This window comes from Odocoileus virginianus, chromosome 10 (genome assembly GCF_023699985.2).
Source record: "Odocoileus virginianus isolate 20LAN1187 ecotype Illinois chromosome 10, Ovbor_1.2, whole genome shotgun sequence".
NCBI classification, from domain to species: Eukaryota; Metazoa; Chordata; class Mammalia; order Artiodactyla; family Cervidae; genus Odocoileus; species Odocoileus virginianus.
The window spans coordinates 5,657,099-5,800,782 of NC_069683.1; the positions used below are offsets into that span (position 1 = coordinate 5,657,099).

Below are 143,684 nucleotides of genomic sequence, written 5' to 3' on the forward strand. Positions count from 1 at the left end.
TGTGATAATGTTAAAAAAAAAAAGAATAAACTGAAGCTCATAGAAGTTAAGTGACTTCCTCAAGATCATTCAGCTGGTGAGGGCAAAGCTAGGTGGGCCTTGAACTGGATCTGTCTGACCACAGAGGCCATGGTCACTACTCTTGCCATATAATTGTGTCACATATTCATGTCACAGTCACTCAAGAGAGTGACTGGGAGGCCTGGGAGGCTCTGGAGAGAGGTCTGAGTCTGGACAAAGGATAAGGGCAGGGCTGCAGCTTTGCCACGTGGTGCCACAGTGCAAATTAGAACAATCTGCTCTTTCTCTTGGCAGTGGAGCCTTACACCAGCATGGTATTGACTGTAGCCCCCAGTGCCTCCGTTAGTTCTTTGTTCAGTGTGCAACCTGAACAACTGTACACAGCCCTGGCAGGGTGTCTCATGCTATATGCTTTTGTCTGGGGGCAATGCTCTTCTTGACCCAATGCACTTTCCTACCCGGCCATTCTGATGTCCTCGCATCTATCTGAGGCTTTGAGTTCATGCCCTAATAAGGGCCCTCAGCTTCAGGGCACACAGTGAGGGCATGGAGGTGATGGGGTTGTCAGTCACTGGCAAATGCTTGGCAAGGTTCCTTTCTGTACTAGGCTCTGAACAAAGATGATCAGACCCAGTTCCTGCCCCCAGGGCCATCCCTGACAGGTGCAGGAGATGCAGGAAGAGATAAATGACGAAAGGAGAACTAGCACCTTCACACATTTGTAAAGGGTGACTTTTCCTCGAAGCAGAAAACCATATTAGTAAATACACAAACCCCAGATGACAATAATGCAAAGGGTGGCCCTTTGCATTATTAGAATGGTACAGAACCAGCCTATATAGCTGGATGGTTCTCCTATGTCCCCCTCCTCCAAGTCAAAATTTGACTTGAGGTCTGTCTGACTCCAAAGCTGTGCTTGACAACAACATGGGCCCGGCTTCCCTCTGCCATGCATACGTTTTCCTTCACTTGCTTCTGCTTGCCTAGACTGGTAGCTTCCTGACCAGTCTCCTGTACCTCCAATGCCCAGGGAGGGGCTGGCTGAGGCATCTGTAAGTCCCTGCCTGCCTGAGATGGTCTGCGTTCTCTGCATGGGAAAGGGTGCAGCCCTGGCCCTCAAGCTAGGGCAATGGTCCTTGAAGTACTCAAAAACATTCCTCTTCAATGTGACGTGACCACAGGGGTCGCTTGGAAAGGGCGGGAGAAATGGGTCATGGGAGAGTGAGCGAGCATAACGGGAGCCCCTCCCACCCACACAGCCTGTGCAAAACCTATTTTCACACCTTAGTTCACTGAACCTTCAAAAGAATGGGTGAGGGGACAGAGGCTCAGATAGCTCAAATAACTTGCTCAAAGTTACACAGCCATGCAGCAGCTCAACTGAGTCAGGAACACCAACCTGCCTCTCTGTCCTCCTCCACCACCCGCAGTCCCTCTCCGGCTCACATGGGTGGGCTCAGGGAGGCAGGGGGCTGAGCCCTGGGGCTGGGTCCCACCAAGCGCATTGAGGCATAGGAGCTGGTGATGATGACGGAGTTGCTGTCTGCTGGGAGGAGGTCACGGTCTGTAGATGCCACGGTCTGTTGCCTTTGCGAGCAGGATGCACTGGGGAGGCCCATCTGGGGCTAGGCAGGCCTTGGCCATGGGCTCTCATCCTAGGTTGGTTGGGGGTCTCTCAGCAGAGCCGGGGAGTCAGCAGCACTGCCCAGGCCCTCCTGCTTCCCTGCTCCTGCTGGGGTAGGAGTGGCAGTGAATAAACCATCGAAACCTCCTTTGCTGAGGCAGCTGGAAGGGCGGTAGGCAGGGCAGGGGGTTGGGGGGGGTGGACTGGAGAGGGCCAGAGACACCTCGGGCCCAGGGCAGCTTTCCCCACCAGCAGGCAAACCCGGAGTGGGTTCCAGTTAGTGAGAACAGAATAGCTAAACCCGGGGGCTCTCCAGCCACATTCCCGCGTTAAAATCAGCCACCTCCGTGTGACCTTGGGCAAGCCGCTTCACCTCCCTGTGTTTCAGCTGATATACAATATCTTGAGAGCTGCTATCATTGTTTACTTCATAAAATTATTATGACAGTTAACTCCTAACTATCACAACCTGAAAGTCAGGGCCTGGACTACTGTGTGTGTGTGCTAAGTTGCTTCAGACGTGTCTGACTCTTTGCAACCCTATGGACTACAGCCCGCTAGACTCCTCTGTCCGTGGGATTCTCCAGGCAAGAATACGGGAGTGGGTTGCCATGCCTTCCTCCAGGGGATCTTCCTGACTCAGGGACTGCACCTGTGTCTCCTTCCTTGTAGGCAGGTTCTTTACCACTGAGCTACCAGGGAAGCCCCCAGGTCTGCTACTTGACTTTTGAAAACAAAAGTTTGACCAGGTCTTTTCTGGGCATGGATTAACAAGGATCACAGTGTGTCTGGGGGCGAGATAAATGTAGGTTCCCAGCCTACTTCTTCCACTTAATGCTGTGTGACTTTGTGTAAGATACCCAACCTCTCTGTGTATCCATTTCCTTGTCTATAAAATGAGAATAATATTCCCATGCTCACAGGGACATGATAAATGGGACGGCTCTCAAACCAGTGTTGGTGCTCAGAAGACGATGGTTGCTTTCCTTCCTCTTGGTGATTCAGTCCAACCACCTTGATGACCCTTAAAATGAGCTAGGCCTAGGTGTAACTGAGCACACACATGGACCAGCCTCAGTCTCTGCTTTCCAGGAGCTCAAAGATCCCTGGGGAGGCCAACGCTGTGACCAAAATTTGGGGATGACTGAAGACTTTCTGTTGGAGGTGGAGGTGACTGGATGTCTATTCATAATTGTTGAAGTTGAGTGATCAGTACATAGAAGTTCATTATCCTATCCTATCTAATTGTGTAAATATTTTCAATTTTACACAGTTTAAGTTTGTAAAGCTTTTTCGCTAATCACCTAAAATCATCTCAAGTACCACCAGCTATACATAACAGTCTTCAAGAAAAACCTGACAAATCTCTCTCTTTCCCAGTTCACTGCTATTACCCTCAAATCCAGGGGTTATCAATCCATGGTCCATGAGACAAATTCTAGCTTGCTGCCTATTTTTATAAATAAAGTTTTATTGGAACACAACCAGCAAATTCATTTACATTATGCCTGTGGCTGCTTTTGCCCTATAGTCAGAGTTCAGTAGTTCCTATAGAGATGCTAAAGAATCTGGGGCGGCAAACCCAAAAATGCTTACATCTGCACTTCACGCAAAAGTCTGCCAACACTTGTTCTAATCTCTTACCCATCCATCCTCCATTATTCATGGACAGCTCTGCTCTCAGGATTGCAATCGTGCTTTCCAGCCCTAGGGTGGTGTTCCTGGGTAGTTTTTAGGACCATGAAGATGACGATCCACTACCTGGCCCCTCAGTCCTTCCCACCACTGTCTCCACTCCCTTTCTCCACCCCTTCCAGCCTTCACCACCACAGTCTCACCTTGGACCTTGCCACCACCCACTATGGCTCCACTTTCAAAGCACTGGTTAAACCTGAACTCTCAGCCAACTACTCTCAGCCAACCAACACCTTCCCATTTGTCCGTGTGATCAGTCCCCTAGTCGATAATTCCCTGATCTCATTGGGCTTTTCCACAAGTTGATCTCTCCACTTCCTCCCAGTCTGTAAACTTTCTCCTTTCTTTGCTTCCCTCCCGACCCACAGTCCTTCATATCAATAACACTCTTGCTAATCCTCCAATCCTGTTGCCTTTTCTCTGCACAAAATCTAAAAAGAATCCAACAGTGGATGAACCCACCTACCCTGTTTTTAATGCATTGACTCAAGCAGCCAAGTGCCACCAAAGAGAGAAACCACACAGCAGCAGGAATTGTTTTCACTAGTTTCATATCACACTCTATAAACAGTCAGCACTGACTCAAACGCCAAATGCATTGACCTAGTTAACTCATTTCCCCTCTATCCACAGCACCTTTTTCAAGCCTTCTTCAGTCTCTGGTGATGGGATTTTTTACAGGCTGAGATATGGTGCAAAGGGCATGGCAAGTAAAGGGAGCAGCAAGGGCACAGACGGGGAGAGGCCCTGCCCAGATGGAGTGGGGTGTGGCCAGAGGGCAGTGGGTGTGAGGCTGAAGAGGGAGGCCGGGCCCAGGAGACAATTGCATCCTATAGGTTTAGAAGAATGCTGTGGACGCTGGAGAGCCACAGAAGGCTCTGGAACAGGCACTGGTCAAGGGGGAGGTGGGTATTAGCCAGGGTAGGGGTAGGGAATCAGGGAAGAGGTGTGGGTAAGGGGTGCTTATTCAACACCTGCTCTGCATTCAGCTGACAGCTTGCAACTTGTTTCTGAAGAGAGATTAAGCTTGACCTCCCTGCCGGTCCAGTGTTTAAGGCTCCGCACTTCCAATGCAAGGGATGAAGTTTCGATCCCTGGTCGGGGGACTAAGATTCTACAAACCACCTGGTACGGGCCTACTCCCTCAAAAAAGAAAAAAAGAATTTATTTTTCCAATGCATGGAGGAGAGACTAAGCTTAAGCTTCCAGGCACTCCCAGTGCAGAATTGCTGCCCATCCTCAGGGAGCCCCCACGCCCCCAACTGTAGTACACAGCATCCATATCCCTCAGCCAGGGAGCACCAGCAGCAATGTCCCCTGGAGGGACATCCTGTCTCAGTCACTGGGCATCTGAGAACAGATCACCAAACCTAAGCATTTGATAAAGCAGGAATGATGACGTTTTCATGTGCCAGCTGTTGTATGGGGTAGACTACTGTGCGGGGCCTCATCTCTCCACTGCCCATGGCCATGAGAGGTAAATATACACACACCCACATTATACATCAGGAAACTGAGGCTCAGCAGGACAGGGGACCTATGTCAGATCCCCCAGTTCATGATGGCACCATACGTGGAGGCCATGTGTTAGGTTCCCTTCCAGTGCTTTCCCTACAAACAGCTGCCCCTGGGACTCACCAACCATGAAGATTCAATATCCCGAGGAAGGAATTTATATCCATCGCTTTGGATTGCTTCCATGGAGGGAGCTCGGCCTCCCCGGACAGCCCCTGTGGGCTGGCTCCGTCCAGGAGAACATCATTTATCACATGGAGCTGTGACATGACACGCTAATGAGTTCCAGTTCATCCAGAGAGAGAGAGCTGGCAAGGGTGGCCTTCTGGACTCCCACCCTCACCTCCAAGCCTGCCCTTCTCCTGGTGGGCACCCCTGCTGTCTCAGCTACACTTCATAGGACACGCTTGAGGACCTATCCAACGTTTTGTCTCCGCTGAGCAAGCTCCAGTCTGTCCATGGAGCCCAGAGGGGGCTGTTCTCTAAAGCAGGACACCCCCTCTGTGATCCTGGCCCCTATGTGTCTTGGTGATGCAGCCAGAGATGATACTGGCAGCCTTTGCAGCCTCACAGTGTTGGCTCATGGCCACCCTCCTCTCTTCACCCCTCCTGGGTGGTCTGCAGGTGCTCTGAGCCACAGGTGGCAAATATTTGCTGACTGAGGGAATGCATTGTCACTGAAGCCACTCAGCAGGTGTCTGCATGTGCAGGAGGTGAAACAGGGGGCAGTGGCTGGGGAAGCAATTGCCCCAAACCTCACACCTGTGGTGAGGCCCAGACAGTGTGTGACCCAGTCCCAACCCCAGTCAAGTTCAAAGACTAAGGGAGAAGACCAGGGCCAGGTGAAACCTTTAAACAACCAGGTACAGGTGAAGATGTCCTCAAAGGCCGGGATGACAGCTCCACAGCTGAGTCTGAGCAGGAAAGAGCTGGGCATGAGAAGACAGAGGGGAGGGCACTAGCTGCTCCTGGAAAAGCCCGGACATCCAGAGACCCACCAAGGACCCTGAGCATGAGGGGCTGGAGGGAGGGGCATATCAGGGTTCGCCTGGGGAAGGGCTGTGGCTGTGAGTTTTCTGGACAAAAGATCCCATAGAATCCCTGCTCCACCCCCCAAATCTGTGCAGTCTCAGCCAGGACATTCCCCTTCTCTGAGATCCCCCTCCTCCACAAGGTCATTGCCCCAGAAATGATGATGGCCGTGCAGCGGGTGTTCAGTAGAGAGGAACTCATCCCTGTCTCTAAATCAGGCCCAGCCTTCAGCTCCACAGCTGCACCTGGGTGAAGCTGGCCTGTTCACCACTAGTTTAAAAGTGTCCATAATATAAGTGGTAAATATAAGTTCAGTTCAGTTCAGTCGCTCAGTCATGTCCAACTCTTTGAGACCCCATGAACCGTAGCACGCCAGGCTTCCCTGTCCATCACCAACTCCCGGAGTTCACCCAAACCCATGTCCATCGAGTTGATGATGCCATTCAACCATCTCATCCTCTGTTGTCCCCTTCTCCTCCTGCGCTCAGTCTTTTCCAGCATCAGCGTCTTTTCAAAGGAGTCGGCTCTTTGCATCATGTGGCCAAAGTATTGGAGTTCAGCTTCAGCATCAGTCCTTCAATGAATATTCAGGACTGATTTCCTTTAGGATGGACTGGTGAATATAAGTAGCTACATCTTATTAAGCATCTACTAAGTATCAGCACTTGTTATGTGCTTTACAAGCCCTTGGAATGGATCCTCAAGGCAAGGTCATGAAGTAGGTGCTGCCACCACCATCCCTTTAGAGACAAGGATCTTGAGGCTAGGAGCTGGAGGGACTTCCCGAGGTACAAAGCCTGCCTGTGACAAGAGGCTTTAGGGCCTTGATGCCAGGCTGCAGGACCCTGTCCATCCTATGGCAGTTCCCCCCAACCCTGAAACTTGTCACCTGATCACTCATCTGACCCAGAACCACCTACCACCTTAGAACAGTTTACAAGAGGGGTCCTGGGTTTTCCCCCAGTCCTGTGGGCAGGAACTGCTCTCTGCTACCTCCTGGTCTCCCACTCTCGATGGGAAAGACTGGGCAGCCTCTTGTCCCTATGGAGAGAGAGATGAGGGTCTGGGTGTGGCAGGCCTTGGCTAGGGAGGTGTTCTCAGAGCAGCAGAGAGTTCAAGATTGAGGAACTTACACAGCTTGCCATTTCCAGGGACTGGCGAGAACCTGGTCTTCTGCTGGCAGTTAGCTTCTGCCCACGCCTGGGGAAGGAGAGGCAGGGAGACGGGCCAGCCAGGTCTTCAGCTGTGGGGCCGAGACCCCTGCATTGGAACTGCTCAGTGTCTGGGGTGAGCACAGAGGAAAGAGTGCCACATACGGGCCTGGGACCCTGGGATTTCTGAGGCAGCCTTGGCAAGCCCCATACCGTCTCAGGGCCTCGGTTTCCCTATGTTGACTGTTTGATGGGCAGAAGTGTCCAGGGAGACAATGCGTGCGAACATCCTTGGGCGGGGGGGCAGCTCTCTGTTTTTTGACTGTCATTGTTGTTGATATGCAACCTCAGGGCACCTGTGTGTCTGTCCCAGCAGGGTTCCAGGTGGGAGGCAGAGGTATGGTCTGCTCAGATAAGGGGTCCCCTGGCTCCTGAACCGGATGGCAGGGGCACCGCTGTGTGATAATAGAGGCCGTCATAACAGTCAGGGGAGCCAGGAAAATCATAGCACGGCTGCTGCTTCCTGCTGCCTGAGTCACAGATGGGAAAGAGCAGGGTGGGGCCACACGGCCTGGCGGGGACGGGGTGGGGGTGTTGCAAGGCCAGTTGCCCTTGAGCCCACCTATTCACTACGTGGATATCCAGGGGGAAGGCCCCAGCCCAAGGCTGGTCTCAGCTCACTGTGCCCACAGAGGTGGGGAGCAGGGTGCAGCGCTCAGTAGCCACAGTGCCAGGAGCCCAGAGCAGCCTCAGGGTGGTGGGGGGCAGACCCTTAGTCTAGGACAGTCCACCTGGGCAGGCCTGGGACAAGGGCAGTCACCACCCACCCCAAGACAAACTTGACCAGTGTGGGGTGGGGGAGCTGCTGCTCCCATCTAGCACCCCCTCAACCTAAGGGTTTCTACCTCATCTGGAGGTGGACACAGCCCCTGCCCCACCTCTCTCCTGACACCCAGGGCCTCCTGCCCACCAGCACCTCCTCCTCTGATTTCCCCAGAGCGTTTCCCTGTGCTTCAAGCCTGGGATCAAAGATGTCTCTTCCTGACAGTCTCCCTAGGCCTTCCCCACTCTGGGTTCCTGGGCTTCCTGGGCTTCCCAGCTCGACACGATGTGTTGGCAACGTCTGAGTCTGCGTCCTTTGCCTGGTGCTCCCAGGATCACTCTGAAGTCTGGGACTCCTGGATGTGACCCAATCAGAGGTGTGTGTCCCCAAGATGCTGAGTGACTTTAGGTAATCCACGGCTCCTTGAGCCTGTTTCTTAGCCTGTGAAGTCTGATGATCACCACCAGGCCCATCCTGCAAGCTGTCAAGGGCCTGTGGAGTTGTGTAGGTAAGAGTATCTCTAGATGTTCTAAGCATCTGGCTCAAGCAGCCGCGCATCATCACCGAGCATCCTCTGGGATGCAGGTGCTAGTTGTGCTTGGCACCCGTTGGGACAGGAGAGAGGAGGCTGCCCCCTGTCTGGTCTATGGTTTCATCTGAGCCACCCGCATCTCGAGGGCCCTGCTCCTCCCTGCCCTGCCCTGCCCTGCCCTGTCTGTCCCAGAAGCCGCCCCCCACCTCATTGTTCTCAGAGTCCTTCCTCCTGAGATTCTGCTCCCAGTCTGGAGCTCTGGAGAAAGCACGCATTCCAAGGATTCCACAGCCCCCACGTCTGCTCTTAGCCTCCTTCAAAGAGGCCGCTGGAACTGGGGTCCTCCTCACAGAGGTGCCAGGCAGTGTGCCCCTCCCAGGCCCCTCAGGCATTACTGCTTAACTGCTTCTGAAGTTCTTCCAGGGGTGCTGAGGAAGGGCTCGTGCCATGGAGTGTGCAACTAGGGAGGCCTGGCTAGGATGGTGGAGTTCAACCTAGACCCAAAGCCACGGAGGCCCTGGTGAAACCACTGTCCTCCTGGGACCTCAGTTTCCCTGAGAGTTACAGAGGTAAACCCTGTGTTACAGAGACACAGGGTACAGTGGTCCTATACTTGGGTTTTGGACTCAGATGCTCCTAGGCCCTGGTCCTGCCTTTGACCTGCACAGGGTGTGATATCTCTGTATGCCTCAGTTTTCTCCTCCATCAAATGGGGATAATACCAGCACCTAGCTCACCGGGGGCTGTGTGGTTTAGATGAGCTATGTAGACACCCCTCCCAGCTCAGGGCCCGGCCCCATGAGCACAAAGGGGAGCAGCCATCCCTATGGGGCCTTCCAAAAGCGCCCCTCACCCGCGTCACCCCCTGCCACTCTTTGCTCCCCATCACAGACTCTCCATGCGGTCCTGCCCTGTGCCTTTTGCCATGTTGACCATCCCATCTCTTCATCGAGCCCCAACTGTGGACCTAGCACAGTACACACCACACAGCCGCCCAGGGGTATGGAGGGAATGAGGGAACTTAAATAAGGGAGAGAATAAGAAGAATTCTTGGGAGCTTCTCAGGCTCTGGACTGAGCCTTTTTATGATCTCCTGGCACTTCTCTTCCTGGGCAATCTCATCCCCCACCCTCACCTGGACCCACAACAGCCCCCCTCACTTGTCCCTCTGCCCCCAAAGGATGCTCAGATGTCCAGGTGGGTTTTTTATGTCTCTTTTCCAAGACTCAGTGTTGGGGCAAGACCAGGACATGCTCATGGACCTGTCACCCCAGTGCCCATCTGGGCTCGGGCAGTGAAGATGCTCAGTCATGGAAATCCTCCAGTGATTGTGACCCTACCTAGGATTGAAGCCTCGCCTCGGGCCCTCTCCCCAGGCTCCACTCTCTGGCTGCATTGACCTTGAACACGCACTGCCTGCTCCTTCTGGTTCAGCCTCCACAAGCTGTTTCTACCACTGGGGCCACCCTCCCCTCACCCACGACCATCCCTTCCCCAGAACAAGTCCTTCCTGACTCTCAGACTGAATTAGCTGCCTTCTGTCCTTTCTTCCATCTTTCCCAGCAGGGTCATCTCTATCGGGGCCACTTGAGAGGTTAGATGATGGCGCCCCTCCAGGGTGTAAGTGCCACAGGGCAGAGAGCTGTGTGGTTTGGGTCACAGAGTGAGCCTCACACTCCTCGGCCCTCACTCAGGGCTGTTTGCAGAGCTCCTCTCTGCCTCCGAGGGGCTGAACGGGGCACGGCCCTTCTGGTGGGCGTCACACGGAGAGTTGAACAGAGAAAGGACTGAACCCAGGCCAGCCCAGGGCCATATGGCCACTTTCCTGCCCCTCACCTGCTCCTAGTACCCCCTGAGGCCTGAGACTTTCCACCCACACCATCCCACATCCTCCTTTCCCACCAAGACTCGACTCGACTCAGATGTTACCTCTCTCTGAAGCAGCTGCTGACCTTGGGGCAGGCTTGGTCACTCCAGCCTCAGGGCATCCCTGCGTCATTCATTAGCTGTCTACCAGTCAGTCTCCTCTCCGCACACCAGGCCTGGAGTTCATTGAAAGCAAGAAATGAGCCTGCCTCCACCTCTGAGTTCCCCACACCCAGATAGGGGGATCTCAGTTGCGTTTGGTGTTGACTGATGAGTAAAGGACAGGGAAAGGAGGACAGATGAATGAAGTGACTGAAGGAACACACCCATCTCCAAAAGGCCTCCAGCCAGTCCTCAGCCCCTCTGGCATCCCTGCTGAGGCCTCCTAGGCCAGGCAGCAGTGGGCCTCACCCTGCCCTTGCTGGCCTTGATTTGCGGGATCCCTGAGGTGGTGAAAGGGGCCTGGGCCACCTTCCCCTTCCTGCTTGGCCTACATGCACCTCTTGGAGGCTCTGAAGCTGAGAACTCCCTCAGAGGAGGCATCTCTCAACGGCATCAAGGAAGGGACACGGTCCGTTTGGTCAGCCCATTTGTCAGCTCAGTGGTCGACACCTGTCTGCTTTGCAGTAGATGGGCTGGCTCTGGCCCCCTCCCTGCCCTGTTTCCCTTGGAGCCAGTTCCCAGAGCTGTCTGCTCCCCATGAGCAAAATCCACTCATTTCCTTCTAAAAATACAAACCACTTCCTGCCTTCACAGAGAACTGCCCTGGTGAAATGGGCCGTGGTCTCAGAATAGTCTGGGCATCCCTCTCTACCACCCAGCTGGTCAAGGATATGTCCGCCGCCCCATCCCCCATCCCAGTTCATATATGTCCCCACAGACACACATGCTCAGCCCATCCACAGTCTTGACCCCAAGCCTCCCATCTGTCCAGCCCTGCACAGAGGCCTGGGACAGGTGCAAAGTGTTCTTTTATTCAGTAGACTCCCACCAAGCATCGTTTCCATGCCAGGGCCTGGGCTGGACACTGGGATGACAGGAGGCCGTGCCCTGGTCTTGCCTCAAGGCTTTGACCATCTGGATAAGGAGACCTAGGTATGGAGAAAAGCCAGATCCTGTAAGCCCACATCTGAGTTTGCATCCTGACTTGGCCACTCCCAGGGCTGTGTGGCCAGGGGAAACCCTGGAACCTCGTCCCTGAATGTGGGTGGCACAGGCTGTGCAGAGGAACAGAGGTGGTGAGCAGATGCCACGAAATGTTCTCAGAGGGGCTCTCTCCTGGGCAACCTTAGACTGTCCTTAGTTATAAGCCAGTTATAAGGCAACAGACACTCAGGGCGGAGGGAAAAATTCACTCTGAAAGTGCTGAAGAGATTCCCAAGTGGGTGAGATTGCCTGGAGCCTCCAGAGGTGGGAGCCTGGAGCCTGCCTCTCACTACCTCCAGAAGGGCCTCCAGCCCAGGCCTCCCATTGGACAGAAGGGGACGCTGAGGTCCAGAGAGGAGCGGGAACTTATCTCAGTGGAGTGTAGCTGGGAGCGACTAGGACAGGAGGCGGCCCTGAACCCACGTTCACTATAGGGGTCCCCACACCCTAAATGAAGGGGAAGAGGAAGATGTGAAAGAAGGGGTGTGGTCTGCAGAGGAATCGGTGGCGGGGGAGGGCACAGATGTAGATTCCAGGGTGCTAATAAAGAGTCTAACAGCACCGGGACACCCCTCATGCCCTGCAGACTCCACCTGTCCAAAACCTCAGCACCCACCCTTACCCCAGGTCTCCCCGCATTCTCTTTCTCAGCGGCAGTGCTCCTACCCTCCTAAGCCAAGCCAGAGCTTGGCCATTCCTGGAATATCCCGCCTCTCCCTTCTCCCCACAGTGAGCCTGTGACAAGGCCTGGCGGCCTGGCCTCTTGAAAACCTTTCCACTGTGAAGCTGTGAGCTCCTATAACTCTCACGCACTTCTGAAGGTGGTCAGACTGACACAAGTACTTTGGAAGATGGTGCTGCTGTCCAAGCTGAATATATGCATTACAGCTCCTGTGAACCAGCACTAGGAATGGCCCCGGTGATGTGATGGTAAATGTTGACCACCAGCTCTTTTTAAAAAACCCCAATTTGTAGCACTTGGCAATGCCTATGGTGCAGATAGTTTCCCAGGGTCTGTTTCGAACTATGTACACAGGCCATGTCACAGAATGCAGAGTTAGGAAGAGAGGCACGCAGTGGGCCCTAGTGCTGGCACTGCTAGATACATCCCACACAAAGGACTAGAATATTCATAGCAGCTCTGCTCCTAATAGCTCCAAACTAGACACTGCCACATGCCGACCACAGTAGAAACAGTAAGCAAGCGCTGGTCTGTTCACACAGTGAAACATCAGGCAGCCACGTGAGAGGACAAGCTGCTGAGGCTCCGTGCAGCCCCATGGGTGACCTTCACGTGTTCTGCGTTGAATGAGAGCAGCCGGACACAAATGGGGACACACTGCCCTAAGAAGCCCCAGCGCCGGCAAAATAAACCTGCAGTGACAGAGGGCAGGTTATCCCTGTCAGCCTGGACGAGGTCCTGCCTGGACAGAGCCCAGGGCGCTCGCCTCTCTCTGTTCCTGCTAAGTCGTTAGCCAGGCGTGTTCACTTTTGACAATTTACTGAGCCCTGTGTTTACAATCTGTGTGCTTTCCTGTATTGTGGTATACTTCAATAACGAGAGAAAAACCAACACCCAACCTTCTTGACTGCCTCCAACCACCCTACGCTAGCTCTACCAAGCTTCTTTTTCTTTTTTCTCAAAGCATATCAGTGGGCACAGCTTTTATCCATTTTCCCCCTTTTTCATATTGAGACATAATTAGCATACAATAGTACATTAGTTTCAAGTGTACAACTAGTGATTCAATATTTGTATATATTGCAAAATTATCAGCACAATAAGTCTAGTTAACATCTGTACCACATATTATTATAAAATTCTTTATCTTATGATGTGAACTTTTTATAAAATAAATTTATTTATTTTTGGCTGTGATGTGTCTTCATTGCTTCACTGTCTTTTCTCTAGTTGCAGTGAGCAGGAGCTACTCTCTAGCTGCCGTGTGCGGACTTCTCACTGCAGGGGCTTCTCTTGTTGCAGAGTACAGGCTCTTGGGTGCGCAGGCTTCAATAGTTGCAGCACGTAGGATAGACTCAGTAGTTGCCGCTCCCAGGCTCTAGAGCACAGGCTCCATAGTTATGCTTTATGTGGGATCTTCCCGGACCAGGGATCAAACCCACATCTCCTGTGTTGGCAGGTGAATTCTTTCCCATTCAGCCACCAGAGAAGCCCTGTGATGAGAACTTTTATGATCTATTCTCTCGGCAACTTTCAAATATACAGTGTAGAATTTTTAATGACAATACCCCCAAGCTACTTCACATTCATTCAAAAGCTAGTCACTGAGGCTAACCATGTGCCAGGCCCTCTGCCCCACCATTCTCTAAAGGATTGCCATTTTGCCATTCCCTCTGTTGTAGGACCTTCCCGTAGCTTCACTGCCTGATGAACTCATCTTCAAAATTCAGGCCAGGCTTCCTCTCTCCATCCTCCCAGGGAACTCACTGACCCCAGGCTGTGTTAGGGGCCTCCCCTCAGGCCTTCTACAGCCCCTGAGCTTCCCTTTGTCCTAGCACTGAGCAACTGGCTTGTCGTTGTCATTGCCTGTGTCCACACCTGTCTCCCCACCAGACTGTGACCTCAACCTGGACAAAGGCCAGGTCTGATTCATCTTGGGGTCCCCAGCCCCAGCTTGGGTCCTGGAGTGGAACCAGCATCAGGAAAGGTGTGTGGAGGGACTTCCCTGGCAGTCCAGTGGTTAAGACTCAGCACCTCCACTGCAGGGTGCATGAGTTCGATACCTGGTAGGGGAACTAAGATCCCACATGCCACTTGACACTGCCAAAAGAGTGTATGGAGTAAGCGGAGGAAAGGGGTGATAAACAAGCCAAAGGAGCAGAGTCCTGGAGTTTTCCAGGAGATTCTGATTTCACAATTTCTTTCCAGTTGCCCCCGTAAGAGCTCAGCTATTGGCAGACATGCAGACCATGTGTCTCTACTGATGTTTCAGAAAGCACAGTCTAGGCAGAAAGCATCTCTGTGCAGGCGCGGGGCCTGGGGTGGAGCATGGGGTATGCAGTGGGCTGTGAGGCTTGAGTTGGGGTTTGAGCTCTGACTCTGTCTCAGTGGGTCCTTGTTCCCTCTGCTCCCCAAATTTCAGTCACCAACCTGTGATGGGAAACTGGAAAGTGTTTGAGGGTCCTTGCAGGCAGCCATTTCGGCCCTTGGTCTTCTCCAAGTTGCCCTTGGGTTTCACACTCTAGTGCCTATGGCTCTGGCAGGTGAGACCAACAGCAGCAGGGGTGGAACCCCCAGTGCATTAATGGGACTTGTGTTTACCCAGGCTGGGCCCATAAAATGCCTCAAGCGGAACTGTGCTTGGCTTAGAGTGATCTGGCATTGTCCGTTCCAGCTCTTGAACCTTGGAATGGACCACCTGGATAGGCATCTCATTTCCTAGACACCTTGGGAAACTCCAGAGGGAAGCCTGGCAAGGCCTCGGAGCAGAGGAGTGAACAAAGTTGGGTTTGTAAGACTTGGGGCCCTGAGGGGTCGATTTGTCCAGCCCCCAGTCCCAGGCAAGGATCCCCTGCAGGCCGCATAATGGCCTAAGGGGAGAAGGACTTGAGCTTGTCCTGCATGCTACCTCTCAGCCGAACCCTGCACTAGTACCCAGGAGGCATGGCCCTCTGACACGCCACCTCTGCCCAGTCTGTGGCTTCTTTCCCTACGTTGTTTCTGCGCTCCTGAGGGCAGGGATTTGGGTCTCTTCACCCTTCTGTCCCCAGCCTGGCCCTTCTAAGTTCCTCCTTTGTGCTCTGCCTTGTGCTGAGCTCTTGGGACCAGAGAAGCATCAGATTCAGTCTTTCCTTTGGGTCATTTATGTCTAGCAGGAAAAATAGCTGGATACCCAATGCACCAGATGATAAGTCAGGAATCCATCCATCCATCCAACTAACCACCCACTGTCCATCCTTCCACCTACCCATCCATCCTTCCATCCATCTCTTGACAATAGTCTCATCAGGTTCTGGGAAGCAAAGCTGTAAGTGCAAGCTTTGGGGTCACATGATTTCAAGTTCAGAACTGTCCTGTATTGCATGACCCTTGGCGTCTCTCTCCATCTCTGGGCCTCAGTTAAAAAACCTGCCTCGCTGGATAGTTGTGAGATTCCCTGAGACAAGACAGGCAAACTGATGGGAACAGTGCCTGGCACCAAGGCAGACTCAGTTGGAAGGACTCTCTTCTCTGGAAGAGACTCTCAAAATGTGTTCTCACAGTCACATATTTTTTAAAACTTTTGTAAAAAGTAAGTTGGCCACAAAGATAGCATTTTTTCTCCCTGAACTTCCTCCATCTTCTTTTCCTATTGAATGGTGTTGAGTGTCTGAGGCACTTTGGAGATCTGGCTAAAGGGAGTTGAGCTGAGGACACATCTACAGCATTGGGGGATTAGTGATGTGTATGTATACCCTTTGTAGTCACCTATGGGTACAAATATTTTTAGCTGTCCTGGCGTAGAAACAGCTTCCAGCATGAAGACCCCTGTCTCCCACTGTGCCAACTTCTTTTAGCCTTGGAGCTGCACCCAGCCACGGGAAGTATCAGTGGGAGAAAAACAAGTCTTGAAATGAATGCACCTGGAAGTTAGTCTGTGGAATATTCTTTCAAGTATCAGTTGTGCCAAACCGCAGGCAAAGAATTTGAGCCTTATCAAAATAGAAACTCTCTCCCATCAATAATGGCACTGATAACAAAGCCTGTATAATTAGAAATTATAAATACAGCTTTTTGTCTTGCTGGGAATCATGTGGAATAGAACTGATCCAAAGTTCTGTGTTTGTAGGGCACTGTCTATAGTTGTACACAAATGGTAAGTAGCTCTCTGTCTAAAGGGGCATACTGTATGTATCCCAACCAACAGTAAACTAGTTTTAACTGATCAGACAAGAAGAAAGACTGAAATATTTTTCTACAGATGATATTACAAAAGTTATTATGAAGAGGCAAAGAAAGAGCATGTAATCCAAAATTACATGGAAAAAAAGTGTTATAAAGGTATTTCTGACAATTTTTTTAAAGATTATATTTATATTTTTCTGAATTTTTTGGTGTTTGTGGTATTCATCCACTTTTTAAAATTTTAATTAGCTGTGACTTCTTTTCTCATTCTGATTATCCACTTTTGTACTTGGTTTTGTAATTTTTTTGTGTGTGTTTTCCTCTCAAAGAGTGCTCCCAGAATTGTGTAGTTTTCGGGTCCCTCAGAACTGGATCAGGCCCCGCCTAGCACATAGTAAGTGCTCAGGAGTGCTGGAAATTTCTGAGTTGGTCCTTTTGCTCTAGCCAGGATGCCAGTCAAGGCCTTCCCCATCCTCCCACCATAGAACCCAAAGCCCCCCCCCCCCCAAGTTGCAATTATCTGCAGATACGTGGCAGCAGATAGTAGGGCGGAGGCAAGGTCAACGCAGGTTCAGCCAGCCAGTGTCTCTATCACACATCTGTCTGTCCCACCAGAAGGAAGGCTCCCGGGCAGAGATGTGTCTGACTTCTCTGGGTCCCCAGTGCCCAACGCGAGCCTGGTGTGGGTGAGGCCCTCAAACCCTCGAAGCGATCTGTCTCGGGCTCAGTGCCAGCCACAGCTGGCACTAGTTCCTTCACTTTTCATCCAATGGACCAAGAAGAGTATAGTTTGGTGGTGTTAAACTGAAACCTCAGGACCCTCAGAGGGGCCCGGGAGCAGCCAAGAGGATGGAGGGAAGGCTGAGAGGTTGGGTTTCTGAGGCCCTCCCCTCACCTCCCTCAACCCGGAGCACTTCCTCTTTGGTGGATGTATTCACTGGGGTTCTGCTTGTGAGTTCCTCTGGAAATATGTTGCAATGCGAGAAATAGGATGGAAAAGTGCTGGCATGTCCCTGCCTCCCATGCATCATAGGAATCCAGCTGAGCAGAAGGGATGGCAGACCTAGGTACTATCCACACTAAGCTCACAGGTATTTGCTGAACAAATGAACGAGTGAGTGAGTGAGTAGGGTCCCCTTGGGCAAAGTGAGGACCTATAGAAAGGCAGCACAGGGAGGGAGAGGTTTGGACCAGTGTCTGTAAGGACCTTCTGGGCGGAGTGGCCCCCCACAGAGGCAGTGCCCTGGGAGGAGTGAGCTCCCCATCAAGGGAGGGCTGGAAGAGTCACTCTGGGAAGGACCCCGGTCAGGACTGCTAGAGCCAAACTTCTGGCTCCTGAAGATCTGGTGTCTCTGAGATTCTTTCCACAGAGGTGCTAGGGACCAGAGCTGATCATATCAGGAAGAGAAAAGTACGGGCAGACTGGAGATCCAGCAGGCTGAAAGGTGACCCCTCTGAAGGTCTGGAGGAGGCGGGGGCCTGTGAAGGACTTGAGGCCTCCACACCAGACAGCCTCCTGGTCTAAATGGCCCAGGCCAGCCTGCCACCAGCTCACCATGTGGCTTCCTCTAAGTCTTGTCCCCTCACTGCCCTCACCCGCTCTGTCTGCTCTCAGGATTGTTCTAAGGCAAAAAAAATCCTATCCTCCCACATAGTTCACAACCTAAAAACATAATTACATTATTCCACTTATATAGAGTGGGGGGAGGGGGGACACAACTCAAGTTTGGATGCATTTCTTAGATGCAAGAATTTCTTACTATACTTGGAGGTGGAGGGCTATGAGGTGGCCCCTAGAGCAGGCCCATTCAAGTTCTCATCTTCCCCAGAGCCACCTCATTCTTCAAGTCCCTTTGGCTCTCCAAACCTGTTTCATATTCCTTAAAATGAGGGCATAAGACTGTTTTACAAAATCAAAACAAACCAAAAAAGGAAAAAGTTCTTAAGAAAGGGATGGCTCTTACCTGATCCCAGGACTTTGAGGGTGGATGTGATGCCGAGGAGACACCCACCCTGGGCCTGGCTCCCACGGATGCCCCCACTGGCCCCCAGGTCAGGCGCCAGCATGGAGAGTAGGCCAGTGTGGGGAGCAAGCCCTACCACACGCCGCTTCTGAAGCTGCTCACTCCTCTCACGTTGGCCCCAAGCCGGGAGGACATGGAAACTCTGAGGGCCTCAGACTTCATGTGTTTTATGAGCTCCAAGAACACAGCAGCCCCATAAAGTCACTTCAGATGGCTTACAAGCCCCAAGACCAAGCGGGATCACCTGACTGAGGGAGCCCTGAGCTCACTGGGGCGCGATGGGGCCTCAAAACCCAAGGACGGGCCTCCAGGACCGAGCCATTAGACCACCAAGGTGAATCCCCCACCTGCCTCACTGCTCCTGTGGCCTGACAGACTTGGGAATGCATATCAACCCAGCCAGACCCAACTGAGAAGGCACTGCTAGATTGCTCCCCTGTGTGCTGGGTGAGCTGAGGATGGACTGGTCCCCAAACCCAAGCTGAGCCTGTGTGGCTCCTGGAGAGCAGTATTAGGAAGAGAGCCAGAGAGACTGCTCTTCTGCTTCCATCCCGTGGGGCCCTGGTCAAAGGTGCAGTCTCCGCAGTCAGCCCCGGGTTTAATCCCGCTTTTGTGGCCTTAAGCGCAGCACCAGCAAGCCAGCTCCCCACTTTCTCAACTCTTCAGTGAGAGTAAGAGCGGCTGCTTCTACCTCACGTGGTTGTTGTAAGGGTCAAACAAGATAAATGTGCCCAACAGGTGCTATTATTTCATCCCAGCTTTGCCTTCCAGGCACGATGGTGTCAACCCCTGCCTCAGTGGATGGGGACATTTTGTTCTCATCACAGCTGCTTCTCTCAGGGATTTACCCTACTCCACTTGACTCGGTCTTCTTTTTTTTTTTTTTTTTGACTAGGTCTTCTTGTTCCAGGATTGCCAAGATCTTCCAACAAAAATCTTGGCTCAAGTGTCCACCATCCACACCCAGGAGCTCCCCTCAAACCCTCTAACCTGACTTTCAGAGGGCCCTCCTCCACCCAGGCCATGTAGACCTGTCATTGTCCTCTGGGTCCCCCAACCCGAAGGACCCAACGTGCTTCACTCACACAGGTTATCTTACTATTACTACTAATAATAATAACTAGCATTTATGGAGTGCTCAAGATTCCGTCCCAGGTGGCTCAGTGGTAAAGAATCCACCTGCAATGCAGGTGACGTGGGTTTGATCTCTGAGTTGGGAAGATCCCCCGGAGAAAGAAATGGTAGCCCACTCCAGTATTCTTGCCTTGGGAAATCCCATGGACAGAGGAGCCTGTGGGGCTACAGTCCATGGGGTCACAAAAGAGTTGGACACACCTGGGCAACTAAACAACAACAATGGAGTGCTCACTCACCGTATATCACATGTGACACATCATTGAGTTACATGAACAAACTCAGTTAATCCTCACAGCTAACTTAGGGGATAGGTGCCCACACTATCCCGTTTCAGATGAGGACACTGAGGCAGCGAGAGAAGTAACCTGCCCTGAAAGGTAGGTCATGCAACTGAAAGGTAGCAGAGCTGGGGTTCGAGCTTGTGAAGTCTGGCCCCAGAGCCCCGGAATGACCACTCTTGGCTCATACTATATGTTCACTCACAAGACCTGAATGGGGACTGGAGGGCATGGAGAGCACGTGGAGGAGGGGGTGATGTCTGATCTTGGCATCCCGGAGGGGCCCTGTCACCTGCAGTGTTATTCTCACCACAAGGACATCAAAGTGAGGGTGGTGTTTCTGGGATATGTTCTCTGGACCACCTACCTGAACCGGAGCTTTTCACAGGAGCTTGTGGAAATGCAGAGTCCTTGCCCCGACTCCTGATCGGAATCAGAGTTTTGGGGAGTTGAGCTTGAAGGCCCCCTAGAAGAGTGCTAGAGTAGAAATTTCTGCCCAGATGCCTACGCCCATTCAAATCCTGATTTAAGGGCCTCTGGGCAAGCCACTGAGTTTCTCTGAATCTATTTTTTTCATCTATAATTAAGGAATAATGATAAAATTGATTTCAGGAATGGTGTAAGATTCCTTGGAATAACAGATATGAAACTGGCATGTGGAACAGGCTAAATTCTGTAGTGTGCAAATGATTTTAAAACTTCATTTTTTCATCACTGTCACTCAAACCTGCCCTAAGGTCTCTCCCTCTCCAGCCCTAACAAGGACCTAGGCTGGACCCCAGCATTCCTGTTCCAGGTTAGGTATAAAGAGACAGTCTTATTTTCAGGTGGAAATGGGTGCTCACTCAGTTTGACCTCAGAAGGTCACTCACACATGATTTAAAGTTCCTTCTCCCCTACTCAGGATTTAGCCACTGGGAGGGGGACAGAAACTGAGGGGCTTCTATTTCCTCACTTCCCTCCACTGTGTCACTCACTGTTTTCAGAGTCAGGTCTGGATGCGGGGACTGAGTAAAGGGGCGCGTAGGGGGGTAGACACAAGTGACAGTAGCCAGGCTTGCCTAAAGGGTGCTGGAACCTGGCTTGGGGTTGTGGGGGGCATCCCTTTGCGGTAGCAATGTCCCAGACCAGCTTTCTCTCTTTGGGTGTATTGTGGATTTTCCAATGTCTCCCACTCCTTGCTAAGAAAAATTTGTTGACATGGGTGATGCCCCCTCTTCCAGTTGATGTCCACTTTCCCCCCAATCCCAGGCAGACACCTTTGGTTTGGGTCACCTGATCCTGACAGATAGCAGACCCTCGACTGGTCCTTGCTATATGATTCATGTCTCACTCCATTCCAGAGCGCCCAATTGGCCCACAGAAATCTTGTTTTCTTTGTCTGCAAAGCTTAGCAGGGCAGGGTTGACCCTGCAGCCGGCTCTCCTCTCTCCGGCCTCAAGGCTTCAGATGCTGTTTCAGGACAGAATCAGACACATAGCCCTCTTCCCCAAAACTCCAGGACCGAAACGAGGAGGAGACAGACCTTGCACACCAAGCCAGTCCTTCCAACTCCTCCTTGGACTAGAAGTGAGTGTCAGACAGAGAACTGGTCTGAGGTCATTCTTTTGTCCTGTCCTGCACAGATGCTTTTAAATGTGGGGTGCTGGATATCAGTGGTATGCAATTTAGGGCCTCAGCATCCAAGTCAAAGAAGGTGTCCATAAAGAATTCCAGACCCTTCTCTTCCTAAAACAAGAGGAGCTAGGGATTCAAGAAAGGAAACAGCAAAGCAGAAGCAGGGCTACACAAAGCATCAGGCAGAGCAGAGCCTCCGCAGGTTCCCGGAGATGCATGTAAAACCAGGGATTGGATGGATTCGGTTTTAATTAAAAAGCAATCGAGGCCCAGATATAAAGTATCACGATACTAATGGTCCAGGAAATCTGGAACCTTAAATCACAACAATCTCTCCCCAGAGGGCGGGCCTGGGACCCCAGGATTAGATAGGGGGCTCGGCGTGTGCCAAGGCAGGAAATGCTGAAGGTGAGTGCAGATTCCTCCCTGCTAAAGCATTCAGATAAACAGCGGGTGAGAGCTCAGAGGCCTCTGGGTCCAATTTGGCACTGTCATTTCACAGATGGGGAAACTGAGGCTCAGAGGCGGGGTGGGTCCTGCCCCAGGTCACACAGAGAGCAGAAGCAAAGCCAGAACCAGAACCTGAACCTGAGGCCATGTCCCTGTATCAGCATTGTGATCACACCCCAGGATGGATGCTTTCCCACAGTCCCTTCCCAGGGTCCTCCAGTGGGGTCTGAGAATCTGCCAGGGTCACGGAGCCCAATGATTTTTTTAGTTTCTGCATGGCTCTTGGGTGGTGGTGGTGAACAGGGTTAACCTAGAAGCCTCACAAACAGGGTGAGCCAGCTGTCTCCCCTAGGTCAGGAGCCACCTGCACTTACATCATCCAGAGTGGTCCTCACCACTGGCGGAATCGCCTTCCATCAGCGACTCACCGAGTGACTCTAGGAAACCTTGACAGCCTCTCCCTATCCAGCCTCGGTTTTACCATCTGTATGATGAGAAGGCTGGACTGGACCCTCTGTAGAGGCCCCTCAGTGCTGACAGCCTGTGAGTCTATGAGTCTATTAGCCTGCCACTCCATCCCCCAAAGAGGGGTATTGTGAAGACAGCGACCAGCAGGGTGGAGTAATGATGAATGAGGAGAGAGGAAGCATTTTGAGCTCCCAGGGAAAGACTGCAACACAGCCCCCAGCTGCAGGGATCCTTCTGTGCCCCCCTAAATTCTCTGGATTTCCCTCCTCAGGGCTGGCCTGAGCCCAAAGTCAGACACTTCATTCATTCATCCCACAAGGATTTATCACTTCCTGGAATGCTCTGTGCTTCTACAAATCTTGAGAATGTCTGAGAGCATCTAGCCTAAGTGGGTGGGTCTCCCTACTGCAGCTGAGTAAAAGGCAAGTGGCCAGCCATTGATTTCTTTGGCCATATCAATAGAGATTGTGTCCGAATCCAAGGAGGTGATTTTCTCAATCTACTCTACACTGACAAGATTCCTAGAGAGCAGTGATCAGCGTGGAACTGTGTGACCAGAGGAGGTGACTAGGGAGGTGAGAACTCTGGAACCTGGAGAAGAGCAGATGGGGGGCAAAGGTGCTAGTTCCAAACCTCTACAAGGATGCTGAGAATAGGTGGCCCTGTGTGTTTGGTGGAATATCAGACCCAAGAACTAGAAGACAGCAGAGATTTCTGGTTCAAGCTCTCTTCCCACAGCCTCTTTGACATAAACCCCTACCTGGCATCTGCTCCCATAGTAAGAAGACTTTGGCAAATAGAAAGCTCTGCTTATTGGTGGTGCCCCCACTGGGTACCTCTGCGCCGACCTCTGCCAGAACCCAGGTGGGGTGTTTACCGACCTTCTTTTATTTAATTCTCACAGCTCCCAGATGTTAGAATTATATCCCATTCTCTACAAACTCTGAGGTTCAGACAACCCAGCAACCCTCAGAGTCCTACAGCTAGTATGAGCAGTGCTAGGATTTGATCTCAGGTCTCTTTGGTTCCAGTCCACTTACACCAGGAAGTAGTCACCACTTTCCCAATTCAGCAACAAAGAACTTTGTGCTCCTGTCCAAACGCACAACACCTTTTCATGAGTCACTGCCTTGCCTAGAGCTTCTTCTGCCAGGAATGCCTTCCCTCCACACCGGTTTGAAGACTTCTTTTCTCAGGGTTATGTCTTTCTTCGTCTCTGTTTTACACACAGCATCATCATCTGCATCTAGTATGTTTTATGACATAAAGTAGGTACTCACTCCATGTTTATCTAATCAATATATAAATGCAGCAGCAATTCCATCCTCAACGAAACTCTCTCTTACTGTGAAAACTCTTTCCTGCCTTCTGTCTCCAGCTGAGTGACCTGGTTTTGGGGCTCCCTCAGTGTGCTTCCCCTGTCCCTGCCCTCCCACACACACACCAACAGGCCCCCAGCAACTCTCTAGACCCCAGCACTGGCAGAAGAGGGGGCTCAGAAAGCAATGTGAATTGCAGTGGAACACGAGACCCCCTAATAAAACTTGTAGATGGCTTTATCTAAGCTCCGATTTTTACAGAAAAAGAAACTGAGGCCCAGAGAAGGCAGTCCTGACCAGAGAAATGTGAAGAGGAGGCCTGTGGCAGCATAAGGCCGGAGCTGGCCCCAGGCTGTCCGCAAGTCAGTCTTTCCCACAGCTCAGCCAGCGAGGCCTGCTTCTGGGGCCCTGGTGGGGTGACTCGGGGGTCAGGGGGGTTACAAAGGCTCCTGCCTCCCCACGGATGCCTTTCGTTTTCCCAGCCAAGGGCCTGCTCCCGCTGGCTGGAGGAAAGGCCCCCGGTGGGCGCTGAGTGTGGGGCTGAGATTCAAAGGCTGCCTGCAGCAAGAGCTGGCCCTCAGCTTCTGCCATAAATTTATAACCCCGAAAAGGTCCAGTGTTTTTGCACGGAGGTGGGGAGGGTGAGTTTTTCCGTGGTTGGCCCCATGGCCCTACAGAGTCAACGGCTTGTTGGAAAGTCTGATGGAGATAAAGTATACTTTCCACACAGGGCTGAGGGGTGGGGGAGGCAGGGCCTGCCCACGGGGACCCCACGTGTAGGAATCTTAAGGCAAGTTTATCACCTGAGCCCCAATCTGACCAGGCCATTTCCTGTCTGGCAGGAACTCCCACATTTCTTAGGTGATGTTCATGCTCCCTTATCTGGATTCAAAAGACAAAGGGTCAAATTGGGGGAGAGGGGGAAGTTGACTCCATACCCTTATACTCTTTGGGGGGCTCTCTGGGGCTCAGAGCCATGCCTGAAGTTCCCAGCCCTGCAGAGGGCAGCCAGGACCCCAAAGTGTAGTACCCCTGGCAGAAGTGGTGGCAGGGACCCAGCACATTGAGCATTTGATAAAGATCTGTAGAAAGAGCCCCGCCTGCCCAGGAGAAGACAGCAAGGAGGCCCAGTTCCTGGGAAACCCCTCATGCTGCCTGGAGGCTGGGGCTGAGCCCCAGGGCCCACCTCTGCCACCCCTCACCACATAGCATCAGCACTGGCCTTTACTCTCTGCAGCCAGACTTACACCAGAAACTGCTGGAATCCCCAAGCAGTTTCCTCAGGTACGGGCCACCAAGAGCCACACTCTGCAGAAAGGAAACCAGAAGGGGAAGGAAGTAACTGGTCTCAGGTCAGTGGCTGAGCTGAGTCATGAACGAGGCACCTGGTTCTTCGCCCAGTGTGGCCTGTGCAGCTGAACGATCACCTGGGCCTGGGCTGGGGCCGTGACCGTGTCACAGTATTAGTGCTGTGGGCGACACTTGAGACTATAGAAACTTTCTTGGCACTGCCTCGGCCCCAGGTTCTGTCCTGGCCCTGGGGGCATGGGAAGGTGGGGGAGGTCAGATTTGCCCTGTGCCCCATTTTCTGAAGAGACAGGGCACCGCACTAGGGGTGCTAAGGGCAGGGATGGGGCAAGGATCAGGTGCTCTCTAGGGAAAGTAGGGGAGAAGGACAGCCTGACCCAGGAAACCACAAGGGCAAAGGCCCAGGGAGGTGGGAACAGGGGTGCAGACAGAGCTCGCCAGTCAGAGAACTACAGGAAGATGCAGAGCATCTCCAGTGTCTGGTGGGAGCAGGTGGGACAGAAGGAAGAGCGCAGGGTGGGGGCTGGACCGGGGGAGGGCTCTAGGAGCCTGTTAAGGAAATGGGCTTCACCCTCAGCCCAGAGGGGTTCAAGTACATCCTTCACACAGCAAGCTGCAGGCAGAGCCTAGACAGCGGCCCAGATGCCCAGCTCTCTTTTGCACCCACCCACTCACCACAAAGAGCCACATGTCCCCTTGCCTGGAATCGTGAGGGACAGAGGCTTGGCCATGGGTGAGGACCTCCTCAAGTGACCCCTTCAAGCCCCCCACCCACCCACACCACCCACCCACCCAGACCTTGGGAATCGGGCCTTAGCCAGACCTGCCAGTCCTTACCATCCCTAACCAGGAATTTGCTTCCTAAAGCCTTTGTTTAATGAGGATCATTTTCTCCCAACTTGCACATCAGGCTGAAAACAAAACAACAATCCTGGCCTCTCCCTCTGCAGCTCTGCTTTCCCACCAAGGAAGGAGCAAGCCCCCACACCCAACTCACTGCTGCCTTTCAGAACTCCCAGGGGTCAAGGTGTGGTGGGTCACACCTGCCCCACCACCGAGGGAGGGGCCCGAAGCATAGAGTCCATATAAATTAATTTAATTGGGCCCTATTATCACTTTGCTCCGAGCCTGCAAGTCTAATCTAGCGTTGAAGTAATTCATTGAGTGTGAATGTTCTGGAGCCAAGACTTCCCTCTGCTCTCCGAACAGAGCTCTCCATGGTTGGCCTGGGCCCCGGGCCGCTGCAGCCTGGCTCAGCAGAGGGGCTGTGTGGGGAGCAGGGCGGGCAGGAGAGGCCTTAAAATAGTTCTTTGCTTTGGCTGCGTCCCCTGACTTTCCCAGAATGAGGCCCCGGTCCACACCTCCAATACACACACTCTTGGCCACAAAGGCACACAGCAGGGGGACACTTCGGCCCTCACAGAACCCAAAGCTGGCTTAAGAGCTCCCCGGAGACCTCGGTAAACCCCAAACAGGAGGTTGGACAAGTCTTCCTTGCTCTTCTGTGCCTCAGTTTCCCATCCTGCCAAGTTTCCTGACTTCTAACTTAAGCAGCTGTGTGACCTTAGGTAAGTTATGAAATCCCTCTGAACTCAGCTTCTTCATCTGTGAGATCCAATGATGTCTATCCCATGGGGTCATTAGGGCGATGAAATGAACACATCTGTAAAACGATTAGAACCCTGCCTGGCATACAGTTAGTGCTCCACAGATGTTCTCCCATTATTGTTGTGAGACTCAGACGGGATGGGGGCAAAGAGCCCTTCATGCTACTGTAATTGGTGAGGCCAAGGTACACACTGTAGCTACAACTTCAGAAAAGTAGGAGGAAGCTGTATGGAGTGGTTCCCACGGAAGTTTTGTCCCAGGAGCAGGGCACCTGAGAGCTGAGAGAATGCGAGTTTTGCAGCGTGGTGTTGTTATGCTTAGATTTGCATACTTTATGGTGCAATTATTCATACCCTGATGCCAAGCTCATTAAGCAATCAGGCACCATGAACAGAACCTACCTGGGCTGGGCCCCAGTCTGAAGGAGAGACATGGCCTGGGGGCCCTGGTCTGCGGGAAGAAGCAGCACACCCATGTCTGAATTCAAGGGTGCACACCACACCCCCACAGGGGACCCAGGCCCTGCCAAGGACCCTCTCGTGAAGAGGCAAGGGGCATAGGCCCTAAAAGGGGTGGGGCAGATGAGGATGTCCTTGTCTGCCTGCTCCTTCCCTTGCCCACCTTGAAATACCAACCAACCTGGAGCACGGGACTCCCTCCACAGCCATCCCCCAACCCCAGCCCTTGTACTCCAGGCCCTCGGCCTGTGCTAACCCCTGAGCCAGAGAAAGGCAGAGTCTACATATTAGCGCTACTCCTAACATTAATACTGATTTACAGATAGGAAAAGTGAGGGCTGGGAGGTCCAGCCAAAATCTCTCCCCAATAAAAATAAAGTCAAACCAGAGGCTCCTTCCCACTGATATTTGCTCCCTAATTTGGGGATTATATGAGATGGGAGTTATGGTTTGGGGCAGTAAGTAGGAAAAGCCGAGAGAACTTTAGGAGATCTGGGGAAGGCCCTGCATGTCTTTGGACCTCAGTTTCCCCATCAGAGCAAAGGGAGTGACCAGCTCTCTCTTCCACTGGGCCCTAGTGTGGATTGGCTGAGACCACTAATTATAAGCCTCACATGGGGCAGGCACACATCAGGTCCACACAAGATAGAGCAGATGTGAACACAGTCCTAGAGCTGCCAGGTTAGGACAACAGTCAAACTGCTCTGACAAGTCTTATTTATTTATTTTATTTATTTTTGACTACACTGGGTCTTCAGTGCTTTTCGTGGGCTTACTCTAGTTGTAGAGAGCGAGGACTACTCTCCGTTGCAGTGCATGGGCTTCTCATTGTGTTGGCTTCTCTTCTTGTGGAGCACAGGCTCTAGGTGTGCAGGCTCAGTAGTTGTGGCACACAGGTTTAGTCGCTCTGCAGCTTGTGGCATCTTCCCAGAGCAGGGATCAAACCCATGTCCCCTGCATCAGCAGGCAGATTCTTATCCACCATACCACCAGGGAAATCCCAAGAATAGGCTTCCTGATAATAAATCCTTGACCCCTACATCTAGCCCTAGATGGAGAATCTCTACAATGGGTTGGAAGGTAGGAAATCAGGCCCCCAGCCTCCTTACCCAGGATGGAACTTCTCTGGTTCTGTGGCTAATGACCGTGTTGTCAGGGGAGAGCATCTACTCCCACTTATTCTCTTTCCTCTTCCCACGGCTCAGCAGAAGCAGAAGAAAGATTCAGAAAAGATTCATCCAGGGCTCTGTGGCTGAGGCAGCTTGAACCTGTCCCACTTCAACTCACCTCCAGGCATGGACTCAAGAGGAACTGGCCAGGCCTGCCCTTGGAGGGGCTTCTGCTGCACCCTCCTGGGAGGCTGCCAGAGCTCCAGGAAAGTGGTGGTGGCTCCCCGTCTGACTCTCCATTCTGAATTCCCTTCCTCTCACCGACGTTCCTTCTGTCCACCATTTATTAACTGGATACCACTGTGCAAGTCACTGCAGCTCCCCAAGCCTCAGTTTCTTCATCTTTCAAATGGGATAATAAATTGTACATCTTTTCAGAGTTGTGAGAACTACCTGCAGTGTTTAGAGAGCACAGGTAAAGCACTTGGCAAATACTTCCAGATGGCTGGGAAGTTGGGCGTTTTGTTTTGTTTGTTTTGCTTTGTTGTTTATCCTGTCTAACCCATGATCCTGGGAATGGCAGGGCCCAGCTCTGCCTCACCTGTCTTTCCACTAAAACACGTTACTTACATCACCTGCTGGCTCTCTGCCGGTACCCAGGCTGTGGCTCTGAAGGGCGTTGGGGGACCAGGGATGGAACCAAGGGCCAAGTGAGGACAGTCCTAAGGCTGTGAAACACCAGCAGGAGGTGTGAGATCATCCCCTCCCTCTTGGGTCCCCCAGAAGTGGCTTCTGCAACGTCCCTCTAAGCCCCGAGTGAGGTCGCCTGGCAGAGGGATCAGCCATTCACAGCCCCCACACTGGGCCATTTAATTATGTGGCACCTCCTCAGACCTGCTGGTACTCTGCTGCCCCCATGGCTCCCAAAGGGTATAGCTGGTGCCAAGGGCAGAAAGAAAGGTTGGGGGCAGATGGACGAGCTGAGGCTGAGAAGCCATGCCATCACACAGCAATCACAAAAGCAAATCTTGGAACCTCTGCAAGTCTCAGTTTCCCCATGCATCACGCAAGGGTGACGACATGTACCTCACACGTACTGTGCTGGGCCAGCCAGGACCTTCTCATGGAACGAAGCGCTGGGAATGCTACGTCAGCCGTCAGCCCTTCCCGGGGACTGGACGGCTCTGCTGACAAGGATCGCCCCCCCTTCTACAGGCGGCCTTTGTCAAGGATGGACCATTGCAGGAGGGAGGGCCCAGCTCCCCACCACAACTGGGCCAAGTCTGAGGCAGTCCCAGCTCCAGAGCTCCGCATGGGCCTGGCTGAGGCCACCTTCCCCCTCTGCCCAGCCCTGCTTCCTCCTTGCCATCCATAGCAGGTGGTTCTAAGAGCACACCTGATAAACACCTTGCGAGCCCGTCTCCATCTCAGAGAACACTTCTCACAGAAGCCAACCCGTGACAGATGCTGCCCGAGACAATGATAAATGCCTGTTCCACTGTGTCATTATTTACAGGGCGCTCTTGGCCTAATTAAGTCTCTCACTGGACTCTAAGCTCCAAAAGGACAAGGACCATGCTTATTGTTGTGTATTTCTAAGCCTCGTACGTAGAAGGTGCTTAATGAAGATGGGAAGAGAAGGAGGGCTTCCCAGGTGGCTCAGTGGTTAAAGAATCCACCCGCAGTGCAGGAGACACAGGAAGCTCAGGTTCGATCCCTGGGTTGAGAAGACCCCCTGAAGGAGGGCATGACAACCCACTCTAGGTATTCTTGCCTGGAGAATCTCCATGGACAGAGGAGCCTGGTGGACTACAGTCCATAGAGTCACAGAGTCAGGCACGAATGAAGCAACTGAGCACCCACGCGCCAGAGAGAAGGGAGGTAAGAAATGGAGAAGTAAAATGATATTGACAGATGGAAGAGGGGAGGGAGTTGGAGAGTATACATGGAAACTAACTAGATTCGAAAGGGCAGGTAAGACAGCTTCAGGAAAGCGATGTTTAAACTGAGAGCTGATGGAGGGTGGAAGGTGGCCAGCAGTGGATGCCAGGAAGGGAGGATGGAGGGAGCAGAAAGACACGTTCTTGCAGACAAAGACAACAGCCCAAGCAAAGACTGAGGCAGGAGTTGGGGGAGTTGAAAGAAAACTGGGCATAGATGGCCGAGGGGCACAAGATGAGCCTGGAAAGGTGAGCACAGCTGGACACAGACCCACAGAACATGGCTTTAGTCTACAGGCAATGGGAACCTGGAAGAGTTTCCAGCAGAGAGAGACAAGGTCAGGTGTGCATTTTGGAAAGGTATCCCCCTGCCACATGGAGGATGGGTGAGAGAGACCAGTCAGGTAAATGAGACCTAAGTGAGGAGGGTTCAAAGAGGGTGGTGCTGGTGGAGACAGAGAAAACTGGAAATAGCAGAAACATATTTGAAGGTGGTAGCCTCGGAAAATATATGACAAACAGTGTATTAAAAAGAAGAGACATTACTTTGTCAACAAAGGTCCGTCTAGTCAAAGCTATGGCTTTTCCAGTAGTCACGTATGGATGTGAGAGTAAAGAAGGCTGAGCACTGAAGAATTGGTGCTTTTGAACTGTGGTGTTGGAGAAGACTCTTGAGAGTCCCTTGGTCAGCAAGGTGACCAAACCAGTCAATCCTAAAGGAAATCAACCCTGAAAATTCATTGGAATTCATGCTAAAGCTAAAGCTCCAGTACTTTGGTCACCTGATGCGAAGAGCTGACTCTCTAGAAAAGACTCTGATGCTGGGAGAGATTGAAGGCAGGAGGAAAAGGGGATAACAGAGGATGAGATGGTTGGATGGCATCATTGACTCAATGGATGTGAGTTTGAGCAAGCTCCAGGAGATGGTGAAGGACAGGTAAGCCTGGTATGCTGTAGTCCACAGGGTTGCAAAGAGTCAGACATGACTGAGTGACTGAAGAACAATCCTCAGAGCTCACTGCTTGCTTGTTTGGGTGTCAGAGGTAAGTGGGAGGGAGAGAGGAGTCTGGAAAGATGCTGACAGTTAAGGCGTCATTTACTGACCTGGGAAAACTGGAAGAGAAAAATGTGGAGCTTATGATGTTCAAGTGTTCTGATTTGAGGAGCCTGGGGGCACCCAAGGAGTGAAGTTCAGGCATCTGTGAGATATAAGAATCCATTGTTCAGTTGCTAAGTTGTGTCTGATGCTTTGCAACTCCATAGACTGCAGCACACCAGGCGTTCCTGTCTTCCACCATCTCCCAGAGTTTGCTCACGTTCATGTCCATTGAGTTGGTGATGCTATCTAACCATCTCATTCTCTGCTGCCCTCTTTTCCTTTTGCTTTCAATCTTTCCCAGCATCAGGGTCTTTTCCAATGAGTTGGCTCTTCACATCAGGTAAGAGAATAAGAATCCATACCTGAGAATAAAGTCCAGGCTAGTGACAGAGATATGGGGACAGCTGGGAGATGGACTGTGGGTCTTTGAGGGCAGGGACCCAGTGGGGGTCTGCTCTGCCATCATAGTATAGCCTAGGCTTGGGACAGTGACCCTGCTGGGTAAATATTTGCTAGGTGGATGTATGGACTAATGGATATATGTGTTCCCCCTTGGAGAACTTTAAGATCTCTCAGGCTCTGATGCCCACCACCCAGTCCAGGCCTGCAAAGTGACCAGGACACAGGATGCTACTGTATTCACCACCCTCTGTGTGAGACTGAGGGAGAGAGAGAGAAGAAGGAGGAACAGGACATAGTCAGCGTCCTGTTTGTACAGACATGTTGCTGAGGTCCAGAGAGAGACAGAGCCAGGCCTGGCTCCTAGTCTAGAGCTTTTTCCCCACAAACAGCCTCTCCATCTTTACAAGCACCTTCAGGAATACTGGACAATAGTTATCTTCTTGAAGCAGATAAAGAAACGAGGCCCAGAGGAAGTCATCCAGTTGCCCAAAGTTATGCCTTCAGGCAGAACTGGAGGTTGAAGTAAATCAGTTTGGAGTTTAAGACTTGATTTCAGATTCCCAGCTGGGTCACTGGTCACTTAGTGCTAAGGGTCCACCTGACCCCTCCCTCTGCAGGTCCCAGGTTCCTCACTGAGAGGCTGGCCCCTAAGCTGTGAGGAAGGGTGCAGGCTTGGTGACCTGCAGAGTACTGCAGACCATCCAACCCTGGGAGTGGATTCTAAGACCTGCCCCCAGCAAAGCCTTGGCTGATGTCAGTAGGTCCGCTGGCCAAGCAGGCTTGCTCAGGGCAGAAAGATCAGAACTGAGATGGAGCAATTCTGAGATGATGTGAAGCAGCATGGGGTTAAAGCAACTTGGTAGGCCCTTCTCACACCCTGGCCTTGTGGGGCTCAGGGCTGAGGGGACAAGAGCGGGGCAGGGGGTGGGGGCAGCATCATGCTGGGCATGCACCTCACTCCCAGTTTCTGAGGGGCTGCTGAGGGTCCCATCACCCTAGTAGACAGATGCGAGACTTGAAGCCAGAGTGGAACAGGGCTCTGCCCAAAGTCTTCAGGTGCCTCTTGGTAGAACTGAGGCCCGAAATTTGCCAACGGAGGATTTTGACTTTTCTGTTTCTTTCATACATTTATTTGTTCATTCATTCATTTATTCACCCATCCAACGACCTTCCTTCTTGGCTGTGTCATGGGAGCTGCAGACTCAGAGAGGAATCAGACAAGCCCAGCCCTCAGGGAACTCCTGGTCTGATGGGCAAACAACCACATTACTAGTCAATGACAACATGGAACTGTTGTGACAACAATTCACAAGTCTGGAGAGCTGGGAGTGAAGCCCAGTTCAGCCTGGGGTACAAAGTGACTTCCTGGAGAAGGTGGAGACTGTGGGAGCAGAGGGGCCCCCAGGGGTGAGTTCGCAGCAGAGCGGGGATCACAGAGCTGGGAGAGCCACATGAGAGGACAAGACACAGGAGCCCAGGGGGGACACCCCACTGCGAACTCAGTACCCACCCAAACCCTGGTTCTTTTCCCCTCCTCAGACTGGCACTGCTTACCCCTCAATGGTGAGGGGGAAATGGAGAGGAAATGACATTCCAGCCAGTTGCCAGGGACAAATGTGGCTCTGCACTCAGGGCCCAAGGGGCATCCTTCCCTGGGCTGGGACTGAACACCCATAAGGGCAGGTCCCCTCATCCAGCCGCCTGTCCTCCTTCCCACAACAAACACTTCTTAGGCCCATACTACGTGGTCCATGGGGTCGCAGAGAGTTTCAGCAGAGAGTCATATCAGACTCTCTGCGACCCCATGGACTATAGCACACCAGGCCCCTGGAATCCTCCAGGCAAGAACACTGGAGTGGGTAGCCATTCCTTTCACCAAGGCATCTTCCCAACCCAGGGATCGAGCCTGGGTCTCCTGCACTGCAGGCAGATTCTTTACCTTCTGAGCCACCAGGGAATGGTTATTCTCACCAGTCACAATCATTTTAAGAAGGAGCAACCATGGTCTTTCCCTATACATGAATGGGACAGCTTTTTTTAAAAAATAGGTATTTATTTGGCTGTGCTAGGTTCCAGCTGTGGCATGCGGGATCCACGAGTTGTGACGTGCTATTGGACTCCCCAGTTGCAGCATACAGGATCCAATTTCACGACCAGGTATGGAACTTGGGGGCCCCGCATTGGGAGCGTACAGTCTCAGCCACTGGACCACCAGGGAAGTCCTGGGACAGCTTCTGAATCTATAAAAGATTTAGAAAGACACATTCAAGTCCTGGTTCCCCCACTGAGTGACTTGGAAATCTGGGGTCTCAGCTGGCCATCGGAGTAGTGACACCCACACCACTCAGAGTGACTGTGAGGACTGCCCAGAGAAGGCAGGCATACCAAGCACCAGCGGGAGCTCAGAAGAGGCTTGTCCCCTCATGCCCTGACCGTCAGGGAGAGCACCCTTCCCCAGGAAGGGAGAGGATGCTTCAGGGATGAGGCAGGGCCTGAAGAAGAGCCAGGGGGCCAGGGGCAGAGGCTCTGGGGCATGCTGAGACTCGCCTTATTGCCCCACTTGGGGAAGGGAGACGCTTTTCCCCACGAGTCCCCCAAGGCAAGCTGGCGGCACCATCCCAGGGGCTGATGTGACTTTTCACACCAGGAAACCAGCAGGGATTTGCCACCAGAAACCCTGTCATCTAGAACCAGATGGCTGGAGAGGTGCCCCACCCTGAGGCTGATGATCCATGGGAAGAGCTGTCTGCTAGAAGTGGCTGGGCCCCTTGGCTGAGTCCAGGAGAAGACATGACTAGGACCCCATGGGAGGCCCCAGGAGCAGGACTCCCCGAGAGAGGATGACCTCACCAAGCTGAGTGATGCCATTGGGTGGGCATGCGTCAGGCTGAGCTGGGCGTCACCACTAGGCAGACAACCCCCTCCTCACCAGGAACTCCACACAACACCCTGCCCCCCCCCCCCCCCACATCCCCAAGCAGCCTGGTTGCAGCTAGTGTGGGCAGGGGTAGACTCAAGGAAGTTCTCCAGCACTGCTCATAGTGGATTTAGGCCAGCAAAGCACTCTGGATGCTACCTCCTAGAGGGTTAGGGTTAAGTCCAGCCATAGGGGCAGCCCTAAGTGACCCCCAGAATGTTCCCCCCAAAGAAGCTGAGCACAAGTCTTAGAAGAACAGGAGGGAATGTGCTTAGAGTCATCATGAAGTCAGCCTGGGAGTCAGGAGACCGGGGTCCTGGGCCTGGCTTGTTGTGGGACTGGGCAGGAGCAGTCCCACTCTGTGCCTCAGTTTCTCCTTCAGACAACACAGGGCCCAGGTCTCGACACCAAGGGCCCTTCTATCTTTGACTTGTGCGTTGCTTCAAAACTGGGCACCAGACCCAGGGGCCCCAAGGTGGACTACAGGCTAGAATTTTCCTCACTGGCGCCTAGACCAGGCCAAGGTCACACAGCAAGCGGAGGATACAGCCATCGTTGTACTGTGACCCAGAAGTGCAAAACACTCTGTGGGCCCCTCCTTTCACCCATCCCCAGCCCTGGGATTCTCTGGGGCAAATACTTGCAGCTCGTTACCATGTCCTGCTCCTGCCGGCCAGTTCCTGTGGGCAGCCTTACCTCTGGCTTTTCCCGGCATCCGGCCCACTCACCACAGGGCTCCTTGGAAAGTCTTGGTGTTTGGGCCTGGTCTGATCTCAGACCATGAGCCACCCACCCGCCTAGCAGGGCCTGCCCCTCCCCAGATCACTGGGTCAGCCTCTTCCTTGGCCTCGGCCGCTGCTCGCTATCTCACAGCCGCCATGTGACCATCTGGCACTCAGGCCCCAGGGCCCTGCCTGACTCAGAACAACTGAAGGCCTCCCAGGCCCCAAGACTGGGAGGGAGCTCACTTTTGAGGGCCATCCACCCCAGGCACCCCTGACAGCCCCCCATGGGCCTTACTCAGACCTTTGGGTACTTGTGGCTCCTGCTACCCTTCAGCTGAAACCTTACCCTGCCCGCAGCCTGCCGATCTCCATTCCACTCACTCACTCACCTTCTGCACTTCTGTTTCCTCTTCTGCAAAACCAAGGTAATAACTGCAGCCTCTTACCTGCCCAGGCTTTGTTGGGATCAGAGAGGCTGTGAGTGTGCAAAAGCGCCTAGCACGGCGCCTGTCTCGTGGCAGCATGCACTGACCTGGTTAACGCTCTGCCCTGAGTGTTCCTGTCGGTCACCTGGTCACCCAGAGAGGCCGCCCTGAGCTCCAGCTGGCGCTCCCCACCCAGAGGCTCTCCAGGGCTCCCAGCAGAGGAGCCAGGCCCAGGGGCACCCAGTCACATGGTACAGTCACAGCCTCGGGAGCCCAGGAAGGGGTACCTAAACTCCCACACCTCAGAAGCCCCACCAAGTCCTGGAGGTTGAATAGGATTCTGACAGAGGACAGGGACGGATCAGCTTGACGGAACCAGGGCAGATGAGGTCTGTGAGAGAGTCATGGCCTTGTTCCAGGGCCTGAATTCCAGGCTCAGGAGCATCCCCCAGGGTTGGTGGGGCCAGGAAGTGCTTCAGCAGGGAGGATGAAGGTCAGATCTGTGTATGAGAAAAATCCTTGGATTGAGTGGGGGCACAGTGGGGTGGGGAGAGGCACAGGCAGGCATGGAAGAGACCACCCTGCAGGGGTCTGCGAGGAGATGGGGACGAAGGTCCAGGCCAGGCAGATGGATGAGGACTGAGTGGAAAAGAGGCAGTGGGGATGGCGAGGCAGAGGCAAACTGGAAGAGGGACTCAGCAGGAGGAAGGGACAGCAGTACTTCCCACATCAGGCACTCAGGAGCACCCATGAGATACTAACCCACTTAGTGACTCAAGCAAGCCCCTCCCTCTCTGGGCCTTAGTTACCTTAAACATCCTGCAATTCTGTAAAGCAAAGCAAGTGGCCCTCTTTGCTCTTGGAGGCGGGAGAGTAGCCCACCCTCCCCGGGGAGTAAAGCCCACCTGCCCCCGCCCCCACACACATGCACCCCAACCCAACCTTTCTCAGCACCTCATCAACAGAGATAGGGCCCAAGCAGGCCTGGGGGTCTCCCCGCCCAGGTGAGGGGCAGGTAGCACTGCCCACGGGGCTGGATGCACAGGGAGGCAGCGCCATCTACTGTCGAGCTGGGAAGAGCTCACCATTCCCAGGAGCCTGGCTCTGACCTTAACAAGCCCCCAGGGATTGAAGCCTACACAAGGGTTCCTACTGGGCCCTCTGCCCTGGTTCCCTCTCCTCTGGGCCTCTCCAGGTGGCTTACCAAATACATTCCCTTCTCTAGTGGATTCTGACCACATCATTATCTTGTTCAGAAATATTTTATGGCTCCCCTTTGCCCTGGGGTTCCATGCACACTCAGCCTAACAGTCAAGGTCCTACACCATTCCAGAGCCCCCCGCCTCGATTCCTAAATAGCAAAACACGCAACAGCCACCTAAACTCTTCAAATTTTCCCCACCCCCATGACTTTGCCTTTGTTGAAAATATCCTTCTCTGCCTTCTTGGCTTAGAAAACTCCTGCACAGCCAAGTGAAAGTCACTCAGTCGTGTCCAACTCTTTTCAACCCCATGGACTGTACTGGAATTCTCCAGGCCAGAATATTGAAGTGGGTAGCCTTTCCCTTCTCCAGGGGATCTTCTGAACCCAGGGATCAAACCCAGGTCTCCCGCTTTGCAGGTGGATTCTTTACCCGCTGAGCCACAAGGGAAGCCCAAGAATACTGGAGTGGGTAGCCTAGCCCTTCTCCAGGGGATCTTCCCAACCCAGGGATCAAACCAGGGTCTCTTGCATTGCAGGCAGATTCTTTATCAACTGAGCTATCAGTGAAGCCCACACAGCCGTCAAAGGCCAATGCAAATGCCACCTCTTTGGTGAAGGCTTCCTTAATACACCTTATATTTGAAGTTCAACACTGAGCCCCAAGCCTACCCCACTGCAGGGATTCAAGCCAATATTTTTCTGGGTACTCCTGCCAGTCCCTGGGCTGCCCTTTATTTCTGCATAAACCAGGAATGTTTCTATGTTCATCTCTTGCTCTTCTCGGGCTCTGAGCTCCTTGAGGAAAGAGTGTGGGTGTGAACCACTGCTTCCCCACATAAGGTCTGGTGTTCAGTTAAGTAGCATTTATTAAGCATCTACTCAGTGTCACTGGACTAGAATCTTTCCCATGCCTTATCCCATTTCAGTAACTCAATTCACTTGTGTTGAACAAAGAAGCCTTGATCATTTTGCTCCCACCAGTAGCCTGCTGCATGACCATGGGTGGCTCGCTTAACTTTCATTGCGGCAAAGAGAAGGGTGTGATAACAGCACTGTAATGGTCCCTCTGGCGGGGATCTCCCATGCTTTGCTCACATATGTCTCACCTGCTGTTCCCAAGATGCCCATGTCCCATGCCCTGATACTTGCTGCGGCCATTCCAAGCCAGGCCCTTGCCAGTTAGTTCTCTTGGAACTGCAGCTCCGGGCTTGTGTTCCAGGTGCCTCTGCCTCCCAAGGAACACCAGGCCCAATCCCATGAGACTCCAAGCCCTCCTGGGGGACTAGGCCCAGGTCTGGCCTCTAGAGGTCTGTAGGAGGGGGTACTTTTGCTTCCCCATGAGGATGGGGGGAAACCAGATTCACAGGCTGGAGGAGGAGCTCATGGCAGCCTGGGAAAGAGTACTGCTAATCCTGCAGTGCTCAGAGCTTTCTGGGAACTATGGAACTCCACTGGAAACTGGATGACTGAAGGGGCAACAGTGGGGACTCCAGGAGCTATCCTACCCACCCCTGTAGTCCAAGGTGGGCAAAGGGGCCCTGATTTGCCTTTTGAGAGGTCCAAAGCAGAGCCTCGTGCCTTCCAATCCCAGTCTTAAAATCATTCTGCTAACCCACTCTGTGACTTCTGAAAATTCCAGAAAAGAAGTTTTAGGAGACACTCTTAGAGACGTTTGGTTGGTTCATGGCTGACCAACTTTAGTGGGGGGAAGAACGCTCACTCACTGAGCACATCCTCATGCCTGGCATACAGAACCCTTCAAGGGAGGATTATTATCCCCATTTATGGATGAGGAAAGCAAGGCTAGAGAGAATGAATGACTTTCCCAGGTCACAAAGCAGGTCTGCTAGGATTCTAATGTGATCTTAACCACCAGGCTGGGCTCCCTTGAAGGCTGCTGCACACAACTTAATTCTACAACAGTGCAAGACAGCAAATAACCAAACACAAGTTCTGATGTTCTGAAATCCATAAAGGAGCAGGGAAGGTTTCCTGGAGGTGGTGAGGTGAGGCACACTGAATGAGGCCTTAGATCTAAGCTTGATGGATAGGAAAGGAGGGGCACGTCGTGGGAGGAACACATCATCTTCCTCCTTGCTTCCTACTTGGGAAAGGGTGGGCCACCCACCCATCATCCAGTCTAGCACTGAGTCCTATCCACAACCCTCAGAAGTTTTCCAGTCCATCCCTTTTCCTCCATTCCCACTGTAGCCACCTTGACCCAGCACCATGACCTCTATCTACAGTCTCCTCACTCATGTCCTGCCACCCATCTATTCCACCTCCCACATATGCCAGAGTGCTCTTTCCTAAAAGCAAATAACCTGGTCAAAACACACGTCCTGCTTACAAGGCTACAGTGCCTGCCCCACAGGGTTTACAAGGCCCTGTTTTGGATTGGTATTTCCCTGATGGTCAGATGGTAAAGAATCTAATTCTGCCTGCAATGTGAGAGATCTGGGCTCCATCCCCGGGTCGGGAAGATCCCCTGGAGAAGGGAATGGAATACTGCAGTATTACTGGAGAATTACTTCCATGGACAGTTCATGGGGTCGCAATGAGTTGGAAACAACTGAGAAGCTAACACTTTCACACTTTGCCACTTTCTCCAGAGCCATCCTGTGACACTTCAGCTTGAACTCAATACTTCATTAACACAAAATACCTGTTATTTCCCCAACTGCCACCCTCGGCCATTGCATATTCTGTTCCCTCTGTCCGGATGCGTTCATCTTTCAGAGTTTGGCTTATATATCCCCAGGAAGCCTTCCCTGACCCTTGGGTCGAGTGCAGAATCCTCCTGCAGATTTCCCTCATGGGTCTGTTCGCCTCCGAGGGCAGGGCCCCGCACTTGGGCAGCGCGGGGCTGGAGCTCCAGGCGCCGTGGCATGTACCCTGTCCGGGAGTGCGTGTGCGCCCTCAGACTTCCCAGGCGGAAACGCGCTGACTCGCGTCCAGGCTTCCCCTCTCACAGTTCGCGCGGAGAGGAGATGGTCCAGGTCCGGAAGGCGCGCTGGAAAGTCCGTTTCCGCCCGCTCTGATCCAGGGAATATTTATGGGCTGCTGGAGGGCTGGTCGGAGGGAGGAGGGGGCCTCGGCTGCCCAGCAGGCGGGGAGCGCCGTGCACTCAGGTCCCCTGCGGTCCCCGGCGGGGGGCCGGCGCGTGCGGAAAGGGGATCCCGAGCCCCCAACCTCAGGGCGCGTCCGCAGCCTATTAAGGAGGCGACCGCAGCCTGGAACTAAAGAGCCCCCAGCTGTTTCCTTCTACTCCGGGCGAGGCGGATGATTGCGGCAAGCAGCCTGGGGAGGGAGGCAGGTGTGGAAAGTGCTCGCGGCACTTCGGCCCTCGGAGCCTCGCGTGACTCTCCCGCTTCGCAGGCAGGAAACTGAGGCGGTCCCAAAACAAAGCCAAGAAGGGCAGTGCTAACTCCAGGGTCGCCGCTCTGCCCACTGCGCCGTTTGGCATCAGTGCAGGCCCAGGGCGGTTCATTCTTTGGTGAGCACAAGAATCAAGGGGACAGTTGTTAAAATGCGGATTCTAGGGTCTCCCATTGGTTAGGTGGGTCTAGGGTGGGAGCCAATAACTAGCTTTTTAAAATAAGCAAGCAGGCCATACACCAAGCATTGTGAAACATTGGCGAAGAGGTATTTTGGAATGGGAGGGCTCCCCTCAACTGATGGCCACGATAAAGCTAGAGTGAAGAGGGTGGGAGAAGCAGGGAACCTGGAATTAGAAGGGATGGAATTGAATCCCGAAACCAACATTTTCTGCTGGGTTACCAGGAGCTAGTGATAAACCTCTCTGTGCCTTCATTTTTCTCTGGCCCAAAATGGAAATAACCTTCGGCTCACTAGGTTCTATGATATCAAAGAGATGTGTGTAAAAATGCTTTGCACACTGACCCACCACCATCATTATTATTTGCTGTCACTGCCAATCCTCTCGGCAAGGAGAGAAGCCAGGCTGAAGTGGTGGTGGTGGTGATGAGGTCAGATGCCACCTCCTCTGTAAAGCCCACGATGATTCAGTCACTTGGGATGAAGCCCTCCTTCCCCTGGACTGCACACCTCTCAACTTCTTTACCCCTATTCGGTGCTCCTTCTCTGCCTAGGGCTGACATTTTTTTCACCAGAATGTGAGCTCCTTCTTTGGGGAGCCTCTGAGTTAAGAATAATGTCAGAGAGGCTGGGTAGTAGAGACAGAAGTTCAGTCCTATCACTCATTAGTTGTGGGATCTTGGTCTGTGGATCCACCTCTCTGAGCCTCTGTAGCTATAACTTATGAAAGATTAAGTGGAATGATGACTGTAAGTTTCTGTAATGTCTATCACTCAGTACTTGGGTAAAATAAGATATAAGCTTGGGAGACTGAGGAAGGCATCACAAGGGGTGGCTTTTGATCTGCGCTTTTAAAGCCAGGAGAAATTGTAACAGGTAAAGAACTGGTGGGGAGTGCCCCTACAGGCCCTCTTCATATTCTGGTTACACTCTATTTACTTCTGTAAATTGGAAGCAGAGAATTCCTGCTCTGAAATGTGTCGCTGTTCATTTAAAAATTGAAATGGGATAAAGATAGCAAGTTGAACACACACTGTGGTCTTTCCTGAAACCAACTAAAACAACAGTAAAGGGATTTAATCAAAATATTGGAAACCAGATGCAGCCAACGAAGAATGGTAACTGACTGAATCCTAAACAGGCAATAAAGAAAGTTGAAGAGCAGCCCAGTTCACACGTGAAACCCCCAAATGGTCCAGGAATTGGCTGTCCCAGGTATTTCTGGAAATTGGGTGGGTGGGGAGGCTTAAAAACAGGAAAATTGTTTGAAAATCTATTTAAGAAGCAATCAGACTCCAGACACTCTCCCCACCTGGTCGAAAACTGAAGGTCTGTTCTCAGGAGAGGTAACAGAGTATTTCTATTCTGGGGGCACACTGACAGGAATAAAGCCAACACTTTGTATGCAATATTGAGGCCTTCTTTCCCCACTCAGCTACCCAGACTCTGGCTGCCAGGAGAGTACCCTCCAGGCAGGAGATTGGAAGAGTTTTCTCTCGACCCACTCAACAGAAAAGACATGGAATGGCCCAATAGATCCATGTAGACAGCCCCAATCATTACCATCATGTATCAAGTCTTTTAGTGTCCCGTTCTTAATTATAAGAAGACAGTACAGGATGAGTAAATGTTTGAGGAAGAAGGCCTCTGATAAGAGTGAAGTTATATATTGGGACAAAAAAAGGAACTTAAAAGATAGTGACTACGCAAAAAGAAGACTTAGAAGAGAAAACTGTCATTAATGTCTTAGGAGATGAGATATTGCATCCATGAACAAGAATGGGATACTACAGGAAAAAAGAAAAGAAAAGAAGAACAACTCTTGGAAATTAAAACTACAAAAGCAGAAAATTAAAAAAACTTTTAAAAAAATGTACTGGAATATAAATTGAGAAAATAGAGCAAAAGGCCTAAGAGATGGAAAACAGAAAAGATATGATAGTTTGTGGGCTAGTCAAGGGAACTCAACATCTGAATAACAGGAATTCTAGAAAGAGGGATTAGAGAAAATGTCCTAGAACTGAAATACATCAATTTCAGATTGAAATGCCCAGTTAAGGATTCAGCACAATTGATAAAAGTAGATTGACACCAAGACATCAAAATTTCAGAACGCTGAGAACAAAGAGGTCACAAAAGATTCCAGTAAAAGAAAAAATAAGCAGGCTTCATACAAAGGCTTAAGAATCACAGTGGGGACTTCACTGGTGATCCAGTGGCTAAGACTCTGCACTCCCAATGCAAGGGGGCCAGGGTTGTGATCCCTGGTCATGGAAATAGATGCTACAACTAAGAGTTCTCATGCCACAATGAAAAGATCCCACATGCCACAAATAAGCTCTGGTGCAGCCAAATAAATAAGTAAAATATTTTTTTAAAGATAAGAATCATAGTGACATTGGATTTCTAAATAACAAGGTGAGAACTGGGAGATAGTGGCAAGAGAAAGGTACTTAACACTAAAATGTCCCTTCAAAATGCTGAGGGAAATTATCTCCACCTCAGATTATACCGGCCACATGATCATAAGGGTGCAGATTAAAAACAGTCATGTAAGATCTCTTTGCACATCTTCTCAGAAAGCTACTGGAGGATGTGCTTCAAAAGCAATGAGTGAGCAAACCAAGAAAAAGAGGACATGGCATTGAGGAGGAGAAGATAACACAAAGGAGGAGGCAGAGGAATGCCCAGGTCAATGGTTTTACGGCAGAAAGTAGCTAATCCTGACTGGAACAGGATGGAAGACTCTGGAAGAGATTCCTTTCAAGAAAGTGAAATTCGTAGACTATCCAGTGCATTTAAACATATTGAGAGGAGATTACATAACTGTGATTGTTATGCAGGAAAGGAAAGGAAAAGTAATCACTGCCTATTACATGGCTCACTTGTCAACAGCATTTATACTGCCTAATGCACACAGTGAATACTGTTCTAACCAAACCTGTGAGGTAATTATACAGGGAGGGTGACAGGGAACACAAAATGGACATGTGTGTGTGGAGAGAGCGAGGATAAAGGGGGTGGGTGGTGAGAGAAAGGTACTTAACACTAAAATAAATCAAGAAGTAGCAATATAAAGAAATAATTTAGAATTGAAAGCAGTTGCCTCTGCAGAGTGCCAAGTGGCCTGTGTGTATATGTTGAGTGGGAGACTGCTATTTTTCATTACCAGCCTTATAGATTTTCTAAACTACGTACATGTACAGCTAAAGCTTGTAAAAACCGAGTGAATGGCAAAAAGCTCCTAAGCAAAGGTCACTGGTGCCAGAAGGGCAGTTTGTTTTCAGCACAAGGCTTAGCCTGACGCTGACCGACTCTGAAATGCTAGCAGGAGAGGAACATCCCGGGGGACTCTGGGGAACTGAGTAAATGGAATGCAATTCATCTGTCAAGGGCAAATTCAAATACCACGCCTTCCAGAAGCCATTTTCTGTGGCTCCTGCAACCTCATGGGTACTTCCTTTCCCCTCATCCCTTATCCCACTGTCATTACTGTGTTGTCTGGCTTCAACTGTAGATATTCTGTTTGTCCCACCAAGCTGTCCACTTGCCCATAAGGACAGTGACTTCAGCCAAGTGACTCAGAGAAGCTGCTCGATACTTACTTGCTGAATGAATGAGTGGTCAGCATCTAGTGAGGCCTGGGCACATACTTATCGGACACAATAATACTTATTTGAACAGAAAGGATCATTTTCCCTGGAATCACTCTTGCCTGAGTTCTTGGGACAAATAAAATCCTTGATAAATGTGCATTGCCTCCATGGAGCACATACAGCTTCCTGGATTCCCAGCCTGCTGTATGATTTTATCAAATTTCTTAACCTTTCAGAAAGGTGCCAGGATTTCCTCACATATCAATGAAGAGAAAAAAAAGAGGTAAAGAATGATTTTCTGCATCTAGGAGGGTTGACCTGGAAATTGAGTAGCGGGGAGAGGAGGTGGTGATGACGGTACACAAAGGAGCCTCCGGGGATTCTTGGGTGTCCAGGCGGGGTGAGTGGGTGGAAGAGAAGAGTTACAGCTAATGAAAAGCAGCTAGAGAGCAGCCTCGATGGGAGCAATGATTCATCCCCAGCATCGCCTGCCCAAAAGCCACTCCTCACTGTCTCTTGGCCCTGGCTTCCAGCAGCCAGCGGTGTTTAGTCCCACATCCGGAGGGACATTTGTCCAGGTCCTCCCTATCTATCCCCCAGGACTGGGTGGCAGAATCCCAGGCCAGGACTGCCTCCTTCTGGTTGGTGCATCTCTGAAGATGCCAGTTCCAAGGACTCAGGTCAAACTGCAGAGTGCTCACCCTGCACAGAACATGAGGTCATCTAGCCAAATTTTAAGTCTTACAGATGAGTAAATTTTAAATAAAGAGAGGGGAGACCAGCCTAAAGTTGCCAACTTTTTATTTTGCTTGGTAAAAAAAAAAAATTTTTTTAAGAATTATCACAACATTCTGTTTCTTAATTGGGGTGGTGGTGATGGAGTGTGTTCACTTAGTGGAAATGCATCAAGCTGGACACGTGTGAGTGTGATTGTGTGTTAGAATTTGTAAAAAGTTTACTCGTAGAACTATCATGTACTATCACACCATCATTTAATCTTAAAAGACATTTAAATGGGAAAGGCATAATCTCAATAAAGGACAGTCAGTCGTCCTAAAAAAGGGCAGTGGTAAATTCACAATAGCATAGTTTGCATGTATGAAAGTTAAAAAAAAAAAAAAAACAAACAAAACTTCCAGGGATGAAACAAAGCTTTATTTTACACAATTACTCATACATCAGTTTTGTCAATTTAGGAGTCTATTTCCAGGCTGTACTTAAGTTTTATCACGGTTCTTGTTTCATTTGATTATCTTGAGGGAAATGGAATGTACTTCCACTGAATTTGGAAGGTTCCACTAGAGCTGAGAGAGGCTGAGCACCAGGAGAGCAACCACCAGCGCCTGCTCCCTCTACTGCTTGAGGGGGCAGGTGGCCAGGTGGTGTGGGACTCAGAGCCAACAGGCACCCTGATCACCCAGCACAGAGTAGTAAGACATTTGCCTAAAGGGATGCTGCAGACAGAGACCTTCTAGAGACCTGGGTCAGTCCGTGCCTCTGCAAGCTTTTGGACTCCACCCCTCTACTAAATTGAGACCCAGAGAGAGGAGGCGGTTTACCTGAAGTCACACAGCAAATGAGTGAAGAGTTGGGGCTAGAGCCTGGGTTTCTGTCCTGCCAGCCCCATATTCTCCACACCCCTCTCGGCTCTGGGGCTCTTGGTGGTCTCCTTTCCTAATTCTGAAAGGGGCTCACAAGTCTTGCCGTGTTGCCATAAACTTTTCAAGGCTCCAGCTCTGGTGGCCAGAGATAGGCTGGTGCTGGGCTGCAGAGGATCAAGTTTCCTGCTTGTACTGGGTCCCCCCCAGGAGCCAGCCGCTCTCCAGCTTGGCTGGAGGACAACTTGGTGAGGCTGGGTTCATGGAAGATGCCAGAGTTTCTACAATGGAGGGCTTCAGAGATCCAACACCTCCTTTGGGGCTGCTGTCACCAAACCCAAGCTGACACCCTGGCTCCAGGCAGAGAATGGTGGGGGCCACTACGGGGGCAGGGGGCGGAGTGCAGTGAGGGGGGGGTGTTCAAAAGGCCCTGCCAGGTAGGGGAGGGAAGCGGGTGGGAGGCTTGGCCTCTGCAAGACTTCTTTCCCTCCTTGAGGGCTTTGCTTAGGCCATGCCTTTTCCTGCTTCTCTTTCCTCTTAGACACGCCTGCTTCCACAAAGCTTCTTTGACTAGAGACCTGAGACCTGTTCTACATTGTGGGCCTTCATTACCTAATCTGTGAAACGGACAGTTGTGAGCATGGGAATATCTCTAAGGGTCCTGCCATTGAGCCTCTCGGGTCAGCTCTGTGGCGGGCGGGCTCCCAGATGAGGACATGGACTCCTGGCAGCCCAGGTGGCTGATTCCTACCCTGAGTGGAGAGGTAGGGACCCTTAATTTTTCTGCCATATGTCAGAGTGCCTCAAAGCAGGAAGAGAATCCAGTGAACCATATGTTCCAGGCCCCTGGAAGGTCTCAATAAATACTTTGTTGAATGGGCTAAAAGAATATTAAGGTTTAGCTTAAGGTTATTTTTAAGAAAGTTACCACTGCTTTAAAAAAAGAGAATCAAAGACCTAGTCCAGCTGTGCTCATATGACAAAGAGGAAACACGCCTGATGAAGGCCTTTCCTTACTGAAGGTCACACATGGAACAGTCAGGGCCAGGCAAGTGTCCTGAGCCCAGCTCTTAGAGTGCCGCTTTTCTGGTGGGTGAGAGCCCATCAAGGGTCAGGGCTGAGGGTCACTACTTCACCCTCAAATTTGTAATTTCCAGGGACACTCCCAGTTTTCAGTGGGTACCCTGAGCTTCTTGAAAATTCCCTGTCATTCCTTGGGCTAGCTTGCTCCACTCCACACCCCTCTTCTTTTGAATTTCTCCCAAGTTCCCGAACCTCTGCTGTGTGACCTTGAGCAAGTTGCTCAACTTCTCTGATCTTGCATCATTACATTGAGATACACAGTACTGACCTTGAAGGGTTGCTGTGAGGTTCACAAGCTCTAGAAGAGAGAGTACATGACAAAGTCAACATTTGTGGGATACCCTTCCTTACTCTTTGCCAGTCACATGGGAGACACAGAGTCATTTTTTGTACAAAGCAGTGTAGAGGTTAAGGAGACATTAGATTCACAGGCAGGACTGACCTGAGGTAGAATTCTGGCCCTATCTACCCCTGATTCACTATATGACCCTGGCAAGACACATAGCCTTTCTAGGACTCTTTTTCTCATCTGTAAAATGTAGATAATAATACATACCTTGCTGGATTGTTGAGAGGGTTAAGTGTGAAGCCTATAAATGCCCAGTGCTTGACATATGGTAGTTGCTCAGTGAAGGGCAGCCTTCATGCATTTCTTTCTCCATGAAGCGCCCACTGGGCCAGTGCTGCACTCCAACCCCCAGCCCTCAACCCCGGGTCCTCAGGTAAGCCCTGGCCCCTGGTGTTTTGTAAGTCCTCAGCTCAAGGCTGTAGAATCCTACTTGGGTCTAACCAGGGGCACCAAAATATAGGAAAATGAGGAGGCCCCAAGATGGGGAGCTTGGAATGGGGGTGCTATGCTCGGCTGGCAGCCAGCAGGGCTGGCCTTGAGCCCCCGGCAATCACCTTTCTAAATCATATCCTTCCCTCTGAGCAAGTGAGCAAGCAAGCAGGCCCTGGCGGAGGCCCTGGCCAAGCACAGCAGAATCTTTGTGAGCTCTTGGCTCTCCCTGCAGCTCCCCGCCGTCATCCTGTCATCACCTGCAAGGAGCCCTGGGGTGGGGCTCCAGGCAGGGGAGCAGTTCCCAGGCTCCCTGGCCCCCTTCACCTCCAGCAGTCTCTAACTGCCTGAGCCTGTCATTCAAGGCCCAAGGTTCTGGTCTCCGCCCCCTCTTCTGTCTCATCTCCCTCCAGGGTCCTTCCTCCCCTACCTGCCTACCACCTGGTCTTTGATTCTCTGGAGAGGTGTGAACGGGGCCAGGGTTATGGAGAGACAGGAAGAGGACTTCCCTCCAGGAGAGGTCAGCATCGACTTCCCACCAGAGAGCAACACTTCATTGCCACCCTGGCCAGTCCTGACCACGCACACCTCGGTTTAAGCCTCCACTGGCCAGAGGACTTCAGGCCCAAGACTCACTTTCTTCCCTTATACATAGAGAGGAAACCCCTGCCTAGAGCAGGCCCTACTGGAGCAGCTTTCAGTCTTCTCAGCGGCTCAAAGAGACTCCTTGGACTCTGTTCCTTGGCCCCCGGACCCACCCAGGCATGGCTGTGCCAGGTACCTTGTCACCCACCCAAGGACAGACTGGGCTCCAGGAACCTGACTCTGAAATCTTCGTCTCTCTGAGATTTAGACCTGTATCAGAACTTCCTGGACCCTGGTTGTCCCTCCTCATTCATCAGATAGAGCCATGGAGGGGCCCCTGTGACATTCTCACTGAACACTGCCTACCACCCAACACCCATCACTGCCATCACTGCTTGTCTCCTTCACCATTGGATTCCCAGGGCCTGGAACAAGGTAGGGGCTCAATGGAGAGAACTATCTACCTGACTTAGGACCCCCACTCCCTCTTCTGCCGGCACTCAAACGCAACTTCACTTCACTGAGAAGTGAGCGTTTCAAAATTAAAAAAAAAAAAAAAAAGACAAATGACAAATGGAGAAAACATACCCAAAACAGATGAAATGCTAATTCCCTTAATATTTTTTAAAATTTATTTATTTATTTTTGGCCGTGCTGGGTCTTTGTTGCTGCACCAGGCTTTCTCTAGTTGTGGCAAGCAGGGGCTACTCTCCAGTTGCAGTATGCAGGCTTCTCTTGTTGTGGAACACAGGTTCTAGGGCGCATGGGCTCAGTAGCTGTGATACATGGGCTCAGTTGCCCCAAGGCAAGTGGGATCTTCTCAGACCAGGGATCGAACCAGTGTCAATTGCATTGCAAGGCAGATTCTTAACCACTAGGCCACCAGGGAAGCCCTCCCTTAATGGTTTATAAAGCAATAAGAAAAATGCCTTTGTTTATATTTTTTATCCAACTGGAAAAAATAAAATCTACGAAAAAGAGAAAAATAGACATTTACACCTGTGAAAAGATCCTTAACCTCACTCAAAACAAAAGAAAAATCAACCAAAAATATCAATGAAATGTACTTTTTGAATTATGACCTTCAGACTGACTTAGATCAAATAGGATGCTATTTATGAGAGAGTTATTTGCATGTGTTTACAGTAATGGATAAGGATATTCATTGCAGTATTATTTGGTTGTTTTTAGGGTTTACATTTAGGTCTATGATCCATTTATGAGTTAATCTTTGTATATGATGCAAGATATGATCAGTTGTCATTGCTGTTTTTGGGGTTTTTTTTTTTTTTGCATAGAGGTATTCAAGCTTTCTGGGGGCTTCCCAGGTGGCTCGGGGTAAAAGAATCCACCTGTCAATGTAGGAGATGCAGGAGACATGGGTTGGATCCCTAGGTCAGGAAGATCCCCTGGAGGAGGAAATGGCATCCCACTCCAGTTTTCTTACCTGGAAAATCCCATGGACAAAAGAACTTGGTGGGCTACAGTCCATGGGGCCACAGAGTTGGACATGACTGAAATGATTTAGCATGCATACATAGTTTTCCAACCCTTGGTTTGGATTAATAAAAGATTAGAAATGATCTCAATGTCCATCAGTAGAAGAATGTCTAAGGATACATGACATATCTCTAGGATGGAACATGCCTGCAGAAAAGATGTACTTATTAGTTGTCTCCAACTGCCTTTTGAAGGGGGCTTCCCTGAGGGCTTCCCTGGTGGCTCAGAGGTAAAGAATCTGCCTGCAATGCAGGAGACCCGGGTTCTATCCCTGGATTGGGAAGATCCATTGGAGGAGGGCACAGAACCCCACTCCAATATTTTTGCCTGGAGAATCCCCATGGACTGAGGAGCCTAGCGGGCTACAGTCCATGGGGTCACAAAGAGTAGGACACATCCTGTGTAACCTAGAATTCCTAGGAAAATAAGGGAAAAGTTACACTTCACTTCCTCTGAAAGGAGGAATTTGCGAGACCAAGGGAGCAAGGGTGGGAGGACAACTCTTCAAAGCATACCCCATTTCTCTGTTTGAAAATGTATTCATACTGTAAACAGATGCTAACTTAAAAAACAAAATTAATCCCCTAGTCCCCCAAATAAAGATGTCCGCTGAAACAAATGGATTTTTGGTGAAATAAGTTTGGTCCATGTAGGGTTAAGCAAAGTTAAAGTGTCTTTGTGCAGGATTTGGAGGTGAGGTACCCTTTAAATACTACTGTGCCTTGTGGTTCCCGAGGAAGACACTGCACGTGCAGCTTCCTACGATTATTGCAGGACAGTGTTTCTACAGAGCATCTCTAGGGGCTAGTATTCTGTGACTAGATGCTGGGAATCCCCATCTCTAGGAGCAAGCACAAATGCCTTCACCCTCACTATATTCTCTCCCTCCCTTCTGCCTGCCCTCCCTCTCTCCTCTCTCTCTCTCTCTCTCTCTCTCTCTCTCTCACACACACACACACACACACACACACACAGCAAACAAAGGATACCAAAGAATTTCCTCAAGGGCATTCTTCAGGTCAGTTATCTCACAAGATGCTCTGTGGTCAAATATTCTGAGGAAATGCTGCTCTACCAGTGTGGATGACAGATCACTGCTTACCCTTCTCCCAGATTTCACAGCTTCTCTGCCTTTGCTCACACCATCCCTTCCATCTGGACTGTTCTTTGTTTTAACCCACTTCTTCCTGCCAAAGATCCAGCTCATCTGTCAAGGTTTGTGTCTCATGTTTTCTGCACCATGATGAAGGCTTCTTGGATCCTGGCAAAATCCTAGAGATGCCTGACAAGTGTCCCAGACCCTTGTTGAAAGAAAGAAAGAAATGACTGAGTGCAGTAGAGGAATGCCTGAGGGAGGGAGGAGGAAGGGATGCCTGAAGGATGGATGAGTGGACGGTTAGCGTGCTGGGGGTGACTGTGATTGGGTCAATGAGTGGGGATGCAGTAGCTTGTCATACCTGTGTCTGCAGATCTATTCATCACGGTTGTTGCAGCACAACTTCAGCTCCATAGATCTGACTGAGGGCCCCAAAGCAGCTTGTTGGCCTGCTCTTGGGCAGTCCCAGGCAGAGGGGCGAGGTCTCTCTCTCCAAAGCCTCTCCCCTGAGCCCACATCCCTATCCAAAGGCCCACTGAGAAAAATGCCGACCTTTGGATGTGGATCTGGGGATGTCTTGCCACATTTTGTGCTCTTGCCCTTGTCTGCATGGGCACTCCCTAGGAGGTGGGTATCCTCTGAGTTCTTTTGACCAGAGAACCCGCAGGGGTCTGTAGAAACTAAGCTATCCTCACTCCCCACCCAGACTCTTCAGCCTGATAAACACCCCAACACATATGGCTCAGAGGCCACATGAGAGTAGACCTGCACAGGGATCCAAAATGGAGAGGCCAGTTCACCTACTTAACTACTTATCTTTAAGCAAGTCTCCTTATAAGCAAGTTTCCTCAAAGCAATTTCCTCTAGAACCTTTGGCAAATTGCCTAATCTCTTTGAACACTCTTTTCCCTCACTCCACAATGGGTATGTCTACCTCACTGACTACTTATGTGTATTAAACAAAGTAGATGAAAGTATCTGGCACACAGTAGGTTTTCAGCAGCAGTTTCTCGCTCCCTTTTACCACAGTGTGGACTGTGAGGTGCTGGAGAGGCTGCTTCTTAAGTTTTCCACTGTGTAGTGTCAGCACACTGCATGAAGGATAAACGGGGACTGATGGGAGAAGGCAGCTGTGGCCCAGTCTGTGCCAAGTACAGGTATGCAAATTTCAAAAGCAGCCTCAGCCCCAGGAAAGCTTCCCTGAGCCTTTCCCTGCAAAGGTTGCTTTGATCATTTCGCAAGTGACCAGCTGCTTTACTCATCAGTCTCCACTCTCACCCCCGCCCACCTTCCACAGATGTAGATTCCCCTCAGGTGCTGGGGGTGACTCAGCTCTGTGTCCACCAGTCGACCCCTCAGTGCTTGGCACAGAGCAGGCTCAGCAGATGCAGTATTGGGAAAGGCTAGTCTCTGCAGTTGTCACTGAAGTTCCCTTAAAAGACAGTTTGACTTGTTGCCAAGATGGTATCAGGATCTCAGCCAGAGAGAGGAGGCACCAGGAATCCAGGCAAGAAAGGATGAGGTAGTGAGAGGCAAAGATGGTCAGAGCTGGATGAGGGACAGGTTAGTTTGTGATTTGCCCTTGGGTATTCATTCATCAAACACAATGAACAGATATTAAGTGGCTGGTGTTTGCCAGACTCTTTGCACTTAATATTTGTTCATTGTGTTTGATGTTTGCTGGGCTTCCTTGGTGGCTCAGATGGTAAAGAATCCATCTGCAATATGGGAGACTTGGGTTCAGTCCCTGGGTTGGGAAGATCCCCTGGAGAAGGGAATGGCTACCCACTCCAGTATTCTGGCTTGGAGAATTCCCATGGACAGAGGAGCCTGGCAGGCTATAGTCCATGGGGTCACAAACAGTTGGACACAACTGAGTGACTTTCACTTGCACATTCCAGCTTGTGATACTAGAGGGTGTTTGGTCAAGAGAGATGTGGATGTGGCTCTATGCATTCTTGGGCAAGTTGCTTACTGTCTTTGAGCATCAGCAATAAGGCCATAATACTTAATGTCTCACAAAGTTGTTCTGAGAATTGTATCAATTTATTTATGTGAATTGCTTGACACAATCCCTGCTAGGTTACTGTTTACAGATATAATTGTTAAAGATGATAATAATCCTGACTCAATCCTGTGTGGTTAGAGCCAAGACTTTAGGAAGCCTCGGAGTCCAGGCCAGCAATCCAGTTTCCTCATCTGAGAAAACTGGAGCCACAGAAGACTGAGGAGGAACAGGAACAGATCCCTGGCAAGGGGCTTTCGGGGCACTCTTTCCATTTGAGCTGTTGTTTTTCCCTGAGTTTAGAGCCTGCAGAGCAAGCGTGTATGCTGATTGTCCAAGCACTCCTCTGGGAAAAGTGGTATGTGAAGCTGGGGCGCAGTTTGCACATAACAGCGCAGTAAAGGCAACTTCCTGCATCCACAGCTGAGGATGTACTTAAGGCACAATCCACTGCTGGCCTGCAACGTGCTGCTCTGAGCACCTCCTCTCTCTGGCTGTCCCTTCTGCTGAGTTACAGCCTGGCCCAGGAGACTTGATTGCTTCACCCCCAGAACATTCTCCTATTGGAGTTGAGGCAATGATGATACAAGTGTATCTGTAAGATTTTCCACTGTTTCCTTTGTGCTGTCCTATCCATGATTTCATCTGACCTCCACAACACTTTTTTTTTTTTTTAACAGATGGAGAAACTGAGGAACAAGGAGTTAAGTAACCTATCTGAGCTCCTGGTACCAGTCACAGTATTCTCCCAAAGTCTAGTGCTTATTCAATTGCTTAAAATAAAGAGTGGACATTCACTAGTTGCCTCGTGGAAGGCAGTCTCCATTCAAAATGCTCTACCAACATTAAGTCCCAGTAATTGTCACAAGCACCCTCTGTGGTAGAAGCTTACTATATTCTTTCCCAGATGACAGAGGTCAAGTAATTGACCCAAGGTTACAAAGCTCTAGCAGGGGGCAGAGCTAGGGTTCAAAACCAGGTAGTTGGGCTCCAGAATGCTCTGTTTTTGACTGCACTGGGTCTTTGTTGCTGCGCATGGGCTTCCTCTAGTCGCAGCAACCGGGGCTAGTCTTGGTTGCAGTGCGTGGGCTTCTCTCGTGGAGCACAGGCCCTAGGCGTGAGGGCTCAGTAGGTCTGGCACACCCTTATTTGCTCTGCAGCAAGTGGAGTCTTCCCAAACCAGGGACTGAACCCACATCCCCTGCACCACCAGGGAAGACCTCAATCCACATTCTTAATCTCTATGTCAGGATTTCTTAGTCTTGTGCTATGCACATTTGGAGCCAGAAAATCCTTTGTTTGGGGGGGTCTGTTCTGTGCAATGTAGGATGTTTAACAGCATCCGTAGGCTCTGAATACTAGATACCAGTAGTATCTACTGGTAACACACTATGTGGTGTTATGACAACCAAAAACACCTCCACACATTGCCAGATGTCATTGGTGGGGAGGGGGGGCGGGGTGCTAAAATCACCCCTCATTGAGAAATACTGCTCTGTGTTACGCTATTCTAAAATCACAGTATATGTAGTTTTGTTTTTTTTTTTTAATTTTAATATAGCAACCTCTGATTTCAGACAAAATATGTTCTGTAGATCTCTCTCCAAAATGAATCAACATTCAAATTCAAACCGCCTTAACTGCTCACCTCCTATGCCCAGGCAATTTATAGACCATTTAAAAAATGAATTGATGCTTAGGGAACTTAAGCAACTTGCCCAGAATAACAAAGTTGGTATGTGGTAGAACAAGAATGCGAACATCTGTCTCAATCTCTGCACGACAAACGTTTCTGGTAGTATTCATTCTAAAGTGACATATTCTGCATTTTCTCCATGCTAAGATACATTCTCTCCCTCCAATTTAAAAGCTTTGAAATTGAGATGCAACATAAAACCAATGTTTGTTTACATAGAACTATTTTTTAAATTCTCTCCAAAGCTACTATTTAATTAAAAGTGTGTCTCACAACTAACAGCCTCTTAGAATTGAGAATTGAGGGCAGGAGCTGTGAATGTGGAAGATGTTGATGGAGTGGGTGGGAAGGAAAGAGACAGCAGTAGCGCTCCCTGCACTGGGATGTTGCCTGGTTCTCTGCCCCAGCTGTCCATCAAAACCCTGCACCCTTCCCTGCTGACTCCTATCCAGCCTTTGTGACCTAGCTCATACCACTCTCCTCCAGTGTCTTTCCAGGTCCTTTGGCATGAAGCTCATCCTTTCTAATTTCATCTAGAGGCGTTTTTCCTTTCACAGCATTTCAGGGACATGACAGAACACAGAGCTGACTTTCTCTTCAATCATGGATGATATTTGCAACTTTGCCTTAACAGATGAGAAGACTGAGACCCAGAGGAGGGAAGCAACTTGCCTAGCCTCTCTCTCAAGAGCACAGAAGAGAAGGGAGTGTCTAGGTTCTTCTCATCAGTGCTCAGGCTTGTTCTGGGATCGATAACCATGACGAGCTGGTTAGCCATCACATTAGCGGTCACTTGGCCTCAGAGAAAGTGGTATTCCATGCTGTGGTGAGGTCTGATCATGACTGTACAATAAACACCATGACATCTGAGCTCAGAGTGGTGAAGTGGCTTGCCCAGTGCCCCACAACTCCCAAGTAGCAGCCCTTGGACTGGGTCTCCTCACACCAGACCTCTGCCCTTTCCCCTGATCCTTATGGCTGGGCTGTCCAACCTTCTCTCACTCTGATGTTTCCAGGTCTTGGCCAGGCCTGCCTCCGCTCTCACCAGCAGGAAAGGGACAGCAGCTCTTCCAGGCCGGCCTCAGAGAGTGAGAACCCACCCCCCTGCTGTCACTGGGGTTGTGGTCTGCCCCCAGCCCACCCTTCCCACGCCCATCGATGATCTAACTGTTCTAGAGCTGGGTTCGAATCCCGCATCCAGCACAGCAACGAGCATGGGTCCCTGCCCAAGTCCCAGACTCCAAAGCAGAGGGCAGTAGGGCTGGAGGAAGTCCCCAGGCGAGTGACTGTGACAAGTCAGCTGGGGATGACTCTGCCAGTCCTATAGGTTGTCATGAAGACTGAACTGACAATGTCCGTGAAGACCCTTGGTGCACTCTCAAGTGCTACGGCAGGGTTGGGGCTGGCGGTGCAGTGTGTACAAGGATGCAGGCTCTGGCTCTGGATGGACACTGACCATGTGACTGCAGGAAAATAATGTCTTTGAAATTCAGTTCTCTCATGGGGATAAAATACCAGCCTCATCAAAATATGAGTCTAAACAAGATTATATACATAAAGCATCTTACACAGTGCCTGGCATATAGGAGGCACTAAATAAATATTAAATTCCTAAGTATAAGCATCATTAGATGAAGCACAGCAGAAATCAATACCTTAATTCTATTATTCTTAATCACACTGACAAATCTTATGCTATGGGTAGGGATTCTAGCCTCAGTGAGAACTGAGATCACTAATGACTAAAGCCCCAGCAGCCATCTTTGTGTTTAGTGATCTGTCTTTCAGGAGGACTGCGAAGCCAGAAAGTGAACTGCAGCCCAGAGGAAAATGCCACTATGTAATGGAGGTAAATTAACAATGCACATCTCCCTCCACGCTGTTTCAGGTCTGCTCCCCCTTCCTATAAAAAGGTTGGAGCTGAGACACAAGCAGGTTCTAAAGAGGGCAATGAAAATTATATGGGCTGTGGTTTGAGAAGGGAAGGAAGAGGAGAAAAAAACAAGGCAAAAATTACCTGACTTGGAAAGGAAAGGGTAAGACGGGTGATAAATAGAAGGGTATTATATGGCAGGGGAGGGTGGTGAGTCACATGCCAAGGCTGTTATTGTGGCAGGGTCTAGGGGGACCAAAGGGATCATGTCTCAAGACTTGGAACACTTTGGAATAAAGATTATACAAATCACAGACGCTATTAATTATGATTAACAGTGACCAGTGTGGGATTTGCTTTTTAGTTCAACCATGTTCTCTTTTTCTAAATATGCCCAGAAAGTGCAGGCCAGACTTTACCACACAACCCACCTTTGAAAGGCTCCATTCCTATGGCCAGTTCACACAGACAAGGGATTGAGGCTCAGCATCTCCTGGAGGAGTCCTCTGACCAGAGGGTAATGGCCAGCTCCTAAGCAGAAACTTCAAGAGTTTTCATGGATTGGTCCCTAATTGCATTTACATCTTTACCTCCAGTTTCTTTCCTCTCCCCTGAATCTTCCAGCCACTCTGCATTTTTCATTGATCCTAGAACACATCATTTGTGCATTCATTCAACAAATATGGAGCACCAGCTACACGCCAGACACTACTAAAGGCAGTGGGATACAACCACAGCGAACACTACAATGCCCCAGCCCTTGTAGAACTTACATACTAATGTAGGAAGTCAACTCATTTCTAGAAAAAGGTAGGCTAGTTTCAAAAGGGTCATCAGAGAAAGTTGCACTGTGGAGAAAATATTTAAGCAAAAATCTGAATAATGCAAAAAAAAAAAAAAAGAGCTAGGAATTAATTAGGCTAACAGCTTTCAAGGCTCAGCAAGTGTAAAGGTCGTTGAACAGGCTTCTCTGAATTCGCTTGAGTGATCATCGTAACTGGGCAGAGTGAACAAGAATCAGACTAGTAAATGTGGCCAGAGGTAGGCATAGACCAGGTTACATAGGGCCTTAGGGTCATGGTCCGAGTTTGGATTCTGGCCTAAGACCACTGGAAGGGTCTGAGAAGAGGAGGTTCATGATAACTCTGCCTGTTACATGGAAAATAGACTTGGAGAAAAAGATAAGTGAGAGGTGATAGGGGTGTGAACTGAAGTGACAATAGCAGAGGTCGTGAGAAGTAACTGGGAGAAACTGATTGGCTTGCACTTGAGCTGGGACTTGAAGAATCAGCAGCCTAACAACTGGCCACCAGGGTCAATGACTTACCTTTGTAGACAAAACACCTGGCATAATGTTTGTCATGATGTGTATTATATGGAACTGGAAACAGCAACAAATCTTTTGGAAAAAAAATTTTCATGTAACTAATCTTGAGTTTTCCATTTCAGAATGCTACACAATCCTTCCAAAGATGAGAAAAATAAATATGTTTTAGAAAATAAGAAAAGATTGAATTCCCCATACTCTCACCACCTAGAAACAAACATTAGTAATTTGATGTACTTCCTTCCACCCCAGTCTTTTCACATCCGCTGTTTTTTTTTTTTTTTTTTTAAAGGTGAGGATTTCCATTCTGAGAAGCAGCCTACTCTACCAGCATCAGTTGGTCAGGATTTGCTTCTCACTCCACAGCTGAATGGCCTTTTACAACTCACTTTCAAATCTACAAAACAAGGATAGTAACACCTACTGCCTCAGGTTACTGTGAGCCTAAATAAAATGATTCATACAAAGTGCCTAATACGACGCTTGGAACATAGTAAGTGCTCAATATATAGTAGTTGCTATTAATAAAAGGAAGTTCAAATCCCACAAGACACAATTATAAGGAAAGCTTTCAACATCTCATTTTTTAGGAAAAAGGCTTTGCAAACCCACAATCTAACCACATGTACCATTCCAAAGAAAAATAATCATACCAAGAATAGGAATTTGCCAAATAAGATGTAAGCAATACCAAATATTTTTAAAACCAAAATTTTACGGTAACACAAAATAGCAATGTGCCAAGAACTAACCCCAGGCTCTGGCCTGTATAATAAATCTCTCTCCTATAAAGCTGACATACTTATGGGATTACCGTTTACATTAATAAGTTTTAAGGGTGGACACTGCTCACCTGCCAAGAAATGGTTCTTTCAGGCTTTGGCTGTGTGGCAGGACAGACCACGGCACCATCAGGCACTTCTGCTCTCCCTGGCCTCTGCCACCACCGAGTGGTCTGATCCTAAGCAAGCTGTCCTGTTTAGTCATCTGTAAAATGAAGTGCTGTCTATACAGTTCTGCTGCTCTAAAGCTTCTATAACCATGCAGATTTTAATATGTATAATACTGGTTTAAGTAAGAACTATCACTTCTTAACCAGCAATCTTAAAAACCTTATACAGCATACTGAATATCAGAATGATCATCTGGGGCTTTTTTTTTTTTTTTGACCAGGAGGTGGAGGGGGGCAGAGATGAATCACATTATATGGATTTATTTCTATGCTAAAATTGTCACATTTTCTTTGAGAAGGAAGTGAGAGATTAACTTAAAAAATATTAGCAGTTATGTGGTCCCATGGTACATACCATTTTCACAGGTGGATCTTCTTAGCAAATGTTACTTTCTCAGTGGCTTCAAACTTATTCCAAATGGACCTCTTATTATGTTGGTGGTCAATTTGGCTTACTTTTACATACCATTATCACTCATTAGTTAGATAAGCTAATATATGAGAAAATAAACATTGCTGTTTTTATAGATTTCTGCAAAAGCTGTTGCCTATCCTTTGATTTCTATACTCAACGTTGACCATCTACTCTTAGGTATATTCCAGGAGACGTGCTGGACCCACATAGGTTCTTGCTGGGCTTACATCTAGTAGAAGATCCATCCAAGCAAACCTGAGAGGTTGTGTAAGGGACACTTGACTCAGATTTCAGGGGAGGGTAAGGCCCTAGGGAAAGTGCTTCTCAGCTGAAGTCTGAAGGTGAACAGCAAGGGTGTAAGGGTGATGACTGGAGACAAGAGCGTCTCACTCTCTTCTAGGTCTAGCTAGGGCATCACCTCCTCTAGCTGCTCAGGGCTCTCCCTTCACACCGTAGGTTTTCCTGAAGCTGGGTGACTCTGGTTTGTTCCAGGCCGTCCTGCTGTTGTTCTGGCACTAACTAGTAATAATGACCCCTTACACTATCAAAAGTGCCCTGGTTGGGATGATCAATGATAGGATTGCTCTATCCTAGTCCTGCTCCTGGCTTGCATGTCTGGTTCCCTCACATGACTTGAGCTCCCTGAGGATATGGGCTCCATCTTACCTCTGAATCCTTGGCATGGGCTTCATCTCATTCATCTTTGTATCCATGACCCTAGTCTCATGCCTGAGGCTCAATTCAGATTGAACATCACAGGCATTCAATACAATATTTGAAGTAAGAATGAAAAGCAAATATGAGACAAAGAATTAGACTCACAAATCTTTATATCATGTTAAAATCACGGTTACATCTTTTACTAGCTGTGTGGCCTTGTAATCCTTAGGTTTTCACCTGAAAAATGAGGGATAATATTACCTTTTTCATAGGTGGAAAGGCTTAAAGGAGATAATTCAGGTAAAGTGTTTGAGCACAGCAGTGAAATTCAGTGAGAACTCTTGTTTGCAGCAGCTGCAACCAGACAATGATGAGCATAGATCCTGTTGCTGCAACCCTGCTCTAAGAAAATTAAACTAAAACCTAATGAGCATCCAGTAGGCACTCAAGAATTGTGCACTAAACAAATCTTGGCCTTATGCTAGACCAAGCTGGCAGTAGACCAGATTCTTGGATTACAAAATGCATTAAATTACAATTTAGTGAGACTTCCCCAGTAGTGGTCCAGTCGTTAAGATTCCATGCTTCCACTGCAGGAGACACATGCTTCCACCCCAGGGTTTGATCCCTGGTCAGGGAACTAAAATCCCACATGCCACACAGCATGGCCAAAAAGATAAAAAAAGTTACAACTTGGAAGTCAAAAGATTGGACTCTTTTGAGTTTAAATAATAACAGAAGAAAAACCCACCTCATATCCACAAGAACCACAGAACATAGAACATAGTCTCACAGAAGCACTACCTGGCCACATTTTAAACATGTTAATTAACAGCATTTAAACTTCATCTTTGTTAGAACCATGCCCTCTTTTAAAAGTTATTTTTCTGTAAGCATGCCAACTTGGATATTTGGGCCCATCTCCTCTCTTTTTGAACTGTCAGCCTCTCAAGTTTTATGTGATTAATGTATATAGAGAAAATTAGAAAAGGCTTCAGATTGACTCAACAGTAGTTTTCTTGATCCCTCAATTATAATATCCTTTTTGCAGTATATCCTTGTTGAACATTTGGAATGAATTAAAACTTTAAACTTCCAGATGTTTAAACTACTACTGTAAATTCAAACTCATTAAAAAGGGCAGATTTACTACCTCTACTTAGTTTTGAAGTCTGTTGTTCACCCTGTCCAAATAATTTATGAAACCAAATACAGCGGTAAGTAGTGTATTCTATTTATATAGTATTCATGGTGAGAAATAAGGGGCATGTAAAAAGGTCTGGAAATTAACTGCCATTTTAGCCAACCTATAGATCACACTTATTGTTGTTTCTAAGCTAGTAATTGTTTCCTGAAACTGATCTAGAAGATTTTTATGCTAATCTGTACTAAAAATTACTTTGCTTTTTCTGGCCACAAAAAGCTGGCTACAGAAGAACATTTGATTACAGCAGAAGACAGCTGCACCCACTCTCGTGGAGTAAATGGACCTGGATCTACAGTCCTCTGTGGTAGTGCCTTGGCAGCCAAACAAAGGTGGCAGCATTTCTACACCTAGTTTGTAAAGTCTCAGAAGTTTTGGGCTTCACTTTTTTTTTTTTTTACAAGGAACCCATGTTGACTATAATGAGCACATTTTTAAAGATGCTGTGCTGAATGTTGGCAATGGATAAAGCAAGAACATGAAAGAGGCCCATTCCTAAAGCAAATATTTCTTTTACAAATCTTAAGAATGAAGTGGCTTTCACAATCAATTTTAAGACTGAAGGACTGGATTGAAGTACCTAGTTCTGGCATTTATTAGCTATATAATCTGGGGCAATTCATTTACCTCTGTGAGCTTGATTTCTCAACTGAAAAATGGGGATAATTCTTGCCTGAATTTTTTTTTAGAACCTGAATGATATATAATCAAGGTGCTTTGTAAGTTCTAAAATATATAAATATTAAAAAACATTCCAAGTACAATTTTTGTATGTTTAATGAATTACTTTAAACAGCACTTAAAAAGTAGCTATCTCTAATATGAAACAAAAACCAGATCCAATTAAGCTACTGCAGAGGGGCGGGAAGTGGGGTCTCTTTCAACTCAATCAATTATCACTTACTTCATGGGGTAATTGCTAAGAGTTAAATAAAAATTACAAAAAATTATCAATAAAGTATTTGTTCTCATTAATTTACAGGTAACAAATCCTATGTTAGGCTCTAACTTTTAATCCCCCAAAATAAGAGTGGATATGTCAAAAGCAAAAATTCCTCCAATTGTATATGCTAAATCTTGAATATATTTCCTAGTATCTTTTAAAAAATTGTTTCGGTATGATATAGAATCTTTTAAAAATCACACAAAACTTTTATGGATACCCTATGTGTTATTTTAACTTCAGTAATATGATCCACTTAACTCTGTGAAGTATGTTTGTGTGTGTGTGTGTACAGTTGTAAGCACAACTGTAGTCCCATGAGCCAGCTCGACACTATAAGTTCTGTAAGAAAGCACATCTGTTATTGCCAGCAGTTAACCCAGAAGTCTGGCACACAATAAGCATTCAACTAATATTTGTGGAATAAATAGTGACTATACCAATTAAACCAACTAAAATTAGATTGATTATATTCTTTGCAGCCAAAGATGGAGAAGATCTATACAGTCAGCAAAAGCAAGACTGGGAGCTGACTGTGGCTCAGATCATGAACTCCTTATTGCCAAATTCAGACTTAAACTGAAGAAAGTAGGGAAAACTACTAGATCATTCAGGTATGACCTAAATCAAATAGCTTATGATTATACAGTGGAAGTGACAAGTAAATTCAAGGGGTTATATCTGATAGAGTACCTGAAGAACTATGGATGGAGGTTCATGACATTGTAGCGGAGGCAGGGATCAAGACCATCCCCAAGAAAAAGAAATGTAAAAAGGCAAAATGGTTGTCTAAGGAGGCCTTACAAATAGCTGAGAAAAGAAGAGAAGCCAAAGGCAACGGAAAAAAGGAAAGATATACCCATTTGAATGCAGAGTTCTGAAAAACAGCAAGGAGAGATAAGAAAGCCTTCCTCAGCGATCAATGCAAAGAAATAGAGGAAAAGAACAGAATGGGAAAGACTAGAGAGCTCTTCAAGCAAATTAGATACCAAGGGAACATTTCATGCAAAGATGGGCACAATATAGGACAGAAATGGTATGGACCTAACAGAAGCAGAAGATACTAAGAAGAGGTGGCAAGAATACACAGAACTATACAAAAAAGATCTTCATGACCCAGATGATCGTGATGGTGTGATCACTCACCTAGAGCCAGACATCCTGGAATGTGAAGTCAAGAGGGCCTTAAGAAGCATCACTACGAAGCTAGGAAGGTGATGGAATTCCAGTTGAGCTATTTCAAATCCTAAAAGATGATGCTGTGAAAGTGCTGCATTCAATATGCTAGCAAATTTGGAAAACTCAGCAGTGGCCACAGGACTGGAAAAGGTGTTTTCATTCCAATCCCAAAGGAAGGTAATGCCAAAGAATGCTCAAACTCCTGCACAACTGCACTCATCTCACATGCTAGCAGAGTAATGCTCAAAATTCTCCAAGCCAGGCTTCAACAGTACATGAACGATGAGCTTCCAGATGTTCAAGCTGGTTTTAGAAAAGGCAGAGGAACCAGAGATCAAATTGCCAACATCCGCTGGATCATCAAAAAAGCAAGGAGTTCCAGAAAAACATCTACTTCTGCTTTATTGACTATGCCAAAGCCTTTGACTGTGTGGATCACAACAAACTGTGGAAATTTCTTAAAGAGATGGGAATACTAGGCCACCTGACCTGCCTCCTGAGAAATCTGTATGCAGGTCAAGAAGCAACAGTTAGAACTGGACATGGAACAACAGACTGGTTCCAAATCGGGAAAGGCTATATATTGTCACTGCTTATTTAACTTACATGCTGAGTACATCATGAGAAATGCTGGACTAGATGAAGCACAAGCTGAAATCAAGATTGCTGGGAGAAATATCAATAACCTCAGATATGCAGATGACACCACCCTTATGGCAGAAAGCAAAGAACTAAAGACCCTCTTAATGAAAGTGAAAGAGGAGAGTTAAAAAGTTGGCTTAAAGCTCAACATTCAGAGAACTAAGATCATGGCATCTGGTCCCATCACTTCATGGCAAATAAATGGGGAAACAGTGACAGATTTTATTTTGGGGTCTCCAAAATCAATGCAGATGGTGATTGCAGCCATGAAGTTAAACAATGCTTGCTCCTTGGAAGAAAAGTTATGACCAACCTAGATAGCATACTAAAAAGCAGAGACATTACTTTGCCAACAAAGGCCTGTCTAGTCAAGGCTATGGTTTTCCCAGTAGTCATCTATGGATGTGAGAGTTGGACTATAAAGAAAGCTGAGCACCAAAGAACTGATGCTTTTGAACTGTGGTGTTGGAGAAGACTCTTGAGAGTCCCTTGGACTGCAAAGAGATCCAACTAGTCAATCCTAAAGGAAATCAATCCTGAATATTCCTTGGAAGGACTGATGCTGAACTGGAAACTCCAATACATTGGCCACCTGATGAAAAGAACCAACTTATTTGAACAGACCCTGATGCTAGGGAAGATTGAAGGCGGGAGAAAGGGATGACAGAGGATGAGATGGTTGGATGGCATCAATGACTCAATGGACATGAGTTTGAGTAAGCTCTGGGAGTTGGTGGTGGACAGAGGCCTGGCGTGCTGCAGTCCATGGGGTCGCAAAGAGTCAGACACAACTGAGCAACTGAACTGAACTGATTCACTGGAAGGACTGATGCTGAAGCTGAAGCTCCAATATTTTGGTCACCTGATGTGAAGAGCTGACTCAGAAAAACCCTGATGCTGGGAAAGATTGAAGGCAGGAGGAGAAGGGGGACAACAGAGGACAAGATGGTTGGATGGCATCACTGACTCAATGGACATGAGTTTGAGCAAGCTCCAGGAGATGGTGAAGAACAGGGAAGCCTGGCGTGCTGTAGTCTATGGGGTTGCAAAGAGTCAGACACGACTGAGCGACTGAACTGAATACCAACCTCTATCTAATCTTGCAAAAATGATAATCTCTGTTTCATCTATGGAGAGACTACCAGACTCAATCTACCTACCGTCCAAGAACAGAGTTTATGAAGATGCTTAACAAATCAGGGTTTTCAAGCTTTTAATAAATTCCCCAGTTAACTTGGAGAACATACATAAATTATGAAAACAAGTGGTGGGCATCTTAAAAGCTTAACCAATGCTTGCTACATGAATTGTTTTGGATGAATTATTATAGCACACTGAAAACAGGGCCCTATATTACAGTTCTGCCCATAATGATGAGGAGTCTATTATCCTTATCCCTTCTGAGCCAGCCTTGTGACTTGTTTTGACAAAAATATGTGGTAGAAGTGACATTCTATGAGTTCTGGAGCCCACACTTTAAAGCTATTGCCTGTGCTTTCTTGTACTCTGAGACCAGAAGTGTTAGTAGCTCAGTCATGTCCCATTCTTTGAGATCCCATGAACTGTAGCCCACCAGGCTCCTCTGTCCATGGAATTCTCCAGGCAAGAATACTGGACTGGGTTGCCACACCATTTTCCAGAGGATCTTCCCAACCCAAGGACTGAACCTGGGTCTCTCGCATTGCATGCGGACTCTTTACTTCTGAGCCACCAGGTAAGTCCCTATAACCATGCCACAAGCCCAAGATAGAAGACCACATGGACAGGCCCAGTTGTCCCATCTAGGCCCCCAGTCAATCTGCCAAATGAATGCAGAGCCCAGATGAGACTAGCAAAAGAACTATTCAAAACTGGTGGTTTAGCTTTTTTTCTTTTCTTTTTAAGCCACTAAGTTTTGGGATACCATTAAGTAGTAATAGATGACTGATGATAAATTATCTCATCCACATAGCACAGCATGTGGTTTTACAGTTGAGGAAATATACCCAGATTATACAATCTGCCAAGGTCAAACCGCTACTTAAGTGTCCTAAGAACTAGATGCAGCTATTAAAAGGCCTGCTCTGTGTCTCCTCCTCTGTCATCCTGCCATCATGAACCTGAACAGTTCTGTCAAGGACAGAGGCACCTCTTAGAGCTCTGGATATAAGAAAAACCCTGTTATCATTTTTATAGCTTGCATGGGTAATGTGTCCTGATTTGACACATCTGCCCTGCTTGTCTATGAGAAGAAAATGCACTACTATCAGTAAGACCCAGCAATCGGCAAATACACTCTCATCCTGTTTTCTGAAGCTCAAACAGCACTAACTTATCCCAACATAAACAATTCAATGTCTCTGCAATATTCATTCATTTACATTCTAGCCAGCAACAATTACGCAAAAGTTAACTATATCAAGGGTCATACAACATATAATATTTTAAGTTAGATACATCTTACATTTAATAACTTCACAATTAAAATGGTTTTTTTAATGCCCAAGTAGTAAACCATATACCGAAGAGAAAAGAACTTATCTTCAATTGTGAAGGTGATATTTTTGAAAAGAGAATTTTACCACAAGAATCTGTTTTGTCCCCACGAAAAAAAATGTATCTGAACTTTACACAAAATTCACATTTTATTTAGGTTGAAATAAACTATACAAAATTGATTTTCTTCACCAAAAATAACAGCAATATTTTCTGTATTATTCCTAGATAAACTACAAAACACTTATTTTTGTAGGCTTTCTAGGCTTTGCTTGTAAATCAAGACAAGGCAGTAGATACAGTCATGGAAAAAGACAGAAGAAAACAGACAAATCAGTTGTCACTATCCATGGCCCCTGATCCTTTCTTGACCATGAAACTGAAGTGTTCAACATATACCTGCCAAAAAGCTTACGAAGACGTAGGCTCAATAAAGGAATGTAAACAGCAATAACCAGATGTGGAACAACAATGGCAGGCTCTTCCATTCAAATTTTAACTTGTTGCTTTAACTTCATTTGATAAAGAGAAAGTCTACACTGAAATCCTTGTTTGACAAGCTTACACATTTCTCTTGTAGTCTGATAATTTTCTTAACTGTCCTTTACAGATTTTTAATAGCATACTTATAACTCCTACTATTCAAAAGTCAGTCATGAGCTTCACTGTAACATTTTACAAAATGCATTCCTTCCTCCCATACCTCCTCTAATTTTATTTTTTCAAAGATCCGATAACTTAATACCTGACAATTTGATCCACAGTGATAAACCTAATGTCTAAAATCACTTAACTAAAACAGTTCCAAAGTGCCATTAGCAGATATCACAGAAAACTGTAATATTGGTACTTTCAGTGCTATCTTCTGGAAGAACAGTTAGGTCTCCAAAGCATGGGCATTCGAACAGGCCATTTAAACAGGCAGATTATCAATGACTAATGTACTCAATGGGAGGCCTACAGGTCAAGATATTCAGTGATTAAGTGGCCTACCCTTACAACTTTTCTGTAAGATATTTTTAAATTTCTTAGAAGTTTTTTTTTTTCAAATATCAAATATAAAAAGTCTCTTAGGTATTTTCAATGGTTTCTGAATTATCTGTAGGAAGCTCTGACTTACTTGTATAGAGTTTGATATATGTATCCACCATTAAATCCAAATCGTGTTTTATATCAAAATTTATGTTAAGCAAAGCCAAGTTACTTGACCTTTGATCTGTCAAAGTGTTCCTCAAGTATGCTTTGAGACGCTTTCGCCCATTTTCATAGCGTTCATTCTCAACTTTCATCACAGGAAGAATACATAGGACCTTTAGCAATGCATAAACATTAGGAAAAAACTTGATGTCTGGTAGATGAAGGGCTTCATAAATAGTGGATGGAAGTTCTATATCTTTCCCTCTGTGTTTCCATTTGATTCTCCAACAATGCAGCTCAGCAGAGAGTGTGTCAGGATTAGGTAAGTCACTTCGGTACATGTCAGCATGGTGCTCCTCTGACGTATTGAATTTGAGCTGTCCCATGACAGAGGGTACCAGGGATAAGCACTTAAGAGCTTTGAGGTGCTGTTCTGAGAATATATCTTTCAGTTCCTGAATAATGTGTTCCACAGTTGGAACACTTAGAGTTTCTTTATAGTAACTCTCAGAGGTTAGCTGAGATTCCAGGTTACTGTGCTGAGCTCTGCGAAATTTCCCTGGGAGTTTCATCTGAATATCAAGTTTGGTTGCCAAATTTGTGGCTTCCTCAAACCAAAATTCATGATAAACTTCAATATTTTCCATCACTTCATTTAGAGAATGTAACACTGCAGTCAAGCTACTGGCTGCAAAAAAGACATCAGAGGTTTGCCCCTGAAGATTTTTCCCAAAGGCTCTTGTAAAAGATAAAACATTTTTAAGAACAACAATGGTAACGATGAAATCAAAATCTGTTATCGCACTACAGAGGACAAATGCTCGGCCAGCTATGTAGTTATTCCATCTAACATTTGTATCACTATTTATACCATCTAAACATAAAACAAGTGCTTGTAGGAGGTCCACTAAGATTTCAAAAGCATCATGCCTGCCTGTCCACTGAGAATGGCAAATTTCCTTCAGTTCTTTGCCCCTTTCTTCATTGTTCTGAAAGAGGACAGAAATTACATTTTCAAGCTCTAAAAGCAGTTGTGGTGATCGATGAAAAAAAGAACAAACTTCCTCAATTGTTCCTAATGCGACAGATACTCCCATAACAGGCACTGATTTTGCCAACCACATATTTAAGGCACAGGAAGAGCAGAGTGTGTAGATAGCTTGGGGATATTTCTCTAAAAGTCTAGAAGCAACAACTTTCATTTTGGATGAAAATCCACTAGACACAATGTAAGCCTGGCCACGACAGTACTCCATGTTTAATCCCCATTTCTCAGTTATTGTAGTGTGAAATTTCACAGCCAAAATTTCTGCATCAGTTTCATAAGGCAGGAAGCCTACAAATTCCTCTCTCAGGTTGTGAGCTTCATCGACAAACCTCACCAACACAGGCAGGTGCTCTTCCCCCGCAATGTCCACCACATCATCAGTGATGATGGAAAAGAAGTGAGAGTCTCTCACCTCCCTGAGGGTCTCTTCCCGAATGCAGCTCTCGCAGATCTCTAGCATCTGTTTCTGCTGCGTCTTGGAACAGAACAGTGTGTTCACTGCTGTTGTCTCAAAGCGCTTTCTCAGAACCTCTTCACCAGAGTTGATCCGGCACTCCAGCAGTGCTTGAAAGTTATCAGGAGTAAAAAGACCTTCTGGGATTTCATCAGCTTCATGTCCATCCAGAGGTATGTTTTGCTTTCCCATAAGAATCAAAATTTCAAATAAAGATTTTAAATATTCTTTGTTTTCCTTCTCTTCAAGAGTTAAAGGTAAAATGTCCTCATCCTGCTCTTCACCCCCTTCTTCTGCACTGGGATTCTGAGCATTGCTGTTGTTTACTTCTTTATGTTTTGGTTCCTGTTCAGAAGTTTCATCAACTGGAAAACAAAGAATTAATTTTATAAACAGGCTCATAAGGAATCATACAAACAAAAAATTACATATTTGACTGGTTAAATATTTAAAATCCACAAATTCATTCATTCAACACTCATGAGTCACCTACTAGACCACAGATTAAGATGCAGAGATTAAATTAAGACACACTCTAGTGGAGGAGACAAACATTATGAATGAATATATATTCATCCTACATGTCAATGCTATTTTGAGAGGAACAATTTCTTATGAATTTAAGAAGGCATATTACATATACAGACGGTCCATGCCCTCACAAAAAGGACAGGAAGGACTAACATTTACTGAGGCACTGTGCTGTCCTCTACGTAGCACACTGCTCCCTCTACAGGCATGTTATCAACCCCATTTAACAAATGAGGACAGTAAATAATTGCCAAGGTCACAGATAGAGGTGAAAATTCAAATCCAAGCTTGTCTGGCTCCAAGGTCCATGCTGATACTTTTAAGCAATACTTTTATATAAGAGATGAGACAATACACTACAAATTATATTCATGCAATTTCTAGGGCTATATTAGTATATTATTAATAGAAATCTCAGCATAATCTCTTCATATGTGGATGGGATAACTGAGGCCCTGAGGTTAAGGGTTCTGACCATAGTCACACTCACAACCCTGTAAATCCTGGCCCCTGTAGCCCCTTTAGGTTCATTTTTTAACCATCATGGGTTAATAGAAGCTCGAACAACAAAATGCATGTGTAGTTCCCCAAATCTGGCACCCAGTTTCAAGGCACAGAATATCCTTTGCTCCTTTCTTTGCCTGACTCCACGTCTCTTCATCTATAAAGGGGGAAAGTAATTGTACTTACCCCTCAGGGTTACTGTGAAAATTATATGAATATATGCAAAGCTCTTAATGACTTGGCACACAGTAAGCACTCAGTAAAAAGTTATGCTAATAATAGTAACAGTAGTAGGAAGAGATAGGAAAGGAAGATTAATAGTAATAATTGACAAGAACAAAAACTCCTCTAGTCCTCATTCTTTGGTGACACAGCTCAGGCATCAGCACCTGGAGAACACCTACTGTGACTCCTACTCTCCATAAAGCCAAGTATCTCAACAGCACTTATTCTTTAAATATTTACCAAGAACTGAGTATGCACCACAGGTTGCATGGACAGAGATTCGGCTCCTTTCCTTCCCTACAGTGAGATACTCTGCCTTGTGCCCTACCACACTGGGAGCACCTAGTGGAAAGACAGAAGGCCAAGTGCTTGGCATAGTGGTACTCAATAAAGACTAACTGAGCTAAGATTTTATCTCACAGACAATTGCAGACCACAGGACAATGCCTACCACACTCTTACATCATTCTCACAGTAGGTTTTGGACATAAAACGTATTTATTTGTCCTTACCAGGTCAAGGCCTTTTAAAAAGGCATTCAGAAGTTGAGTCATTAACACTATCACTTACTTTTTTTCTGTTTCAGTGTCCTGATTTCATCTTCACTCTAAATGATAAGAAAAAAAGAAAGAATTATCTTTAAGAAAACTGCACTCCAGTATATCATCACAGACTCAAGTAAAAAGCATATTATGAGTCATATTTAATTCTTTTCTTTTTTTTTTGGCCATGCCATGCAGCATGTGGAATCTTAAGTTTCCTGACCAGGAATTGAACCCATGTCCTCTGCAGTAGAAGTGTGAAATCTTAACCACTGGACCACCAGGGAAGTCCCAAATTTAATGCTTTCAAGAGCATAAATTCTTCATAAAGAATACATTCTTCAAACAGATGGATGGCAAGAAAACTAGAATAATCTGCTAATGACTCCAAGTTTATAATAAAATACAAGAGGGTAAAGAATACATTATTTAACTTACTTTATACCTAAATCATCATAATTTGGGGTTACAAGTATGTGCTGGCTAATAAAAGGCATGAACATATATGATGGCACTTGAGGTCAAACTCAAGGTCCATAAATCATGCCCCCTCCCCAAATCTAACCCAGGGGATGTCATGTAAAAGGGATTTGCTGGATCCCAGAACCTAACATGAAAGCTGCAAGAAATCTCTGGGAAGGAGAAAGTGACAATGCCAAAATGGAAGAGAAATGGATACAAACAGCATAGAGAGCCAAGTGACATATTCAGGCTTAGACTGGGGAACTTTCCAAATGTGTCCTTTTCTCTCCCTCTAACCCACAATAATTATTAGATCACAACCCACCCCATTACTGTTGTAGGGCATGAAAGCAGCAGTACCAGTGGCAGCTAGAGACAGCAGGGTACCTGCTGGGAAGCACAGGACATGGTACTGATAAAATGTCAGCAGGTTAGGCAGTCTGGAACATTCCCTCCTTATCCTATGGGCTGTGGAGTTACAAGGATGGCAGATCTGGAAGAGTGTGCCTGTTGTAAGATATCTGAGGTTCCTTGAGGGGCAGAGAACAGGAAATGATAGCTACACGATGGGAAGTGATTGAGCTCCTCACCCCTGCTTCATGGTACTAAGAAAGCTGATGTGCAGTGTCAGCATTCATCTATGAGAAGTCCCAGAAAAAAAACAGAGCAGAAGAAAAGCATGAAGAAATAAAAACTGAGGATTCCTCAGAACTGTACAGTATCAGAAAAAAACCTCACATTCAGATATAGTTTAGTGAAATTTGAAATATCAAATATGAAGAAAATATTTAAAGGAGAAAAATGCATTCACCTAAAAAGGAACAAGAATGAGACTGGCATTGACGTCAACAGCAATAATGGATGCAAAAAAAATTAGAAAGAATATCACATAGACTATACATACCCTCTATGCATAAAACATTTGGGGGCATAAAGTTTTAAAAAATAAACCCATGTCTAGAAACTAAAAATAAAAACAATCTTACGTTAAAGAAACAGGGGAAATTATGAAACACTCACAGTTGAACAATGAAAGCACTACATGTCTAAAATTATAGGATACAGCTAAAATATAGACATTTATAGCTTTGAATATACATAAATAAGTTAAAAATTTAAGAAGCTAAAAAAGAGCCAAAAAATAAATCCTTTGAATCAAGCAGAAACCAATAAAATAGTTCATAAGTATGGCAATCAGTGATAAAACTCACTACTCTTTCTTTGAAAAGACTATTAAAGTAATTTTAGGAGCAGAGAAAGGCAAGCATCTAAAACTCTAGGTGAAGCTCATAAAGTTTTAGAAACATATAAAGCACAAGAAGAAAGAGAAACAAATAAATAAATAGAAATGGTAATCAAAATATTCCCTCATCCACCCAAAGCCCTCTGATGGTTTTATCAAGTTCAACCTAACTTTCAAGAGCAGACAATATCTACCTTATACAAGTTTTTCTAGGATAATTAAGAGAGAAAAAAAGAAAAGTTATCTAACTCATTTTATGAGGCTGACGGATCCCTGATATCTTAACTGTGTAAGAAGAACACGTGAAAAGAAATTACAGGCCAAGACTTATAAATGCAAAACTGACCAACTAAATCGAACAGTATATGAAAATGAAAAGAAATATACTACAATCAATTGCACAAAGATGGTTCAACATCAGCAAATCCATCAGTGTTATTCAGTAAGCATTAAAGAAGAGGGAAAAAAAGAACAGATGCAATGAAAATATTGATAAGTTCCGTAAGACACAAAAAAAACCTCTGAATATGAGGACTGAAAGAAAATAAAGGGTATTTCTTTAACTTGATAAAAAAAATTACCTAACAATACCAATGGAAACATCACATTTAATGGAATCAGACAAGTGTATCAGCCATGACATTACTGGGACTACTCAATACAGTTCTAGAGATGATCCTGACCAAACAATAAGACAGGCAACAGAAAACATTAAAATTGGAAGACTGAAAGAAGAGGCAAATTTGTCCTTATTTATAGATGATACAATCAACTACAAAGAAAACCCAGTAGACTATTAGAATTAATCTTAAAAAAAAAAAAAAAAAAAAGATCTTCAAAATTGGTGGAGGGACTTTCCTCGTGGCCCAGTGGCCACCTTGCCATGAAGGCTGCACATGTCTGATCTCTACTTGGGGAAAGAGGACCCCATATTCCATAGAGCAACTAAGCCCTTGTGCCACAATTACAGACAGTCCATGGACCACACTAAAAGACCCCCACATGATGTAACAAAGATCCCATGAGCCTCAACTAAGACCCAACACAGTCAAACAAATAATCTTTTTAACTGGCGGAAACAATCTTTTAACCAGAAATACATACTCTCACTGTAATTTAGGAAGTAATTAAGGAAGAATGTACACGTTCTCTTCTAAAGAACAACAAAAATCCTGAGAATTTTTCAAAATTTTACTTTCTGCACTTCTAAATTATTATAATTTTTTTTGTGTGTTTATTTATTTGGCTGCACTGGATCTTAGTTCCAGCACACAAGATCTCTGATCTTCACTGCAGCATGTTGTTTAGTTGCTCAGTCGTGTCCAACTCTTTTTGACCCCATGGACTGTAGCCCACCAGGGTCCTCTGACCATGAGATTTCCCAGGCAAGAATACTGGCGTGGTTGCCATTTCCTTCTCCAGGGGATCTTCCTGATCTAGGGATCAAACCCAAGTCTCCTGAAAGTCTCCTGTATTGCAGGCAGATTCTTTTACTGCTGAGCCACACCGCAGCATGCAAAATCCTTTAGTTGCGTGTGGCATGTGGGGTCTAGTTCCCTGATTAGGGAGTAAATCTGGGCCCCCTGCATTGAAAGTGAGGAGTCTTAGCCCCTGGACCACTGGAGAAGTACTGTTTTGAAAGTATTTTAACAGTCTTTTCAAAGAACTAGTAGCTTTGTCAGTGACTGCTATGCTACTTGATAGCTATTTTATTGTATTTTTTTCATTCATGGATATGACTAATTAACATTGTAAAAATATTAGTTCAAAGTATTTATAATGAAAATCTCAACAGAACTTCTAGAATATGACAAAAGGATTCTCAAATTCACATAGCAGAATAAAAGTCTACAAATAGCTAAGACAATTTTGAAAAAGAAGACTTAAGAAATCACTCTATTTGAAAATGATGTAATACAAAGCAATGTAAGGAGCAGCATCTTATCCAGGCTGATTAACAGACTATGTTGGGAAAACTTGATCCTTATAAATAGAAAGGTAAATTAGGTCTCTACCGGACACCATACAAATTCAAATGGATCAAAGATCTGATTATGAAAGATAAATATAGAAGAAAATGAGGAAAACTAAACAAATGTTATCTTTAAAAAGCACATAGCCAATGGATTGAAATGACTCATTAGTACACGAGCATGGATACAAAATGGAGGAAGGTGAGGAATGGGAATGGTAGTAAGGAAAAAAATAAGGGGCTTCCTGGTGGCAATGATGACAGAAAGCCATTGTCTGAGGAGTCTGAGTAATTTCATTTTGTTCATCTAAGGTCAACAAAAACCAGGTAGGTTTTAAGGATATCAAAGGTTTATAAAAACATGCACAAAGATGCCACAGAGAGAGACTTAAAAGTTTTATAAACCCTGTCAGTACTTAATAGTGATGGAATCCTTATCTCTAGTAAAACTACCCATGTCTTAACTTTCACTCTTTCCCTTTCTTAATCCCTGTGTGCCAAAATATTCTAGAAATATACCTCAGTCCCACTTTCTTTACCACAAAGGAAGAGGTGAGTTTTTTTCCTGCTTCCCTGGAAGAAAATGATTTAGTAGCCCATAATTAACAGCATGAAATTAACATGAAATTAAAAGATGCTTACTCCTTGGAAGGAAAGTTATGACCAACCTAGACAGCATATTAAAAAGCAGAGACGTTACTTCGCTGACAAAGGTCCATCCAGTCAAAGCTATGGTTTTTCCATTAGTCATGTATGGATGTGAGAGTTGGACTATAAAGAAAGCTGAGAGCTAAAGAATTGATGCTTTTGAATTGCCGTGTTGGAGAAGACTCCTGAGAGTCCCTTGGACTGCAAGGAGATCCAACCAGTCCATCCTAAAGGAAATCAGTCCTGAATATTCATTGGAAGGACTGATGCTGAAGCTGAAACTCCAATACTTTGGCCACCCGATTCGAAGAGCTGACTCATTTGAAATGACCCTAAAGCTGGGAAAGACAGAAGGCAGGAGGAGAAGGGGCCAACAGAGGATGAGATGGTTGGATGGCATCACTGACTCAATGAACATGAGTCTGAGTAAACTCTGGGAGTTGGTGATGGACAGGGAGGCCTGGCATGCCGCAGTCCATGGGGTGGCAAAGAGTCGGACACGACTGAGAACTGAACCGAACTAAACTGAATTAACAGCATACTTTGGCTCAAGTCAACAAGTATCAACTGGCTAAATTTGAGGAGGACTTTCCAAAGCAAATACTAAAACAAACTAAACATTTTAGGTCCATGCTACTTCAATAACCATGGCATTAATCCCCCATGCTACACCTGATATAGAAAGTAACTTGGTTCAATGTTAACATGAATGCATCTATACTTGACATCATAATATTATAGAGGATAGAAAAGCTGGAAGCACACTGACATACCAATTCTTTTATTCGTTTTCTGTGTCTACTATGTGGATTATTCAAATGACTGGTAAGATCGAATATTGTTGGTATGGCATTATCTCGGAGAACTGTCCGGTAAGGACTCTGAAAAAGAAAAATGGGTTAATGCAGAAACAGTCCTTAAGAATACATTACACACAAACAAAATTGATTGTTAATGATTTCCCCAGTAGTACTTCAACACCAATTCTAAAGCATAGAGACTTGCAGAACTGATGATGTCAGTCCAGATCAGCTTTCTAACTCCTTTTACATTTGTCCTTCTGGCAATCTTACTATTATAAATGAAGGAACTGAACTGATGATAGGCATAAAAAGTAAAATGTATTTGTATTTTATAAACAGTTTTCTAATTCAATCTCCCAGCTACTTTTCTGTTCTTCCATGAGCCTACAAAGGAAAGCAGGCACAGAAGTTTCTCAAATTAGCTATCCTCTTTTACATTTCATAATAACTCTTCCCTCCTTTACCTGCCACTCACTCCTCTTTCGCTACTATCAGTGAGAAGCATTAAGGCACTGAGAAATAATACTGACGAGGACCCAGGAGACCAAGAGCTTCCCTGGTGGCTCAGGCAGTAAAGAATCTGCCTGCAATGCAGGAGAACCAGGTTTGATCCCTGGGTTGGGAAGATCCCCTGGAGAAGAGAATGGCTACCGATTCCAGTATTCTTTTGTGTGGATAATTCCATAGACAGAGGAGCTGGCGGGCTACAGTTCATGGGGTCAAAATGAGCTGGACACTACTGAGCCACTAATACTTCCACAGGAGGCTTAGGGGCTAGTCCTTATTCTACCTGTGACTCACTCTGAGACCATGGACAAATACTTTCCCTTTCTGGACTCAGTTTCTTCTTTTGAATAGAACTCAGGTATTGAATTTCATGAAGTTATTCATACACTAATGATCATAATGCTCGCCATTTCAGTTACCCAACCACCTATACTTTTTCATAGTTGACTCACTTTTTTAACTAACAAAATCTTAAGGAATAAAAGCTACAAAATAATGATTTGATGAGCCAGTTATATTTTTAACACATATTATAAAACTTAAGATAAAAACTGATTCATGTGCCACTTGATATATGCCACAAGTGCCACTTGATATGTGCCACTCATATGCCACAAGTTATACACATAATCACATTTTTGCAAACACTGAACCAGGTATTTCTAATAATAGTTTTATCACTGAAGGGTGACCATTCTCTATCCTTATAACTTTATTCAATCTGACTAGAAGCTGGAAGCAAATTTAGATAGTGACAGTCTCCCACAGCCAGACAGACCACAGGTCAGGTAGGGACAAGAAGTTTATTAAGAGGTAGAGTAACAGATGAATAACTGCTACTACATTCCTTTAGCTAGTCCAAAGAAACCATGCCTTTAATGTCTTCCCAAATTTGCACTGATAAAAACAAAACACTTCAGTTTAAAAAGCTTTTGTGGGAGCAATGATTGTTTCAAAGCTAATAAAGCACATTCAAAGTATATGTCAAACAAAAGTAACAATCCCCATATGTTTTTAACTCGAGGAAAGAAGGTTAGGAAAATATGATGGAAAAGTATATAATTAAAGACAACACACTTAAGTTTTATCTAAAGAACTGTTAAACACATTTGGGAAGAATTTCTATTTCTATTCAACATTTTATAGTTCAATCACAAGCCTCAGGGAAAACACAAAGAAGAAAATCTATTTCTTAATGACATTCAACTTCTAGTGCTGGGCCAATTATCCTCAGTCTACTATGGAGTTTGAATCAGGGATTGATACGTACACAATCACTGAAGGGCACAAACACAATACCACACCCTAAGGGCTTTAGCTTTCCTGCTTAGCAAACATCTCAAAAAGCAAAATCGTATCCATATACAGAGTCAAGTCTTGATACCTTCCAATTAAATAAACAGAGGAGGGATAAAACACCGTGGAGAACTTTAAAATTTCATATAAAATTAATCTGTTATAAAGCAAAGGTATTATAGACCAAAAAACAATACATGAATGAAAAACATGCAATATTTTTACACCTACTCATAAGTACCCATGCCAAATAAGGCTACATTCTATTCCTGTGCATGACAATTTTATTCAGTATCAAAATTTAATCTTTAACTGCTGAATGAAGGCTTGAGTATAAAGTAATGATCTTACTTTAGCATCAAAGATAATGTTTGGTTTTGGTTGAACTAACCACAAATGTTTACTGATGAGTTCTTAAATGCCAAACTAATGAATTCAAAACTCTTACAGCATTTGGGTATAAACATTAGATAACCCAGATTTTAATAGCAATATCTTCTATATGTGGAGAAAGAAAATCTCTCACATTTGCAATAACTGATTCAAGATTTAAAAACTATGTGGAAATTTAAAAAGTAAAAATAGTTCTGTTCTATGCTCTGACTAAACAAGAATAGAAGTGAACTATATATTTTATATTTTTCACATTAATCTTGTTGGAATTAACTGATTAAGAAATGGCATTTATTAATAAAATAAAAATTTTTTAATGCATATGGCATGTGTATTCAAAATAATTTGGGATATTTTTATTTAATGTCAAGAACATAAAGTTTGCCTTTTAAACAGATGAAATTTTTTATTTTGATCATTACCCTGTTAACAAAGCAAGGCAAAAATATCCCTCAAATATTTGTGATTAAACTGTTGAACCGGAATAGGCTCACCTCCCAATGACTTCACAAGTATCTGCTTCAATTAATTTTGAGAAATAAAATAACCCAATCATTCTTTAGTTTTCTGATGCCTCTGCAAAATGTATCTGAAAAAAATATCAAAATAAATTGCTGCATAACAATATATAGTGTATCTTCAAATTAAATTTATGTCTATCCCAATAACTGATGACAGTTATGCCTAAACAAGAATATTTGCTTTCATACCTAAGCAAGAATACTTAACAAAACTGTCTTCCTAACTAGTTTTTAATTGTTTCAAGTCTGCTTCATTTCAATCAAATCTGTCTTATCTGTGCCTTTTATGAATCAAAGCAGTAACAGAATCACAGACGGTTAAAAATCTTAGACCTCAGGAATTATCTGGTCTAAATTCCTCATTAGAAATTGGGGCTCAGAGAGGAGAAGTGACCTGGACAAATTCACAGTTAACTGTAATAAGACTAAGAGATTCAGGTCTTGATATGAAATTGCAAATTACTGATGAAAATGTTTTTGTCACATGAACTGTATAATTTGCTTCCTGTTGTATCCAGCACATAAAAATTAAGGGTAGGTTCTAACAGTACACACAAAAATTTGCAAAGAGCTCTATCCCTTGATGAAGATTTCACTCATATAAAAGCTCTAGAGAAGCTGTTCCAAATAAAAATGTCAAATTCACCTTAAACATACACTTTTATAATCATCTAAAATTTTATGAAGGCTGCAAAATAAGTTTAAAAAGTGGTGACCTGTGATAAAGTGGGAATAGGGCATCAGAAATAGAAGGGTTAAAACACATACACACACACACACACACACACACACACACACACACACACACACACGGAGGTTTTTAAGAACAAAATAGGTATTATTAAGTACCAAATCTGTCTTCATCTTAAAGGAAAAAATAGTGGCAGGGTGTAAGGATACGCTCCAACATTAATATATAAAGATTTACATTTCCAACCAAATAGTGAGTGAAAACAAAACAAACAAAAACAAACCCTCTGCTCACTTACAGTTCTGCAGATCATAGAGGTCTCAAAGTGTTTGGCGCACAGTCGATAATGTTTGTTTAGCTGATCAGGTGTTTTATCTTCTAAGTCTGCCCTCCTACAGTTCTCCACCCACTTCTGGCATCTACAAAAATAGAGCCAAAATAAAACTATGGACTATGAGCTCAACATGTAAATTTCAGCATTCAGTTTTAAGGTAAATATCTGTTATGGACAATAGATTTCTGCTCCCCTAGACCCCAAAAATATAACATAATTTGAAGAAGTTGATTAACAACAAAATGAGAGCTGGAAGAAACCTCAGAAATCATTTAGTACATTCATTTACAGACAAGGTTAAGAAGTAACTTGTCAGTCACGTACAAAATTAGCAGTAAAACTAGAATTTAAACTTGAATCTTTCAACTCCCAAGACATCCTAGCATCAGAGAGGACTTAATAATCGGCAGCACAAGCAAAAAACTGCACAACCATGAGGCCAATAGCTTAACATTCCCACTAGGATTTCAACTTAAACAAGCATATGAAAACACATTGTCACTGTAGAAAATCACTAAGTAGATGTTCTATAAATAACTATAGAGTTTATTACGGAAGCATAATGGCTATATTCATTTGCTTTATTATAAACATGATTATCTATAATGATACGTGCAAACTAGATTGTAAGTTCCATGAATGCAGGGATTGTGTCTACACAATCTAGTACACAGATGGTGTTAAGAGATAGTGACTGAGATAAAGTCCATGTCCTCTAGGTGCTTAAATATCTGTAAGGAAAAAATTAACATCATCTTCATCACCATAATGTTTATTAAGCCCTTATAAAGAGTCAGCTGCTGCTGCTGCTGTTTAGTCACTAAATTGTGTCTGATTATTTGCGACCCCATGGACTGTACCAGACACTGCTCTAAATTGTTTCCAAAAAGGATAGAAATGTTCTATTCATCTAAAAGAGCAGAACTAAGCTCTTGGTAGAAATTTCAGGAAAACAAAATTACCATGGTGAAATGCTGATTATCTAACCTAAAATTGTAAAGCATTTCATTTGACCAAGAGGTATTAATTACTATACACAGTAACGATGCCTAAGATGTCTGTATTTTAATCACATTCTTACATAGTTGTACAATGTGATTATAAATATTTCAATTTCAACATCTTAAATTATTTGGTATAAAAACTCACTATAAAACAAATGTCATATTGCTAGAGTTAAGTTTGCTTTTTAAATCTTAAATCTCTGGAGATCTTCCACACAGAACATCACTGTCTGTATTATTTCTGAACCAAACTGAAATAGCTTTCTGATAAAAAGAACACTCAGATTCAATCATGAATAAGTTGAGCAGTGGGCCCAATTAACTACACCTACTTGTTCCATATCAAATACGTAGAAATAAATCTAATGAAAGATATATAAGACTTCTAATAGAAAAAACTTTTAATTTTTATTGTTTCTTTTAGAAAAAAAATTTAAATGAATAAATGGAGGGATACACAAGCTCATGGATTGGTACACTGAATCCTAAAGATATCGATTCTTCTCAAAATGCTTTATTGATTTAATACAATCACAATGCCAACGAGTTCTTTTATGCGTGTCTCTTCGTGAGAGACAAATGACAAAGATCATTCTAAAACTTTTTATATAGAAATTCAAAGGATCAGCACAGTCAAGAAAAATCTTGGGGGAAGAAGTCGAAAGACTTGTATTACCAGACAGACTTATAAAGCTTATTAAAGCTGTGGCACTGGACTTCCCTGGTGGTCCAAAGGTTAAGGCTCTGAGCTTCCACTGCAGGGGGGTGCAGGTTTCATCCTAGGTCGGGGAATTTCCACATGACTCAAGATGAAGTAAAAAAAAAAAAAAAAGCATGTATCTTAAAAAAAAAAGTGTGATATTGGCACAAAGGTAAAAAAATAGAACAAAATGGAGAGCTGTGAATGCTTAAGAAAAGGAGTCAATGCACAGTGGTGAAGTTAAAAGTTTTTCAATAGTCCTGAATTGGCCATCTGTATGGGAAAAAATGAATCTTGACCTGCACTTTCATCTACGGAAAAATAAATTCCAAGTGAATTATAGACCTAAATATGAAAGGTAAAACAATATAGTTTCTAAAAGATAACATAAAAGACTGTCTTAATCACCTTGACACAAAGAACTCTTAAAAAGTCAACAGAAGAAAACTCCAGCGGAAAAGATGAATAAATCAGGCTACTTTATAGTTAATAACTTATTCATTAAAAGAACCATTTAAGAGTGAAATGGCAACCCACAAAATGGAAGAAGGGACCTGTAATATACCAATCTAACAATGAACTCATATCCAAAATATATATGAAGAACTCCCTACAAATAATTCAATCAAATGTAAAAATGAGAAACTTGAATAGGCCAATAGACATGAAAAAAAATGCTCAGTAATAAGAAAAATAAAATTTTTTAAAAAGCTCAATCTCACTAGTCATTAGGAAAATACTAATTAAAACTGTAACTAAATTATTACCAATACTGGTAAGAATGACTACAATGTAAAAGAAATAATACTAAATGTTGATGAGAAGGTGAAACAACTTTGCCCATTAAGGATAGAAAGGATAAACTGTGGTATACTATTACATACAGACTACTATTTTGGCAATGGAATGAACTAGCTAGATCTCACAAACGTGTTGAGCAAAATAAGTCAGGGGTACACAATATATAATTCCTTTCATATTAAGTTCAAGGGTAGGCAAAACTCATATATGGTGATTGTACAGAAAAAGAGTTATTTAACACAGCAGGCCTCAAGCTGCTATCTTCAGAAAGACTTGTTTGTAAGGCTGGTCTTTTGGCTGATGTTGGAACTTGGCTTCTCTACACTGATATAAAAATTTCCTCTAACTGATAAGGTGACTTTTAGTGCCTTGACTGTTTGTGCAAACAGTATGACTTTTAATGAAAGTCTGTCCTTTTTCTGGGAGTCTGGAATTTTAGCATATACTAAGCAGAGAGTGTCTAAGTGACCAGAACCCAATAAAAACTTTGGGCACTGGGTCTCTAAGGGCTTCTCTGGCACAAATGTTGCATTTTCACTGCTGGGGAAAAGTGGACTCTGAGTGACCAGACATGGGAGGGAGAGAACATAAGGAAGACTACACACAGATCCTTCCAACTCTACCTCTGTCTTTTCCCTCTCAGGATGCAGATGTGTGCTCTTACTACATTGCTGTAAGAAATCTTAGCTGTGAGTACAACTATATACGGACTATATACAGTACAGCTATATACTGAGTGCAACTATATACTGAGTTCTATGAGTCCGAGTGAATCTGTGAACATGGGGGTGGCTTGGAGACCCCCTCAACATAGTAATGATAGTGAGAACAACGGATACATTTAGGGAGAGGTTAACAACCAGGACTGGGCACTTTCTGAGGTGCTGGTAATGTTTTTGATCTTGAACATGACCTGTGTAATTTACCTTACAAAAATTCATCAAATTCTAGACTATCATTTTTGCACTTTTCCCTATGGATGTCATATACCAATAAAACAGCTTCCCATCACGCTTCCCCTCCCCCTCAATAACCAACTAATCTAATGTGCATGTAGTCAAACAGTGCCTACCACGGGGGACAGTAGGATAATAACTGAAAGGACCACAAGGGAGAGGAAGTTTAGGATGTTAGTAATATTCTTTTTTTTTTTTTTAATCTGGGCAAAATTTTCATGGACATGTTACTCTGAAAATCTAACAAGCTATATACTTATGATTTGTGATCTTCTGTGTATATATGTTTTACATCAGTAAGTTATAAAAATTACATATGACCACAAGTCTTTCTTTACACAGCACATATACACTTCTACAGTTATCTCTCAACCTTTTTTTAAACCTAATGTTTTCCTTGTCCTAGCTCTCCCCGTCACTGTTCTGTGTCCTTTTTTTCCCTTGGCACAATGGAATGATTACCCAAATCTATCAACTTCCAAACTGGTCTTACCTTTCTGTGACCTCTTCTCCTAGTGGAAAATGCTTTAAAAAACCAATTTGAGAATACTATCTTTCTCTGATTAAGATCCTTTAGTGGCTTCCCATTACTCTTAGGATAAAGAACCAATTCCTCACATGTCTTACAAGATTCTGTACAATCTAACCCTTGTTTTCTCTTCCCTCTTCATATCACACCACCCTTTCTCTTTGCCACCTCACATGCCTTATTTCAGTTTCATGAATGCACTGTGATTCCTTTTATCATAGGGCTGTTTCCCATGCTGCTTATTCAACCTAGAATACTCTTCTTGTTGCTTTTTCTTCACTTCCTTTGCATAGGAAAATCTATACAAAGATCTGTCTTTATATCTTCACTCATATGTCACTTACTGAGGAACATTTTTCAGATTTGAAAAGAGTGTGTACATCACACACACACAAACACCTAGGTAGGTAAGACTATTCTACCTCCATGTACAGTAGTCTCCTCCTTATCCATGGGGGATACATTCCAAGACCCTCAGTGGGTGCCTGAAACCACGTATAGTACTGACCCCTATAAATACTATGTCTTTCCAATACTAATGGGTAAGTAGTGTATACAGTGTGGATAAGCTGGACAAAGGGCTGATTCACATCCAGGACAGGACAGAGTGGGCCCATGTAAGATTTCATCACAGCTACCCAGAATAGCTAAAGGTTATGAATTTCATCCTGCCAAATCCAAAGGTCACTTCCTGTCTTCAACTTAATCACCCTTTTAGTATTAGTCAACCATCACTGACCACTCCTTTTCAAGGTTTGAAAGTTTTTCTTTCAATGGCCTCCTACTAATGCAAGATTTCCAAAACAAAATTCCAAAGAACACTAGTCAAAGAATTGCTCCAATTTAAAAAAAAAAAAAAGGTTTCATGGTCAAATAAATTTGGATAATATTACATACTTTATCCTGCATTTGGGGTTTTAGATATTTCTCTGGGATCTTGAATAATTTAGCTAATCTCTCTGTGCCTGCTTTTCTCATCTGAAAGCAGAGACTATCTCAAAATTTATTGCAAGGGTTAACTGAAATAGTCTACATAAAACATACAGAATAGTGCCTGACACACAGAATATGAAGTATTCTATAAGTATTATTGTTATTATTACAATTCACAGCATTGTTTGGAGGATTAAATAAGATCATATGAAAGTACTTTACGTGATTCTCAAACATCATCGTCTCAGGAGCCCTTTACCCCTTAAATTATTGAGTAACTAAAGAAATTCTGTTTACATGCATTTAATCTATCAATATTTATGACTACAGAAACTACAACTTAGAAATTTAAAATGTTATTTCATTAAAAATAGAAATTCCATTACACGTTATCATAGATAACATTTAATGAAATAACTATACTTTCCAAAACAAAAACCATTTAGTGAAAATAATGGCACAGTTCACCATCTTTGCAAATCTCTTTTATGTCTAACTTTATAGAAGAAAGCTACAGTCTCACATCTGCTTTTGCATATAATCTGTTGCCATACGTTGTTTTGGCTGAAGTACAAGAAAGAAATGACTTCTCAATGATATGCAGTTTAAAAGACTATTACAATATTCCTGTTTCCTACATAATTGTGGATGTTCTTTGATAGGACACCAAAACTCCACAAGCGGTGGTTTCTTAAAAGATTAGCTGCAATGTGGAATTTGAAACCAGACCAATGAGCCTTTTCATACTGTTTGATTAAAATCCACTACTCTTAACTTACACTTTGAATAGAACTTCTATCCACGTATGTCTTTGTAAAATCATGAATTTATCAGTTTGGAAAATATTAGTTCAGTAAGTTTGGCAGACTGGCTAAATGGTAACACATTTCATTATATGATATATTTTTTAAAAGTCACATTTATCAATATCACCACTGATCTCATCAGAAAAGTCTAATTAGAGAGTTGTCTGGCTCAAGGTAAGGAATATAAATTTTCCAAAATTCTAACTTTTGTTTGAATGCTTGGCTGTCAGTTGTTTTTCTTTAAGTGGCAGGCTTATTTTGTTCATTTCCAAGAAAATGTCTACTAAACACCTATATCTGAAGTCATACTTAGAAAATTTTATAAAACACAATATATAACTTATCCGAGTAGAGACTTCATAATTTTATAAAGTCCCTGAAAAACTCCACAGTACACTCCTGAGATAATGAGCACAAAAAAGGCAAATCATGTCAGTGTTATCATGAAGTAGTTTTCACCTTTTAAATTCCGTGAAAGGGTCGTGGGGACCCTCCTGAATGCCTGGAAACCATCATTTTACATTTTACACATTAGAGTATACCAACTTTCAGTTAACTTTGATTAAACTACCAAAGAATCTTGTAAGACCTCACCACCTCAGAGGAAAGTCAGTACTGTCTGAGAAGAAAGAAGAATGTTTCAACTGCCCAATTCACTCTAATAATAAGAGCAATTCATTAGCTCTAGTTGTATCTTCACCTGATCTGGGGGTCAGTTCTACTAAGCTTGGGCAATAATCAAGCCACCCTGAGGCAATTTAGGCATTTAAAAAAAATTTTTAATTTTAGGTAACTTATCTTCCTGCCACTGCCCTAAGGTGAGTTGATTATATTATATATATATATAATATATATTTAAAGTGTATTAATGCTACTTTTTCTAAAGCAATATGAGGTATTAGGGTACGAAATTCCACAGAGTGCCATGTATTAATTATACTCTTGAATTTTAAGTTACTTCTAAATAGTTGTTTTTCAAAGCGTGCAGAGGGACTTCCCTGGTGGTACAGTGGGTAGGACTCCATCTGCCAATGCAGGGGACATGGGTTTGATCTCTGACCCGGGAAGACTTCACATGCCACAGGCAACTAAAGCCAGTACGCCCCAACTACTGGAGCCCCCACGCTCTAGGGCCTGCGAGCCACAATTGATGACCCCTTGTGTCACAGCTACTGAACCCTGTGTACCCATGCTCTGCAACAAAAAAAACCACAATGAGAAGCCTGTACAGCACAACAAAGAATACCCCTCACTCACTGCAACTAGAGAAAACCTGAGTGCAGCAACAAAGATCCAGGGCAACCAAAATTTTTTTTTCATGTGCATGGAATTTATAAATATAATGAATGGGAAATATACTATTCAATAGCATTAAATATATTTATATTGATGGTTAGCTAACAATGTGAGTTAACTTTTGAATAATAGATGGGCTGGCAATGTCACCTTTTATCAACCCTCCCTACAACCCGTTTACAGAAGGAAAAAAAAAAAAAAACTAGCTATAACCACTAACTCTAAGAATACAATTATTAATTCAGTATGCAACTCTGGAAACTATTTCTTTATTATAATAAACTCTAGGCACAGTGAAAAATTGTCAAATACAGTAGAATTTGAAATTCTGTAGTACTGATTTTTGGTTCTGATACAAAGTTAAGACTTTCAATACATTAAGAAAATTTGACAGACATAAAAGAACTATTACTGTATGACTGACTTAGATAATATGAGTATAAAGCACCTAAAACAGAAAAATTCATGAAGACTCAAAATGGACTGGGGTAAAAAGTTACTGCTTAATAATTAAGTTTTTGCTCAGGATAATGAAAAAGCTGTGGAAGTAGACAGCGGTGATGAATGCAGAACACAATGAATGGTAACTAATGCCACTGGATTACACACTCAAATATGCTTTAAAAAAAAATGATTAAAGTGGCAAATTTTACACTACTGCCATTTTACATAAGGGACTTGAGCATACATGGATTTTGGTAACTGCAGGGGATTCCTGGAAACAATTCTCTACAGACACCAAGACACGCCTGCATATTTTTATCAAAAAAATGTTAAATTAATAACATGACACACCAAAAGCCATTTAACTGCACATTTTAAATAGATGAATTGTATGGTATGCGAACATTTCAATAAAGATGTTTTTAAAAGAGTTTTTAAAAAGCTCATAATTTGGTCATGAAATACTCAAAGGGCTCTTACATATCGGTTGGTGCAAAAGTAATAGCGGTCTTGCGTTGTTGAACTTTGCTGTTTGAGAGTGGAATACATTCTTATATAAATGTGGTTAATACATCATTTTAATGCTACCCATCTGATCCACTATAGCTTTCTGAATCCTGGTGAAACTATTATATCTGAGAGGTATGCTCAACAAATCAGTGAGATGCACCAAAAACTGCAATGCCTGCAACTGGCATTGGTCAACAGAATGGGCCCAATTCTCTTCCACAGCACATCGCACAACGAATGCTTCAAAAGTTGAACGAACTGGGCTACGAAGTTTTGCCTCATCTGCCATATTCACCTGACCTCTCATGAACCAACTATTGCTTCTTCAAGTATCTGGACAACTTTTTTTTTCAAACAAAACACTTCCACAACCAGCAAGAGGCAGAAAATACTCTCCAAGAGTTCGTCGAATCCAGAAACACCATTTTTTACACTACAGGAATAAACAAACTTATTTCTTGTTGGCAAAAATATTTTGATTGTAACTATTCCTCTTTTGATTAATAAAGATGTATTTGAGCCTAGTTATAATGATTTAAAATTCACGGTCCAAAACTGCAGTTACTTTTTCACCAACCTAATAAAACAGGGCAGAGTCCAGTGCCAGTCCCTGACAGTCCAGTGGTTAAGACTATACTGCCACTATAGGGAGCATAGGTTCAATCCCTAGTCAGGGAACTAAGATCCTGCATGTCGCAAGGCAAGGCCAAAAAACAAATTAAAAATAGATAAAACAGGACACAGCTTTGTTCACTGTCACCTGAGAACAAAAGTAGGATCTCCAAAGCATAAATTATAAGGGGGAGGCACATTTCCACTCAATACAAGGAAGAAACAATAGTCAATGCTGTCCAGAATCCTCAAGTATCCCCTCATAAAGCAAAGGAACTGACACTAGAGGTGTTTTAGCAAAGGTCCACCTGTCAGAAATGTGCAGAGCCTCTTAAGGATCCATAAATAACTTGATACGAAAACATGTCTATGTCTTTTTTTTAACAGTCCTTACATTAGATTCTCAAAAGGAACAGAGACCCAAAAAAGTTTAAAAGCCACTACTCCTGAGGGAATTCCAACACTTCAAAGGATACTGCACTAGATCTACAAACTCCTTCCAAATCTGAGACTATAAGCCCCTACAGGCCATACTCCCCAACTATGGAGTATAATGAAAAGAGTATTCACTACCTATAAAGATTAACAACTTGTGGTCCAGAATTGACTGGTGGTGCCTTCATTATGCAAGTGAAATATACTTTCAATTGGGCTCCAAGGAAGTAACAGAGAGAGGCCCAATCAGATTAAGATGCTCCTCTTCTCTGCTCCCACAGAACCCAATGGCTATTCCTCACTCTCCTGAGTTAGTTGTTCCTTCTTATCTCCCTGAACTTTAAACACTAAGAATACAGGGCTCAATCCTCAGACAGAGTCTACTTCACTTACCCAGTTCCATACTGAGAATGCCCATATTCACAATCTCCAGTCCGGAAGTCTCTAAATTCCAGACCTGTATATCTTTTAATAGTTTTGGCTCTTAAGTATTTAGGTCATTGATCTAAACATGGACAATTCTGAGTTCATTTATGGATATGTATGAAGAAAGACATCTATTCTTGAATGTCTATCAGGGCTCTCAAACTTCACATGTCCTAAATCAAATTTTTTATAGTCCTCCACTGAACCTGCTCTTCCCAGTCTTCTATAGCTCAAAAAAGGCTCACGTTAAAAATTTTAAGAGTCATTCTTCATACAGATGGCCAACAGGCGCATGAAAAGATACTCAAAATCACTAATCATCTAATCATCAGAGAAATGCAAACCAGAATCACAAGGTACCACCTAACATGAGTCAGAATGGCCATCACTAAAAAATCTACAAATAACAAATGCTGAAGGGGGTGTAGAGAAAAGAGAGCTCTGCTACACTGTTGGTGGGAATGTAAGTTGGTGCAACCACTATAACAGTAGGGATGTTCCTCAGAAAACTAAAAACAGAGTTACTGTATGATCCAGCAATCCCGCTCCTGGTCGTTTATCTGGACAAAACTGTAATTCAAAAGATATATGCACCCCCATATTTATAGCAGCACTATTCACAATAGCCAAGACATGCAAACAATCTAAATGTACATCAAAAGATGGATAAAGACAAGGAGGTACATATCTATAATGGAATACTACACAAGACATAAGAAAGAATTTAATAATGTCATGTGCAGCAACATGGATGGACTTAGAGATTACCATACTAAGTCAGTCAGAAAGAAAAAGACAATACCATATGATATCACTTATATGTGGGATCTAAAACATGGCACAAATGAACCTATCTACTAAAGAGAAACAGACTCACAGACATAAAGGACACACCTGTGGTTGCCAGTGGGGTAGGTGGTGGAGGAGGGTTGGACTGGGAATTTGGGGTTAGCAGATATAAACTATTATACATAGAATGGATAAACAGCAAGGTCCTATTGTATAGCACAGGGAATGACATTCAATATCCTTGATAAAACACACTGTAAAAGAATTTTTTAAAGAATGTGTGTACTGGAAAAAATTTTTTAAAAGAATGTGTGTATATATATATATAACTGAATCACTGCTGTATAGCAGAAATAATACAACACTGGAAATAAACTATACTTCAATTTTTTTTTTTTAAAGGCAAAAAACCCTAGAGTCATTCTTGACTTCTGTTTTTCTCTTACAACCTATATCTACACCATTAAAAATCCTGCTGGCCTCACCTTCCAAATAAACCTCAAACACAACTACTTACCACCTCCACCTCTATAAACTTGGATTACTGCAATTAAACCTGGATCATTGCAACTGCCTTTAACTGGTCTTTCTGCTCTCACCCTTGCTTCCCTACAATGTACTCATCAAGTCAGCCAGTGATTCTGTTAAACGTATAAGTCTCTCTCTTCTAAACCCTTTGATGACTTCCTATTTCCCTCAGGATGCCATCCTGCTTTCCGCAGCCTACAACAGCCTACACAATTTGCACCTAACACAAACACAGGTACATTTCTCTGGTCTCGGCTCTCCCTCTTCCACATCCCTTTGGGCTTCCCTGGTGGCTCAGAAGGTAAAGAGTCTGCCTGCAATGGGGCAGACCACAGTTGGATCCCTGGGTAGAGAAGACCCCCTGGAGAAGGGAATGGCAACCCACACCAGTACTCTTGCCTAGAGAATTTCATGGACAGAGAAGCCTGGCGGGCTACAATCCATGGGGTGAAGAAAAGAATCAAGACGCCACTGAGTGACTGACCTTCCTTAAATCAGCTTGAGGACTCCTGCTTGTACCTCTAACAAGCATGCCCTGCCTTTACATTTACTGTTTCTACAGACTGAAATGTACTTCCCCTGGATACTTCCATGGCTGACTCCCTTACCTACCTCAGGTCTTTGCTCAAATAAGACTCTCTTACTGAGGCCTTCTCTGATAATCCTATTTAAAATAGCAACTGTGCCTCCCCTACTACTCCCATTTCGCTACCCTCCCGGCCCCCTCCCGTCAAAGATTTGCTTTTTATCCATAATATTATGACCAACCTAGAAAGCATAATAAAAAGCAGAGACATTACGTTGTCAACAAAGGTCCATCTAGTCAAGGCTATGGTTTTTTCAGTGGTCATGTATGGATGTGAGAGTTGGACTATAAAGAAAGCTGAGCACTGAAGAATTGATGCTTTTGGAGGCTAATTACTTTACAATATTGTAGTGGTTTTTGTCATATATTGACATGAATCAGCCATGGATTTACATGTATTCCCCATCCCGATCCCCCCTCCCACCTCCCTCTCCACCCAATTCCTCTGGGTCTTCCCAGTGCACCAGCCCTGAGCACTTGTCTCATGCACCCAGCCTGGGCTGGTGATCTGTTTCACCCTAGATAATATACATGTTTCGATGCTGTTCTCTCGAAACATCCCACCCTCGACTTCTCCCACAAGAGTCCAAAAAAAATAAATAAATGAAGAAAAAAAAAAAGAATTGATGCTTTTGAACTGTGGTGTTGGAGAAGACTCTTGAGAGTCCCTTGGACTGCAAGGAGATCCAACCAGTCCAGCCTAAAGGAGATCAGTCCTTGGGTGTTCATTGGAAGGACTGATGTTGAAGTTGAAACTCCAATACTTTGGCCACCTGATGCGAAGAGCTGACTCATTGGAAAAGACCCTGATGCTGGGAAAGATTGAGGGCAGGAGGAGAAGGGGACGACAGAGGAAAAGATAGTTGGATGGCATCACCAACTCAATGGACATAGGCTTGGGTGGACTCCGGGAGTTGGTGATGAACAGGGAGGCCTGGCGTGCTGCAGTTCATGGGATCACAAAGAGTCGGACACTACTGAGCGACTGAACTGAACTGATTCATCAGCATCTGATAGACGGTGTATCTACTTAATTTTCCCCACTAGAATGTAAACTCCATGAGAACAGAGATTTCGTTTTATCTATTCTCTCCCAATGCTCAGAACAATGCCTAGTACATAGTAGGCATTCTATAAATATTTGTAGAACAGCATGCTATATTATAATCGCCTATTTATATATCTACCTCCTTAAATGTATTGTAAGCTTTCTGCAGGCAGGAACGCTGTCTCATAAATTCTGAATTTCGGGGACCTCTAACGTTAGTGCCCTGACACACACAGTAGGTACTGACCGGAAATGAATGAATCAACAAGACATGCCAAGAAAAATCCTCAGACTTTCAAATACAGCCCCTACTCTATCACTCTCTAAATACAAGTGACAGCGGGTGGGTTACCTTAAGGAAGACGTTTCAGTAACAACTACCAAGCCCTCCCGCGTACCCCGTCCTCTCCCACGCCCGTTATCCCCACATTAACCAAGTGAGATAATGAGTAACGGTCAGAAACAGAATTTGAACCATGAGCAAGTCCGAAGGAGGGAGCAGTTGTGACTGGAGATCAAAGGTGGTCAGACTCCAAAAAGAAACACTGTCCCGGGGGTAGAAGGGCCCCGGAGACCACAACCAGATTCCAGGTCCCTCTTTTGACAGCTAGGTTAACTAAGCCCAGAGAGGAAAGCGGCTTGTCTGAGGTCACACAGCAAGCGAAAAAGGGCAAGAACCCACCTTACCCACTCGTGTCGCCCAGTTGCCTCTTATTTCAGGTGGTGCCCAACACGCAGAGCCCCCGCGGACGCACGTGCTCCGAGGCCCCCGCGCGCCCGCCCGCCCACAGCTCGAGGCCCGCTCCCCACCTCGGAGCCGGGTTGGGGTCGACAATTGTGCCCCCCACGCCCCTCAGCCCCGGAGCCTGCCCAGGGCCGGCGGTTGGCAGCGCGGACCGCGGAGGAGGGCCCGCACTGCCAGCTCGGCGCCCGCCGCTCACCTGGCCGGATCCCGCGGGAACCTGAAGAAGGCCAGGTCCGACTGCGTGCTCTTCCGCGTGCAGTTGGGGGCCGCGCAGAAGTTCGGCATCGTTGTCTGCCCGCCGGCCGACCCAGCCCTCCCCTCCCCGCCTCCTCAGGGCAGCCCGCCCGCCCGTCGGGGCCGGGGAGGGGAGCCAGGCCGGCCGGCCGGCTCGTCAGGGCCGGTTCGCTGGGGGGGAGGGGCGGGCGAGAAGCCGCGAGGGGCAGGAGGGGCGCCGCGGTCCGAGGCCGGGCTGGGGACGCGGCTCCACAGTGCTGTGAGCGGCCGGGAGGATTTACCGCCGCCGCCGCCGCTGGTGCACCTCCCGCCCGCCCGGGACGCTGCCGCCTCCTTCCCACAATGCACCCTGGCGCCCGGGGGTGCCCTCTCTTCCCTCAGCCTTCCTTCCCCGCCCCCTCCTTTCCGCCTTCTCCTCCGCGGGCGGGTACGCGCAAGGAAGCGCGCCCGCTCGGGTGTGGCGAGGCAGAGGCGGGGCCTGGGCAGGCTGCCGCAGTGCGCCTGCGCGCGGCCTACCCGCGAAGGGAGGGAATGGCGCATGTGGGCGTGCCTCCAGGGACTCTTAGAGGCTCCAAGCCCTCTGCAGCTCCGGTAGGTTTGGCGTGCGCGGGTTTCCGCGGATCTGGAGCGAGCCTGCACGTTACAACACCGATGCGTCGTTTCTTGCTTGTTTAAATTGCCACCACGTAGGCTTCTACTGCAGAAATTGCCTTAGACTCTTCAGAGCCGCAGGCAACGGGACGATCTTGGTGACTGATTTGCACACGCCCATCAGATCTTCGTGCCCGAGTTGGACGCAGACGTGGGTTGTAGGAGATTTCATTTTACCCAGTTTTGCAGCTACACTGTGGCCCCGTTAGCTTCTAGATTGGAAGCCCCAGGGGCTAAAATTCAGAAAAGCAATTACTCTTCTACCTCATGAGGCTTCCAGAGGAGCAAGAATAGCGGCATGATTTCACCTGCACCCCTATAGAGATTTATCCCTCCGTCTTTCCTTCACAGTTGTGGCGTTTTAACGTTCTTGTGTTGCTTAAGCCCCAAAATGAGTGACCGATATCTAGAACAAAGGATTAGCATCAAATTTTGCGTGAAACTGAACAAGTCTGCAAGTGAGACTCACCATCTTTTAAAAGAGGCTTACGGGAATGAAGTCATGTCAAGGGCCAGAGTTTTCGACTGGCACAAAAGGTTTAAAGAAGGACGCGAAGATATTCGAGATGATGCCAGAAGTGGTCGTCCTGTCACCCACCGGACGGATGAAAATATCAAGAAAGTCAAGGACTTGGTCTGTTCGAATAGGCAGTTAACCGTGAGGATGATGGCCGAAGAGTTAAATTTAGATAAAGAAACTGTTAGGCTCATTCTGAAAGAAAACTTGAATATGAGGAAAGTATCTGCAAAAGTTATATCAGGTATTTTGAAGGATGAGCCTAAACCCCGAAAACTTCACTTTTGCTCTGATCTTTCAAAGGAAACTAGGAAAAGCAGCTCATGTGTGAGGAGAAAGGTAAGGAGTTCTGAAGCATGCAGTCATCTCCAGTGAGAAGCTGGTGGGGAAATGCCTCTGCCTGTATCTCATCCCCAAAATCCGTTCCCCTGCCAGCCAGCTGCTGCAAACTTGTCTTCAACCAGCCTTCCCAGCAGGACAGCTCAGGATTGGTTCACACTGTGGTGAAAAGAATGTGGGGTGGCTGAACCCAAACTGGAAAGCTGCCTAGCAGTTAGGCACCTTCATTTGATGCTCATCTATTTTCAGCTTCTTTACTGCTCCTCTCTGTATGTCATATTTCTGCTAATTACTCTTTACTGAACTATTGGGCCAGCTTCGTTGCTGTTTCTCCACAACTTCGAAGAACTTTTGGCTATTGACTTCTGGTACTTGATTGTGCTTGATCTTTTTTTCCCCCCCTTAACAAGTTTTTTCTTCACTGACCAGACCTTAGCTTGATGTGGCTGTCCTCTTCCTTTGTTCTCAGTATTCTGCCTTGGGATCATACAAATGAAAGGCGGGAGCATGACCTCTTGGAGTCTCTCTCTCTCTCTGTGCCCAGGGAGGCGTACTCTGCTGGGAGGACTCCAAAAGAAGGCCTACAGTTCCAACTTGCTTCACAGTCAGGGCCTGAGGTATGGTACAGAAGGCAGTGGCATGCTGACATATGGAGCAATGCTAAGGGCCTGTCCAGTTCAAATGACTCAGAGGGAGCCCCTCAGAACTCAGGGGTTAGCCTCCCATCCTGACCTTCTCACAGACCTACCCCTCACAGAAGAGCTAGGTTTGTTTCATTCTAGTCTTGTGGTTTGGATTCCCCTCCACGCACTTAATTTGGGTGTATCTTGTCTCATGGAGAAGGAGGATCTAGTCCTGAAAAATATAATCTAAACCAGAGGATTCAGGTCCAGGCTATGATGTGTACAGAGAAAGAAAAAGTAACACTCTGGACCTTGAATTCAGGCAGTCTTGCCTCTGTGCTGATTCCCACATATCAGCTATTTTTAGTAACTAATACCAACATTGTCAGGTATTTTTTTTTTTTGAGCACCTGTAGTGTTTAGAACACTGCTGAGCATTGACAATGTGAGGTTATGAAATAAGATCACCAAGGACTGGGTGGACTTCATGCATGAGGTGGTTCCTGGGCTGGATCCTTAGGAAATTAGGCACATTTCCATGCAAGTAGAACAGGATGAGGCTTCAAACCTCTTGTCAGTAGGAAAATGAGGACACTATTGGCTGAAATAGCAAGGTCTAAAGAGGAAGATAATAATGTTGTGCAGAAGATGAACAATTTGAGATAATTTGCTTCCTGTCCTCCACCCCAATCTCTGTTCTAATAGTTTATAAATTGCTTCCCCCTGAGTCTGTAGGCAAGTTTGTAATAGCCCACTTATTTGATTATCTAATTTTCTCATCAAACCCTTAAAAAAAAAGCAGTCTTTACTAGTTTTAGACGCCTTTATCTCTTCCTGGCTCTCTGCCAGGATTTATGAAGTGGAACTTTTCCCAAATGGATTCCAAGAAATAACACATAGACTGGAAACATCTCAGAATGCCTGGTGGAGGGGTGTGTGTGTATGTGTGTGTGTGTGTGTGTGTGTGTGTGTGTGTGTGTTGGGTAGAGGTGGGGATGGTTAGTAACAGCATTTCACAGAATTGGCCAATGTCTATGTTTTAACCCAAGGATTTTTACATATAATAGCTCCTATTATTTAACTGGTAAGTTAGTAAACAATACTGGTTGATGGTAGAGGCACAACATTTATTCAACACAGTTGTTTTTAGTTCTTGCACTCTCACCTTCAAAAAATTACAAGTTTACAACCTGTCAGTTTTGAAGCACCCTGAAAACTAGACCTTATCTTGCAAATAAAAGATATTTTTCGGGAAAACTCTAAGCAACAGCTCACAGACACCTGCCTGCAGAGCAGTTTCTAGGCATTTCATCTCAGGATCATTACATCTTCCTACATCAGATAAAGCCCTGGGCTCCCCATAAGGCCTTTCCAACAAGGACACTGCACTTCTAGGAAAAAAACCCCACAGCTGGCAACCAGAAGCAGGTAATCAGGAGGGTGAATTCAAATTGTTTCAAGTAGCTGTAATGAGAAAGACTTACTTATTACCTACCTTACTTTAGATCATGTCATAGGCAGTAGTAAGGTTGAACTATATCACGTGAACCCATTACCCTTTTGCAAGGTCTCTCAGAAAATAATAAGATCATAATACACTCTAGAAAGTGTCAAGTTTGGAGGGAAATAAAAATACTCATGCACACCAAATCATTCACATATGGCTTCTCAGGATCTCTACACCCCATTTTAGAGCATAATCTCTAAGGAGTATCCCCAGACAAGAGAGTTCTCATGTAACAGTACCCCTTTTGTGTCCACCTGTCAAACCTGTTTTATTTCTGACAAGAATTTTGCCTGGCCTGCACCTTGCTGCCTAGGTCCCTTGAGCTTTTGATTTTATAATCTCAGGGATCCACCCATCATCAAGCCCCGGGCCCTTGGCCTTGACTTTCCTCAGATATTGCTCAGTTCATTCTCCAGTCTACTCATGCTCCTCTGCTTCCCTGGGCTTTGTTTTCAAATTCTGGACCACACCTTCCAGTTGCTGCTTTTGACCTCTTTGGTATGCTGACCTTGAATTCCCCTTTTGATCTTGATTTTCCACTCAACTGCAGCTCTTCTCTCTTCTAATTTTTAGATCCCTCTTTGGCTCCCTAGTTCAGCCCTATAGTCTTTTGTTGTTGTTGTTGTTGGTTTGTTTTTGGCCATGCCATGTGGCTTGTGGGATCTTAGTTCCCCAGTAGGGTTTGAACCTGGGCCCTTGGCAATGAGAGTACAGAGTCCTAACCACTGGACTACCAGGGAATTCCTGGCCCTATAGTCTTGAGTAAAGAAATTACTCCATCCCTGGCCCCAGATTGCTTTCCTATCCTCAAGAAGTGGGGTGGGGGAACATGGGGAAATGCCATCTTTTTTGTTTGTTTCTAGCCACCTGTCACCCTTAGCCACCAGGGGTTCCACTCCCCAGAGGCAATCAATATTACTAGTTTCTCAAAGCAGTTTAGTTATCTCTGGTACTCAGGAATTGTAAAAGGATTTCAGAGGTATAAAATGCAAATCCATTCTCCCAGCAACTGTATTTTCCTGGGCAAGAGAAGCTCCATTTAACCATAAGAGATGAAGCCTGGCTCTCTATAGGTTGTCAGGAAGAGAGCTGGGCATCTGCAAACCTTGAGCATAATTCTCAAGCTCAACACACAATCAGGGAATCTCTTTGGCTTTCAGGCTGATCTTCCCCATCCCTATTATGGTTCAAAATCCACATGGAATGTTATATATGTTATATACCATGGCTGCAAGTCTGGGAGAAACAAACACTTTCCAGGGCAGATCATCCCATCATTGAGTTTATCCAGTTCTTTCTTCTCCCATTATCCCACCTTCCTTCCACCTGTCCCACTGGCACTAGGACAGAAAGAATAAAATATTCACCAATCTTTGATTTTGAAAAACATGGGTAAGTTCTGCAGTCTTCTGAATTCTGCTCCCGGCTCTGAATTCTCATTGAAATGTCATTGGGAAGAATGTGTGCCTGGGACCTGCTTTCCAGAATCTTCCTTTCAGATCTGTTTCTTAGCATTCAGACTTGCCTTTGGAGATGCCCAAGTAAATCTGGATACTGAATGACTTGAAGATGTCAAATACAGGAATGGGGTACTGAACTGTCTGTCACTATATCACATGTACTGATCAGCCAGCCTGCTATCTGCAGGCATCATTGCCAGCAAGTCTCACTGGGCTTGTTGGAATCTGTTACCAGGGTCCTACGTGGCTCACTTTAAGAGTCTTTTTTGCTGCTGGGATTGTGTATGTAACCCTGCATTCTCCAACTGTTCCTTAGTTGGATTAGACCTCTCAGATTTTATCAGGCTTTTGCATCCTATATGAGGCCACACTCATGTATTTATCTTCTATGGTCCTCCCTTGTCAGGTCCTTGCAAATCTGTCCCAGGTTGCATCACCCCTCTCGCAGTATTAATGTCCAGGAACAAAAATTCTGTAGGGAGAAACTTTAATACTAAGGTATTAAATAACTTTAATACCTAAGGACACACTTGGATTTGATGAAGAGATCAACAAACTTCTGTAAAGGAAATGTCTTCGGTTGTGTGGGTAACTTTCTCAACATTTTAATGCAAAACCAGACATAGCTAATATGGAAACAGATGAGTGTGGTTGCGTCCTCATAAGACTTCATTTATGGAGACTGGTATTTAAACTTCATATATTTTCACATGCCACAAATTTTTTTCACCATTAAGAATATTTTAAAAATTCTAAGCTTGTAGGTCATAGAAAAACAGATGATGGGCCACATTTGGTCCAAGGACCGTAGTATGCTGATCGTGGCCTAATGTTTAGAAAGTGTGTTTATAAAAATGACAGATGACTGATCCTTTTCCGTCAATAACATTGTTAATGTTAAGTTGATCTGGCAATATCTGGCAACTTACTACTATAGAAATGGTGGAATATTGAAGGGAATCTTTATGGTGACAGGAGAGTGAACCTGAGCTGAATGATTGACTGTTTCACCTTGACCATATTCTGATTCACAAAATAAATTTTATGCCATCCTTTACTAAAAATTACAGTATACAAACTACTACCTATATCTTGCCCTTGTAATATCTCCAAAAAATATTGGCAATACTGAAAATGGTGCCAAGTTACAACCAGTGATAACAGAATGAACTGAAGATAATTCCAAAATTGCCTTGACCATGGATAGCATTTGAGTAAGTTTATTATCAGGAGGTGACAAAACTCATTGAATTACATTTTTTGCATGCTTGTAAAAAAACTATATGTGTGTGTGTGTGTGTGTGTGTGTGTGTGTGTGTGTGTATACTTGCAACTGATGCTAAGCTGTGTCCTTTCAGATGTTTTTACTTGTTTTTCTCCCAAAGAGAGCCATATTGTGTCACCTTCATTTAAACTGATTTTCCAAAGTTGAAATAGAATCTCAGATTGGACTGATATTTGCAAGGGTGTTTAATCCAACCAGTCATCTTTCCTTTGAATCCAGGAGTGGCTAAATACTACAGCTGCTAAAAAACTGCATTTGAAAGAAGATTCAGTGTTAATTCAGCAAATTTTTATTGAGTGGCTCTATGTGCCAGGCACTGTCCTGTGTACGGGGCACAGGAATGGACAAAGCAGACACAAGCCTTAGATTTGATGGTCTGAAATCTAATTATGTTTCTCTCCACTCTTGCAAAACTTCTGTTCCATGTGCTCATACTCACTCTTTTTCAATTGCATACCTGGAGAAAGGTATGACCCTTGCCACAGGCCTCTCTGCTGTGGTCATGATGCCTCTCCAGCTGCATTAATAATTTAAGGACTGTATTATATTTTATTATCCTTTAGACCAATCTCTATTGGTAGAAAAACACGCTGGCAATGTTGGAAGTGTAAATTGGCAACAGCTTTCTGAAAAGCAATTTGGCAGTATCTATTAGGACTTTAAAAATGTTTATATCTTCTGATCCTCTAGTTCCACTTCTGGGAATCTGTCCTAAAGAAATAGTCTAAAATGTGGGCAAAATTTATGCTTTAACAATTCAGAAGTCCAACAGTAGAAGGTTGGTTAAGTAAATTACAGTATGACTATACAGTAGACTATTATGCAGTCATTGTAATTAACATTTGAGTTAAAACAGCATGGCAAAATGCCTAGAATGTTAAGTGAAAAGAGTGATACAAAAAATTGCATACATAAATCCAAAAGTATTTTTCTAAAATATTATTACTTTTATTATCAGAATAAAACAGTAGCACCAAAAGTTAGCAACAGAGAGAGTTGGGCCAAACCATGACTTTGGCCCAGGAACTGTTAACTGGCTGGGTCCATGTAGAGACTGTTTGATACTATTGTGTTGGTAGTAGGAGTGGAACAGAAGTGAAAAGGGCCTTTCTGAAAGGAGAAGGTGACCAGAATCCCTACAGAAATCTCAGGTAGCATGAGAAGACACCATGAATGGCATGTTCCTCTTACATGGTCCTAGGGAGGTAAGGAACACTCATGGATCAAGTATGTTCTGACAAGTGGAAAGGATTTGAAGTACTCTCCTGGGTAAAATTAACCTCATTCTTGCATTCTCTCATACAAAATGAATATTCTTGAGATAGATTTTATTACAGCTGATTCTCTGAAGAATCCTTGAGCCATCCATATAATTTCTTTAGGACAGGAATGACTTTACATGTGCCAAGTCTACCTCCTCCCATACTGGGACACTCAACATGGATGTGCACAAGAATATAGGATATTCTGCCCAGAGAATACCACACACATATTAATGGTCATGTTAATGATGTAACTTACAAACTCTAAGACTTGCAAATATGTTTTGATGGTGTCCAGAATTACTGTGCTTTTATTTATATCTGAAAAGTAATCATGTCATGGTCTTTTCAAGTGAGAAAAGATGTCAATAATGTCATAGAAGAAGTTGTTCTGTTGGGGAAGTGTGTCTTTCATTGTTACTTTAGCAAAATGTTTATTAAAATGCCAAGTGCATCTCCTTGGTGAATTTCTTATTTTCAAGTGAGTACACAAGGTAAATACATGTTTTATAAGCATCTAGGTTACAGATTTGTCAAGCTGGAAGGGTTCTTCAAGGTCTAAGTCTCTTGGTCTATAGAAAGAACAAAAGACTGAAACTGGGGTTTTAGTCCTGCTCCTTAACAAGCCATGTGACTTTGGGCAGTTCATTTGCACCGCTGGAGCACTTCAGGTTATTCATCCATAGAAGGAGAGAAATAAAACCTACCTCATGGAGGTGTTCATTTGGTTCATTCAGCAAATATTTATTGATTGCATATATGTATCTGACTCTCTTCTAAACACTGAGACAGCAGTGAACAAGACAAAAAAAAATATTCCTCTTTATGAGCTTACCTTTAAGTAGGGGAGACAGACAAGAAATAAGATAAATGAGTGAAAATATGGTGTTAGTGATTATTAGATGTGAGGCTTACATTAATGTATGTGAGGTGCCCAGCACAAGATCTGGCGTGTAGTAAGTATTCAACAGAGAGTAATTTCCTTTGCTTCTTCAGTCTTCCTAACAGCTCCTCAATTAGTCTGTAGCATAGTAGTAATCAGCAAAAGGCCTGACCCAGTGCTTTCTACCTCTTGCCAGTTAATAAAGCCTATTTTGTTTAAGAAGACAAAAGAATTCTTACAGATGTGTTTTGCACTTCCTGTATGGCAGGTTAATCAAGGTGGTGCCTAAACACTGTTGATAAATGTCCTTTTCTGAAACCAGTTGGCAAGGGCCCTTGCCTGGAGCTAGATGGCATTTGTCCACAAATACAAATGCATAGTGTCTTTGCTCTTTAAGCAAAATGGACTAGGAAACTGTACTGGCTGTTTCTCTTAAAGAAAAGATGTGTGACCTATATCCTGTTCCAAACATTGGAGAACTGGGCAAAGTTTACATTATTTATGGGAAATCAGGGTATTGACTAAAAGCCAGGAAAAAGAAGGTTTAATACTTGTGGTTTCTATATATTTTTTGCCCATTGTAGAAAATTTGGGGAGTTCAGAAATGTTTAAAAAAGCAGCCAAAAGTTCACCTCTAGGGTTCAGGAATTCCACCATTTGCGGTGGCTTCTCTTGTGGAACACAGGCTCCAGAGCATGGGCTCAGTAATTGTGGCACATGGGTTTAGTTGCTCCGCAGCATGTGGAATCTTCCCAGACCAGGGATGGAATCCATGTTCCCAGACCAGGGATCAAACCTCTGTCCCCTGTATTGGCAGGAGGATTCTCATCCACTGCATCACCAGGGAAGCCCCCGAGTTCCTTCTTTAGGCCTGCGTCTGTATTTGGAACAGGGAGTATAGCCCTTGCCCTCAGGCAGTACCAGCCTTGTGGGGTAGGGAAAGGCCAGATGAGGAGACACCCCTGAGAATGGGCTCCTGCCTTTGACTGTCAGGCCCTTTCCCCACAAGTCAGCTCGAGAACAAGCTTTTGTAAAGAACTCGGGAACAAAAGTTGGAATCGTCACACTTAGGGTGATTGTGGGGATGAGAAAGGGGAGTATAAAGAGGAAAAACAGAGAGCAGTGGTAACTGCCCGACTGGCGTTGACATCCCCAGCTCCTCTGTGTAAAAGGGGCTTCAGTTCTGTCCTGTGATGTTACCTCTCAGAAGAAACTGGACGTCAGGCAGTGGGCCATCACTCCTGTGACTTGCTCTAAGAACCTAATAAGTGAAAATTCAGAATTACAACCCAAATTAGATGAGGAAATTGGCCCAGGGAGATTGAGTGAATTTTCTTGAATCACACATCTAGTTGGTGACAGAGCCAGGATAATAATGAAGGACCCTGAATTTCACTCGGTCCAGTGACTTTTTTTCCATTACTCCATTGGTAATAATTTCCTTCACTAAAGTGTACATTCTTCAGATGACTTTAAAATAATGGTCACCCTTGCATTTGATAAATATGGTTTATCAGTAACTGATTTACATGCAACTTGGGAAGAACATATTTATGGCATAGAAGGTGGTAAAAAGGTTTTTCCAAGTTTTCCTGGGATGTCTGGGCCCTCTCTTCCTTCTCCCAGAGGTGTGTATTCACAAGTAAATGTTGGCATTCTGTCATTCATTTTTTTCCAGATGTTCTTCCCAAGTAATGTGTTAATGTTTTGTGTGTTTAATATTTATCACATTTTTCAAAATCTGGGCACATAAGTCTTAATAAAATTCTCAACTATCTCCTCTCTGCTGTCTGAAATTTCCAGGTATATTTATATTCATGACAGTATCTGAAAGCATGAACACTGTCACATCATTAGGGCTTATATTCCTAAACCCTAGATTTGTGTTTCTAGATGTTCTGAAAATTCTTTATACTTTACTTGTAAATGCCACTGTACTGTACCATGACATTTCTGTAGTAACATATATTTCAAACAAGAAAACAGAAGAAGCCCAAGAAAAAGGGAAGGAGGTCTCAAATACAAAAAAAATTAAAAGTAGACTACATAAGATAGGGAGGAGTATAAATTCTAGTTTGATGTCCCATAAGAATTGAACTGTCCTGCAGACCCACTTTAAGGACTGGCAATTTCCACCACCAACAAAGTAGCCCAATCTTGGAGTCACACTTTCTTTGACCCTTACATCCTGTCAAGTCCAGGTCATCCCCCTAATATGTCTCAGTGTCACCTACTGCAACCAGACAGGTGGTCACCCATCTGTCACATCACTGTTCTGAAGTCCATTCTCTGCAAAGCTGCACACATCCTATTTAGTTTGGAGTTTGCTTTAAAAAGCCACAGGCTTTTTGATGCCAGCTTTTCGAGCTTGATTAAGTCACACCCTCTGCCTGGAATCCATCCTTGCTGCCATCCACCTAGCAAACTGCTACTCAGCATTCAAGCTTCAGCCTTACCATTGCTGTCCTCCACCCCCTACTTTCTTGGTAAAGCAGACCCCACAATGTACAGTGCCCATTCTTATGTCAAGGAAACCATAACACTTATCTGAACTTAATTGTTTGCAGCATGTTTTTCCTACCCTACCAACCCATGAACTTAAAAGCCAAAACCATATTTGATTACTCTCTATTTTTTGCATCCAGAATAAAGCTTGCCTGGAGCTGTTCAATAAATGTTTGATAGATGAATGAAAGAATAGACTTTTATGGAAATTGCTTTTGTGTGTGTGATTAAATTCATCATTTTAACCAGAGTGTGCATTTCAGTAGCATTTGGCACGTTCACGGTGTTGTGCGATCATCACCACTGTCTAGTTCCAGAACATTCCAAAAGCAAATTTTGTATCCATCAACTATTCACTCATTTAACCACTTCTGCAGCCCCTGGCAACCACTAATCAACTTTATGTCTATGGATTTGCTTATGCTTGGCATTTCAAATAAATGGAATCATGCAACATGTGGCCTTTGTGTTGGCTTTTTTGACCTAGCATAATGTTTGCTAAGTCATCCATGTTGTAGCATGCATCAGAACTCCATATTTTTTAGGGCTGAGTAACAGTCTATCGTATTGATATACCACATCTTCTTTGTCTATTGATGTTTAAATGTCTGATAGACGTTTAGGTTGTTTCCACATTTTGACTGTTATGAATAGTGCTGCTATGAACATGTATGTACAAGTGTTTGTTTAAACATTTGTTTTTATTTTTCCTGAGTATACACCTAGGAATGGAATTGCTGGGTATTATGGTATTACATGTTTAACTTACTAAGGAACCATCTGACTTTTCCACAACAATTACACCATTTTATATTACCACCAACAATGTACAAGGTAAGGGTTTCAATTTGTCCACATTCTCTCCAAAACTTCATTTCTTACTCTATCCGTGCTAAAGAGTGTGAAGTGGTATCTTTTGATTTTGATTCCCATGTCGCTAATAACTGATGATACTGAGCATGTTTTCTTTTTCTTTTTTTTGAGCATGTTTTCATGTATTTTTTGGCCCTTGTGTATATTTTCTTTAGGGAAATGTTAATTCAGGTCTTATGCCCATTTTATTTGGGTCATATATCTTTTTGTTGTTGAGTTGTAAGAGTTCTTTATATATTCTGGATACTAAACCCTGATCAGGTACATACTTTGCAAATACTTCCTGCCATTTTGTGGATTGTCTTTTTATTTATAAAATTGCTTAATTTAATTTAATTTTTTTGGCCACATTGCATGGTTGTGGGATCTTAGTTCCCCAACCAGGGCTCAAACCAGTGCCCCCCTGCAGTGGAAGAGCAGAGTCCTAACCACTGGACCACCAAGGAATTTCCATGGATTGTCTCTACTTTCTTGATAGTGTCCTTTGATGCACAATTTTTTTTAAATTTTGATGAAGTCTAGTTGATCTATTTTTTTCTTGGTTGCTTATGCTAAGAAAACATTGCCAAATCCAAAGCCATAAGGATTTACCCCTATGTTTTCTCCCAAGAGTTCTATAGTTTTAGCTCTTATATTTAGATATTTGATCCATTTTGAGTTTGGTTTTGTGTATAGTGTGAGATGAATGCCCACTTTCATACTTTCATGTGTGGATGTCCAGTTGTCTTTACACCATTTGTTGAAAAGACTGTTCTTTACCTATTTTCACATTTTTTTTTTGAAAAATATTTTCAAATTATAAGTAAACAATTCTTTTTTTCTTTCTTTCCATATTTGAAAGATTTTGCTTCACTATCTTCTGGGTTAATTCTTACCTTTGTTCCTCTGTATGTACTGTTTTCTCTCATGCTGCTCTTCAGACTTTATCATGGACCTTCAAAATTTTATTAAGATATACCCTGGTGTAGTTTTTGTCATGTTTCTTGTGCTTGAGGTTCATTGGGATTCTTGAATGTGTGGTCCTAAAGTTTTCATCAAATTTGGAAAATTTTTGTCTATCATTTCTTTTTTTGCCCCTCCTTCCTTTAGGGTCTCCAATTACATGTATATTAGTCCACTTGAAGTTGTTCCTTAACTCAATGATGCTCTGTTCAATATTTTCTGTCTTTTTTTCCCTCTTGTGTCTTTTTGTGTAGTTTTTACTGCTATGTCGCCAAGTCTATGAATCCTTTCTTCTGAAATACCTAATTTATTTTTATTTCACTTAATGTACTTCTCATCTGTAGTTTCTATCCGAGAAATTTGGTTTGGGTTTTTTTTTTTTTTTTTTAAGTAGCTTTCTAGTTTTGGAATAATTTTAGAGTCATAGAAAATCTGCAAAACATTCCACATGCCTCTCATCCAGTTTCAGTTTCTTTGAATGCTACTTTCTTACATTACCATAATACACGTATCAAAACTAAGATATCAGCATTGGTGCATCAATAGTAAATAATTAACACATTTTACTCAGATTTCAACACTTTTTCCATTAATGTCTTTTAATGTTGGAAGAATCAGCTGAAGATGTCACGTTTCATTTAGTTGTTGTGTCTTCTCTTCTCACCCACTACAGTTTCTCAGTCTTTTTTTTGTTTGTTTTTAATGACTTTGAAAATTTTGAGGTGTACTGGTCATGTATATTATAGACTATCCTTACTTCAGATTTGTCTGATGTTTTCCTCATGATTAGACTGGGGTTGTGGGTTTTGGGAAAGAATAACATAGAAGTGAAGTGTCCTTATTATTACATCAAATTAGAGGGCACATTATATCCACATTTCATCATAGGTGATATTATTTTAATCACTTGGTTAAGGCAGTTTTGTTAGATTTTCCTACTGTAATGTTACTCTTCTTTTCTTCCCATGCTTGCTTCTTTAGAAGCAAATCACTGAGTTCAGGCCACATTCAAGGAGAGGGGAGTGATTAAGCTCCACCTCTTATGGTGGGGGTAGTATCTACATATATTATTCAGACTTCTTCTATATGGAATAGTTATTAATATATTTTCTCCCCAATTTATTTATTTATTCAATGACTGGTTTATGTCAGTTTGGACTCATGTGTACTTATTTAACATTTTGGATTATAATTCAATACTATTTTATTTATTTTATTGTTCAAATGGTTCCAGCTTTGGTCACTGGATGCCCTTTAAGATTGCTTTCTGTGTCTCTTTGACATGGTCCATCCTTACATTTTCATAACACTTCCTTACTTTCTACTATTGCATTATGCTCCAAGATCATCTTACATTTTCCCTATTCCAGATCTGTAATCAACCATTTCTCTAAAGTCATTTGGTTCCTTTTATTGGAGAATGGTGTTTTGAAACCAAGACACTGGTTGTAGGGAAGTCCCTGGGTCTTTTTTGTGCTGTCCATGACTCTATTATCAAGCCCACTCTTTTCTGTAGTTTCTTGATCATGTGGAATATAATTATAACTATTTTAAAGTCCTTATCTACTCATTCTACCTATCTTAATCAGTTTTAGGTGACCTATTTTTCTCCTTTCATTATGGGTCCTTTTATATGGGTCCTTTGGCTTTTGGAAAAGAGATTTTGGCTGTTATTTTTAAGCTTGGTTAAATGAGACTAGAGCAACTAAGTTATCCTAGGGCTAAATTTGCCCATCACTATTGTGATGAAGCCCTTCTGATGTCTTATGATTTATGCCTTGCCACTCTTAATGTTGGGAACAGGCACTGGACCTCTGTGATATGCAAGAATTATTCCTCCTAATTCTTTTGGATGATTCTTTTTCTGGATTCAGGTAGTTTCCTCACATGCATGCTGAAGATTCAAGGTGGACCCTCAGCAGATAACCAGAGCTTCCTTTCTGTTCATCTCTCTTTTTTTTTTTGGCATTCTTCTCTGTGAACTCACCACCTTAACCACCCCAGATTCCCCACTCCATCTCCTCAACTCAGGGAAACTATTGAGTTCTGCCTGCGTTTGCTCTCTTGGTACCAAGGCTAGGAAATCCTCTCCAGGAGGAAAGCAGAGATAATCATAGGGCTTACTTCACTTATTTCCTATCTTTTAGGAATCACTATATTTAATTACCTGATATCCAATGTCTTAAAAATCATTGTTTCATATATTTTGTCCAGAAATAGGTCTAATCCCTATTACTACATCTTGGCCAGAAGCAACACAGAAAATTAATAGAGCTAGGGCTTATAATTCGCTCAAGGGTATGCATACCATAAAACTTAAAGATGTAATATATATAGTGGTTAAGAGTATGGACTCTGGAAAAAGACTGCCTGGATTCAGATTCTAGTTTTCCATCTTACTAGCTATTGTCAGCTACAAATTGGCACTTGCTGTCTACACGGATTAAATCATGTGCTGCTGCAGCTGCTGATTTTCAGCACCCCCTGAAAGAAGCTCAGAGTGGAGAGCAGAAATGAAGCACTCTGTACTCCAGGAAACACTGGCAGAACAGGCCTTCAGATATTTGGATATTTTTAGGAGCTGATTTTATGAGCCCAATTCTTATATCTCCTCATTTCTAGAAAAGCACTAAAATCCTTCATGGTGATGACTTCTCCTCATGACTAGCAAAAACCTTCTGCAAAAAAATATGTGCTTGATTGCATGTAGTTTCCCTTCACCAAAATCATATATATATTGACCTTCCCCTCTACCTCTCTGGAGCAGTTTCTCAGAGCTATCTAAGATGCTGTCTCCCAGGTGATAGTCCTCATTTTGCCCCAAATAAAACAACTCACAACTCTAATGTTGTACTTTTTTTTTTTTTAAACCCTGGGCCAGTTATATAATCTTTCTGGGTCTCAATTTCCTCATCTTTAAGGGAAGATCTTAATGATCCTATCTCATTGGAATGAGATGAGGGTTAAATAGATTAGTACATGGAAAGCATTTGGAACAGTGCTAGGTTCAGAGCAAGCATTCAATAAATATTAGCTATTATTCTGAATACAGTAGTCTCCCCCTTTTATTTGCAGGGAATGTATACCAAGACCCCCAGTGGATGCTTGAAACCACAAGTAATGTGAACCCTATATGTACTGTTTTCCTATACATATGTATTTATGATAAAACTTAATAAATTAGGCACCATAAGAGATTAACAACAATGAATAACAAAATAGAACAATTATAATGCGGTACTATAATAAAAATTATGTGAATATAGTCTCTCTCAAAATATATTATGTCCTATACTCACTGTATGGTGTAAGATGATAAAATTTCTGTGTGATGAGATTAAGTGAGGTGAATGAAGTTGATATTGTGGTGTATCATTAGGTTACTACTGACCTTCTGATGCGTTGATGAGAATCATCTGCTCCAGGTAATAATGGATCATTGAGAACTATGACAATGTTGATGGTTGGATGTCAGGAACGAATGACATTATGGTTGGGGATCCTGGATAGAATAGAGCAGGCAGCATGAGATTTTATTAAGCTACTCAGAATAGAATGCAATTTAAAACTTATGAATTATTTCTAGAAATTTCCACTTAGTATTTTCTGACTATGGTTGACCACAGCTAACTAAAACTGTGGAAAGCAAACAGCAGATAAAGGAGAACTACTGTACTTACTAAAAGTAGCCAGCAAGCTTGACTGTGAGTTCTCTACTGACCCTAGTAAAGTGGAAATTGGTTACTTGATTTAGTGTTCATACAATACATACAAACTTGTATAAGAGACATACAGATTTCAGAATATTTCCTCCCAATATTCCTCACAAAGAGGTTACAGTGTGTGCCTAGAATAATATACCATCCAGAAGGAGTTTCCCAGGATTCTGTCTTTACCATCCCTCCAAATAGCTGATAACCTCACACGATAACCTCACACTAGAGCTCAGTTCAGTAAAAGTAATTCCACTGGGACTGAAATATTATAGTACTTTTGGTCTGGTTTGCTGCTGCTGCTGCTGATGCTGCTAAGTCACTTCAGTCTTCAGTTGTGTCTAACTCTGTGCGACCCCATAGATGGCCCCCCACCAGGCTCCCCCATCCCTGGGATTCTCCAGGCAAGAACACTGGAGTGGGTTGCCATTTCCTTCTCCAATGCATGAAAGTGAAAAGTGAAAGTGAAGTCGTTCATTTGTGTCCAACTCGTAGCGACCCCATGGACTGCAGCCTACCAGGCTCCTCCATCCATGGGATTTTCCAGACAAGAGTACTAGAGTGGGATGCCATTGCCTTCTCTGTTGGTCTGGTTTAATCCAACAATAAAATGTATAGTGTCAACATGAAACTCCTAAACCACATGTCATCTGGGCAGTTCTCCATAAATATAGGGGGATCAATTAGGAACCAATTACAATGGTTCAGGCAAGATAACTAAAGCCTGAGCCAAAGAATTAACTCCAGGATGAAAAGGTGTTGGCAGGAAACCAGCCCACTTTACAGTCAGAATCCACAATGCTTGGCAATTAACTCAGTGTAGACCTACAGGAAGGAGGAATTTTCAAGGCCCAGGAATGGAAGTATGGAAAGATAGAAAGAAAAAGTGATCTTTGTGTTGCTCAAATCTTTTATAACCTTACAAATACTTTGTCTTCTTACTCTATCAGCTACTGAGGGAGATGTGTCAAAATCTCCCACTATGTGGATTTGTCCATTTCTCCTTGTAATTCTGTCATATATTTGGAGGCAATATTTCCAGTTGGAACAAATATGTTCTGGTCATTATATCTTCCTGGTGAACTGTCCCTTTTATCATTACGGCACTTGACTCCATACCTAACAATGCTTTTTTACTTAAAATCTATTATTGTTGCATTATTTCATTTTGTATTTGCCTAGTATACCTTCCCCATCCTTTTAACACTTCTGTGTCCTTAACTTTTGAATGCATTCTTGTAACCAACATACAACTGGATTTTTAAAAATCCAATCTAAGAATCTTTGTCTCATAAACATGTTTACATTTCTTTTCATTTTGATATATTGGAGATATCTTCCCCCTTTGTTCTGTCATTTGCTGGCATGTTTTATTTGCTTTATTCTCTTATCCTGCCCTCTTTTACTTTGGTTATTTTCTTTACCCCCTTTTTAGTCTCACTAGTGGTTTGGAAATTATACTTTCTAATTATATTCCTTCAGTGGATATTCCTCCGTTACTAATGTGCATACTCAACCTAACATTGTTAAGTTAACTAAGTCATTGTGAGGATTTCAGGAACTTTAGAATTCTTTAATTCTGCTCTCCAGCCCCTTCTATCTTCCAGGTAATTTGGTTTTCAGTATTTTGGTTCCAACTTACTTTTAACCACTCAACTCCCTCCATTAGATGTTTTAACAGCCAGTGTTTATTCAGATTTACAAACACACATACCAATTTCTCTGCCTACCTTTCTTTATTTCTTTCTCATTTTAACTTTTTATTTCATGTTGGAGTATAGTTGGTTAACAAGTTTTGTTAGTTTCAGATGTACAGCAAAGTGATTCAGTTATACATATATCTAGTCTTTTTCAAATTCTTTTCCCATTTAAGTTGTTACATAACATTGAATAGAGTTCCCTGTGCTATAGAATAGATCCTTGGTGGGCTTCCATTTTAAATATAGCAGTGTGTACATGTCAGTCCCAGACTCCCTAACTAACCCTTCCTCGTTCCCCAAGTCCTTTCTTGCATACAATATAATTCACCCTTTTACAGTTACAATTCAGTAATTTTCAGCATATTCACAAGATTGTGCAATCACCACTATCCCCAAAGAAATCTGATACTCGTTACTGGTATTACCCCTACCTCCTATCCCTACACCCTCAGTTCAGTTCAGTTCCGTTGCTCAGTTGTGTCCAACTCTTTGCGACTCCATGGATTGTAGCATTCCAGGCTTCCCTGTCCATCACCAACTCCTGGAGCATCCTCAGGCTCATGTCTATTGAGTCAGTGATGCCATCCAACCATCTCATCCTCTGTCATCTCCTTCTCCTGACTTCAATCTTTCCTGGCATCAGGGTCTTTTCCAATGAGTCAGTTCTTCGCATTAGGTGGCCAAAGTATTGGAGTTTCAGCTTCAGCATCAGTCCTTCCAATGAATATTCAGGACTGATTTCCTTTAGGATTGACTGGTTGGATCTCCTTGCAGTCCAAGGGACTCTCAAGAGTCCTCTCCAACACCACAGTTCAAAAGCATCAATTCTTCTGCACTCAGCTTTCTTTCCCTAGCCCCTGGTAACCATTAATCTACTTCCTGTCTCTACCGATTTGCCTATTCTGGATATTTCATATAAATGGAATCATATAGTGTATGGCTTTTCGTGTCTAATTTCTTCCATTTAGCACAATGTTTTCAAGATTCATCCATGTTAGAATATGTACTTCAGTTCTTCATTCCTTCTTATGCCTTAATAATACTCCACTGTATGGATAAACTACGTTTTGTCTGTTCACTAGTTGGTGGACATTTGACTTATTTCTACTTTTTAGCGATTATACATAACGCTGCTATGAACATTTGTATCTGAGTATTTTTGTGGACATATGTTTTCAGTCCTCTTGGACATATACCTAGCAGTGGAAACCATTATTTCTTATATTCAGCACTGTGCTGATGCATGCTAAGTCACTTCAGTTGTGTCCAACTTTTTGCAACCCCATGGACTTAGCCTTCCAGGCTCCTCTGTCCACTGGGATTCTCCAGGCAAGAATAGTGGAGTGGGTAGCCATGCCCTCCTCCAGCAGATCTTCCCATCCCAGGAACTGAACCCACATCTCTTATGTCTGTCTCCTGCACTGGCAGGCGGATTTTTTTATCAGCAGGGACACCTGGGAAGCCCCATGTACTGATAGATAGTAACAATCAGCTCTCATGTGGTAGGGAGTAAGGGAGTTGTTTGGTTTTTTTTTATTCATTTTGGCTGCACTGGGTCTTCCTTGCTGCATGCAGGCTTTCACTAGTTGTGGAGAGCAGGAGCTACTCTCTAGTTACAGTGCACTGGGCTTCTCATTGTGGTGGATTCTCTTTGTGTAGAGTATGGGCTCTCAGGCTCACAGGTTTCAGTAGTTGTGGTGCATGGACTTAGTTGCCCTGTAGCATGGGGAATCTTCCCAGACCAGGAATCAAATCCTTGTCCCTTGCATTGACAGGTGGACTTTCATCCATTGTCCAAAGGGAGAGGTCCAAAGGTAGTCTTGATTTGTAGCATTTGTTGATCTCTGAGGTGCTCAAGCTATACTCAAGCTAGCAATATGACATCACTGAAATCTGGAGAAAGGAAAAAGATGCCCAGCAGCACACCGTTACACCATATTTCGACCATACAGATACGAGAGATATAAATAACCTCAAGAGGATAGATAGTAGCAAAGTTGTAGTAAAATAATTAAGAAGTGATACATTGTGAGGATTTTAAAGCTTTATTTTAAAGTAATTCATTTAAGTGTAAGTTAGTGTGATTTAACTTTTAGCAATGACTGTTTAACATCCAGTTCTCAAAATTCCTGAAATTTTAAGAGTTGGCTCTTTGGGCTGCTGTGAATGGACTCTAGCACCTTGCTTGCATCCCCCTCCTTACATCTAACTTATTTTTCTGGATTGAATTATTTTCTTCTTACTGAAGTGTATCCACTCATTTTCTTTCAGCAAAATTTGTGTAAGGTAAATTCATCATCTTCACTTGTCTGCAAATGGCTGAAAATTTGATGTCACTTATGAATTTAACTTGTACAGAATTGTAGTTTGAAGTTTATTCCCTTTCCACGTTTTTAAGATATTATCCTCTTGTATTCTGGTTTCCATTGTTGCTGATGAAAAGGCTGCTGTCATAGTTAACATCCCTTTTGGTAATCTGGCCCTTTTCACTGAGGGCTTTTATAGTTTTCTCTTTGCCTTGTGGTTTTGCAGTTTCATCAGGGTATGACTAGTTATGAAATTGTTGGTTCTGTTTCCCTGGAGAACCCTGACTTATATAGCTGTAATATTTTTAATAATGATTTTCCATCATTCCCTCTATTAAATCTTTCTGGAATTCCTATTAGACATCTGCTTGACTTTCTCTTTTTATCGCTTATATCTCTTAAATTCTTGTTCAGGTTTTTTATCTCTTTTCTCTCTTTTTATTCTGTTTTGGGTAATTTTCTCAAATTTCTCTTCTAAGTCCCTCTTCAGCTAGATCTATAGGTAGTTTAATATCCTCTGAGTTTTTAATTTCAGTGGTGGTGTCTTTCATTTCAGGAAGTTCTACATGGTTGTTTTTCAAATCTCCCCACTCTTATCCTCTTATACTATTCTGTTATTTTATTATGGCTTCTATTGCTTCTATTATATCTATTTTAATCATCCTAATTCATAATCTCTTTCAGATGGTTCTGTTTTTACCTTTCTTCTTTCTACTTTGTTATGTCGATTGACTCTCCATTCTGCTCATTTCTTTCCTCATGGGGTTGTCGCTTTGCTTTTTGTGAGCATCCTCATCAAGGATTGCTTTTTCATGTGGATCTGTAAGCCCTGAATTGTTAAGCACCCCGCAGAGCTATTTTGAATTCACTTCAGCCTAAACCTAAGAATTTTAATAGGTCTTACTTCAGCCCTAATCCAAGAATTTTATGTTAACTTATCTCAGTAGCTGTTTTCACATACAGGTAGAGTAAATTTAAACCCCCCATAAGCATTTGGCAGTGATTAGAGTTTCTGTTTCTCATGAGTGCCATTTTTTTCCCTACCCAAGGCCTCATCAGACATATAGCTTCCTTGAACTTCTCTGACCTTGGGATAGAGTTTTGCTAGTCTCATTTTCATGGAAGGGACAGAGCTTCCAATGTCAGGGCTTTTTGCAGTGGGCTCTGTTCCAACTTTCTTACTTGTCCAGGACCGAAGCTCCATCTCTACTCCTTGGTGTACAGTGTAACCCTGTACACCTGCAGCTCTCAGGATCTATAACTAAGTGTGAAATCTCTGCGGCAGCTCAGGCATATCACCTGTGCCCTGTTCTGGCTTTGAGTTTTCCATTTCTTTTTCATTTCTTATAGCTAGAGATTTCTCTTTATATTTTTTTCAAAATTGGCAATAAAAATATAACTTGTCTGTTATAGTTCATACAACATCTCCACGTGTCTATAGCTGCGGGGAGAACCCATCTATGTTAGGATAATTGGTCATGTTTCAAAGTTTCTCAGATCAGAAACAATCATCCTTTGAGGAAGACATTTATTGTCTCCATTTTGTGAGTGAGAAAACTGAAACTCAGAATGGTTGTCTACTTGCCAAAGCCATAAAACTTTAAATGGGATTTTTGTCCAATCTGTTTGCAAAATCCCATGCAAGATATCTAAGCGTCTTCAAGGTGACTTGGTACCACTGGCTTCTCTCCATTATTGACTTTTATGGATAATTCATCTCTGGCATTTTGCTGAAGCAAATACTCTGTAAAAGATTCTTCCTGTTTCTTTAGGTAAGGCTGTTTAGAAGAGAAGGGAAGGGAGTACAGTGCAGGTCATGGAAGCCAAGCTGTCCTGAGCCTGAGAGCCCTTGGTAGGAGCATTTGCCTGGAAGGAGGTGAAAGCCAACAGGCATTTCTGCTGGCATCCAGAAGCACCCCCAAACTCACTCGTGCAGTGGGTAGTGAAGGGGACATACCGAGAGTCCCGCACATTGTCTCTGGCTTGCCTCTGGAAAAAGGAAGAAGCCCAGGCAATGGCAAGACTTGCCTGTAAATTTTGCTGAATTTAGGGATGTCTCAGCAGAGACCATCACACTCTGAAGCTTTTCACTTTGTTCCTTAGACTAGCATACCTCTTGCCCCGTGCATCCTGCACAGAACCTGGCCCTGAGTGGGTGCCCTAAAAAGGTGATATGGGTCAATGAGTGTAACTGAGGAAAAAGAGGACACGTCAAATATTTACAGTGGAGGGACCTAATGAAGTGGACTGGTTACACAGGTGATAAGATAGGGGATGGAGAGGCAGCCCAGAGCTTAGGGAAACCACTGCTATCCATAAATCAAAGGGGCAGAGGGAGGAGGCAGTCTCACAGAGTATGGGGAGCCAGGAGATGGAAGCCACGTGGTCAGAAGCTTGAACCCTAGCACTGGGAGCAGGAGCCATTGAAAATGTGCAGCCAGAAATGCCACTGAGGCATATGGTGGTTGGGGGCAGGAGGCAAAGAACATCCCAGCCTCTTCCTTCCCACCCCCACCTAGCTCCAATCTCCTGCTAGTATGATACTTTCCCTAGGCCAAAGCCAGATGCACTGGAGCCTGGATTCCAAGCCTGAATGGATCAATGTCCCTGCAATACAGAGCACAACAGAGCAGAAGAAGGCTGAGGGGTGAGTCTGAGAAAAACAGGCCCAGGGTTGGCATGGAAGGAAAGAAAGAAGGAAAAAAGGAAAAGAAGAAAAGAAGACAAGCCTATGTGTAACATATGAGCACTCTAAAATACTTATTAAATATCCTTTTGCAATTGAAAAGGATTTTTCAGATAAAAAGTTGCCTTCCTTACAGAGTTGTAAGGAACAAATGACAAAATGGATGTAAATATCTTTTGAAAATTGCCAAGTGCTTCATAAATATGAGATGATCATCATTCATATCATTAGTTCTCTGAATGGAGGAACTGTGTTTGAAGAAGTGTATCAATGGAAACACTTCATAGGGCATCTTATTATGTATGGATATCTTTTATGCATGTGTATTAGAATATTATTAGCTGCAAGCAATAACTAGCAGTGACTTAACCAAATAGGTAGTCACTTTCTTACATAACAGAGGTGCTCCTTTGGCCTTTCCATCTAGATTACAAGATGATTGCAATGCCCAACCTTTACCTCCAAGATCAAGGCAGAAAAGGGTGGGGATGGCAAAACAGCTCAGATTTAGCAGTCCTGTTTCCTTAGGAAAGCAAAAGCTCTCCCAGTAACTCCCAGGCAAGTTTTACCTAAATCTCACTTGCCAGAACTGGGCTACACAATCACCCCTAAAGAAGTAGCAAGAGAGAAATAGCTTCTAGAGGGTCAAACAGCGGTGTCAGCCACATGCATATAAAGCACAGTACTGGGCACAGAGTAAGTGCTCGATACATGTTAGCTATTTTGTGTGACTGTGCATCTGTGTACATCTATGTTGGTGTGGGTCTATGTAGTTCCCATTTCTAACAATCCTGTGAAGTAAAATCATCTAGGTGCCTGCTCAGTTTCTCATCATGTGACCCCATCTCATCTTTGTGACCCCATGGACTGTAGCCTGCCAGGCACCTCTGTCCATGGAGTGGCTTGCCATGCTCTCCTGGAGGTGATCTTTCCGACCCAGGGTTAGAACTAGTGTCTCTCACATCTCCTGCATTGATAGGCAGCTTCTTTACCACTAGTGCCACCTGGGCGAGGTGGCTGAGTGGTTAAAGTGACAGACTGCTAATCCATTGTGTTCTGCATGCTGTAGGTTTGAATCCCATTCTTGAATGCTTGCCACTTCCGCAGCCTTTGTTGTTTTCCGGGAGCTTCCCCGGGGTCACTAGCGGTAAAAGAACCCTCCTGTCAATGCAGCAATGCTGGAGACACCCTCCCCCTAAACTGGCCCTTTAAGATCTTGGCCTTGGAGTCACATCAGGGCCAAGTGGGCTCGATGAAGAGAGAAAGTGGAACAGGACCAGCTCTGAAATGAATTGACGCCTGTTCCTGGGGCTATAATGATGAAGTCCTGGGTAGACAGATCATATACAAGCTAGACCCATGCCTCCTCCTGCCTGTAGTCACTTTGAATGGTCCTGTAGGGAGGCCTGGCACTTGTTATGATGATGCCACTTCTGCCCAAGAACTCCTGTGGGACTCCTCTTTACAAGTCACAAAAAGACCTCAATCTCATTACTGTAAAATTACACCTCATTTCTGACTCAAACCCAGCTGCAGCTCCTCATCTCATTTGCCATGAGTTCCAAATGGCTTTTGAGGCTGCTGAAAATAAAAAATCATTCCCCAAAGACAGAATTATATTGCAATTGAGGTGCAAAAGAGTGAACTTTCTGCTCTTAGGGCAATTTTCAAATCAAAAGTATAGAAATATTTACAGCAGTAAAAGATCTGTTCAAACAAATATACCCTCCTTAGGTTAATATCTTAGAAGAAGACAACTCTGTATGGTTGAATAATTTTTGCTGTGTTTAAGAAAAATTACCCATCCTAAGGGAAATTGTGAGAAGATCACTGTGGTTGGTAAAGATTCCAATGCGATAATACTAATTGTAGGTAAGGATACTGTAAGATGGGCACACTTATGCACTGCTGGAAGTATAAATTGGTTCTTAGAACAATTTGGCAGTGAGCATCAAGAACCAGCATAAGGAGTTTAAACCAGTTGACCTAGACATTTCATTTCTAGGAATCTTCCTGAGGGAAATAGTCAAAGATGTAGATAAAGACTTATTTGTACAGCTACTCATTTTATTTGGAAAAGCAGCAAAAAGAAGTAACTAGCCTAAATGTCTCTCAATGAGGAAACTGTCAGGTAAATTGTGGTCAACTCATTAAATGAAAATAGTGCAGCCATTTAAAATGATGTTTTTGAAGAATGTCAATGATGTGTTTATGTTCACAATGGAAAGATGCTAAAGCCAGACCGTGAAACCGCATGTATTATATAGTCCATTTTTACTTTCTATATGCTACAAAAAGGCTCAAGATATATTAAACATGTTACCAGTGGTTTTATCTGGGTGATGAAATTATAGGTGATTTAAAATTTTCTTCATTATACGTTTATATATACAATTTTGATCATTATAACTATAAATATTACTTTTATAATTAGAAAAATATGTATGATGAAAAGTACTTTTTAAGAAAGAAATGTGTTTAACTAGGAGAGAAGAAATCTGTCATCAAGAAGTTGATGGTTTAATGAAGGAAATGAGACACGTACACAAATTCATTACAAGGTAATAAGGGATCTAATGGATGCTCTACAAAGTGTGGAGGGAAGGATTAGCTCTGCCTGGGAGAGTTGAAGGTGAGTGAAAAGAGGTGCAGGGTCTTGAGGGATGAACTGGAGTTCTCTAGGGCTTTGTAAATTGTTGAGCACTGTGTGTGTATAAGTTAGTTTGGGGCCTTTATTATGACTGTCAAAGCTTACCTCATACAAAGCTCTCTTTCTTGTCTCTCTCCCATGCTCCCTAAAGCCCAGCATCCCTGGGACAGGAAGTAGAGGCAGTTAAATAGTCACACATCAGTGCTCCAGCAAGTGAACTGAGGTGCATCCAACGAAGAAACAGATTCAGGACCAGAGGACATAAAATTATCTGGGAGCAGGGCCAGGAAGGTGCTGGTGGGTAAACAGTTCCACCTTATTTGCCACCCTGTGGAAAGGCTATCCTTGCCTGGGGCCTCCCATCCTGAGTTATGGGGCCATCTCCATGTGGGGGATGGTAAAAACTGAGAACAAGCATCACACATCAGTTCATGATTTACATTGGCAGGAAATGGTGTGTCAGATGTCCTTACAGACTCCAGACAGGGTGGGGTAGAAAGGAGGGGTGTGATGAGGAGACCCCAAAGTGTGGCAAGAGATGATTTGTTTGGGAGACAGTCTTAGAAGCTCAAGGTTGGAAGAGATTTAAAAGCTGTCTTACTTAATCCTCCTGAAGCCCTTCTAACATCCTCATCATGTTGTCACCCTTCTTGGCCTTCAGGGAGCAGCTCGGAGACAACCTCTTCTATTACTTCCTATCTTAATTTCTCCAGCCTATGCTTTAGGTGAGACTTCCCAGGTGTCTCAGCAATAAAGAATCTGCCTGCCAATTCAGGAGATGCAAGAGACAGTGGGTTTGATTCCTGGGTCAGGAAGATCTCCTGGAGAAGGAAATGGCAACCCACTCCGGTATCCTTTTTTAAAATTTTTAATTTATTTATTTTAATTGGAAGCTAATTAGTTTACAATATTGTGGTGGGTTTTGCCATACATCAACGTGGATCAGCCACTGCTCCAATATTCTTGCGTGGGAAATTCCATGGACAGAGGACCCTGGCAGGCTACAGTCTATGGAGTCACAAAGAGTCAGACACGACTGAGCACGCATGTGCTTTAGGTATTTCTCAGTCAATTTTATGAGAAAAAAAATTAAATGCCAACAGTGCACCAGGCAGTGTGTTTATATTTCCTTGATGGCAGTATGCCTTCCTGAGCCTCCTGAAGTTTATTTATTTATTCAGGCAATAAACATGTATCAGACACCTACACTGTGTCAGGCAGTGCTCTAGATGCTGTGATAGAGTGAAGAGAAAAGCCAAGATCTCGTGTTCTCTTGGATCAGTCATTCTAGTGAAGGAGAAATACAAGAAACAGAGGAATAAATGAGAAAATACCAGGTTACAAATGTTAAGCAGTCATTTTGGGAAAATCTAAGGAAAGAACTTTCCATAAAAAGAGAGAAACTGATTCCAAAATCCCAGGGGATAATCGTTGCTTGTTCTAGAAACAAAAAGAACATCGTGTTATTGTGTGTGGAATACCCTTTTGTGTTCTAGCTACAAATGAAAATCTTCTCATTTTTCAGGACTTGGCCCAAACATTGCCTTTTTAGGCATATCTATCCTATTTCTTTACCCTAGGTAAGAGTGACCGTTGTGTCCTTTCCTCCCCACTGACTCAGAGCAGGCTTCTGTCAGCACACCTGTGATGATTTGCCATTCTTACCATACACACCAGGCTTCTCTGGTGGCTCAGGTTAAAGATTCCATCTGCAATGCCGAAGACACAGGAGACTTGGGTTCGATCCCTGGGTCGGGAAGATCCCCTGGAGGAGGGCATGGCAACCCACTCCAGTATTCTTGGCTGGTGAATCCCGTGGACAGAGGAGCCTGGTGGGCTACAGTCCGTAGGTTCACATGGAGTTGGACATGACTGAAAGGACTTAGCATGCACACGCATGTGCCATACTATATAGCATTGCTGCTACCTAGTGGACCTGTCTCATTGCTGGCAGAACTTCTTTTCTTAAATCCCTAGAGCCTGGCCCAGAGTATGTGATTGGTAAACATTTGTTTGCTGAATACATGAACTCTCACATAGCACTTTCTTAGAACCTCCCTGGTGATGCTTATTCAGAATTGGCAACCCTTTTTTGATCAGTGCTAGGCCCTGTACCCTGTTCTTTCAACTCTGCAACCTCTTATAAGCTTCATGATTACCCAGTGCAGTGTTTTTATCCCATTCTGTAGTTAAAACTCAGAGAATCAGGGTGACTTCTGCAATGACTCAGAAATAAGAATCAGAGCTAAGATTTGAACCTCAGTCTTCTTGATGGCAAATCTCAACACTTCATTTTCTGTGTTGCAACCATTATGCATTAGTTCATCTGTGGACCTGTCCTCTGTTTTCCCCTAGTTAACTGTTTTCCTTAGGGAAGGATCTGTACTTGACTCCATTCTGTATTCCCCAGTGCTATGTATTCCCCAGAACTGTGCTATGTATTTAAGACACACTCAATACAAATCTCCAAGGAGGGAAAAGAAAGAATGAATGTGTGAATGAATGCTTCACCCAAAGTGGATCAACATCTGATATCAGTTCAAAGGATGCTGATGTGCCAGAGGAGATGTTTCTGAGGAGAGAGGCCGTCCCAGATACTTCTGCACCCGTCTGGAAAAGCCGAGTGTGCTGTCTCCACACTAAAGCACTCATTTCTCAGAAATCACACCTTTCACTCGGTGTACATCTCAGCAGGCAGGCAGGGGCACAGAGGAGAACATGCATGGCTTCCAATGAGTTGGGAAAATGAGGTTAGGTTTCGATTCAGATAGTTATTTGTGTTTTCTGGGTCTGCACGGTCGATAAATTTTCAACGAGCAGTGATTCTGTTCCTCATCTTTCATTGCTTTATGGGACTTCAGGGAATGAAAGCATAACATCCTGCTTTCCCATAAGTTCTCTGGCCGCTACCCTGGCACCAATTAAAGACATGTCCATGCAATTAATCAAAACCAATTTGGAAGCACTCTGGCACTGCTCCTCTGATGTGCTGTCTGCTCCACATACAGTAGTTCCTCAGCCGCAGTGATGGAGCCAGGCACATAGGAGCTTTTGATGAACTGGTTGTGCTGGCCCCAAGTGTTAACTATGTCATCTGACATGACTAATGAGGCTCCCAACTTGATCCATGTGAGCGGGGCAGCCCTGCCGTCTGGAGGAGGCTCAGTTTCCATGGCCAGCCTGGGAAGAGGCTGCGACGTGCGGGGTACACACTCCATCATGTCAGCTGGAGTCCTGGAGGCCTCTAGCGTTGGAGCTGAGAGTCGTCCACAAGGAGGATGATGGAAATTGTGGGCCAGGCTCTATGCTGGGCGCTGGTGGGAATGTGACCCGATTTAAACTTCTAGCTCAGCCTCCTCATTTTACAGACATGGAAACCAAGACCCAGCAAAAGTGAGGGGGCTGCCAAAGGCCTGAGCTGTGGGAAGAGAAATAAAGGAGCAGGCATAGATTCTTTGAGGAGCCGAACCCCTAGGTGAGAAAATAAACATGCATGAGGATAACAACTGGAGTCTGATGCAGGTAAACCTTCTCAAGGGTTAAGCTGTGGGTACTCTTCTTTCATTCCACAAACATTTAACAAAAGTAATCTCTTACTTCTGTGTTCTTGTCACCTCTACAACCCCACGAGTGTGTGATTTGAAATCAACCGGTCTGGCCTGGAGTCTCAGCTCTCCTTTGAGTTGATGTAATCTTGAGCAAATCATTTTTCTGAGCCTTTGGTTCCTCAGCTGTACGTTGGGACAAGCCAAATATTGCCTACCCAGCCTACATCCTACAGTCCTTGTGAGACCCAGCAGAGTTAATGGGTGTGAAAATGTCAGAGTCAATGCACATGTTAGTTATTATTCATATTACTACCCTCTCTAAGGACCCCTGGCTGAAATCTCTGCAATATGGATCCACAGATAGCTTTAACTCTCTTCCTCTTCCTGCCCCTTTCAAAATGCACAGGAAAGAAACAGATATATAACAAATTGGTCATCTGCCTACAATCTCAACAGCTTTCCCAGAGAGTCCATGACACAAAAAGAGGAAGAACTCAGCTATTTTAATTTAATGTCATTCCACACTTTGACTGAGCACCTACCATATGCCAGGCATTGGCCAGGGTGTGTGGGGAATCAGAGTTGGATAAGACAGGCTCTTTGACCACCTTGAGAAACTCACCATTTAGTGGGAGAAACAGACATGGACATAAATAACTATAACATACTGCAGAAAATTACAATTGCCATAGGAAAGATACAAATCAAGTGCTGTGGGAGTCAGAGAAGGGAATGATTTATTTCCGAAGAGGATATGGGGAAAAGCTTTATCAAGGAAGTGCTATTAAAGAATGGGTGGGTTTTAGCTCTGTCAGGAAACATCATAATGAGCGCTCTAGACTGAAGGAATAGCATGGCCAGTGCATGGAATCCTGAAAGGAATGGCCATCTAGAGAACAGAGTAAAACTGAGTGAGATAGGGAGTGTAAGGGCTTCCCAGGTGGCTTAGTGGTAAAGAATCCACCTGCCAATGCAGGAGATACAGGTTCAATCCCTAGGTCAGGAAGATCCCCTGGAGAAAGAAATGGCAACCCACTTCAGTATTCTTGCCTGGGAAATCCCACTGGACAGAGGAGCCTGGTGGGCTACAGTCCATGGGGTTGCAAAGAGTCAGACGCATCTCAGTGAATAAATAACAACAAAGGAGTGTATGCATAAACAAAAGAAGACTTGCTGGACCCTTGCTCTGAAACCACGGCATGGATATTTCTATTTCACTATTCTCTTTGCTGGCTGAGGTCACCTTGGCCTCTATCCCTCAGTCAGAGAGAATCCTATACTGGCTCTTCCTCTAGCAAGCCCAAATCCAAGCCAGGATAACCAACAATAAAAATGAATGGGGAACAGCAACAACCATCAGATACAAAGTGGACTGGTCTGAGAAGCCCCGGTTACAGCGATGCTTCCTCAGTCCAGGTGAGAGGTTCACCAATGCAGCCATGACACCAACATATGAAGCATGACAGCGAGGACCTGAGGCCTCCTGGCTTGGGTCATGCAGTACATTTCTCTCCTTTCCTCCTTTGTCCAGAAGAAACCAACTTCTTTAAGTGTGCTGCCATCCAAATGGCTTTGGAAGGCCAGGAGCTACTGGTGGTCTCAAGGCATAGCCAGGGACACCCCAGGGTTTCATATTTTCTCCCTGTTTCCATTTTTCATTGTAAATTGATTTTTTTTATTGTGGAAATAAAATAGTGATAAAAAAAGAAACCTCAAAAATAGGAGAAAGAGAAAAGAGAGCATTCACTCACTCATCATCTGTTTCCATTTCTTCTTGCCCCTTCCTGCTATTGACTGTGAGCACAATTTGGGGGACGCAGCTTTTTTTTTTTTTTTTTTAATGTAAGACCTTCAGCTCAGACTTCCCTGGTGGTTGAGTGGTTAAAAATCTGCCTGCCAATGCAGGGAACACAGGTTCGATCCTTGGTTCAATCCCACATGCCGCAGGGCAACCAAGTCTGTGTGCCATCGCTACTGAAACCTGTGAGCCCTAGATCCCTCATGCGCCACAAGAGAAGCCACCACAATGAGAAGCCCAAGCACTGCAATTAGAGAAAGCCTGCGTGCAGTAACAAAGATCCAGAGTAGCCAATAAATCAAATAAAATACAAAGACCTTCACCTCATGCACTTTATAATTTTTTAATATTTATTTATTTATCTGACTGCATCAGATCTTAGTGGAGGCACATGGGCTCTTCGTTGCAGTGCAGGCTTCTCTGCAGTCTCCAGAGCATGCGGGCTCAGTAGTTGAAGTGTGTGGGCTTAGTTGCCCTACATGTGGAATCTTCGTTCCCCAACCAGGGATCAAATCCACATTACCTGCATTGGAAGGCGAATTCTTAACCACTGGACAGCCGGGAAGTCCCTGGCAGGGCAGCTTTGATCACTGATAAAATTACATATTCTTATTGCTCAACATTGTATCATACAACTTTTTCTGTTTTTCTACTTACTGTTCATCTCTGGTGTCCACACAATCTTGACTTTGTTTGCTTGCTCAAGACTGAAGAAAGATTGCCAGCGTCACATAAAAGGGATGCCCCATGGATAACATCGTGGTCATTGACTCTTGGCATCATGGTGCAGTGGAAAGCACTGGCTGCTCTGCCATTGCATAGACTTGGGCTGGAATCTACCTTGAAGCTGGATAGGCCTGGGCAGATCACTCCATTCTTTGAACCTCAGGTCCTTGTCTGTATTGTGGGGATGCAGTTAGTATCACCCTCATAGGATTGCTACTGCTGTGAGGATTAAATAAGATACCAAAAGGCAAACGCCCCATAATGGTGGCTCCCCTGCCTCTGCCCTTGCTGGGACTGACATAGAGTCTACTCTGCTTCTGCCATTCTTCTTCTGCCCACTTTGAACCTTCTCACCTCCACTGAGCCCAGAAAGCCTCCTGGATGAGTCCACCTTAATTCTGACAAGAATTCCAGCCTGTATATTTATTATTTACTGGATGAATGCATCATCTTTTACTTAGGTATTCTCTGATGGAAATGTTGCCCGTTTTCCAATTTTTCGCTGTTTCCAATAATAATGCAATAAATATCTTCATATATATTGCTCACTCCATCCTTTAAAAAAAGTATTCCTTAAGAACAACCCCCAGGTGGGAATGCAAACTAGTACAGCCACTATGGAGAACAGTGTGGAGATTCCTTAAAAAACTGGAATTAGAACGGCCATATGACCCAACAATCCCACTCCTGGGCATACACACTGAGGAAACCAGATCTGAAAGAGACATGTGTACCCCAATGTTCATCGCAGCACTGTTTGTAATAGCCAGGACATGGAAGCAACCTAGATGCCCATCAGCAGATGAATGGATAAGAAAGCTGTGGTACATATACACAATGGAATATTACTCAGACATTAGAAAGAATACATTTGAATCAGTTCTAATGAGATGGATAAAACTGGAGCCCGTTATACAGAGTGAAGTAAACCAGAAAGATAAACACCAATACAGTATACTAACGCATATATATGGAATTTGGAAAGATGGTAGTGATAACCCTACATGCAAGACAGAAAAAGAGACACAGATGTATAGAACAGACTTTTGGACTCTGGGAGAAGGCGAGAGTGGGATGACCTGAGAGAACAGCATCGAAACATGTATATTATCAAGTGTGAAACAGATCGCCAGACCAGATTGGATGCATGAGACAAGTCCTTGGGACTGGTGCACTGGGAAGACCCAGAGGGATGGGATGGGGAGGGAGGCAGGAGGGTGGATCGGGATGGGGAACACATGTAAATCCATGGCTGATTCACGTCAATGTATGGCAAAAACCACTAGAATATTGTAAAGTAATTAGCCTCCAACTAATAAAAATAAATGGAAAAAAAAAAAAAAAGAACAACCCCCAGGAACAGGATCACCAGAACAGATGTTAGACTCATTTTAACAATGTCTCATGTATATTTCCAAGTTTTTAAAATATTTTTATTTTCATTTATTTATTTGACTATGTTGAGTGTTAGTTATGGCACATAGGATCTTTTGTCTTCATTGCGGCATGTGGGATCTTTAGTTACAACCTATGGATCTTTAGTTACAACCTATGGGATCTTTACCTGAGGTATGTGGGATCTTTTAGTTACAGCATGCAAACTTAGTTGCGACGAGTAGAATCTAGTTCCCTGACCAGAGATCAAACTGGGGCCCCCTGCGTTTGGAGCTCGGAGTCTTAGCCACTGGACCACCAGGGAAGTCCCTCCAAGTTGTTTTTCAGAAGACTTGTATCTATTATTTTGCCACCAACTCAAGAGATAGGACCACTGGGACTACATTACAGGCTCTTGGGTTCTGGCCACAAACTCTCATTCCTGCTTTATTTTCCACCATTTTCTTCCCCAAGATATCTCCCACACTGCAACTGCACAGAACAACTCAATATTTTCCCTCCAAAACAATGTTCCAATACTTTTGTGCCTTTGTACTTCCTATTACTCCCCATCACCCTTGCCTGGAATATCTTTTCTCTTAACATATCCACTCACCACAGATCACATCCTTTGTGGAACTGAGAACTTCTGTGCTATCTTCAAGACCCAGCTCAAATATACCTTCTCTGTGAACTAGTTCCAATCCTCCTAACGAGAGTTAGTTACTCTTGCTGTATGTGGTGATTGGAGGGATCCTTGGCATCCAAATGCTTGCCAAGAAACAGTCATCCTTGTGAATTCCCTGGTGGTCCAGTGGCTAGATTCAGTGTTTCCATTGCAGGGGGCCCAGGTTTGGTTTCTGGTCAGGGAACTAGACCCCACATGCCACAACTAAAGATCCCGCATGCCACAACTAAGACCTGGTGCAGCCAAATAAATAAATAAAAGTACTGCATCTCCATGTTAAAGAAAAAAGGAAAAAAACAGCAGTCCTACTCTAACCCCAATTTACATGCCGAAATCTGTGTGATTCTGCTCTCTCCTCCTGCCTCACTCTATGCACCAAGCAATTGCCAAGTTATGCTAATTCAAATCCTAATTATAACTTTGGATCCATTTTTCTCTCTCCTTGCCATCACCATTGACCGTCACCTCTCATCAGGATTCCTGGAATAGTCTCCTAAAAGAAAAGAAAAGGAATGTGTACACGCTTCAAAAGTCAAATTTTCTCTTAAGCTTCTAATAAAAAATGGTAGATTATTGTCCCATCTCTCCCCATACTAAGCCCTTCTCCTTGGAGATAACTAGACAATTTCAACCCTTCCAGCTGTTTCTTTTGGAATTTACTTCTGTTTTCCAAATAATACAACTATCCTTTTGTTTTTTGATTTTTAAGTGCATTGTATATTGATTTTGAACAATGGAAGATTTCTCTAACACCACTTCCCTGCCCCATCTTCCAGTATAATTACATCACAATTTTTTGTTACATATTATGACCAGGAGTACCATTAAAAATGTTTGCCTTCTGAGATCCCAGCATTCTTTCCAGGACCACTGTCTCTAGGGGCGTGAGGTTTGAGCCCTCTGGGGGAAGGCAGAACAATTATGAAAGGGGGTTGAAGTGTGGGAGGAGGGGCAGGCTGACCACTGGCTGACAGCCTGGTGTTCCTATGCAGAACTTCCTGGGCCCATGTAAGTGTAGCAAGCAAGGCTGAGTTAAGCCTTCTGGGGATGCCAAAGGCAGTGCCCAGGAGTGGCTGGAGACTGCCTACTTACACAGGCAGTAACTGATCCAAACAGATGCTGGTCTTTCCAGCAGGGTCTGAAGCCCCAGGCTGTGCTAGCTGTTGTCTCTGCAGTTTGTAAACCCTGGGAAGGTTCAAGAAGTTCTAAAATGGGGGTGGGGTGGTGGGGTGCAGGGCGGGCAGTGAGGGCAGCTGGAACAGTGGCAGCGGGATACTCAGGGAGCTTGGGGTAGCTACTGTTTACTAACCAGTGTAGGAAAATGTCAAAATGTTAACAACATTTGAGTTGTTGACTCTGATTTTGACTATGTAAATATTATTCATAGTCAAGCCTCATAGGACTTTGTGATTGAACTTCCATTTTTGTTAAGATTTTTCCTTGGACTTTTTCCTAGAGTTAATAATTGTCCTGTTATTTTCTTTTGCTTAGTTTCAATACACTCATCACTAAATCTTCTCCCAAACTCTTTGATAGGATAATATGATTACCAAATCCTTTAAGTCAACTCTCACCTTCAGCTATATCCCAGGCACTGTGCTAGGCACTGGGGAATGTGTCTAGAAACTATGAACAAGAAAGACGTGGTCTCTGCTTTCACTGAGTTTAAGTCCAGCAAGAGTTAAGATATAAGTAATTACAGTAATTTAAAGAGTCACAATGAGAGAGGTCTGCGTTCCTCTTAGAACATACAGCAGAAATACTCCACTCAGCTAGAGAGACAGGAAAGATTTCAGACCTGAAGAATGGAAGGAAGCAATTCCTCTAGACAATATATATTTATTGAGAGCCTTTTATATGCCAGCCACTGTTCTAAATGCTGAGAACACAGTACCAAAAAGGCAGACCAAGCCCCTGCCTTCCTGGAGCTTACATTCTAGGGAAGGGAGACAGATAATAAACACAAGATAATTTTCAATTGAAACAAGGACTGTAAATAAACAGGATGATTTAATGGATGAAGCAGGAGGTGGGGGAAATGAGGCTAGTTTAAACAGATCAGCAAGGTCATGGAAAGTTGCTCTGAAGAAGTGATATCTGATGAACAAGACTAGCCAGGTATGTGAAGAGCCAGAGAGAGTGAGTTCCAGGCAGAAGGAACAGCATATGAAGACTCTGAGGAGAAAATCACGAAGTTTTAGAGCAGAATTGAAAGCAATCCCATGTAGCGGGAACACAAAGGGCAGGGGGCAGTTGCTGGAGAAAAGGGGATGGATGTGAGCTACAGGCTGGGAGCTCTGGCATCTCCTAAGAATATTATTTGTTGTTCAGTCACTCAGTCGTGTCTGACTCTTTCCAACCCCATGGACTATACCACGCCAGACTTCCCTGTCCTTCACCATCTCTAGGAGCATGCTCAAACTCATATGGTTTGATCTCCTTACAGTCCAAGGGACTCTCAAAAGTCTCCTCCAACAGCACAGTTTGAAAGCATCAATTCTTCGGCACTCAGCCTTCTTTATGGTCGAGCTCTCACATCCACACATAACTACTGGGAAAACCATGGCTTTGACTATATGGACTTTTGTTGGTAAAGTAATGGGTCTGCTTTTTATATGTTATCTAGGTTTGTCACAGTTTTTCTTCCAAGGAGCAAGCACCTTTTAATTTCATGGCCGCCATCACCATCTGCAGTGATTTTGGAGCCCAAGAAAACAAAATCCATCACTGTTTCCATTGTTTCCCCATCTATTTGCCATGAAGTGATGGGACTGGATGCCATAATCTAAGTTTTATGAATGTTGAATTTTAAGACAGCTTTTTCACTCTCCTCTTTCGCCTGCATTAAGAGGCTCTTCAGTTCCTCTTTGCTTTCTGCCATAAGAATTATTATTATAATTATATATATTATTATAAGTATAATATTAGAATATTATAATTATTGACAAAACCCCTATTCTGCAGTTATTTGTCTGTTTGCTCTAAGACACATTCCCCCACTCTTTGCTTTCTTCAGTATAATAACAAATATAGAAAGTTGAAAAATACAGTTTTTTAAAGCCTCCCTTGCCAGAAGAAAGGTATTGGCAGGAGACTGAAAGGCATTGTGAAGGGAAAAAGCCATAGTGTTGTCCCGTTTTTCGGTGGTGCCTCCACCAGCAGCACCCCTGATAGATCAGTACCTACTGTAGGGTGGCTTCTCCCAGGGTGACAGCACCTTCCCCATCTCCTCTTTTCTGTTCTAACTCTCATAAGCTGTTTCTTCCTTAGGCTACCCCCAACAATTTCTTGTTCTCAATCCTTTTCTGTTTGAAATAATCTAGAGCAGTACTGTCCCATATGATGCTCTGTGATGATAGAAATGTCCTAACTGCACTGACCTATACAGTATTCACTAGGCATATATGGCTACTGACTTCTTGAAATGTGACTAGTGTAACTTAGGCACTGACTTTTTAATTACTTTTAGTTTTAATAATTTAAATATAAATAGCCACACGTGGTTAATGGCTACCATACAGGACAGCACAGACCTAGAAGGATTTGGTTTTCTGACTGGACATTGGCTGATGCAATAGTTGATATTGAAAGTGGTTGTGGGAAACCAACCCTCAAATATGGGGCTCTGGGAGACTTCCCTGGTGGTCCCAGTGACTAAGACTTCATGCTTCCAATGGAGGGGGCTCAGGTTCGATCCCTGGTCAGGGAACTAGATCCCACATGCCACAACTGAAGATTCAGAGTGCCACAACCAGACCCAGGACAGCCAGATAAATAAATATTTTTTTAAAAGATGGGACCCTCGGTTTGTTAAATGACCTCACTGGGCTTGAATTCAGCGATGAGCTCATTGCCAGTGGAAAATGGGATACTAGGCAGCAAAGAACCCCAACCTCGTGGAAGATGGCAGGCAATAACAGGACTCCAAGTTGGTTTGACATACCCCAGAGCTCCCAAAAGTAGGCAAATTCAGTGGAACATAGAAAGACAATATATTTCACAGGCAAACAGCAGGAACGATAGCATGGTACAGCTGGTTTTATTGCCCTGAAGTCCCCTGGGGACTTCAATGGGCCTAGATGGCACACCAACAGATGTAGGCAATGGGCACTAGAAGGCTTATTGGATGAAAATCATAAGCTCAGAGTTTTGAACTCTCCAGTTGTAGGCACATTGAGAGAACTGGAGAGTTTCTACTATGACTTTAAAATAATTTTTTACCTATTATAGCTTCAGGACTAATATAATTGAAAATCAGACACAAACTTTGATCCTCTGACTGCCCAGTTAAAATGTTAGTGGAATTCACGGGTTTCTTAGGTTTCTTAGAGGAAAGTTAGGGCATGAATGGGAAGGAATGGAATCCTGAGATTTAGAATAGAGAGATTTGGCTTGATTAAGACAAATAAGAGAATCTGAAGTGCCCAAATCCTCCTGAGCTCCAGAAATATTAATATAAAGAATTGTATGGATCTCTTTTCTGTCTAATTTCTTGGGGAAGTGAGAATATGATCAAGTTTTTTTAAATCACTCCTTACATATGGCGGGGGGTGTGTGTGTGTGTATGTGTATGTGTATGTGTGTATTGAAAGAGAGGGAGAGCAGAGAGATAGCACATGTGCATAAAGGCATCTGTATCCCCTAAGACCATTTAGGACCCCAATGTTTGAAGATGGAATGTACAAACTCAAAGTTCTTTCCAAGTCAGAAGAATCTAGGTCTCCCATCTCCTTCAAATCACTTTCATTCTATGTCTAGCCCTGGCTGTTAGCATAATAGAGGCAGGCAAGGTCCATGTGGAAACACAAAATTTTCAATCATAGATCTATCAGCCTTAGAAAACATTCACAGCCTCTTGCCAAGTCTGATTTCAGTCCTCCTCTTGAGGGCCTACATTTCTCTCTCCCATTTGTTCTACGCTTTTATTGTTTGTTTATTGAAATACTCCACTTGCTGGAAGGCTCCCAGGGAAGTAAGTCATAATGCTATTTTGTTACAGCTGGGATTTTGGGGATGAAGAGGGAGGGAAGGCACTCTCTTCCCTCCCACGGCAACTTCACTGATAAGACTTCAGTGCAGTGATAACACTTCAACACCCTACTTATCTGTGGCTAGAGCAATGAATAAGTTGGGGGACCCTGCCCTCAACTTACGGTCTTACAATCTAGCGGTGAAAGTGAAGGTTGCTCAGTCGTGTTCAGCTCTTCACGACACCAAAAACTATAGCCCTTCAGGCTCCTCTGTCCATGGAATTCTCCAGGCAAGGATACTGGAGTGGGTAGTCATTCCCTTCTGCAGGGGATCTTCCTGACCCAGAGGTTGAACCCTGTTCTCCCACACTGCAGGCAGATTCTTTACTGTCTGTGCCCCCAAAGAAGCCCCAACAATCTAGTGGTAAAGATAGAGAAGAAAAAGGGACTCTCTGGTGGTCCAGTGCTTAAGACTTTGCCCTCCAATGCAGTGAGTGCTGGTTTAAACCCTGGTTGGGGAGCTAGGATCCCACAAGCCTCACAGCCCAAAAAACCAAAGCATAAGACAAGAAACTATATTGTAACAAATTCAATAAAGACTTAAAAAAATGGTCCACATTAAAAAAAAAAACTCTAAAAGAAAATAGAGAGAGAGAAATAAAAAAGTACAATCCAAGGAGATCAATGTTAGAAGCAAGTGCAAGGTACTTCAGTATCAACTGAGTTGAGAATAGGAGGTGGAGAAAGAGGGGATGCTTTCCTGAACCTCATCCTGAAGGATGAGGAGAGGTGTTCCAGGCAAGCATGGGAGTGGGGTTGGTGTTGATTCTGGCAGAGGAAGTAGCACGTGAAAAGTCTTGGAGGGGAGATTTAGTGTGTCTTTTCGGGGATGGCAGGTGACCAGTAACCAGAATTTGAAGGGAAAGTGACATAAGATGAGGCTGCACTGGCGAGCAGGGCACCTGTTCTGGAGGAGTTCTAGGTGTAAGAGTGACATGGGCAGCTTTCTCTGTCAGAAATGTCATTCTAGAGAATGGCACAGGGGCTGAGAAACCAGTTAAGAGGTTGCTGCCTTAATCCAGGCTGCATTACTCAGAGAGAAGATGGAGGCTTGAAACAGGGTGGTAGGAGTAGGAAGAGAGAAGGATTCAAGAATTTCAGTGTTATTGAAAAGGCAGAATTACAGACCCTAGTAACCTATTAGACATGAAGAGTGAGAGAGAGAGGGAAGGGTGGATGGTGAGCCCAAGTGTATGGCCTGGCTAACTGCATGTACTCTTTTTTTTTTCATTTATTATTATTAGTTGGAGGCTAATTACTTTACAATATTCTAGTGGTTTTTGCTATACATTGACGTGAATTAGCCATGGATTTACATGTGTTCCCCATCCCGATCCACCCTCCTGCCTCCCTCCCCATCCCATCCCTCTGGGTCATCCCAGTGCACCAGCCCTGAGCACTTGTCTCATGCATCCAACCTGCATTTACTCTTTAAGTGTGAATCAATGGGAGGTTCAAGCAAGTGCTCTTGGAATTCAAAGAGACCTCTGTGGGGAGAGACTGGGAGGTGTGGTTAGTGAGGGTCTCCACTTTCAGAGAGGAGGCTAAATGAGAAGAGTAGGAGGGAAAGATGGGTCAGTGGAAGAGCATGGGATTTTGGCATCAGAAATACAGGCATTCAAATCCCTGCTCTGCCATTAACTTGCTGTGTGATCCAGGCCAATCTTGGGTTCTCTGAGCCTCAGTATCATCATGTGTAAAATTTAGGCTAAGGCTAATTTCTACCCCTACTGGAAAAAATTAGTTTGTAAAAGTATAAGCACTGGACTTAGGCTAATTATCAATGTCTTCAAGTGCATATGTGCATAAATTCACCTTCTGTAATCCATCAGCAAATAGTAAGTACTTATGAGAACATTGTTCTTGTTGTTTTTAATCACTAAGTCATGTCCGATTCTTACAACCCTGTGGACTATAGCCCGTCAGGCTCCTCTGTCCATGGGATTTCCCAGGCAAGAATACTGGAGTGGGTTGCCATTCCCTTCTCCAGGGGATCACTTATAAGAACATGCTGCTGCTGCTAAGTCACTTCAGTTGTGTCCCATAGACTCTGTGTGATCCCATAGACGGCAGCCCACCAGGCTCCCCTGTCCCTGGGGTTCTCCAGTCAAAAACACTGGAGTAGGTTGCCATTTCCTTCTCCAATGTGTGAAAGTGAAAAGTGAAAGTGAAGTCGCTCAGTCGTGTCTGACTCTTAGCGAACCCATGGACCGCAGTCTACCAGGCTCCTCCATCCGTGAGATTTTCCAGGCAAGAGTACTGGAGTGGGGTGCCATTGCCTTCTCTGTTACAAGAACATAGGCACCATTTATTAAGCCTCATTCAATTTGATAAGCATTATGTATAGCCACTGGGCTTCCCTGGTGGCTCAGTGGTTAAGAATCTGCCTGCAATGCAGGAGACGTGGGTCTGATCCCTGGGTTGGGAAGATTCCCTGGAGGAGGATATGGCAACCCACTCCAGTATTCTTGCTTAGAGAATCCCATGGACAGAGGAGATAGGCTGGCTACAGTCCATAGGGTTGCAAAGAGTCAGACACAACTAAAGTGACTCAGCAGCAGCAGCAGCATGTATAGTCACCATCTAATTTAATCTTTAGCATAATTCTAATGCATATTATATTATCATCCTCATTTTATAGAGGAGGAGCTGCTGCTGCTGCTAAGTCACTTCAGTCGTGTCCGACGCTGTGTGACCCCATAGATGGCAGCCCACTAGGCTCCCCCATCCCTGGGATTCTCCAGGCGAGAACACTGGAGTGGGCTGCCATTTCCTTCTCCAATGCATGAAAGTGAAGTCACTGAGTCGTGTCTTGGCTCTTGGCAACCCCATGGACTGTAGCCCACCAGGCACCTCCGTCCATGGGAATTTTCCAGGCAAGAGTACTGGAGTCGGGTGTCATGGCCTTCTCCCATAGAGGGGGAGAATGATACTCAAAAAGAACTTTGCCTAATGTCACACTGCTAGTAAGTGCTAGACTGGGGATGAGAGCCTGGATCTGACAAAGCTATAGTTCTAGGTGCTGCGAGAAGATGGTTCCTGCCCATCAAGCTTCACTCTTAAGCTGAGGACTCAAAGGCCAAGAAGTGAGATCTATTCTTGTTGGTAGATGGGTTGTTAGTCTTAGACCATCAGACCCTTGAGCAGGGGAGGCCTCTAGCACCCTCTTGGGGCAAGGGCGTCAGGGCAGTGGGCCACTTAGCAGAATCATTTCTTACAGGGTCTCCTGACACAAAGGCATGGATAATTTTCCTGAAGGAGTAAGGCTGGCAAATTAACATGCACAATCACAGCTATAGGATGTTACATATGAGCTGCTTCTGGTGTCCATGCCTTTGACTTTTCCAGGCTGAGGTCAACCCCAGGAACCTTTGTTGGAGACCTCAGCCTGCTGCTCAAATCCTCTGGCAATAACTATGTACAAAATAAATAATTAACAAATAGCTACATTTGTAATAAATAGCTATATTTACTAAGCACCAAAGACTTTGTATATGCCATCTCATTTAACTTTATAACCATCCAATAGACTAGAAAATTAGCATTATAGGAGATGTGTGACTTGAATAAGTTCACACAGCTCATAAGAGTTAATGACAATAGCCAACATATATTTAATGCTTATCACATGTCAGGTTTCATGACAGACACTGTTGGTTTTCTACATAACTATTTCACCCCTTCTCTACTCATGGAACCCTAGTTTTGTTGAGATATCCATCCCTAAGAAAAGACAACTCTAACTCCAGCATGACTGGCCGAGCCAATCATGGTGATTTTATTCCCTTCTGTCAGTGATTAGATTAAAGGCAGCCTTATGACCCAACTTCAGCCAAAGATGTGAGATGGAGCATTAGTGAGGAAGTAGCATAAAGACTTCAATGGGAGAGACTGTGTGTTTTGTAATAACATCACGGAAAGGTTTTCTTGCTCTTAAAAAAACATAAAAGAAATGACCCTCCTTTGCTTTTATACATTGTAGTGTCAGAATGTGATGTCTGGAACTGTGGCAGTCATTTTATGATCATGAGGAAGACCAATCTAAGAAAGCCTATAAGATGAGGTTGAAAGAGCATAAAGATGGAGCAAATCTGGTTTCTTTATGAATAAACCAATCCTAGAACTTCCCTATTTCTAGACTTCTTGTTCTGTGAAATAATAAATTGTCCTAATTGTTTCAGCCACTTTGAGTTTTTAATTTGTTACTTGCAGCTGAAAACATTCTAACTGGTACACATGTACTGCATACATGTGTACATGTACTTTATAATTTATCACCAAAAATCAGTTAGGATGGTGTTATTGTCCCTATTTTACATATCAGAAAATGAAGGCTCAGAGAACTTGGGTAACGTGTCCTTAGTCAGAGAGATAGGAAATGGTAGAGTAGTGTCTGAACTAGCTCTGTCTAAATCTGGCACCAGAGTTCTTATTTATTTATTTATTTATTTTTGGCTCTCCTGGGTCTTAGGCTGCTCATGGGCTTTCTCTAGTTATGGTGAGTGGGGGCTACTCTTCATTGTGGTGAGTGGGCTTCTCATTATGGTGGTTTCTCTTGTTGCAGAGTACAGGCTCTAGAGTGTGCTGGCTCAGTTAGTTGTAATGCATGGGCTTTGCTGCCCCAAGGCATTGGGATCTTCCCAGACCAGGGATCAAACCTGGAACCACCAGGAAAGTCCCAGAGCCAAAGTTCTTAACCACATCATACTTATGTGAGACAACTAAAGCCCAATCTTGTCTGGTTGGCTCCAAGACCATGATTATTCCTTCAGGTTTTATTGCTTCCCAATTTCTGGGATGAAGTTCTCAGAAACTTCAATCCATGATGGCTGGTACTTACGATATGATGTTCCCCCATCAGGAAGAGGAAGAGCAGTCACAGGATGCAGGCAGGATAGTTGCAATTGAAAGGGACCCAGACCTATGAGTCTGAGTCCCCGTTACCAGCAGACTGAGACTTTCCTGTCACTATGACTTGAGGACATCTGTTTTAAGTGATCGCCTGACCTCCAACGAGAGACAACTGGATTAACACTAATGCTTTTGCATAAAAAATTCCTCTCTTATCCCAGGTATTTAGTTCTACCTGGATGGACCTAACCAGCCTGACCTCCAACGAGAGACAACTGGATTAACACTAATGCTTTTGCATAAAAAATTCCTCTCTTATCCCAGGTATTTAGTTCTACCTGGATGGACCTAACCACTTTCCGACTGCCCCAGTAAGAAATTACTTTGCATCATCCCCTGGTAGTGAATTGGGGGTGCCAGGAAGGGAATTCTTATCATCAAATGCAGGATAGGCAAAATAACAGTTAAGGTTCCATTCCTTTTCTGAAAAGTCTACGATTACCTGAGAGGTACCAAGAAACCTAGAAAAGCATTTTGGGATCATTCTGAGATAGTTTCAACATGCTAGGGAAAGTGATTTGAATTTGATAGGAAATGAGTAGCCCATGAAGGCTTTTGATCAGAAACATAACATGCTCAGCATTGTGATTTAGTGTATTTAGTGTTATTTCAGTAGGTACAAGCAGAATTGATGTAGGAAAAGATGGGGATGGGAGACCAGTCTGAAGATTTAAGGAACCCCTTTCTCCCTACCACCTAATGAAGGCACTACTTTCTGATTAGCAGAGCCCAAGTGTCTTGCATACCATGGAAAAACAACTTCAGTGACCTGGGAAGAAACTCACACCTCACTCTGAATGTTCCCACCCAGCTCAAGGCTCTCACATATCACGCTGCATACAGCAGAGGTGCTGACAGAGCCAGAGGACCAGGATCAGTTACACGGAGAGAGGAGGTAAGACTGCCAGAGCCAAGCTGCAGAGAATTATCACTGAAGACAGGAGGCCCCAGAGGAGCTTGACGCAGCCTCTCAGCCAGCTGCAAGGAGCTCAGAGCAGGAGTTCCAGGCTGGAGGCCTTAGACAGTACTTGGAAGTGCAGGGTCATCAGTCCCAGGATGTGAGGACCGGGGGGTTTCTGAAGGATCCAGTAACCCTCTTCCTGAGAAGCTGGGCTAGTTCTGCATGATTCTGGGAGCAGCCTGGTCTTCTGGCTCTGGTTCTGGAAGCAGGGGTTGCACTGCATTTCCCCCACGATGTTACCAGCTGCAGAGATCTCCTGTTATTAGCTGCCTTTGGGGCCATGGACAAGCTCTTTTCTGAGCCCTCTCAATTTCTTTCTACTTGATTCATCACCTAGCCAAGGCTGTGAGAGTCAGGGTTGGCTTCTCTTCGACAGGCTCTAGCCAGACATGCACATGTCTCCTACACCTTCTTTAAGACCAGCACTCCCGGCGCATTCCTTCTTGATGGCCTGTGAACATTGCAAGATTTTACGAAAAGTAAGGCGGCCCCATGAAGTCATCGGTCTTTATATAGCAAACCCCTGCAAGGCAACATAAATGAGTGAGGGGCCTGGATTTAAGTGAAAGTTGCATTTCTCCAACAGATACACATTTCTTCACGTCCACAAAGAAACATGGTATTCCTTTTTTTCTTTTTTCACTGCCATGGCCCTTGTGATCTAACCTCCATTTCCCCACTTTTCACAGAGACATGGGTACTAAGAAATATTTGTTCTTTTTTTTTTCCATTTATTTTTATTAGTTGGAGGCTAATTACTTTACAATATTGTAGTGGTTTTTGTCATACATTGACATGAATCAGCCATGGATTTACATGTATTCCCCATCCCGATCCCCCCTCCCACCTCCCTCTCCACCTGATCCCTCTGGGTCTTCCCAGTGCACCAGGTCTGAGCACTTGTCTCATGCATCCAACCTGGGCTGGTGATCTGTTTCACCATAGATAATATACATGTTTCAATGCTGTTCTCTTGAAAATCCCACCCTCGCCTTCTCCCACAGAGTCCAAAATTCTCTTCTGTATATCTGTGTCTCTTTTTCTGTTTTGCATATAGGGTTATCATTAGCATCTTTCTAAATTCCATATATATGTGTTAGTATACTGTAATGGTCTTTATCTTTCTGGCTTACTTCACTCTGTATAATGGGCTCCAGTTTCATCCATCTCACTAGAACTGATTCAAATGAATTCTTTTTAATGGCCGAGTAATATTCCATGGTGTATATGTACCACAGCTTCCTTATCCATTCATCTGCTGATGGGCATCTAGGTTGCTTCCATGTCCTGGCTATTATAAACAGTGCTGCGATGAACATTGGGGTGCACGTGTCTCTTTCAAAGCGTGAGTGCAAGTGTGATGATAAAGGGTGTGGTAGAGACTAGCAAGTTATAAAACACCTTTGGCATTTAAGAAGGACAAACAACACTCAGCTCACGTGAGAATGAGAATGTGGTAATGGAGAGATCTTCTGATTTTTCAACAGAAGCTGAAGATCCAGAATTTTACACAAACTCTCCCAGTTTTAAAACATTGGCTCATTTCCCCCACTTCCCAACTATGTTTCTATGCTCTTCCCACCACGCCAAGCCAGCTGCCACTCCTGCCCAGACCTTGATGTCTCTGTAATGTTGGTCCCTTTCTGCAATGCTTGTCCTCCCTTTCTCTGCCTGAGAATCTCTTACAGTTTCTCAAGACCCAGATCAAACTACCCGTCCTTCTAGCAGCTACCTTTCTCTTTGTAAGATCAGGTGCTCTTCATTCTTTCCCTGCCCCCACAGTACCCTGTTCATACTTCAGCTAGACCTCTTACCACATTGTCCTGGGATTGCTGGTTTCCTTGTTTCTTGCTCACCAACCTGAGAATCCCTGAGGGCAGGAGCTTTTGTAGTCTCTGACATGAGAACCTAGGGTAGGAGGGTGAGAAATATGCCAAGAAAGTATTGGGTTGGCCAAAAAGTTCATTAACCCAAATGAACTTTTTGGTCAACCCAATGGAAATACTTTCTACTATGCAGAGGAGAATTTAAATATTCAGACAAGACAGAGAGCCAAAGGCCTGAACATCTCAAGTAATAGGTCCAGGAGATGATTATAAGTGATAAAGAGAAGACAAGCCCAGAAGCCAGGAATCAGGATGACTAAAATAGGTTGGGAACTGGAATGGTTTAAGACAGACTCTGTGGATGGAAATGGTGCCTGGAGCCTATTTTTACAGGGTGCTGAGAATGTAATAGGGGCAGAGAAGGGTCTCATTGCCTTAACATCTTTGTGGTGGCCTCTGCTATTCGCCTGATAGTCTGGTGAGTTTTCTCTTCTCCATTTCAATGATTCATTCTCAGCAAGCATCTGCTGAGCATCTATTCTGTGCCAGGCTGTTAGGTACCATAACTCTATAGTGGAATCAGATAGCATCCCTGTGCTTGAGCTCGTGATCTGGTGGAGGAAATAGATGCATAAATAGTTAATGATAAGAAAATGAAATATATGCTACCACAGAGTAGCACAGAGTGCTCTGGTAGCACAGAGCAAGGGCTCTTGATTCATTAAGATCCAGAAATGTAATTTGCCTGAGGACCTACAACTAGGGAGGATCAGACCCATTAGACTTAAAAAGCTATTCTTTTTCCATTGTAGAAAATTGGGAGAAAACAGAAATGACTTTATGATGATGGAAGAAATTTATGTGTGTCTGCTTGGTTAAGCTGCAACTGCATGTGACTAGGTTAAAGTTGGTTTAAAAAGGATAGTTGCCTGAGATTTGGGAAGCAGAAGTGAATCAGCAGGTGCAGCTCTCTGAAGTTGTGGGTCTGAAAGCAGACATGGAGGTGCCAGCAGGTTGGAGCTTGTCTTCATTCTCCTCCACTCCACACCCTGGTCTTCCCACTGCTGACTCTCCTGGCCAGTCGAAACTCCAAGTCCACCAGCAGACATTTGGCTGTGCACCCACAGACCTCCCACTGTGATGTCTCCATCAGCTCCCCCATCACAGTCCCACTCTGCAGCTGGATGTGCTTGGCTTCTTCTAGGACTGGTGATTTCTAGGATTGGTGACTTCTAGGATTGGATCCATTGGTGATGCCACTGGTCCACTTTCAGAGCTCCACTGCCCCAATTCCTCCCACATTGTATAAGTTCCAATTCCTACCATAAACCCCTTATCCCATACTTCAGAGTAGTTCTGCTTTCTTAGTTGAACACTTACTGAAATACCATGCTTTTACCAAAGATGAAAATAATTGAGTAGATAGAAGAACCAGACTCAGATTGAAAGTCTATTTTTACCATTATCTCCGTAACGCCAATGCTTCTGCACTTAGCAATTCAGTAAGTATTTGTTGAATTGGGTTGAATTTTTAGGTTGCTTCCAGTTCATTAGTACAGATATCATTTCAAAGAATGGCTTCTGGGGAAGAGTTTTTTTTTTTTTTTAATTTTTTAACTTTTTTGCTTTTGCTTCTGTTTAGTTATTTTCCTAGGATCAATGCAAAGGTATGGAGTTCTTAATGGCTCAGGTTCTGACTCAGGACAGCATCTGTTGCTTTGGCTGTATATGTTCATTTCCTGGGGTACAATATATTTTCCTCTGGCTTCAATTTTCCTCTTTCTTCCTCACTTTCTATCCCTTGCAAAAACAGAGGAAAACCTCACTCTTGTGCACTTTCTTTCTCCGAAGAAAGTATTTCACACTCTAATCAGATCAGAAAAAAAAAAAAAAAAAACAACCAAAAAAAAACCCCAACACTCCATATATTGAGTTACCCTTCTGGGAATGATCCTCTGGCAGGGGCTGAGTTGGAAGTGAGAGAAACAAAGACATCTGGAAGTGGAGGGGCTCTGCTCACTTGGGTTGCCTGAACAGCAATCAACTCTGAACCACTTAATTGCAGGGGAATTTCCTTCTTGCTACTTAGACCATTCAGCACTGTTGAGCAAAGACACATTACATGCTCACTTTGCCTCCTGGAAAGCTGGGTTAAATGTTGTTTCAATTAGATAACCATTTATGGAATGTCTGTCCTAAGCTAGTCCCTAATGTAGCTGCTGGAGAGACTACCCTTGAGGCATTTTCAGCCAAAGAGGGAGGGAAACACTAGTTATAGCACAAGTTAGTTTATACTAAGTGCTAGAAAATAGGCATAAACAAAGTACTACCAACAGAGGAGGGAGCAATTACACTCGATGAGGGACTCTGGTGAGGGGCTGGGGGTGAGGGAAGAAAGGTAACGAAAACACTAAAGAATGTACTCACAGAGGGACCTAACCTTTTTAAAGCACTGAACTGGGTTTCAGAGAGCTAACAGTTACTGATAATCTATCCTGTGCCATATATATGTTGTAACATTAAATCTTCCCCAAAACCCCTGTGGAGGAAACAGAGGCACAAAGAATGGAGATAACTCATTCAATAACTTAAAAGAGGTAGGACTGAGTTCAAACCCAAATCTTTTTGATTTCCAAGAACTTGCCCTGCTCCCATCTGCTTGGAGAATGATTTTCAAAAGACATTTGAGGTGGATAGTAAAGAATAAGAAGGATTTTGATAGGCTTCAAAAGGCAAGGGGCTGCATTGAAGGCATGGGGGGGAAAGCATTCCAGGCAGAGAAAGTGTGGAAAGAGAACAGCCCCAGGGCAGAGAATGAAGGTGTGAGGCCTGCTTGGCAAACCTTAGGCAGTCTGGGTGACTATGGAAAGACATTGCCACATGCGCATACCACTGTCCTTTTGGGTTCAACACTCCATTCAGTAATTCACTCAATAGTGCTGGGAATTTAGAAGTCAAAATCCTCAGTCCTTGCTCTCAAGGAGTCTCCAATCTAATGAGACTCTGGTGAGATAACTATCAGCATATTGCCTTGTACATTTCAGGTAGGATGTGTGTGTGTGTGTGTGTGTGTGTGTGTGTGTGTGTGTGTGAGTGCACGCGCGTGCACATGTACATGTGAGCATTTCCTTCCCACAATCATTTCTCACCATATATATTCCTCAGGCTCTCCATAAGCACGTGTTCCTTTATTACCTCTGCCTTTAGCAAGGATTGGACTTGAACTGCTGGCCTTGACGTGGTAAGTTTAAAGCCTGCAGCATCTCAGCAAGTGCCCTCTCCATCCATGAGAGACTTGATCTGGTCTTCCACTAGCTCACTTAGAAAATAATGATCAATCCTAGGGTTACACGGAAAAAAAACTTTCACTGAAACTGACAAGAAAGCAGATACTTTGTACTATTTCTCTGCAGACTTCACAAGTGCTCAACACTATTTGAAAGAGAATAGGCTCCAAGGCTTTCCTTCTGCTGGCTGGAGCAGAGTTTTAAAAAATGCATTTCACCTCTGGCAAATCACTGCAAAACGTCATAAACAGCTGGAAACTCTCTGAGGTGAAGACAAGTTGAATATTATGTTTGGATTTATAGTCCCCTCCCCCTTACCCCATGTAGCTGATTTCCATTTCCGACAGGGTTATTATTTCCATCTTTGTGAAGTATCTTGGATCTCATCTCAGATAATTACTAATTATCATCAGCTCCTCACCTGAGGCACCTTAGCACTTGGGTGAACCTAATTTTTTTATTTCAAAAATGAACTAGGGAAAACTTAATGTGTGAGATTAAGTCTTTATTTCTATTTTCATTTGCAGTTCCCTTTGGCTTTCTAATGATCAGGTCATTAATCAGTGTCAAATCACCATCCAGAGCACAGACAGTACTCTTGTTACTTGGGCTCCAACATGGATTAAATGGCAGTAACTTATGTTTTTAGGTCTGGTGCTCTCTTGTGAGGTGGTGTGGTGATAATTTAGGGTACAGACAAAATCTCAGAGGCCATCTAAGGTTTTTAGCCAAGAGTGTACATTACAGCGTTCTGAAATTTGATAGAGCTTCCCAAGTTGTTCTGACAGGTACTCCCATTTGAAGGCCACTAACCGGGAATCCACTATCCCTCATTTCACTTCTATGTGTCCTATGCTTCCATGCCTTTGCTCCTCCTATTTTCTCTGCTGTGATACCCTTGATACCATCTTCTTACTTCTCTGTCTGGTAAAATCCTGCTACTTTGTGAAGCCCAGCTCAAATGCTACCTCTGCTAAGGAGCTTTCTGTGATGGAAATAATCCTTTTCTCCTTGATCCCATAGCACTATTAAGTGC

At 44.5% G+C, this 143,684-nt stretch overlaps 2 protein-coding genes and 1 long non-coding RNA gene across 3 annotated transcripts; 1 reads left to right on the forward strand and 2 right to left on the reverse strand.

Moving 5' to 3' along the window:
• Positions 1-33,500: 33,500 nt before the first annotated feature.
• Positions 33,501-40,077, reverse strand: LOC139036991 (uncharacterized). Its single transcript, XR_011489770.1, has 2 exons — positions 39,405-40,077; positions 33,501-33,708 (listed from the first exon to the last, which is right to left on the reverse strand). It is a non-coding gene; the product is annotated as an uncharacterized lncRNA (long non-coding RNA).
• A 26,539-nt stretch (positions 40,078-66,616) lies between these two features.
• On the reverse strand, positions 66,617-92,981 carry THAP12 (THAP domain containing 12). The gene is made up of 5 exons (XM_020892778.2): positions 92,560-92,981; positions 79,180-79,300; positions 75,444-75,551; positions 70,374-70,410; positions 66,617-68,908 (listed from the first exon to the last, which is right to left on the reverse strand). Exons 1-5 carry the CDS (start codon positions 92,646-92,648, stop codon positions 66,975-66,977), a joined length of 2,289 nt encoding a protein of 762 aa, XP_020748437.2. The 5' UTR covers positions 92,649-92,981; the 3' UTR covers positions 66,617-66,974.
• Positions 92,982-93,063: 82 nt separating this feature from the next.
• On the forward strand, positions 93,064-121,580 carry GVQW3 (GVQW motif containing 3). The gene is made up of 2 exons (XM_020892763.2): positions 93,064-94,104; positions 121,267-121,580. The coding sequence occupies exons 1-2, from the start codon at positions 93,640-93,642 to the stop codon at positions 121,525-121,527; spliced, it is 726 nt and encodes a 241-aa protein (XP_020748422.1). The 5' UTR covers positions 93,064-93,639; the 3' UTR covers positions 121,528-121,580.
• The last annotated feature ends 22,104 nt before the right edge of the window (positions 121,581-143,684 follow it).

Bases quoted from the DNA above. Each gene is read 5' to 3' on its own strand.
- THAP12 (XM_020892778.2), bottom strand. From the start codon at position 92,648: ATGCCGAACTTCTGCGCGGCCCCCAACTGCACGCGGAAGAGCACGCAG. The intron at 79,301-92,559 runs GTGAGCGGCGGG...CTATTTTTGTAG, and splicing joins TTCCCGCGGGATCCGGCCAG to ATGCCAGAAGTGGGTGGAGA. The intron at 75,552-79,179 runs GTAAGTGAGCAG...TTTCTTTTTCAG, and splicing joins CCTCTATGATCTGCAGAACT to AGTCCTTACCGGACAGTTCT.
- GVQW3 (XM_020892763.2), top strand. From the start codon at position 93,640: ATGAGTGACCGATATCTAGAACAAAGGATTAGCATCAAATTTTGCGTG. The intron at 94,105-121,266 runs GTAAGGAGTTCT...GTTTCGATTCAG, and splicing joins GCTCATGTGTGAGGAGAAAG to ATAGTTATTTGTGTTTTCTG.